This window comes from Panthera uncia, chromosome X (assembly GCF_023721935.1).
Source record: "Panthera uncia isolate 11264 chromosome X, Puncia_PCG_1.0, whole genome shotgun sequence".
In the NCBI taxonomy this organism is placed as follows: Eukaryota; Metazoa; Chordata; class Mammalia; order Carnivora; family Felidae; genus Panthera; species Panthera uncia.
The window spans coordinates 8,872,968-9,016,180 of NC_064817.1; the positions used below are offsets into that span (position 1 = coordinate 8,872,968).

Genomic DNA, 143,213 nt, shown 5'->3' on the forward strand with positions numbered 1-143,213 from the left:
TTCAATCATCTTCTCAAGAATATTTTTTAAATTTGGAAGCCTCAAAAGGTATTATTTCTCTTTATCGTTTTAAAAAATACTTATTTTATTTTTGAGAGAGAGAGCATGAGCAGGGTAGGAGCAGAGAAAGAGGGAAACAGAGGATCTGAGGCAGGCTCTGCGCTGACAGCAGAGAGTCCGATGCGGGGCTCAAACTCAGAAACTGTGAGATCATGACCTGAGCCAAGGTCGGACGCTTAACCGACGGAGCCACCCAGGTGCTCCTTATTTCTCTTTAACACATTTGGGAAGGTTTTCTTCCTTGAGTCAATTTTCCCCCCTCCTTTGCTTCTTCAGAACCCAGCCTGTCACTGTCTATCTGCTATCTCTGAGTTCCAAGCTCCTGGTACAGCCGGCACAGAGAGCCAGGAGACGGCCCATCTGCCATAGAACATTCCAAGGGCTAGCTGGGCTGAGGCTCAACTACTGAGCATAGGACAGGGACAGTCCCGTTCCGGGTATGCCTGTTCCCAGGAGAGACAAATGAGCTCGCCATTCTTACTGGGGTTTCAGGTTCAAGGCGACAGAACTGAGAAAGGATCAAGGAAGGGGCCTTCTGCAGTTTCACTTCCCATGCCTTCCTCTGACATTGTCCTCTTTCCTTCTGGGGTACTTTCCCACTTCACCCCTTCGTTTTAGAGGTGCCAAGCCCTCCTGGTGTCTCCTCGCTTCCTTGTCAACAGTCTGACCTTTGGAATACTTTACCATTTATGATCATTCAATGTGTGTCTTCCATGGGATTTTAAGAAAGTTCAAAGCCTTGATTTATTCAGCAAATACTTATGTCATGCTCACCATGTGGCAGGCCGTCGTAACGATAGAGTACATGTAAAGACAAGCAAGGTTCCGGACATAAGAGCGTTCACCACCCAGAGGGAGGATTGCATGCCTTGACATGGAGCCTTCTGGAAAAGTAGCATAACAAAGCAGCCAAGAGCACAAGCTCTGAGCCGTGCCCTCTGCTTTACACTCTCTTCGTAAACAAACCTAGTTCTTAGCATTGGAATGACGAGGAAATCATTCGATAAATGCCATTGGTGGAAATTAGCGGTGTGTGAACGTGCTTAACAGGCTTTCGAAGCAGTATAATTTCTTTTAATATTTGGCGGGCTTGGGTTAAATTTGCTTAGAGTTAATTCTATGCGTGAGTTTCGTACAGCCTAAGATTTTGTCTAGGCCAGGGGTTTGCAAACTACGGCCTTTGGGCCGACTCTGACCACCTGTTTTGTATTGTTCGTGAGCTAAGGATGGTTTTTATAACTTTAATGAGTCACATTCTTAATGGTAATTGAAGTACCCACATGATCGCCTCAATTTTGCCTAAAATATTTACTCTCTAGCCCCTTCTGGAAAAAGTTTGCCATCCCGTGGTCTAGACCAGTGCTCTCTAATAGAATTTTCTACAGTATGCCTGCACACTCGAATACTGTAACCTCGAGCTTACTGTGCCTTTTGAGCACCTGAAATACAGTTAGTGTAGCTGAGACACTGAATTTTAAAATTGCATTTAATTTTAATTAATTTAAATTCAAATGGCCACACATGACTGGTGGCTATCATATCAGACCGAGCAGCTCTAGACCATTTTATTTATTAGTTTTTTTAATTTCTTTTAAGTTTATTTATTTTGAGAGACAGAGAGAACAGATGAGAGGGAGAGAGAGAAACCCAGGCAGGCTCTATGCTGTCAGCGCAGAGCCCGATGTGGGGCTCGAACTCACAAACCACTCACGAACCGTGAGATCATGACCTGAGCTGAAACCAAGAGTTGGACGCTTAACCGACTGAGCCACCCAGCTCCCCTAGACCATTTTAAGTGAAAAGATTCTGTATTCTGTCAATGTTCCTCATTCTCAATTTCATCAACTCCCCAGAGGCTGTAGGAGTCAAGGGCAAGGCAGCACTGCTAGTCAGATTCTTGCCCTGGACTGACTTTCATTGTCTGCTAGAAAATACTTAATGGAAAGTGCTGGAAAAATGCATGTGAGCACTCGCGCTCTCTTAGGGCTGCTCTTGATTCTGTCCATTCATCTGCCTTCATTTGTGGTAAAGCAGTGGGCTTTTTCAACCCTGCCCGGCCCCAAATTAAGGAAGGCTTAATCAACTTTAGAGTTCAGGCTGCCAGCAGAGAAAACCTCACTTCCTTCCATCACTGCTTGCAGATGCTAACTTCAGCCATAGCTCATGCCTCTCCTAAGACTGCTAAAAACAGTAAGAAGCCATCAACACGCATCATGAATATTGCCAAACCGTTTCCCCTAAGAGTAAAGCCACAAGTCAACAGTTGGCATTCATGGTGACTGTAGTTCACAATACTGAATTGTATTTTGGAAAGTTGCTAAGGGAATAGGTCTTAAACGTTGCCATCACAAGAAAAAAAGCTGTCACGATGTGAGGTGATGGATGTTCACTAGACTTGTTGTAATCATTTTACAATATACACATATATCTTGCTCATAGCCTGATACCAACACCCCATATTTTAGGTTGTCCCACAAGCAGCAATTTACTGCCAAGTTCTGAATTCCACAGTGGCTAACAGTGGGTTTACACTGGTAGAGTAGAAAAGCCAATGAACACGGGCTTAGTGTAACAATTTTGTGATTTCTCAGAAGCTCCTAGAGGTTAGCAGCTCAGCGTCCTGATTTGTACTATGCTCTGGGAGGTCATGCAAGGATCTGGCGACTCGAGATCACCTACCCTGTTGCTTCACCACCCCCGTCACGTTGTCCATGGAGATTACTCAAAAAATAAAATAAAATCAGGGGTGACCGGGTGGCTCAGTCAGTTAGGCATCGACTTCAGCTCAGGTCATGACCTCTTGGTTCATGAGTTCGAGCCCCGCACTGAGCTCTCTGTTGTCAGTGCGGAGCCCTCTCTGAATCCTCCATCTCTCTCTCTCTCTGCCCCTCCCCTGCTCGCTTGCTTCCTCCCTCTCAAAAATAAACATTAAAAACAGAAGTTTAAAAAAAAAATAAAAAATGGGGCGCCTGGGTGGCTCAGTTGGTTAACCATTCTGACTTCAGCTCAGGTCATGATCTCACGGTCTGTGGGTTCGAGCCCCACATCAGGCTCTATGCTGAACAGCTCAGAGCCTGGAGCCTGCTTCGGATTCTGTGCCTTCCTCTCTCTCTCTGCCCCTCCCCTGCTCATGCTCTGTCTCTTTCCATCTCTGAAAAATGAATAAATGTTAAAAAAAATTTTTTTAATCTTTAAAAATAAATAAAATAAAATAAAATACAATGTGGAAATATCATTAGTTCTTTCCAGACAAGATGCTGACACTTCTATATGTGTAGTTTAATTGTATGTTCTTATTCCATGGGCTATTTTTTGATACTCGCAATTAATTATTTTTATCATCCTCATTAAGTCCAGAGATTGTTCTATATCTCCCAATATCTTTTTCTTCTTTTTTGTTTTGATGGAGAGAGAGCATGAGCTGGGGAGGGGCAGAGGGTTGGAGGGAAGGAGAGAGAGAGAGAGAGAGAGAGAGAGAGAGAGAGAGAGACTCTTAAGCAGGCTCCATGCCCAGTGCAGAACCCAATGTGAGGCTCAACCGTGAAATCATGACCTGGGCCGAAATCAGGAGTCGGAATCTTAGCAGACTAACAACCCTGGGGACCCCTTCCCTTTCTTTCATCTCATGCTGATAGAATCGCCATTTATAATTGGGCATATACCACTCAGAAAAAAAAGATTATATTTCCCAGGCTCCCTTGCAGCTAAACATGGCGTGTGACTAAGTTAAAGCTAATGTGATGTGAGAGGAAGTGAAATAGGCACTTTGGGGGGTGTATCCTTAAATGGTGGGGCTGCTCCCCTTCTTCCTATCTGCTTCCATCTGGCTTCTTGTAACATGGATGTTGTAGCTACCTATCTTGAATGACGCAAAGGCAGACAACGTGGCAAGGGTGGTGAAGTGACAAGGTAGATCACACAGTTCTTCCAACCGTCGATCCAGAGCTGGGTTGATCTGGCCAGAGTTGGTACTTCTGTCTGGATTGATCCCAGAGAATGTCCTCAAGAACGTGGGTTTGAGCTTCTTAAACCTTTCTCCCCGAGGAATCCCCGGGCAAATAGAAGAGATAGAATGTTATCCCCTGGGGAGTCTGGGGCTGTAGCCTAAAGCAGTTGACTCCAAAGGGAAATTTCTTTGAAATATTTGCTTTATTTCATTCATGCATGCATTCACTCTTTTATTCATGTGTTTATCAAACATACTGCAACACAAATTAAGTGCCAGGCATTGTTTTACACAAGGACACACAAAGCCCTGCTCTCTTGGTGCTTATATTCTCATGCAAGATAGACATTAAACAGATAAGCGCATAAATTATCAGCAAGATAATGGCTGATTGTGTTAAGGGCCATGAAGGAAATAAAGCAGACTAGTCTAGTGCAGAGTATATATACCTCTCTGTGCCTCAATGGACTCATCTGAAAAATGGAAATAATAATAGAGGTCTGTAATTCCAAAATCTCCAAACTGAAAGCTTTGTCCTCACTCAGTCAACGGCAAACATACGACTCAAATTCATTTGGAGGTGAATCTTGATCTGAACTTGAGTTAGTTTTCTTTCTTCCTTCTTTCCTCCCTTCCTTCCTTCCTTCCCTTGATTTTTCTCCCTTCCTTCCTTCCTTCCTTCCTTCCTTCCTTCCTTCCTTTCCCACTTAGTGTGGATAATTCTTTGTTTTACTGCACAAAATTTTAAGTGTTTGGTGATGGGATACTGCCCCAGGCCCCAGTAGGAACATTACATAACATGTGGATCCATATATCCTATTACCTTCTAAGATCCGAAAAATTCTTAGTTCCAAAACACATCTAGCCCCAGAGGTTTTGGGTAAGGATTGAGGGTCTGTAGTACCACTCACATGTGGTTCTTATGAGTTAATATATCGAAACATTGAAAATGATGCTCAGAATATAGCAAGTGCTGCCTACTAGAGAAAGCCTGACTGAGTGTGTGTTATTTATGCAGACACCTGAGGGATGAGAATGACCTGGCTGTGGGAAGAGGAAGGGAACGATAATTTCAGGAAGAGGGAACAGCAGGTGCCAAGACTGGTTCGAATGCGGAACAGAAAATAGGCCAGATGTCTGGTGTGTGGTCAAAACAGGGGAAGGATGGTTCAAGGTCATGGAAGTAGGGTGGGAGTCAGAACATGCATGATATAAGCAATAATAAGGATTCAAAGTGTAATAGGAAGTCACTGCAGTTGATGTGACTCATATTTATAATGAATGCTTTCATGCTGTTTGATGAATGGCTTGTAGAGGAGACAGAGAATTGGGGGACCATTTTGGAGCCTCTTGTGGTAGTCTGGGTAAGACCTAATGGCTAATGGGGGTAAGGAGGTGGCAGTAGACATGGAGAAAAGTGGACGAGTGCAAGAAAAAGTTTAGAAATATGGAAGGATAAGAGACTTTCTGATTAATTTTCCATTCTAGTTTATACTATGTCCATATGTAGAGTCATTTCACGGTCATTGTCTCAGGTATGTTATGGTCAGGGTTTGCTGGACCCAGCTCATACAGGCTTGCCAGAGCAATTCTGCACATCCCTCCCCAACTCTGCACTGAACGGCATCACACTGGCAGTTGCAAATTGGCCATGGTGGGAGTCTTTACACTATGGGAATTTGCAAATGCTGCAGATCAGGACTTAACAAATCAGAGATGTGGGCGGGGGAAGGACAGCGGTTGTTAAACCACTCTTATTATGCCTATAACTCAACTGCCTTCATCTTAGAGCATTCGTTTCCCCCCCATCATAGAAATACTTAAACTAGGCATATTCCGGAGAACTCAGTTGATGGCTGTCACTTCATGTTTTTAACTCGCTAATTTAGGGATCCCCCCAGTTCTTCCCAGGATCTCATCTAGGCTCATGAGAGTGGGCTCATAAGAGGGTACCTGGTTCACAATTTGTCCTTTATTCATTTGGCCCCATTTAGAATACAACTCACCTCCCAGGTCAACAGTAACACCCTTCGCAGCATTACTTATTACCTTCCGATAGTGGGGTTCACGAACTCATCATGTCTTCTGGGAGAAGCATGGCTGGAGATGGGGTCCAGGGTCTGGGATCCCATAATCAGGGACCATAAAAATAGCTCCCTCTGCATCTCTCCTTTTCCCATCTTGACTCAACCCCTCCTCCCTGAGTGATGAACATTTTTCCTAAACCTTTGAGTAAGATTGATGCTCAAGGGAGATATACCACGTTTATCTATGAGCTTCCTATAACCCCTGGCCTATTGCCATATCTCCCCAGGGATCTGAGTGCTCCACATTGGGGAGTATAGCCTGAAAGGATAACTAGAATTTTGATGGGTGGAAATGGTAGAACAGACTAGTCCAGGTGAAAAGACTTGCAAGTCAGGGAGCTACACATTGGGCTTGGGGTTAGTGACTAGAGAAGCTGAGAGGGGCGTTGTATCAGGTGAGCCTGGACAAGTAGGTATAAATAAAGCCAATTACTGGAAGACTTTGGATGCCATGACACAAAGTTAGGGCTCATTCTGTAAAAAAGGGGGGGAAAAGAAAATAATTTGAAAGACTTTAGAGTAATATAATCTGATTAATCTTTGGGAAGCTTAATAGTTTGGGTGGATTGGAAGAGCAAGAGCCTGAGATCAAGGATGAAGTTTTAGCTAAAATGGCAAAGCAAGGAGGATGTCAAGGAGGTCAATGAAGAACGTCAACTGGACTCAGTGAATGGTTTTAATGAGGAAGAGGAGGAGACAAGGTGGTGAAAGAGAAAAAAAGAGACAATGTTGTACCTCTAACTTCAACTCTAGGCATCTCAAGATGCATGAAGAAGCTCTTTGAGATCCTTCTGAACCATCTTTCATTAGAGAAAAAGAAAGCTGGGGGGAAATTTGCTTATTTACCTTGTATTAGAGGAATTAAGGGAACTAGGCATTTGGTTTATTAGATATCAACATATTTGGTTGATTCAGTCAATGGGGAAGACAAAAGCATTAATTGATCTAGAAGCTTGTTGTAGAGACACAGGCTACATCATTCCATAGATAAGCACCTGTTAAACTAAAACCAGTGTTCTGGAGTAAAATATTGATAGAGATCCTGAAACTTGAGGGCAAGTCCCTGGTTAAACCACCCTCTAAGGAAGGGCAAGTTCAAGTTAATATGGTGATTAGCAAAGCTCTTTAGTACTTCCCATACTACCTTTTAAGGTCTTTCTCCCCTGGGTCCCAGTTTCTCCCCTGATAAATCTGGATGCCCAAGAATCAGCATTATGGGTAGGTTTCCATATGTCCCAGTTTGCCTAAGAGAGTCTTGGTTTTCTGGCAATAGTCTTAGCGTAATTATATATTTTTTTCTTAAAGTTTATTTATTTTTAGAGAGAGAGAGAGAGAGAGAGAAAGCACATGAGTGGGAGAAGGGCAGAGAGAGAGGGAGAGAGAGAATCCCAAGCAGGCTCTGCATTGTCACCACAGAGCCCAACACAGGGCTCAATTTCATGGACAGTGAGATCATGACCTGAGCCACAATCAAGACTGGGATGCTTAACTGACTAAGCCACCCAGGTACCCCTAGTCTTAGCATAATTCTTAATAGGTCTGCCTTCCTTTCACTCTCATAAGTATCCTCTTTTTTAAAATTTTTAAAAATGTTTTATTATTTATTTTTGAGACTGAGAGAGGCAGAGCGCAAGTGAGGAAGGGGCAGAGAAAGGGAGATACACAGAGTCCAAAGCAAGCTCCAGGCCCTGAGCTGTCAGGACAGAGCCCGATGCAGAGCTCCAACTCATGAACCATGAGATCGCGACCTGAGCTGAAGTCAGAAGCTTAACTGACCGAGCCACCCAGGCGCCCCCATAAGTATCCTCTTTGATCAATCAGGAGTCACCCAGATGGTTCCCTGACTGTCTGCTCTGCTCTCTCCTTTCCACATTTCTGTAATGTAAACCCAATGTGTATGGGATTCTGTGTATCTCCCTCTCTGCCCCTTCCTCACTTGTGCTCTGTCCATCCCCAAATCATCTTGGATTTCCAAAAACAATCCAAGAGGAAAGCCAGCTCATAGAATGGCAGTGCTACTTAGGATATTGAGAGCCTTGAATATTGTGAGGTATAATGTGCAATGTGTACCAGAGCAGGCTTAGCACGCAAACAGTAATTGCACTAAAGTCTTAATGTGTTATTTGTCCCAATGCATTTTCATTTTAATATTCTTTCATCCCCAAATTTCAGACTTTGGCAGCTAGTTGATAGCTCTTCCACTGCACTATTTTTAAATAATAGTGAATAGGAAAGTGTGCGTCTATCACTTTGAAAGCTATGTAACTGAAAGGCTAAGATGCTAAAAGCTAAAAATGTAACTAAATTGTTATGAACCTTAGTAGTAGACAAACACAGTCACAGAGTGGGAGATGTCCTCCAGGCAATGGAGAATAAGACTTGATTTTTTTATTTTAAACTGTAGCAAAAGAGAGGCAGCAAATAGGAATTTTCAAATCTGATTCTTGGTATATTTTAGAACGATTTAGAATGATGGTGATTTGTTCTTTCTTATACTTTCAGGTGTTTCCAATGTGGACATTGAAGAGACAGTCCCTTATCCTTTTTAACATAATCCTAATTTCCAAACTCCTTGGAGCTAGATGGTTTCCCAAAACTCTGCCCTGTGATGTCACTCTGGATGCTCCAAAGGCCCATGTGATTGTGGACTGCACAGACAAGCATTTGACAGAAATTCCTGAAGGTATTCCTTCCAATGCCACCAACCTCACCCTCACCATCAACCACATACCTGGTATCTCTCCAGCTTCCTTCCACCAGCTGGACTATCTGGTAGAGATCGATTTCAGATGCAACTGTATACCTATTCGACTTGGGCCAAAAGACAATATGTGTCCCAGGAGGCTTCAGATTAAACCCAGAAGCTTTAGTAGACTCACTTACTTAAAATCCCTTTATCTGGATGGAAACCAGCTTCTGGAAATACCTGAGGGTCTTCCCCCCAACTTGCAGCTGCTGAGCCTTGAGGCCAACAGTATCTTTTGTATCATGAAAAATAACCTAACAGAACTGACCAACATAGAAAAACTCTACTTGGGCCAAAACTGTTATTTTCGCAATCCTTGCAACGTTTCATTTTTCATAGAAAAAGATGCTTTCCTGAGTCTGAAAAATCTAAAATTGCTCTCCCTAAAAGATAACAATATCACATACGTCCCCACTACATTGCCATCCACTTTAACAGAACTCCATCTTTATAACAACGCTATTGCAAAAATCCAAGAAGATGATTTTCATAACCTCAATCAACTGCAAATTCTTGACCTAGGTGGAAACTGCCCTCGTTGTTACAATGTCCCATTTCCTTGTACACCCTGTGAGAATAATTCTCCCCTACAGATCCACATGAAGGCTTTTGATGCATTGACAGAATTACAAGTTTTACGTCTATACAGTAACTCTCTTCAGCATGTGCCCCAAAGATGGTTTAAAAACATTAAAAAACTTAAGGAGCTAGATCTTTCACAAAACTTCTTGGCCAAAGAAATTGGGGATGCCAAATTTTTGCTTCTTCTTCACAACCTTGTCCAATTGGATCTGTCTTTCAATTATGAACTTCAGGTCTATCGTGCAACTCTGAATCTATCGGATGCATTTTCTTCACTGAAAAACCTGAAAGTTTTACGGATCAAAGGATACGTCTTTAAGGAGCTGAGCAGCCATAACCTCTCCCCGTTACGTAGTCTCTCCAATCTTGAAGTTCTTGATCTTGGCACTAACTTCATAAAAATCGCTGACCTCAGCATATTCGAACAATTTAAAACATTGAAAGTCATAGATCTTTCAATGAATAAAATATCACCTTCAGGAGATTCAAGTGAAGTTGGCTTCTGCTCTAACACCAGAACTTCTGTAGATGGTAATGCACCTCAGGTCCTTGAAACATTACATTATTTCAGATATGATGAGTATGCAAGGAGTTGCAGGTTCAAAAACAAAGAGACTCCCTCTTTCTTGCCTTTTAATAAAGATTGTTATGTGTATGGGCAGGCCTTGGACCTAAGTAGAAATAATATATTTTTTGTCAAGTCCTCTGATTTTCAGCATCTGTCTTTCCTCAAATGCCTAAACTTGTCAGGAAATACCATTGGCCAAACTCTCAATGGCAGTGAATTTCAGCCTTTAGTGGAGTTGAAGTATTTGGACTTCTCTAACAACCGGCTTGATTTACTCTACTCAACAGCGTTTGAGGAGCTACGCAACCTGGAAATTCTAGATATAAGTAGTAATAGCCATTACTTTCAATCAGAAGGCATTACTCACATGCTAAACTTCACCAAGAACCTAAAAGTTCTGAAGAAACTCATGATGAACAACAATGACATCTCTATGTCCACCAGCAGGACCATGGAGAGTGAGTCTCTTAGAATTCTGGAATTCAGAGGAAATCATTTGGATGTTTTATGGAGAGATGGTGATAACAGGTACTTAAAATTCTTCAAGAATCTGCTAAACTTAGAGGAGTTAGACATCTCTGAAAATTCCCTGAGTTTCTTGCCTGCTGGAGTTTTTGATGGCATGCCTCCAAAACTAAAGACTCTCTCCTTGGTCAAAAATGGGCTCAAGTCCTTCAACTGGGGAAGACTCCAGTATCTGAAGAATCTAGAAACTTTGGACCTCAGCTACAATGAGCTGAAGAGTGTCCCTGAGAGATTATACAACTGTTCCAGAAGTCTCAAGAAACTGATTCTCAAGTACAATCAAATCAGGCATCTGACAAAGCATTTTCTACAAGATGCTTTCCAGTTGCGATACCTGGACCTCAGCTCAAATAAAATCCAGATTATCCAGAAGACTAGCTTTCCAGAAAATGTCCTCAACAATCTGGAGATGTTACTTTTGCATCATAATCGGTTTCTGTGCACCTGTGATGCTGTGTGGTTTGTCTGGTGGGTTAACCATACAGAGGTGACTATTCCTTACTTGGCCACAGATGTGACTTGTGTGGGGCCAGGAGCACACAGGGGCCAGAGTGTGGTCTCTCTGGATCTGTATACCTGTGAGGTAGATCTGACTAACCTGATCCTGTTTTCACTTTCCGTATCGGTGGCTCTTTCTCTGATGGTGATTACAACAGCAAACCACCTCTATTTCTGGGATGTGTGGTATAGTTACCATTTCTGTAAGGCCAAAATGAAGGGGTATCAGCGTCTGACATCACTGGATTCTTGCTACGATGCCTTTGTTGTGTATGACACTAAAGACCCAGCAGTGACAGAGTGGGTTTTGGATGAGCTGGTGGCCAAGTTGGAAGACCCAAGAGAGAAACATTTTAATCTGTGTCTTGAGGAAAGGGATTGGCTACCAGGGCAGCCAGTTCTGGAAAACCTTTCCCAGAGCATCCAGCTTAGCAAAAAGACGGTGTTTGTGATGACAAACAAGTATGCAAAGACTGAGAACTTTAAGATCGCATTTTACTTATCCCATCAGAGGCTCATGGATGAAAAAGTAGACGTAATCATCTTGATATTCCTTGAGAAGCCCCTTCAGAAATCCAAGTTCCTCCAGCTCCGGAAGAGGCTGTGTAAGAGTTCCGTCCTTGAGTGGCCGACAAACCCACAGGCCCACCCGTACTTCTGGCAGTGTCTGAAAAATGCCCTGGCCACAGACAATCACGTGACCTATAGTCAGGTGTTCAAAGAGACGGTCTAGCCCTTCTTTGCCAAGCGTGACTGCCTGACCTACCAAGGAAAAGCTTGGCTGTCTAGATTGTCCCATGAATGCCTCACTAAAAGGGTGTTGTTAAAGTCTCCAAGACCTGGGATTGTCCACATCAGAGAGGAGAGTCACAGTGTATGACAAAGGAATTGGAAAAATGGAATTTCTATAATGCATCACATCATCTTTCCGATCTCTCTGTGACTCCATTGGCACTTGAGTCTCCCCTTTCTGTTTCTGTATAAGACACGACTGGGAGAAGGGCGGCAAGGAGAGGACATAAGGCTCTGATTCTCCTGTAATTCTTTTGTGATTATTAAATACACACGCAATCACGAAATTCAGAGGAATCGTGCTTCTACTCCTAAGAAGTACCGCTATGTATGGAAATAGGGTAAAAGATGCTCAGGGCCTACGTGTATGACATCACAATGTACTAGAGTTAGTGAAATGAAAACACAGGGAACGCAGCTGATTGCTTCTGCATCACCTAGTGCCCCCTTCTGCACAGATCGACTGTTGCCCTCTCTAGAACCAGGCGGCACAGGCACTCTGACCCTGGATGTCTGTCCTTTGGAACTGTGAGAAAAAAGTGTTAAGTCATCCAGTTTATGATATTTTGTTATACAGCATCCTGAGCGGACTCAAACAAAGATCTTCATCTGCATTACAAAAGGACTATAGCCAAAGTAAAATTGCCTCATCCAATGGTCTTTGAAACTGCTTTGCTAACTAATATCGTATATCTGTAATTATCTGCCAACTTGATCCATCAACATTAGGTGGTTTTTATTATTATTATTATTTTTAACATTGGATGGTTTTGATGGTAAACTCTGAAGGAGGACCCCCAAGAACATTTATTTATTTATAGTTATCAGGCAGGGATGACAATTCTTTGGATTCCTTTAAATTGCATGGGGGAGGAGAAGCCAAGGTTTACAGACCTCAGCACTCAGAAAGCTTCAGTCTTGAACCCCAGCTTTCGCCCTCAATGGCAGCAATAGAAAGGACCAAGACATTCTGAAGACACATATACTTTCAACTGGGTATAAAGCCACATGAGCTCAAAGTTTGAAACCTGATCACTTTGCTTTATTTCAGGAAAACAATGACCTACTGAGGTGTCTGTGCCCTTTGGAAAACAGTGTGCATGGGTTCAAATCTCAGAGCATTAGTTGGGAGATATTGTATTTTCCTCATGTATCAAAATGCCAAGGGTTGTAAGTATAGCTGTAAATACACAGTATATGAATTATTTCCAAAGGACTTGTAATCAATAAGGGTCACAAATTCCCAAATTAATCTCTGGATGAGATGAATAAAGACATAAGCTGCAAGAACCGACTGTTTGTCAATGTCTTTAAGCTTTATTGTACTTAACAGATGCCTTTCTTCTTCAGTGAAAACAAAGGTAATATCGTAACAATCGGCTCTTGGCCATCATAAAGTTTCTTCTATCAAAACACATCTACACATAATGTTGAGGTTATTTTGGTGATTTATAAACCATAAAGCACTTGGAGACAACTTAAACATCTTCTGAAATGGATTAAGAGGAAGGGAAACTGAAAATCATGCATCTTGGAAACCACAGCATATTTTGACATAAGGCTATGTAGAGGGTTTATTGTAGAAAACAACAGAAAGGACATCAGTTACATTCTTTGTAATCTTGGTTAATCACTCTTAACCTTCTGAGAGCCCTGTGTGGAGTTCTGTACTGCCAGGTGCCCTCCAAAGCTCTGAATGTCCTGCTTCTCGGCTGACACCCGTCTGGTTGGCTCCATTCTGGAAGGGACTCTGGACTCTCCATAGATCCCACACCACTGTCAAGGCTTGGCCCCCAATTCCTTTCACCCCTGGACTTGCGAGGTTGTGTCCTTCCTCCTCAGACGCATCCTGTGCCTCAGCAAGACTTGGGCACTGGCGGGATCCAAGCCAAGGGGGAGCATTTGGCAGGGCAAATATCATGGCTGACAGAAGGCAAAGCAAGTGTCTGTGGTCTCTAGAGGAGAGAGGGGATCAGTGTGACCATAGCTCTGTGTCTGCGTCAGGTCTCCTGGCCCCATCCTCACGTCTATTTCCAGCTCTATTTGGACGCTCTTAGGCCTGCGTAGATGGTCTCTTAAACGTAGTCAGAAAACATAGGGTACATGAGGAGGAAGGTAACTTGAGAACCTGGGCGTTTTGCTCCCCAGGCTCACAGGAAACTAATGGGCCTAGCAAGAAACAGGTTGCACATCCTGCGAGGTATTTTATTTTTTATTTCTTAATAATGTTAATACGTGTAGTAATGCTTGTTAATTTATTTATTTTGAGAGAGAGCACAAGGAGGGGTGGGGGCAGAGAGAGAGGGAGAGAGAGACAATCCGAAGCAGGCTCTACGCTGTCAGCGCAGAGCCCGGCTCGGCAGTCGATCTCACGAACCGTGAGATCATGACCTGAGCTGAAATCAAGAGTCAGAAACCTAACCCACCGAGCTGCCCACGAGGCACCCCTATGGCTCAATTTTAACACAGGGGTGGGGATAAGGTTCGATTTGTCCTCTGCCTCTTCTGCACGTGCTAAAGGCAGATTTACCAGACAGGCTTTGGGGTGCGTCCCTCCTTGGAGCTTTGGGCGTCAGTACTCAAGAGCAGTTGGTACATGGGACACACCACCAGTCGCATCTGCTAGAAGATGGAGCTCTTGACCCTAAAGAACACTGGGAACCACTTCGGAGAACACCAGGCCCGAAAATTAACCCATCTGACTGAGTTCATGTGATGAGGGAGAACAGGGGGCTGACCAACCAACCAACCAAGTGAAGGGGAAAGTGGAAAAGAAAAAGTCATGACGTGACGGTACGCAGTGGCCGGCTGACATGGGGGTCACGCGTGCACCGTGCTGGCAACAGCGTGATGACCACAGGGCAGGCTCACGCTGTTTTAGGTTTTACGTCTCTCTCATCTTTCTGCTTTTGCTTCTCCCCCACCCCCCTCTCAGTTTCCTTTTTGGCTTTAGACGCCCACGGCAAGCCTCGTGGAGCGCACAAGAACAAAGAGAAAGAGCAGTGGTTGCAGGTGGGGATCTTCGGTTTGGAAGCAGTGGTTTTGTGTGTGCTACTGGCTTAAAACCGATCTCTTTCCCCCACACACCCGGAGTCAATCCCCATCTGTCTCAGTGAGCACGGCCTTCCACCATCAGCTCGGCAAGACCTTCCCTGGGTCACACTGGCCGGACTCTGCTCTTTGCCACCTTCAAATTCATATTCTTTCTACTTCTCTCACATTTTAGCCACGCGAGTTAAGAAACGGGATAAGATCCGGTACTCTGCCTTTCAGATTACCTTCATCTTGGGTCGTAACCAATTTCTTTTTTTTTTTTTTTAATATTTATTTATTTTTGAGAGAGAGAGAGAGAGAGAGTGTGTGTGTGTGTGTAGGGCAGAGAGAGAGGGGACAGAGGATCAGAAGCAGGCTTCACAATGACAGCAGAGAGCCTGACATGGGGCTCGAACTCGGGGCCATGAGATCGAACCATGAGATCATAACCTGAGCCGAAGTGGGATGCTTAACTGACTGAGCCACCCAGGTGCCCCAGGTTGTAGTCAATTTCTAACATGTTTGTTATACAGTTCAATGGTTTTATTTCTCCCTCTTTCTCTCTCTAGATAGGTAGATATCTATGGGGGGGGGGGAGAAGGGAGATATGTATATATCTCCCTTGTCTCTCTTGGAGATTTATATTAATTAAATGTTTTGGGGGAGCCCACACTTAAACTGACTGAGGAGGTTGGAGTTCTAGTGTCTTACAAGGAGCTTCGTCTAGAAACAGCAGTCTGGTAGGATCTAGAAGGAAAGAGGAAGTCCTGGTGGCCCCGTGGCAGTTTTCTGACATCCCTAGAGCCCACCAGTGGGCAGGCTGAGGTCGGCAGCTGCTTCCACACACAGAAAATGGTTCTTCGTGTGGCAAGGCCCGAGGGCCAAGGCCAGACAGGCACAGCCAAGTAGGATGCCACATTTATCTTGTATGATACACATGACTGCTTCACGTCTCACTGGCCAAGGCGATGCGGTGGGTCGTAGATTCCAGGGGTTTTCACCACGGCGAATTGCATGAGTTGACATCTTGAGCAAAAGTGTAGTAACACCTGCATGAACCCCACACACGAGGCTCGTTGTCTAGGGGTCCACACTGCTAAGAACAGTACTTGGGCTGTCTTCGAAATTAGAACCAGTCTGCTGTCCTGTAGTCACCCCTGGGACCGTGGGGAACACCCCAGGGCCAGGTCCAAATGGAAGCCCACCAAGCAGGACTCTGTTACCAGGGATTATGTTAACACATTACTCTTCTCCGTTAACACATCATGATGGATTCATTTGCGAGATAATCAACTCTCCAGAGCAGGCCACCTAAGTAAACAGAACACAGGAAACGAAACGTGTTCTGAACGGAGAGCGCACGAATCTGAAATAATCACAAGTTTGGCTCCTATTTGTGAGGGCAGGTCCCCAAAGGGGATGATAGGGCAAGGAGAGAGTGAGGAGGATCTTAAGAAGAACAGTGTAAGATGAAGTTACTGGGACCCGGACAGTGTTATGGAATGGAGTGTGGAGGAGGAAGAGGGGGAGGAGGGAAGGAAGTCACATTTCTTAAGCAGCAAATGCAAACTAATGCTTCATTCATTCCATTAAGTCTTCACATCGCCTCTACGAGGCTGGTATTAGGAGCTCCATCTTGAAGATGATGGGGTAACTCAGAGAAATAGGTGAGATCAGAGGGGTTAGGTCAACTACCCAGGGTCACAGAGGAGGTAGGTGGTCCCCCCCAAAACTGACCCAGCTTTGTCCAAGCAGTTCAATTGGTTCTCCAATTTTACCCAGGACCAGAATCAGTCTCCGGAGCTTGGAAACCACACCAGAGAGCCTGATCTCTGGGACCCAGGAATCTACACTTCTACAACTAGCTCGCGTGCTTCTGACGCAGCTGGTCCACAGAGCCCAGTTTAGGAAGTACCACAGACTGTTAATAGAGGGCTCACTTCAGCAAGGAAAGCCTGAGTTGCCCCAGGTATGCTCAGTGTCTCCTTCTCTACAGAACCCTCGGTGCTCTTAACCCACTGCTAGGGAGCGGAGCTGCACTTAAATTGTTCCCCCCAGGCACCTGTTTTGGAGGGGTATAATTTACATTGGATTGGAAGTTCTGTTCAAGGCTAAAATGCGAAGACAATTTGGACAAGTACACTGGACGGATTTAGGCAGAGACAAGTAAGTGGCCAACTGATTCGCAGTCCCTGAAGTCCTGACAAATAGAGGTGCTGCTTACATTCGCAATTTAAAGGTGTCTTTAGTCCAATTTTCCTAGCATCTTACTGAATTAGTGGTTCTATGCATATGGCGAAGAGTGCCACCTAGCAGAAACTCATGGCTGTTGATGTTCATTTCCTGAGACCCTTGGCTGGGTCTTCAAAGCGAGGTGTAGGAAGAAAATATAAAAATAGATACAGTCATCTTTTCCAAAGTGTGTTTGGGGCTATTTTATCATATACCCATTGTATTAATACAGAAATATGTAGGGGTGTGTGTTCACTGTTGTCCATCGATGAGAAGACAGTATAAAAAATGTGGAAGACCGTAGATGATCGAATCTTGGTTTGGACCATTGATTTCCATTGCTTTGGCTTGGTGTCTCAAGATGGAGCCGCTCATGCCTTTTCCTTTGCCAGTGCAGGCGAAGATGAAAAACCCGAGTTAACTGGGTGAGCAGCCCTCTTTTCCCCGTGACGCATTTCCGTTTTTCATGGAACATGGCCCCCAATGTTACGCTGTGGTTTAAGCAAAGATGGAATCCCTCTTAGTATGTTTCCCGCTCTCTCACTCTCAACCTCTCTCGCTGAGTGCCCCCACTCATATTTCTGAATCATCTAACCACTAACCGTTCTCTTTTGCCACTGCTCCTACCCCACCAGCCCATAAATGGCATCTTTGAAGCCTGCTGAGATTTCATAGTTTGAGGGTTTATCGTCTTTTTCATCCTACTGAACTGTGAGTTCGTGAAAACTGTCACTGGGTGGGCATGACACTGGGGTCATATATGGGGTATGGTCATATGGGGTGTATATATATATACACACACATATATATATCCATTCATATATAATGTGTGCCTTTATGTGTATATGCATATATATGCATGGGTGTGTATATTTGTGTTTATGTGTATGTATGTGTGTGTTTTAGAATTGCTAAGTCTAACTTGTACATAGGTTAGTTGTAAAACGAAGTGATATAATCCGTGAAAAGTACTCAGCATGGGGTCTGATATCTACCAAGTGCTCCATAAATATTAGCTGATATTATTTTTTTTATTTTATTATGTTAGATATATGATCAATTTTATATGCTTGAAAGACTAACTCTATGTTCCTCATATGGTGAATATTTTTAATCCTTTGCACACACAGTATCTGAGAATTTTCTTGCACTAACCATTTCTGCTGTGCAATAAGGTTTATGCTCAACATTTCATGTACTATATTCATATAGCATTTAAAAATTTTTTTCACGTAAGGAACAACATTCAGTTTGTTAGCTCTTCCATTCATTACCTATTCTCAATCACTGTTTGGTCTACTCTTGTTTTCCTTGGCTATGAATCCATCAAACTTTCCAGAAATGCCTCAGACACCCAGAGCTCATTTCTGTAGGCTTTTTAAAACATGTAATTTCTCATTTTCCATAATATTCTTTCTAACCATGAGAATGCTGACCACTTCCTGCTTGAAATTTATTTGAGGAAAGTCCCTTTTTGTTGACCCAAGTTCCGATATTTCCCCAGTTCTGCTTTTTCCCATGATCCTGCAAGAAGAAAAAAAAGAAAACCCAAAAGCATGGGGTGGTGCCACATGTTGGTTTGCATGAAGCCCTGTGATGGTTCTTCACTGTTAAGAATCAGAATCGAGTTCTGATATTTGCCCAGACTCTGGGTATAACTGGTCTTCTCCATTGTCGTGCGGGACTCGACATTTTTCCTGATAGAATCTGTTTTCGTGAAACTTCACATTCACAAAGCCTTCTTGAGAGAGACCACATCCAGGCTTAAATCCGAAAGTCTAAATAAAGTGCTTTCTTCCGAGAACGTGACGTGCAGGGTTTAATCTCTCCCGAAGAGGCGCTGGTCGCCCAAGTTGAACGACACGCAACCTTGGTGAAGCTCCCTTGGAGGTGTAGAATTCCACTCAGGAAGTCCGCAGGTTACAGAATTGCTGGGGCCTGGGGGACCAGGCCACTCGCATCTCTCTGCAGCTGAGCAACACGCCCTGCTGCCAGGTGGGGTTAAGATCCAGCATTTGTCAAATTTGTCGAATTTGTCAAGTCCATCGCTTGGACTTGTATTGCGACGCTCCAATTCCCCGACTCAGGTGGGTTGGCCCACGCAGGCGCAGGTGGAAAAACAGAAGTGCGAGCCTTTGGTCCAGAGTGAGGGCTCCCTGCCACCCAGAGCTTACCGGAGGGCAGCAGAAGCAAAGACAGGGTCTCAGCAGCGTCCCACGAGACCAAGAGCTGGGAGACTGGAGCAAACACGAGCTGTGACCATTCCCCCGCTGTGGCCAACCTGACCAATCGCTCTGTCTGCCGTGACGAGCAGAGGGAGGGGTCAAGGACAAGCAGGACGAGTTCCCACCCTTCAGGGTGATTTTGATTTGCACTTCCCTGATGATTAATGCTGTCGAACACCTTTCCATATATATGTTGGCTGTTTCTAGAGCTTCTTTGGAAAAAATACCAGTTCAGTACCTGTGCCCATTTTTAAATTGTTTTTTGGTTTGCTTGTTTTGTTGCGTTGGGTTTTGTTGTTGTTGTTTTGCTGTTGAGCTATAGGAGTTCCGGTGTGTTTTAAATATTAACCCCTGATCAGATATACAGCTTGCAAATGTTTTCTCCCCTTCTGTAGGGACTGCCTTTTCGCTTCGTTTCTCCCTTCGCCGCGCAGCAGCTTTTTAGTTTGATGGACCCCTGCTGGTTCACATTTGACTTTGTTGCCTGTAATTCTGGTATCATCGCTAAAAAAAAAAAAAATCATTGCCAAGACCAGTGTCAAGGAGCTTTCCCCCTATGTTTTCTTTAAGGAGCTTTAGGGTCTCGGTTCCTCCATTTAAGTCTTTAATCCATGCAGGCCCACAGGTGGGAGATGACTCTGGCCCATGAATAACAATGGTTGCAAGGGCCCGAGATTCTCAGGCTGTGGATACCAGGATATCTCCGCAGGGAGGACGTGTTTATTGTGAGATGGTCCCAGAGATTTAGGCCTCCCCTCCCCCACCCGCCATACGTAGTAGGTTCTTCATCTTGGTTGCACCTTGAAATTAACTAGGGAGCCTTAAAAATCCCCGTGCCTGGGCCTCACTTATGCAGACTGTGACTCAATGGGTCTGGGGTTCAGCCGGGGCTTTGGAGGTTTGAAAGCACACAGGTGATTCCACTGCTCGGGCCAAGTCGAGAACCACCACTTTCGAGTAACTGCTCAGTTGCAATTGGTTCTTAGACTCCAGCATGCATCAGAGTCACCTGGGGGACTGCTGAGACCTCAGATTGCTCAGTCCCCCACCAGTTTCTGATCCAGTAGGTCTGGACCTAGAGCCCAGGAATTTGCATCTCGAACAAGCTGGGCCCACGGGATGCTGTTGCTGCTGGGCCGGGAACCGCGCTTTGAGAACGCGGGCTCTGCTAAGTGATTCCCAAACGTCATTGGCTTCGGTGGCCCTGCCCTGGAGCCCCTGGGTCAGTATATTTGAGTCCCGACAGCTGCATGTTAAATAGGAGCCAGGTGGTCCCCAAACAAGTGATCTAAAGACAAATCTGTGCAAAACCACGCTCTGGACAGAGAGATGACACTCCTTTTCCTTTGCTCCCATCCAAGCCGACCTTCAGCTCTGTGCTCGTTGCCCTGCGGACACGTGTGGGGTAAGTTATTTGGATTTTGTCTTCTAAAGGCCCAATGTCTTAGGGGCGTTTGTGGAGGTAAAGCTACAGAAGGACACCTGGGCCTCCCGGAAGGGCGAGGGGAGAAGGTTGCTTCTCACCTGGTTTGAAGAGGGAAGGGAGGGAAGGGGGTAGGAGGGCCGGGGAGGCCCATGGATTCTGAAAGTGTGAGTTAAGTTTTGGGAGAGTCAGTGGGACGAAAGCTCAGAGACGAAAAGAAAACAGCGCTAGAGGGGCGCCCGGATGGCTTAGCTCGTTGGGCGTCTGACCCGTGATTTCGGCTCGGGTCATGATCCCAGAGTTTGTGAGTTCTAGCCCCACATCGGGCTCTGTGCTGACGGCACGGAACCTGCTTGGGATTCTCTCTCTCTCTCTTTCTCTCTCTGCCCCTCCCCTGCTCACGCTCTCTCTCAAAATAAATAAATAAACGTACAAAGAAAAAGAGTCCTAGAAAATCAAGTTCTCTTTCTGCATGCTGCGGAGGGGAGGCGGAGATTCCCTCCAGACACATGAGCCATACGTTCAACTGCTTGAACATTTGCCAGCTGGCTACATTTCCTACATAACCTGGTTTTGTTTTCTCAAAATCTCACTTAGTAAGTGGATTTAGAATGGATATTGGGACGGGTTAGCTTTGTCGCCGATCGTTCGTGATTTATGAAATCAAGCCTTCTCTAGGTCATTGCTTAGTCGACATTCTCTACCTCTTTCCAAATGGGGGAGCAAAAGCTTGTTTCACGGTGTTTGCTTTTCTTCACTCACAAACCCTTTTGAGACCCATAGGCCACATGACGAATAAAAATTCTTTTTACTTAGAAATTTGCATTGCTGTCCCTGAAACTGCCCGCGGAACTAGGAATAAAGCTTTTTTTTATACGTGTGCAGATTTTTACTGACTTCATTTTTAAGTTTATTTATTTTGAGAGAGTGAGAGAGAGTAAACACGAACAGGGGAGAGGCAGAGAGAGAGAGAGAGAGAGAGAGAGAGAGAGAATCCCCAGTAGGCTCCACCTTTCCAGTGCAGAGCCCAACGCGGGGTAGATCTCACGACCTTGAGATCATGACCTGAGCCAAAACCAAGAGTCGGACGTTTAACCGACTGAACCTCCCAAATGCCCCCCGAATTTTATTAACTTTTACAGATAGTTAACATTACATACTCCTTTGTATATTATCCTACCAAAATGACTCCCCTGGCCCGGGGCAGGAAGGCCAAAATATTGGGCTTGGAGCGCCACCTGGTGGCAGGATGGTTCTGAACTCCTTTGCCCTGGGCTGGATCTTCCAGAGGTAATTTCTGCCCCCTTGAAGGTGTTTCTGCAGGTGTAGGTGCAGAAAGGATGATTTTCTCCAACTCTAGAAACACCACCGCAAGAGGGATGGAGATCGGAAAAAGCAAATTAGAAGACAAGGGACAAGAAAACCTATTGGGGGAGGGAGAAGGGAAAGGGAAGAGGTACTTGGCATTGTGAGGAATCAAATCAAGACTTTCTGGAGTCTTCCTCTCCCCTGGAGCCCTGGGCCTCCACCCTACACAGACCCTTCTCCTGCTTTCAGAGTGCCCTCGTATTTGAATTAAATGCCTGTTCCCCAAACCTTCCTGCACGTTTTCAGGCTGTGGTATATCGACCCCTTCCCCTCGGCAGACGTCACCACCCCCAGTACTCAACCTCACCTCCTACGTCACAGAGAAACTAGGGGCCCCCTGACGTGCACTGTCTCCACCATCTCACAAAAACGAGATTCCTCCCCCAAAGAGCCTGTCCACCGAGATGCCTCGGTGGGATCTCGGGATTCCCTAGGGCTGTTCGTTGTGGCATTGTTTGTGATTAAAAAAAAAAAAAAATTAGGACAAACCCAAATGTCAGTCAATAGGGGGGGTTCATTAAGTAAAATATTACATCCGCACAACGTGTACAGCTTCACCACTAAAAATAGTAATAATAAGGGGGACCTGGGGGGGCTCAGGCGGTTAAGCGTCCGACCCTTGATTTCGCCTCAGGTCGTGATCTCACGGTTCCCGAGTTCGAGCCCTGAGGCAGGTTCTGTGATGACAACGTGGAACCTGCTTGGGATTCTCTCTCTCTCCCTCTCCCTCTCAAAAAGAAACATTTAGAAAAAAAATTCAAGGGGCGCCTGGGTGGCTCAGTCGGTTAAGCGTCCAACTTCGGCTCAGGTCACGATCTCGCGGTCCGTGAGTTCGAGCCCCGCGTCGGGCTCTGTGCTGACAGCTCAGAGCCTGGAGCCTGCTTTGGATTCTGTGTCTCCCTCTCTCTCTGACCCTCCCCCGTTCATGCTCTGTCTCTGTCTCAAAAATAAATAAACATTAAAAAATATTTTTTTTAAAAAAATTCAAAACGGGGCTATAGCTGGAAAAATTGGTACAGAGCAGTACTCCTCATATCCCGTTTTTGCAAAAGAATTGTCCGTAATTCTATGTCCGTATCTACTGAGGAAAGACCTCGAGGGTCATGAACCACAGTGTTAATAATGATTTTCTTTAAGGAGTGCAATTTGGAGGACTTTTATCTTCTGTGTTCTACATTCCCGAATTTGAATGTTTAGAACTACGTAGGAATCCTCTAATCGGGAAAGATTTAGATACAAGAAAACTTCCCTTAATGTTACCGCTATAATCCTCTGGGTCTCCCTTCCATTTTTACCCACATTTATCAACTGATACGTGCCCAGGGCTGAGCTGGATGAATAAAACAGCCCTCGGACTCAAAGGGGACGCTGTCGGTTTAGGTGGGCAAGGTGGGAGAACTTTTGCGAGCCTGCTTCGTCCTCTAAGAATGGGTACTGTGATCGCCACCGCAGGTGGACGTGGGCTGCAAATGGGTAGAGCCCCGGATGGGTGCCCGGGATGCCAGGAGAGGAGGGGCCTGGGGACTGAGGACGCGGGGTCGAGGCCCGCGCGAGCAGGGGGCCGGTGGAGCCGGGCAGGGCACCGGGAGCTCCCGACTGAAAGGCCCCGGCAGATCACTGGGTGCTCCCGTGACTTTCAAAAGTGGGGTGAAGGGCGGGCAGGTGGAGAAGGCCTCAGGGTCGGGACTAACTTGGGGCCTCCCTCTGGGGAGTGGGAGCGAGGTCCAGGAGTGCTGAGAGAGGAAGTAGGGAAGAGGCAGGATCTGGATCGCAAAGGAGAGGGTCTACCGGCTGCCGGGCCCAGGCTTCCTAAGGTGGTTGGGGCTGAGATGACTCATTCTGGAAGGTTCCGCGGTGTGCGGGCCCGGCTAGCCGCTGAGCGGGACCGGTGACCGCGCGATCCCCTCCCCCGTAGCATGAGATCCCTCATAACCTGGCTTTGGATTCTTCCACTCAAAACGACTTGGTCGAACGTCACGGGTAATCTTCTGTTTGCCAAATGAGGCGACTTTTTCTAGACCCCGCGATCTTTTCTGCTGCTGAGATATCTGAGAGCGGTCAAAAGCACGATGCTGCAGCCAGAGTCACCTGACTTTTTTAACCACTGTGGGCTTTAGTTCCACATCTATGACGTGAGAACAGCCAGTCCCCCCCCCCCCCCAGGGGGTTCCTGGCAGAGGTGAGTCGGGAAACGACAGAGGGCAGCTCTCCCCCGGGCTCAGCCACGGATCCCGAACCCTTCCTTTCTTCTCCGACTCTCCTCGCTTCTCTCTCCATCCCCTCCTCCCTTTATTCCAGAAACATCTATGGAGCTGCCACTATCCCACAGCCACTGGGTCGGGTGCATGGGGACGCAGTGATAAAGTCCCTGCCCTCGGGGGCTCCCAGTCCCCAGGGGGCACACACGAATCAATGCACAAATGCAAAGAGTTTGATGAAAGGAGAGCAGAGGTGGCTCGGCCCTTCGGGAGTGCCGAGCACGGGCCGCCGGCTCTGTGGGAGGCGGTCTAGACCAGGCCGGCCCACAGGTGAAGTCCAAGCTGAGTCCCGGAGGAGTCTCAGAAGGGAGCCAGGTTTGGGCGGAGGAGTGACATGGGGGCAGAGTGGGACTGGGGAGGGGAGGTGGAAGAGTGGGTCAGAGGCTGGGGCCTTGCCCTTGGGGAGCCGGAAGGGACAGAGCTGGTGGCAACAGTCTTGTTTTTCCACCCAGCCCTCTGTTTTGGATCTGTAGACCTGCCCTTCTCCTCCTTCCCCCTCTTCTTCCCTGCCCCTCCTCCTCCTCCCCCTCCTCCCCCTCCTCCCCCTCCTCCTCCCCTCCCCCTCCTCCTCCCCCCTCCTGCTCCCATCCTCCTCCTCCCCCATTCCCCCTTCCTCCTCCCTCCTTTGCCTGCTCCCCCGTTTCTCATCTTCCCCTTCCACCCTGCCTCCCCTCCTTCCTTCTTCATCACCCTCCTCCTCCCCCTCCTCCCCCTCCTCCTCCACCTGGCTCTGCTGTACACATTGTATGGATGTAACATTTGACTTAACAAATCTCCTGTTGATTGACATTTGGCTTTGTCCTAATTTTTAACCTAAATTACAAGTAGTGTCACAACAAACACCTTTGGAGGGGAAACAACACCTCATGAATGTCCACACCTTGTGCCTTGTGCTTCTCTTTGGAAAAAGGTTTGTTTTGTCTCTCTCCTTCTATCGTTTTAAGCAGGAACATTCACCTTTTATTTTATATATATTTAAAAATTTTTTTAACGTTTATGTATTTTTGAGAGAGAGACCGAGTGTGAGCAGAGGAAGGGCAGAGAGAGAGGGAGACACAGAATCCGAAACAGGCTCCAGGTTCACACTGCCCGCCCCCCCAGTGCCCCGGCCCCACAACCCCCCCTTGACCCCCCCCCCCCCCCGCATCGGTGTGTCCGCCAGCCTCACTCTCTTCTCGGAAGCAGTTCCCTCCGCGCCACTGTGGGGTTTGGGGCAAACCCGGGCAGCTGCGTCAGGCCTTCTTTGCCCCAGAACTCCGCACCGCTCTCGGCTACAGCGTGGTGAGGAAAATTCCAGACACAGCCTCTTCCTATGACTCCAGATGGGCTGTGAGGAGGAGGCTGCCCCTACTCCCGATTGCGAAATCTTACCTGTGGCTTCGGAGCCTCTCCTGAGCTTACCACAGGCCAAGCCTTGTCTGAGACCCAACTGGCCTCCCTCTCTGTCGTGCTGTTCCGTGACCATCCCGTCCTCTTCAGGCTGGGTGAGTGACGCCTGGCCGCCGAAGAGAGAAACCGGATGATGAGGACATGTGAACAGAAGGGGTGTGGAGGAGGGACGCGGAGTTGGTGGGAGCCAGAAAACTCCCCCTCCTGCTCTTGTCAAAACGGTAATGGGAGGCTTGATCCCGTTTGGCTTTTCACTGTGGGCCTTCGTGAAGGGACGAGTCAAAAGCGTGCACAGCGGAAGCCTAGTGCTGAGTTCTGATGTTCCTCTCTACTGTCACTGCTCTCTTGACCTTTGCCTTCAGTTCCCACGTCCCTGCAAGAAGGTGACCTTGCAGCTCTAAAGTGCTATGGCTTCTTATGCCGTCTTGGCCCGTTACTTGAGACACTGACTTCAGGAAACACAGGAATGGGTTGCCGCTGATGGAAAGACAGGTTTTCAGATCATTGGTTTATAACCTGGGACTGTCTCAAGAAGGGAGTCTGCAGGGGACTGCTGAGACCTTGCCTTGCCCCTGCTTGTGCAGACATTCTGTTGAAAGGGGATAGCCCTCTTCATCAGGCTGAAACCAGCTTCCATTTGGTTTAGCTGAGCCACCATGTACAGTTGCACAGGTTGTTCACTGCTCAAGACTAGTTGGCCATATGGGCAGATGAGGCGGTAATCCAGCCCTCCCTCTTCTTACCTAGCTCTGTGCCCTGATCTGGGGCTCTGATAAGCCACAGGGAGAGTGCCTTTAGCTAAATTTTTCATCCAGAGGGCTGCCATTTTTTTTTAAGCTCATTTATTTCTTGGAGAGACAGAGTGAGCAGGGGAGGGGAAGAGAAAGAGAGAGAGAGAGAGAGAGAGAGAGAGAGAGAGAGAGAGAATCTCAAGCAGGCTCTGTGCTTGGGCCCAAACCCATGAACTGTGAGATCATGACCTGAGCCAAAATCAAGAGTCAGACACTTAACCGACTGAGCCACCCAGGCGCCTCGAGATATTGTATAGACTACACTTTAAGCTTTTGTTTGAAATGAGAAATAATAGTACAAATGGAGGACGGTGGTTGGGAATGAGCATAACTGGGCAGGTGTAATTACGAGTGCGAATACCACATGCTCTGGAAGGGTGGGCCAAGGGAGTAGGGAGTCGGGAGTGAGGGAGGAAGGAGGAGTCAGGAAAAAGCTATGGAACTGTTGGGAACAGGTGTGGGAGGACCATGAGATGGGCAGTGGCTGCTACCTGCGACGCAGTCCTGTGGCCCTTCCTGCCTGTGTCTGTGCCGACCGGGAAGGGCCGCCTGCTTGGGGCCGCCACGGGAAGCTTCACCGGGACTCCCAGACGCGGCCACGGCACCCATGCGCTCAGGGTCTCCGCGCCTCGATGCCCAACCAGGATGGGCTCACATCAGATCCGGCCTTTGTGTAGAGGAATCCTCTTGTGCATTTCTTCATCCGAATCCCTTGCTGAAGACGTGTTCCTTTTACGTGACTCCTTCCACGGTAGGCTTTTCTAGATCTCGTGTTGATTTTCTTTGGTTGGTTGGTTGGTTTTTGCCAAACAACGGATGCCTGGTACCTGGTGCTGTCCTAGGTCTTGAGCCTTCTGTAGGGTTCCACGGTGTTTCTGTATGTGGCACTTTGCTGTGGCCTTGACATGGCAGAGCCATCCGCTGCCCTGAGAACGCTCTGGTGCTCGCTGACAACAGAGGAGAAGGTCACGGCCAGCAGCCCGACACTGGTTCTCCTGGCCTACTGTGGACAACAGCCCAGAGGTGAGCGAGGTCCATGACGAGGGAGTCCTGATCATACTCTCTCTACTCGGTGAGTGTTTACTCTGGGCCGGGTACTGTTCTCAGGGCTCCACAAGCGTGACTTAATCTTCAAAGCCACCGTATGAGGAAGTTGCTGTTACTTTTATCCCCGTTTGAGAGATGGGAAAACCGAGGCTCAGAGACGCTCATCTGGGGTGTGTACGTTGCCTGACTGGAGTGCTTAATGGCAGATCGTCTCCATTTTGAAATAAAGACCTGTGTCAGCATGTGCGGCAAGGGGAAGAACAAGAAGGTGGTGGCCAAGACTTTGTACCCTCACGGGGCAGGGCAGGGAGAGCAGGCCTGGCCGCCGAGGGCCAGTTTGGGGGCTCAGGTGGAGGGCCGGAGCCTCTGGCCACTTTCCACGTGGGACTAAACTTCTGGTTCGCGGTGACCGTCCTGCCCTGGTGTCGATTTCGTTTTCATCTTTCATGGTTACTGGTTGTGCGGATAAACCTGTAAGGACTAGACCCACCCAGGCGCCCCGCTTTCCAAGATCCCAGTTGGTCTGTCATTCACTGACATTTCGTGGCCCGGAAGCCAGGGCATGTGTGTGTCTGGCTTTTCTAGAAAGGCAGACCTGCTCTTCAGCCTGAAGTTCAGCCCACTACAAGTAGTCATGTGCCCTTACTTTTTAAAACTTGATTTCTGAGCAAATGGTTCCTGATCTCTGGGCTCACTATCATGAAGGCTTCTGGGAAGGCCTTGAACCGCCAGATGGAGAGGTTAGACAAGGAAGGGACAGCAAAGAGGGGACAGAATAATAGTGTGTGTGTGTGTGTGTGTGTGTGTGTGTGTGTGTAAATGTCACCCCCTCCCCACCCTGTTCCCAGTGTGGTTTCTTCCAATTCAAGGAGTATAGGCCATGATAAAACACCCTACCCCATTCCAAATGGTTCTCTTGGCCAAGGAGTCAGCAAATGTTTTCTGTGAGGTAAAGATTTCAGGCTTTGCAGGTCAAGAGGCACGTTGAAGGGGCGCGTGGGTGGCTCAGTCGGTTGAGCGTCCGACTTCAGCTCAGGTCACGATCTCGCTGTCCGTGAGTTCAAGCCCCGCGTCGGGCTCTGGGCTGATGGCTCGGAGCCTGGAGCCTGCTTCCGATTCTGTGTCTCCCTCTCTCTCTGCCCCTCCCCCTTTCATGCTCTGTCTCTCTCTGTCTCAAAAATAAATAAACGTAAAAAAAAAAAATTAATAAAACAAACAAAAAAAACCTTCTGAGGCCTTCGGAGAGCCCCAAATCCAATTCACTTATCAATCTGATAAAGACCACTAACTTTACGCTCCAGTTAGACGGAATGTTCTCATCCCCTGAAAGAATACCATTCTTTTCATTATTAGACCTACAGGACAAAGAAGTGCCCCCAATTATTATATTTGGAATTTTAACAATTAAATAATCGTGCAGTTTGGTTTTCTCTTATTATGTAAGTACCTACATAATGTCTTCAATGTGCCTCCTTTTAATTTTTTTTTTTTTACATTTATTTATTTATGTGCCCAGTGGCAACCAAGGTGCAGGGACACCTGGGTGGGGTGGGCACCTTGCTGTGTGCTGTCTTGGAAGTGTATAGAACGAACATGAAGCAATGCAAGTGTTATTTGACCGAGAGTCACATAACAAGAGATGAGTTTGGGCAATCCTAAACCAAATTCCAATCCGGACCAAAGTTTACAAAAACGCACTCAAGTTTTCTAAGTCAAAGAAAAAATTTGTACCAGTTATGTAAATCATTTTACGAATGACTTTTCCACCCTGAATTTCAGTTTTGAAATTTTAAAGCACAGTCAATAAATGATTTGGCAACAGTTAAGAAATCGCAAGTTCCCTTCTTCCCACATCAACTTCTGCAAACCACGTGAGAGGTTCCGCTGATGGTAAAGCAGCCAAGTTTGGGAAGTTGGTCAGTTTCTTTCCCCAGAGTGTGCCTACTGCACACAGGGTACCGTCCGCCGTGCTGCAGGTGACGGAATGAGAAATTAAGACGACGACAGAACAGCGGTAAGCCACTTCCACTCTTTTGGCAAGTGTTTCCAACAAAATACATGGTTTCTGACTCCGGAATGTGGTTCGGTGGCGAATGGCGTGAACCGAGAAAAGCGATGAATGGGGCCGAGAGGTATAAAAAAGGTGAAGAATCGAAACAATTCTAAAGGTAGGCAATGTGGCCTGATAGGCGGTCAATCTCGAAAATCAAATGCAGGGGTCTTATTAATTTGCACAGGACAACAAGCATGTTCCAAGTTCGGAGTTGACGATCACTCTCTGGTCCTGCCAGAAACGATGTCCTCTTCTAGAACTGAAGGGTTGGAAGTCATGTGGGTGGAGAAGTGTTTTTCCTTTGCTACCTCCGCAGAGAAGGGCAAGCTGTGTGATCTCACATGCATGAGTCACTTCGTAGGGCCTAGGCAAAGCCTGGAATTAATATACTCCTAGAAGCTTAGTGTTCAAAATCGCTTGCTACTTTGCTTGTTCGGTATGTTGAAGCAAACACCTTTACCACTTCTACGATTGTGTTCTACTGTATTCTACAGCGTTTAGATCTAACAAAAATCAGTTTTTGTTGTTGAGAACTGTCAGATTGAAAATCAGACTTTACAGTTTGAAGAAGTGATGCGTTTTCTTCTTTTTTTATTTATTTATTTTTGAGAGAGAACAAGCTGGGCAGGGGCAGAGAGAGAGAGAGGGAGACACAGAATCCGAAGCAGGCTCCAGGCTCTCAGCTGTCACGGCAGAGCCCGACGCGGGGCTCGAACCCACGAACGGCGAGATCATGACCTGAGCCAAAGCCCGATGCTTAGCCCACTGAGCCACCCAGGTGCCCCAGTGATGTGTTTTCTAAAAAAAAAAAAAAAAAATGCAATGAGATTTAAGAGCAGTTGAAAAGTCTGACTTCAAGAGAAGCTCATCCAAAATTTACCTTCAGTTTCCATGCTCATTTAGTGGTTATTACAGTTCTTGGAGGTTTTGTTTTTTTGTTTATTTTTTTTTGGCAACCATTTAGCGTATATTTACGTGTTTGAAGTTAATTTTCTTTATTTTTTTTTAAAGTTTTTATTTTGATTCCAGTTAGTTAACATGCAGTTCCATACATTACCCCCAGCACCCCCCCCCCCCTCCCCTCTGGTGACCATCAGTGTGTTCTCTGTAGTTTAGAGTCTGTTTCTTGGCTTATCTCTCTGTTTCTCTCCCCCCCCACCCCGCCTTTGCTCATATGTTTGCTCTCTTAAACTTCATACGCGTGAAATCATATATTTGTTTCTCTCTGACTTATTTCACTTAGCATCATGCCCTCTCGATCCATACATGCCGTTACAAACGGCAAGCTTTCATTCTTTTTTATGGCCATGTGAAGTTAATTTTTAAATCCACGTAATGCCCATTTTAAGCTTATTTATTTATTTATTTTGAGAGAGAGAGCACGAGCATGAGCAGGGGAGGAGAGAGAGAGAGAGAGAGAGAGAGAGGGAGAGAGGGAGAGAGAGAGAATCCCAAGCAGACTGTACTGCCAGCACGGAGCCTGACGGGGGGCTCGAACTCACGAACCATGAGATCATGACCTGATCCGAAATCAAGAGTCGGACGCTCAATTGACTGAGCCACCCAGGTGCCCTGCATTTAATGCCCCTTTTAGATCTTGAAAGTAAATTAAGTCTGTACCGAAATTTTATGGTGCTTTATAAGATGACTACAGTGGCCGACACAGCCAGTGATCGATATAGAAATGCAAACGAAGTTATCCAACTGCTACCTGGTATTTGTAAGCCACCGTGGTAGCCGCCACCAATATAATTGTATTATAAGAAAGTGAAAATAGGGGTGCCTGGGTGGCCCAGTCGGTTAGGCGTCTGACTTCAGCTCAGGTCACGATCTCGCTGCTCGTGGGCTGGAGCCCCGTGTCGGGCTCTCTGTGGTCAGCGCGGAGCCTGCTTCGGTTCCTGTCTCCCTCTCTCTCTGCCCCTCCCCAGCTCGTGCTTTCTCTCTCAAAAATAAATAAAAACATACAAAAAATTAACAACAACAAAGAAAGTGAAAATAGAATAGTAATAAAATCAGACTAAGCTTGTTCAAATGCCCTGCCTCCCTCCCATGGGTGAAGGGTATCTCAGCAGGTGCCCAAGAGGAGAGCCACGGCCTTGCGGCAGCACCGGATGGCTCTTTGGTCCTTTCCTTCAAGAGCACAGTCCTTTTTCAGAGGGCGAGGAGGCCCCAGGAAGACCTGAAGCGTGTTCATCAGTCCCTCGGTTTGATTTCAGAAAGCAATAGCAAAGCTCCAAGTACGCCTGACCTGAAAAGCCGAGGCTGTGGCTCAGGGGGAGGGCAGGGGAGGCCTCTCGTTCTCCCCTGGTGGCCCCCTCTCATCCTGTCCTGTACGAATCCTAAAATCTGCACGGCGTGTGTGAGGGGGAGGCAGGCAGGTGGCAAACCCAGGCTCAGGGGGGATCAAGGCGAGTGTCGAGGGGGAGGATGTTGCTCCTCACAGGTGGTCTGTGAAACTCAGTTGGCTATTACTTGTGAGCGTGTCTTAGGGTCACCTCCAGAGTCTGTGGAGGGGGCCTTCATTCCCACGGAATGTCTGGAGTTCAGCTGAGTTACTCAGCGGAGCTGAGGAATTTGTTACGTTTTAAACTCTGATCTCTAGTTTATGCCTATTCGGGGCTATAAACGCAAAGTAAATCTGAACGTACAGCCTGTTGGTTGTGGATCGACCTTAGCAAGTAGAGGCTGTGTTGACTTCTCGGACGGTTACACGTAGCTCCTGGTGGGTGCACGTGTCTACCATCAGTGGGTTCCAGTTGTTCTCTGGATACAGAGACGCTGAAAGAGCCCGGGGGCACTGCCACTTTGCAGAAAGGCAAGGCGGATGATCCACCCCAGGCGTTTGGATCCTGAAGGTTCCAGGTATGGCTCTGAGGTCTCTGCTGATAATTGAAACCAGATCCTTGCCGACCAGCTGCTTGCCGCCAGCCCTACCGATTGGCTAACTACTCGGGGATCTCTAGGCTCAGTTTCAGCTCTGCCACCTACCGTTGGCGTGATCTTGGGTAAATTAGCCTCTCTGGGCCTCGGGCTCCCCATCTGTAAAATGGAGGCTTCAGACAGCACCCGCCGCTCCGAGTTTTATGAGGACGAAATACAAAAATGTGTGACTCACACGGGTCCCGGTGGTTGCTTCGTGACAAAGCACTTCACAGGCGCTCCCGACTGTATTTCCAGGGATTCACATAGCGTGTGATTTTTCATATTTGTATGCACAGGAAATCAGGACCCGTCTCTTCACTGATATGTGCATCTCATGTGGCTGTGACTTCTTTTGGCTTCCAACGCTGTTGGTGAACCCATCAGATCTGGGATGGATCAAACAAAACATCTTTTGATTGCTTGTCAGTTTCATCGAAGGTGACAAGCCCTATCTGCCAACCATTTCTTTACTCACTTGCATAATGTCTCCGTGGGCAACAGAGTCCCCTGCAGATGAATCAGAACCCACGAAAAATTAGAAATCTGTCCCATTTGGCACAAATTCGGTTCTGGTTGAATCCCACATCGTCCCTACACAGCTAAGCGATTCAACGGGGGGGATTGATCATGTTTTATAATCAATAGGTTCTCTGGACACTTGAGCACTAGGGGATATCAGCAGGTCCCATCCTGAGAAAGGGGCACAGCTCTGGAGATGGTCTGAGGCAAAGGAAGCCTCTGAAGAGGGAGACGGGGGGCGGGGGAGGCATCATTGCAAAATGGCCCTTTGCAGCCTAGGAAGGGGATGTGGAAAAATAAAAGGCTGTTGGTTCCAGGACGGCAGCTTTAGCGCCCCTCCCCAACCCTCGCACACTATTTTCGCCCTAGGTTTAGCATCACCCGGCGGGGACACTCCCTTTGCACCCAGCACGTTCTCTTGCTGTCCTGCCTACAGGGGGCTGGGTCCCTGGGGGTGGCCCCTCACCTCTGCCTGCCTCTCCTCAGCCAAGGCAGACTTTTCTGAGCCGTCCCGCACACCGCACTGGTCTTCTAAAACTGCGCTTTTGGTGTCCGTTGGGGTCCAAGCGGAGAAGGAAGGTTTGAGGGGGGGACCTGAGATGGGTTTGTTTTCGTTGCGGGATTCGGTTCCTTCGGAGCGCGAAGGAGAGAACTGGCCCGTGGACCCAACCAAAGAACTGATCATGCACGGAAAAGAGAAAAGCGGTTGTGAAATAGTGGCTTCCTCGGTAGCTGTATTTGGCGGGGAAGGGGAAGTGAAGCAGGCGTGTGTGTGTGTGTGTGTGTGTGTGTGTGTGTGTAATTCACGTGCTTTCTGTAACAGGCCCTGGCTTGTTCTAAGCGTTCCAAGGCAGCACCCAGTTAGCAATCCAGACCGCGCAGACCCAGTCACATTCAGCGGGGCATCTCTCGGTTCTGGAGGCCAGAAGTCCAAAATCAAGGTGTTATCGGCACGATTGGTTCCTTCCTGGGGGGCTCAGAGGGAGAAGTCCCAGGCAGGTGTGTCCCCAGCTCCCCCAGCCCTGGGTCCGAGCCCCAGGACAACATCATAGACAACCAGGGCTGACTTCTTTTTAGAGACCTTGTCTTGTCTTTTCAGAACGCACGGGGCCTCGGCCTGGTGAAACTTTAAAGAGAGGTTTTGTTTTCTTTAAAATCGGGAAAATAACAGAATCCAGCCTAGCTTATGTTTGTCTTTATACCAATGCGGTCGTAAAATACCATTTTTTAATGATTTTTTTGACTGGAGGAAGGGGCCCCCAAGGGCCAAAGTGCTTTGGGCCCATGAAAATCATCACTTGGCCCCGTTGACAAGCACACTCTGCTTTCCGACTTACCAGATATGCCAAGGAAACTTCAGGAATTGCCAATGTGTCCCCAGTGAAGGAGATTTAAGTATTGATCCACAATCCCTGATCTGAAATCTGTGGGCCAGCATGGTGTCAGAGTTCAGAATGCGTATTTTAGCAAGACGGTGCATAGATGATACATTACAAAACCCTTCTGACGGGCCCAGGTCACGTGCATGGCTATTTCTGCCCTGAAACAAGAATGGTCCCGCTAAGTAGATAGATAGAGATTATAGGAGCCTTACGTCAGTTCCGGTCAGGTTTTGCTACCGAATAAGTTACAAAAAACCAAACGAAGTCTTCCAGTGCTCAGATTTTTTTTTAGGATTTCAGACTCGCAGAGTGGGGGACTGAGAATCTGGGCAAGAGAGGACCTGCACTGAGAAAATAAACCAGGGGCGCCTGGGTGGTTCCGTCAGTTGAGCGTCTGATTTTGGCTCAGATCATGATCTCAAAGCTCGTGGGTTCGAGCCCCCATCGGGCTCTGTGCTGACAGCTCAGAGCCTGGAGCCTGCTTGGGATCCTGCGTCTCCCTCTCTCTCTGCCCCTCCCCTGCTCATGCTCTGTGTCTCTCTCCTTCAAAAGTAAATAAACTTAAAAAAAAAAAAAAGGAAAGGAAAGAAACCATAAACCACTGACTTGGGTGCCAGAAGGCACGATTCTATCAATCCCTATGTCTGATTTTTTTTTCCTTTGTCCTTGTGTCGATAGCTCTCATGGTAGGTGATTCCCTTAGGTGATTGGTACCGGCTATTATTTCATACTCACGGCTGGGGCACCACATAGCTGACTGGCAGCTCCAGGTTCAAGGACGGGGCTTCCCAACAGATGCATCTCAGCCCAAGATGAACGCCTGTGAGTCGCTTTTGGTCAGAGCGTGCCAGTGTGATCATAGATGTTTTCTGTGGTGCAAGGCTGAGACCAGGGTGAGTAGAGTGAGACACACGTTTGGATGCAAAATTTAAGGAGGAGAGGAGATCGAAAAGCTCAGTAATGAAGATACGTAATATTTTAAGGTTCTATTTAAAAAGTCAAACTGGCCGACTCCAGCCTGCAGACCAGTTGCCTGTGTTATGAATAAAGTTTTATCAGCACCAGGGCTGGGATCAGGGTGAGGCGAGCACAGGGCGCCTTGCGAATGCAGGCTTGCGTTCTGCCCTTATGTCAAGTGTTGACTATTTAGCCCACCCGGGATTTTAAGTTGTGAAACCCCCGTTCGTCTTGATGACTAAGTTTTGGGGTGCCCCCATTAATTTCGCACCCACAGCCCAGCTGCAGTGCTTGTCCATTTTCCCAGGGGGACGCCCCCGTCCCCTGTTGGGGTGCTGTCCGAGTCCGCAGGGCCGGGGAAGCAGGGGATGGGGCTCCCTGCTCTAGATGCGGGCTGTCCTTTCTCCTTGGCGGTTCACCCCTGCCTTCACTTGAGTCTCGAACCAGAGTCTCGAACCCGGGGCTCCGGATTCAACCTTTTGAGTCAGTGTCAGGGAGGGAGGACTGGGCCGGAGGGGGGTGGGGTGGACAGCAGAAGTGTCCTTTCTTCTCTCTGCCTCAGGTTCGCTTTTATTTGCATAGTTGCACTTTCTATCTTACTTGCACGATTACCCCCTTTCCCCTCAATCGTATCTGCAGAGTTGCCATTTCTCTTCTGCAGGGCGGGATGGTGTGTTGCTCGTTGGCGACACCTTAATGAGGCGAATTCTCCCTGGCGCCCTTCTCACTCCATCTGGGATCCGGTTCCCTCTGAAGTTCTTCGGAAGCACGACTCTGGGTACCCCAAGACGGGGGTGTGGCCAAGAAGAGGGGGGGCGGGTCTCGAGGGTCTCCTCAGCTCCAGCTGGACGAGTGAGCTCAGGTTCACTCTGTCCGCCCTTGCCCAGTGGCCTGCCCGCAGGCCTCAGCCCAGCACCCCGGGGAGATGATGGGCCTTCGCCGTCCGTTCGCCTCTCCCGTAGATGGGGAGGCTTGGCCGGTTGGGGATTTGTCCTCAGCTCCTGGGCTGGCTGGCTGCTCACCACTTCCCGCTCTCCCGCCCCAAGTGCGTCTCTTCCGATTGAGGTTATGTGGAACCTATCAACTCCCTGTTCTTCCCTCAGGACCCTTGGAAGGGTGGGGTTAGGAATCTCAAGCTCCTCGCTCACAAATCCCCCGAATATTCTGATCCTTTCTATGGCCCAGCTTTCTGGGAGGCCTTTTTCACCCCGAAAAGAATGATGCATTTCAAAAAGCTCGCCTCCTCATCTTCAGTGCCTCCTAGAGGCTTTTCAGCTCACTTGTTCCTTGTATGAGGGAGACCCTAGCACCTGGAATTAGACGCAGAGGCCTTAACTTGAGGCCGCACGGGTCAGCCCTGGCCGCCGGGCCTGCCCAAGTAACCACCGAAAAATGCCTCTCCTCCCATCGTGCTAAGGGAAGAGTCTACCCTCTGTTCCTCGTGGGCCGCATGTAAACATTAATTTTGAAATTTTTGTGAATTTATCATGAAAAAATGACAGCAGAAACCTGACAGGCACTGCCTCAGCCAGGTGCTGCTCGTGTGTGCCTTTGGTGTGATGGGACCAGAGTGGCACGTGGCTTGTGTGGTCTTCGTCCCCAAGACCCATCGCCCCAGTTGCATCAGGAGAGAAACAACAAATTCCAATGGAGGGACAGTCTGCATAACCGTCCCGTTGCTTGTTTTTATTGGCCTCCATAGTAACTCCCACCATCTATCGCACTCTCAGTTACCGCGGTGAGGGTCTATCGTTAGGACCTGCTTCTACGAATTGCTGAGTTTACATTGATTGACACTTTTGATAACTATCACAAATTTCTTTCTGTCTTAGAGGTGGCACTAATTTAGATTCCTACCAGCAAAATATGAGAGCACCTGTTTCTCCACATCCTCATCTACACAGTAGAATTGGCAAAAAATGGTATGTCAGGGTACGTTTTTGAGTGAAGTCGAATATCTCTTCCTATCCTTATGAGCTGTTTGTGTTTCTTTTTTCTGTGAGCTGTCTTTGAATATATCTTCGTCCATTTTTCTGTTGGGTTATTTGTCTTCTCACTTATGCATGAAATGCCTATGTATCAAATATCTTACTTCCTTATCTGTGATATAAACTGCAAACATTTCCTCCCAATTTACTGTTTCACTTTTGGCATTGTTCACCAGGGTTTCTGTGAGGCGAAACTAATTTGCGTGTGGTTGGATCGGTCGGTTTTTTTCCCTTTTTTGGCCTCTGTTCTCTTTTTTGTTGTTCTGGAGTAGATAGCGCAATTGGACAATGAAAATACATTCGACTGTATAAAGGGTGTTAGGAAATTAATCATTATTTGCAGATAGGTTAATTGCTTACCCAAGAAAGTCACATGGGGAAACAACTATTCAAAATAATCAGAGAACTTAGTATAGTGATCTGGCATAAAATTAAGATATAGAAATCAGTAGTGCTAATGGATACCAGCAAGGACCTATTCAAAGGTAAAACGAAGTGATCCATTCACAAAAGGAGAATAATGAGTAGGACTTGCCCTATCGGCTACTAACATCCCCTCAAACTGTCATTCTTTTTTTTTTTTATTATTAAAATTTTTTTTTAACGTTTATTTATTTTTGAGACAGAGAGAGACAGCATGAATGGGGGAGGGTCAGAGAGAGGGAGACACAGAATCCAAAACAGGCTCCAGGCTCTGAGCTGTCAGCACAGAGCCCGACACGGGGCTCAAACTCACGGACCGCGAGATCATGACCTGAGCCGAAGTCAGCCGCCCAACTGACTGAGCCACCCAGGCGCCCCTCAAACTGTCATTCTTAAAAACATGTGGTTCTAGCACATCAGTGATGACCAGATGGATGAAGCAGAGAGTCTAGAGATAGATCCAAATACGCAGGAAAGTTAATATATGATAAAAGGAACATATCAAGTTGGTGAGAACAGCAGTATTCATTCAACACACGATGTTGCACCTCAATGAAACAAAAAAGCAACCAACTGAACGGGAGAAGGTATTTGCAAAAGGGTATGTTCAATAAAGGGATGATATCCAAAATATATAAAGGACTTACGCAACTCAACACCAAAAAATAAAATAAAATAAATAATTTGATTAAAAATGGGCAGAGGACCTGAATAGACATTTTCCCAAAGAAGACATCTGGATGGCCGACATCACTCATCATCAGGGCGATGCAAATCAAAGCTGCCATGAGATATCACCTCACATCTGTCAAAGTGGCTAAAATAAAACACACACACACACACACACACACACACGAAAAAAACACGTTGATGGGGATGCGGAAAACAGGGAACCCTCATGCACTGTTGGTGGGGATGTAAATTGGTGCAACCTATGTGAAAAATAGTAATGAGGTTTCTCAGAAAATGAAAAATAGAAATGCTATGTGATCCAGGAATTTCACTACTGGGTCTCAACCCAAAGAAAATGAAAACACTAATTTAAAAAAAAAATACACCTCTATGTGCATTACAGCATTATTTCTAATAGCCGAGATGAGGAAGCAACCCGTGTCCATTGATAGATGAGTGGATAAAGAAGATGATGTCGTGTACACCCACAGCAAAAAAAAAAAAAAAAAAAGAAAAAGAAAAAGAATGACCTCTTGCCATTTGTGACAACATGGATGGACCTAGCGTGTATTATGCTAAATGAAATAAGTCAAAGACAAATTTCACGTATATGTGGAATCTAAGAAACAAAACAAACCAACAAATAAAAGAAACAGACCCATAAATACAGAGAACAAACTAGCAGTTGCCAGAGGAGAGGGTGGAGGTTGGGGCATGAACAAAAGGAGCAAAGGGAAGTGGGAGCTACAGGCTTCCAGTTAATAACTGATGAGAAGGAAAGGTACCGCGTGGGGAATAGTCACTGGTAGCGTCATAGTGCTACATGGTGACAGATGGTGGCTACCTTGTGGCGAGCACATACCGTATAGAATTGTGGAATGACTATGCTGTATGCCTGAAACTAATGTGACATTGTGTGTCAACTATACTCAATGAAAGTAAATAAATAAGTAAATACAAAAATGATGTTGGGGCAACCAGATCTCCATGTAGAAAAAAATAATGTGGGTTTTTCCCTCATGTTTTATGGTAAAACAATCCCAGTAGGATAAGATATCTCCATGTGAGAAAATGAAACCATAAAACTACTAAAAGAAAAGATGAGAACATTGTTGATAGAACCTGAAGTGTAGAATATCCTTTATGGCGTTCACTTCCCTGGATGATCTGATTCATACATGCGTACTTGTACAAGCTCATACGGGGCTATACTTGCCACAACTCCCAAGTTCATCCTTCGATGAGAACTCTCCTCTGAGCCAAAGGGGCATATATGTAACTGCCTCCTGGACATCACTGGGAGATCACAAACTCAAATTTAACATGTCAAATTAATATTATTAGAGGCTTCCAACAGTACCCATTTATTAGCTCAAATTTCTGTAGGTTAAGATGTGGCTGGACTCTGATCTCCAGGCTCTAAATAAGGATCCATTTCTAAGTTCATTCTGGTTGTCAGTCTGTTTTAGTTCTCTGTGGCTGTAGGATGGGGGAGAGGGCCTTTCCTTGCCAACTGTCAGCAGAGAACCACTCTCAGCTTCTAAAGCCTGCCTGCATTCCTCGTCGGTGGCCCCCTCTGCTTTTAAGTCAGCAATAGTGTGTCAAATATTCTCCAGCTTGTACTCTCTCTGATTCTCCTTTCTGCTGCTAGCCAGAGAAAACTACGCTTTTAAAAGGCACATGAGAGGAGTGCCTGGGTGGCTCAGTCGGTTGAGCGTCCAACTTCAGCTCAGGTCATGATCTCACAGTCTGTAGGTTTGAGCCCCATGTGGGGCTCTGTGCTAACAGCTCAGAGCCTGGAGCCTGCTTCGGATTCTGTGTCTCCCTCTCTCTCTGCCCCTCCCCTGATCATGCTCTGTCTCTCTCTGTCTCAAAAATAAATAAAAACATTAAAAAAGAATTTTTTTTAAAGGCACATGCAATTAAATTAGGCCCATCTAGATGATCTCCCTTTTGCCACATGACATAGCATAATTACAGCAGTAATACGAGGGGGCAAAGGTGAGAGGGGACATCTTGAAATCCTGCTGACGAAACCAGATAAAGCAGGGATTTCTTCTGGTAAAAGTAGAACATTAGCCAGCAGCACCTGGATAGTGCTGTATTTGGAAAATAGCCAAAAGTAACTGCAAATGCCCTGGGAGTCCTGTTTCACTCTACTGTTCATCTCATAAGGAGCTGGCTCTTCCCCGACTGCTGTAAACTGGCAACGATGATTGATCCTCTGAATAATCACCATCCACATAAAAATCTTTCATGGCAGAATAAGGGTGTGGCAGTGACTGTTCATTAACCCTAAATTTTAGAAGAATTCAAAAAGGGAGCTCTTACCTGGCTTAACTCACAATAAGGGCATGAGTTGGGCATTAACGAAAAATGTAATTTTGCGAAGGTTGGTCTCCATACTCCGTGAAATAAGATTTGGAGGGTTCTTTTGATCACAGCCCTCATCAGACCAATCACATGAATCTGTTTATTGCATTGTATAATTACCAAAAGCAAGATACCCAGCCCTCTAGTAAGAGAGAGTTGCAGAAAGTGAGGCAGTCTACTAAGTGTTCCAGAGGATGTCTTCCCTACCGAAGTTTACAATGTTAGCCAACGAATAGCCATTAATGCCAATGTTCATATGATAAGGAACATATGAGTTCTAGTAGCCAGTCCACAACATTTTTTTTTTTGAGTGCTGTCTGCATGTGAGGTACTGTTCTGGCACGAAGACTTCAGAATGAGATTGTGTAGCATGATGGCTACTGGTTAAAACATGATGTTGGAATCAGAATGACTGGAATCCAGCTCTATGACATGTCGTCCTTCTGAAAGACACTGAAGTCTCTGAGTTCATTTCTTCATCCACAAAATGTGGATAATATAGGACCTATCTCGTTGTGTTGGGACGAGCATTAATGTGGATAAGAAAATGTTTATGGTTAGCACAATACCTGACACTTTGTTCTGCTTATCAACAGAAGGTGTCCACTTTCTTGTCATGCGGGGACATAAGAGATCTTGATACGTGCCACCAGAGAGGTATGGAAAAATTGCAGGAAATGCCAGTAAGAGATATGGTTGTGTAGAGAGATGGCTGTGGAGATAAGGTAGAGGTGACTCTAGCTTGGAGATCTTAGGTGATACCATAATGAAACCTGGATCTGAACTCTCCTTGGGATGGGCCAAATTTCCTCAAGAGTTATGCTAATAGGCTGAAGCTATGAATATATAACTTGCTGTGCTACAGCTCTAGCATGAACCATAGCTATGGGCCAGCATCAGACGTCTTATGCTGATGGGGCATCTTGATGAATGCCTCCGCAAAAGCTTCCCAGGCTTTCTCATCATCGTCATCTCAGATAGCTTCTTCTCCAACTTTTTTTAGCACCGTGAAGCTGAATGCAGTGAGCCATTCATATTGTTCTGAACTTGGGGGCTCCTGGGTGGCTCAGTTGGTTAAGCGACCGACCTTAGGTTAGGTCATGATCTCGTGGTTCGTGGGTTCGAGCCCCACGTCAGGCTCTGTGTCAGCTCTGAGCCTGGAGCCTGTTTCGGATTCTGTGTCTCCTTCTTCTCTCCATCCCTCCCCTGCTCATGCTCGCTCTCTCTCTCTCTCTCTCTCTCTCTCTCTCTCAAAAAGTGAATAAACATCAAAAGAAGAAACAATTTTAAAAAAATATTCTGAACCTGACTTCATGCAATTTGCTTAGTTGTTAAGGAAACTCACACTTGAAAACACATGCACAGTGTGATGAAACACTGTTAATTTCATCATAAAATGCCTGGTAACATCATAAAATCTCTAACATTGTGCCTCCACTTTTGATTTTCCCTAGGAAAACATGACCCTTCAGTCTTTGCTTCTGACCTGCCTTTTCCTGCTGACCTCTGATTCCCATGAGTTCTTCACTAAAGCAAATTATTCTAGAAGCTATCCTTGCGACGAGAAAAGACAAAATGGCTCTATTATTGCACAGTGCAATGACCGTCGACTGCGAGAAGTTCCCCAAACAGTGAGCAAATATGTGACAGCACTAGACCTGTCTTATAATTTCATCACGCACATAACAAATGAATCATTTCAAGGGCTGCAAAATCTTACTAGAATAAATCTAAACCACAATGCCAATCAACAGCACCTGAATGAAAACCCTGATATAAACAGAAGTGGCATGAATATTACAGATGGGGCATTCCTCAACCTACAAAATCTAAACCAGCTACTGCTTGAAGACAACCAGTTAGACCAAATACCTGCTGGTTTGCCGGGGTCTTTGAGAGAACTTAGTCTAATTCAAAACAACATAATTTGGGTGGCTAAAAAGAATACTTCTGGACTTACGAATCTGGAAAGACTCTATTTGAGCTGGAACTGCTATTTTGGCAATAATTGTAATAACAAAACTTTCGACATAGAAGATGGGACGTTTGAAAGTCTTACAAATTTGAAGGTGCTGTCACTGTCTTTTAATAAACTTGTCCATGTGCCACCTAAACTGCCAAACTCCCTAACAGAACTTTACCTTAGCAATGCCAAGATTAAAGTCATCAGTCAGGAAGACTTCAAGGGATTGACAAATTTAAGAGTGCTAGATTTAAGCGGGAACTGTCCAAGGTGTTTCAACGCGCCATTTCCCTGTACACCTTGTGAAGGAGGCTCTTCAATTCAGATCCATCCTCTTGCTTTCCAAACCCTGACGGAACTTCGCTACCTAAACCTCTCTAGCACTTCCCTCCAGAAGATTCCTGCAATGTGGTTTCAAAGTATGCATAATCTGAAGGTGCTACATCTGGAATTCAACTACTTAGTTGACGAAATAGCCTCTGGGGAATTTTTAACGAAACTGCCCTCCTTAGAAATTCTTGACCTATCTTACAACTATGTAAAGGCGAAATATCCAAGATATATTAACATTTCTCAAAACTTCTCTCATCTGAAGTTGCTCCAGACGTTGCACTTGAGAGGCTATGTGTTCCAGGAACTTAGAGCAGAAGATTTCCAGCCCCTCATGAGTCTCTCAAACTTAAAGACTATCAACTTGGGCATTAACTTTATTAAGCAAATTAATTTTACCCTTTTCCAAAATTTCTCCAACCTGAGCATCATTTACTTGTCAGAAAACAGAATATCACCCTTGGTAAATGATTTCAAGCAAAATGATATGAGTGGTTCCTCTTTTCAAAGTCATATCCGTAGGCTACGCTCAGCAGATACTGAGTTTGACCCACATTCAAATTTTTATCATAACACCAACCCTTTAATAAAGCCACAGTGTACAGTTTATGGCAAAGCCTTAGATTTAAGCCTGAACAGTATTTTCTTTATTGGGCGAGAGCAATTCAAAGCTTTTCATGACATTGCCTGCTTAAATCTGTCTTCTAATGGCAATGGCCAAGTGTTACACGGGACTGAATTTTCAGCTGTACCTCACATCAAATATTTGGATTTGACAAACAATAGACTAGACTTTGATGATGATAATGCTCTCAGTGACCTGCCAGAGTTAGAAGTTCTAGATCTCAGCTACAATGCACACTATTTCCGAATAGCAGGGGTAACGCACCGCTTAGGATTTATTCAAAACTTAACACAACTAAAAGTTTTAAACTTGAGCCACAACAGCATTTATACTTTAACGGAGCAAGACCTGAGAAGCATGTCCCTGAAAGAGTTAGTTTTCAGTGGAAACCGCCTTGACATTTTGTGGAACGCCGAAGGTGACAAGTACTGGAAAATTTTTACAAATCTCGGGAATCTGACATGGCTTGATTTGTCCTCAAATAACCTTAGGCACATCCCGAATGAAGCTTTCCTTAACTTGCCCCAGAGCCTCACCAAACTATACATAAATGATAATGTGTTAAATTCCTTTAACTGGACACTACTCCAGCTGTTTCCTCATCTCCAGTTACTCGACTTAAGTGGAAACAGGCTGTCCTCTTTGACCAACAGCCTCTCTAAATTCACGCCTTCTCTTCGCACGCTGCTACTGCGTCGAAACAGGATTTCCCACCTGCCCTCCAACTTTCTTTCTGAAGCCAGCAGTCTGATACACCTCGATTTAAGTTCCAACCTGCTGAAGATGATCAACAAATCCACACTTCAAACTAAGACTGCCACCAACCTAACCATTTTGGAACTAAGTAGGAATCCCTTTGACTGTACCTGTGACATTGGAGATTTTCGAAGATGGATGGATGAAAATCTGGATGTCACCATTCCTAGATTGGCAGATGTCATTTGCTCTAGCCCGGGGGATCAAAGAGGGAAGAGCATCGTGAGTCTAGAGCTAACAACTTGTGTTTCAGACACCATTGCGGCGATATTGTGTTTCTTCACGTTCTTTATCACCATCACGGTTATGTTGGCTGCCCTGGGTCACCATTGGTTTTACTGGGATGTTTGGTTTATCTATCATGTGTGTTTAGCTAAGGTAAAAGGCTACAGGTCTCTTTCCACATCCCAAACTTTCTATGATGCCTACGTTTCTTATGACACCAAAGACGCCTCTGTTACCGACTGGGTGATAAATGAGCTACGCTTCCACCTAGAAGAGAGCGAAGAAAAAAATGTGCTCCTCTGTTTAGAGGAGAGGGACTGGGACCCGGGCTTAGCCATCATCGATAACCTCATCCAGAGCATAAACCAAAGCAAGAAAACAATATTTGTCTTAACCAAAAAATATGCCAAAAACTGGAACTTTAAAACGGCATTCTACTTGGCCTTGCAGAGGCTAATGGATGAGAATATGGATGTGATTATATTTATTCTGCTGGAGCCAGTGCTACAGAATTCTCAGTATCTGAGGCTGCGCCAAAGGATCTGCAAGAGCTCCATCCTTCAATGGCCTGACAACCCCAAGGCGGAAGGCTTGTTTTGGCAAAGTCTGAAGAACGTGGTCTTAACTGAAAATGATTCACGGTATAACAATTTGTATGTTGATTCCATTAAACAATACTAACTGATGTTAAGTCATGGTTCACCAACATAATAAAAATGGAAAGCAATTACCCTCTGTCTTAGGTATTTATTGCTGTGTAACAAATTAATTATCCCAAAACCCAGTGGCTTAAAATAACACAATTTGTGATCTTACCGTCTCTTTGGTCAGGAGTCCAGGCGAGGCTTGGCTGGGTCCCCTGCTCAGCATCTCTCAAAGGCTGTCAGCAAGGTGTCAGTGAGGGACCAGGCCTCTCCCAGGGTTAGGATCCACTTCCAAGCTCAGGCTTACGTGGCTGTTTTCAGGATTCAGTTCCTCCTGTGCTGTCAGTCAAAGGCTGTGCTCCGTCTCTGGCCACGTGGACCTCTCCCACACAGCAGCTTCATCAAAGCCAGCAAAAGACAGAGGTTGCTAGCGAGATGGAAGTCACCATGTTTAGTAATCCAATCACAGAAGTGACAGCCCATCATTTGGGCCATATTCTATTAGTTAGAAGTAAGTCACAGGTCCTGCCTGCTCCATGCGAGTGATCACCTCAGTTCAGAGAAACTAGTCTGTGTCCAAAATGGACAGTTGTAATGGCCTTGGTTGGTCGGCCATATTGGTCATAGATGGTGAATACCAGGAGGCAGAAATTATCGTGGGCCATCTTAACAGTTGACTGCTATACCTTCTTTTCAAATATCTAAGAACTTTTGTAACTATAACTCATGGTTCTGATGTTAGGTTGCTATTTAGATTTACCCTATATCCATGGCTACATGGTTATATTGTGCTGTGGCTGCATCAGTCTCTTTTACAATTACTTTTATAAATGTTGGCTACGATACTTGACCTCTAAAGTTTAGATGGCACTTAAAGGCTAAGATGGATATTTTTAAGTGTTTTTTATTTCTTCACCATTTTTTCAAAAATTCTGCAGCCCAATTAGAAACATTTGGAATATCTGTCAATTGCCGTTGCTATAAACCTGGAAGCAAATGATTAAAAATGCTTCATTTCACATGATGCACATATGATAAATATACGGTAGGGAAATGTACCTGTAATGTAAAGGAAATTGCCATCTACACTAGGTTTTTGAGAATACTTTGAAAAAAATCTTTGGTAAAAATGAGGGGGGCGGGGGTTCCTGGTTTAAGCGTCCGACTCTTGGTTTCTGCTCAGGCCATGATCTCACGGTTGGTGAGACTGAGGCCAGTGTTGGCCTCTACACTCATAGTGCAGATCCTGCTTGGAATTCTCTCTCTCTGCCCTTCCCCCCACTAGTGCTCATTCTCTCTCTCTCTCTCTCTCTCTCTCTGTCTCTCAAAATAAATAAACGTCTTAAAAAATCAAAGGGGAAACGGTTTTGGTGAAGTTTATGCATTAAAGTGATTATTAATAGAAAAATTAATTCTACCTTTACTTGCTACTCAGAGGACAAAGTCGGAAATGCCTACCTGTTCATGCCCTTTATTCAATTCTCCCAAATGAAACAATGTTGACACTCTACCCCTCCTACTAGCCCTGTGCTTCCTTTGCTTCAGTCCATAGCATCCTCCTTCCACTACAGGTATGAATCTTGAAGAAGTACCTTATGAAATTTACCTGACAATAATTAGAAATTATCCAAACATAGGGGCACCTGGGTGGCTCAGTCAGTTGAGCGACCGACTTCAGCTCAGGTCATGATCTCACGGTTCATGAGTTCGGGCCCTGCGTTGGGCTCTGTGCTGACAGCTTGGAGCCGGGAGCCTTCTTGGGATTCTGTGTCTCCCTCTGTCTCTGCCCTCCCCTTCTCGCACTCTGTGTCTGTCTCAAAAATAAAATAAACATTAAAAAAATTTTTAGAAATTTTCCAAGCATAAAAAAATAAATAAAGCCCCTTCAGAAGGAAGAGAAGAAAGGGGCGCCTGGGTGGCTTAGTCAGTTAAGTGTCCAACTTTGGCTCAGGTCATGATCTCACAGTTCATGAGTTCGAGCCCCGCATCGGGCTCTGTGCTGACAGCTCAGCGCCTGGAACCTACATCAGATTCTGTGTCTCCCTCTCTCTCTGCCCCTCCTCTGCTCACACTGTTTCTCTCTTACTCTCAAGAATAAATAAACATTAAAAAAAATTTTTTTTAAGGAAAAGAAGAAAAATCCCCAATGCACCATCCATCCTTTCTTAAGTAGTCTCTTAGTTAATCTTGCAGGATGATTTATCTTTAATTATGAGTTTCTAAGGAACTGAACAAAATGGTATGTTACAGTGTTGTTTAATAAGGACAAAGTAGAAATCAGCACAAGTTGGCCAAGGACAACTTCATCTTTGTCACTTCGGACCCTGTTCTGTGACCTTGATGTTTATAGGAAGATGTTTTTGCTTGAGCTTGTTGAGGCATGGGGACAAGTATCTACAAGCAGGATAATTGTAGGAAGGTATACCCTAAAAAGAAGATATGGGGCAGTTACAGCTCATTCCTGTTAATGCCACGTTTGTTTGTTATCTGATTGTTTTGGTAAAATAAAAATGTAGGGGTTTTTTTAGTAGCAATTACAGATCTATGTTAGGCTCACACACTTTGGTAGTGTTCTGTTGAGAATCAAAAGCTTATGAAGGCCACAGTTTTCCCCTCTTAGCAAATATATTCATAAAGAAATGATAGTGTAATTAGTGGTTAATAAAAACGTGTTTCTGAAACTCACCTTTTCTCATTTAAGCTACTGGTATGGGAAAATTGGAGCTATAATTTCTTTTCTTTTTAAAATGTTTTTATTTATTTTTGAGAGAGAGAGAGAGAGAGAGAGACAGAGCACGAGCTCGGGAGGGGCTGAGAGAGAGGGAGACACAGAATCCCAAGAAGGCTCCAGGCTCCGAGCTGTCAGCACAGAGCCTGATGTGGGGCTTGCACTCGTGAACCACAAGATCATGACCTGAGCTGAAGTTAGATGCTCAACCGACTGAGTCACCCAGGCACCTCTGGAGCTATAATTTCTTAAAGAGAAGGTAAACATTGTTCTGTTATTATTTTAAAATGAATATATGCAAATACCTACATATAGGTTTTTTAAAATTCAAATTTTACAAAAGGATGTACAATGAAATTTATCCCTCTATTTTTTTAATTTTTAGTTCTTCTTAAAAATTTTTAAGTAAACTCTACGCCCAATGTGGGCTCGAACTCACAACCCCAAGAGTAAGAGTCACATGCTCCACCAACCGAATCAGCCAAATGCCCCTAAATCTCTCTCTCAATACAACTTTACCTCCTAGAGACCATCACTCGTAAAGATTCTTGTGTATTCTTTTTTTAAAATTTTTTTTAACGTTTATTTATTTTTGAGACAGAGAGAGACAGAGCATGAACAGGGGAGGGTCAGAGAGAAAGGGAGACACAGAATCTGAAACAGGCTCCAGGCTCCGAGCTGTCAGCACAGAGCCCGACCCGGGGCTCGAACTCACGGACCGTGAGATCATGACCTGAGCCGAAGTCGGCCGCCCAACCGACTGAGCCACCCAGGCGTCCCTCTTGTGTATTCTTTTGTATTGTCGGTGTAAAAGTTCAACCAAAAGACCCAACAATATGGAAGTTTACTTCTCTATTCTATATGCTATGGCCTGAATGTTTGTGTCCTCCCAAAATCCATATGTTGAAATCTAACCCCCAAGGTGATAATGGTGTCAGCTAGTGGGGCCTTCAGGAGGTGACTAGGCCACAAGAGTGGACTGATGCTGTTATAAACGTGGCCCTTTCAATGATAATAGCTTAGTTTGGCAAGGCAGCTCTCTCAACATGGCCATCCAAGATCCCGTCTTCCTTTTCTCGTGTTGCTAGGCTGTCCTGTAGGGAATTGGCATCAGCAGCATGGTCCAGGCTGGGGCGCCATTGCAGTTGGGTTCCAACTGAGGCAAGGGGGGGAATAATAAGGAAGAATACTCAGACCAGCATCTTAAGGTGGAGACTCAACAGTGGCACCCACCTTCTGCTCGCCTTCTAAGAGGGAGGACCTATCCGGCCCCTCATAACTGCACGGTATGCTGGGCAATATGCCTGGCAGAAAGTCTACCACTGTGGGAGAAAGGGAGAAGAAATTTGGTAGATAGATAGCAAGCACTCTCGGCCACGACTTCTAATTTTCAGTTTGTACATCTAAGCCCATAATTGCTCTTTTACGATGAAGGAGCAGGTTGTACAATGCTGCTCTATGTTTCACCCTTTTCACTTAATATTTCTCAGACTCCCATTTTTCTTTCTGATGGCTGAATAGTCCTGCCGTATATGAATATACCGTAAGGTATTTTCCCAGCACTTTGCTGCTGAACATGTAGGTTGTTTCCAATCATTGGATACTATAAATGAGTCTATAACCCTGTGGCAATATGCTTACATGGAGGTGTATTTATGAAATAAGTTCTTTTAGAACAGTGGCACTAAAACAGTAGTCTGCAGACTGGTGCTGATCTCTGATCTAGATGTTGCTTGGTTTTGATGAGATAGAGAAATTGAGAGTTTTATCAGTTTAATATAAGTAAGAGATACATGTTTAGAGATCGATACATTTGGGCATTTTAAAAACGTGGTCTTCTCTCACAGATGGTTGGGAGACTACTAGTCTAGAAGTGGAATTACTGAGTCCAAGGGCTTATGCATTTTAATGTTTGCTTGTAGATACAACCCAGTTCTGCAAAGTGGTTGTTCAGGTGGAATCCCCACCAAGAGTTGTTTTTTTTTCTTCCTTTATTTTTTTAAAATTTGTTTACTGTTTATTTATATTTTTGAGAGAGAGAGAGAGAGAGAGCAAGCAGGGGAGGGGGAGAGAGAGACAGAGACAGAATCTGAAGCAGGCTCCAGGCTCCGAGCTATCAGCACAGAGCCTGACGGGGCTCGAACTCATGAGCCATGAGATCATGACCTGAGCTGAAGTCAGACACTTAACCGACTGAGCCACCCAGGTGCCCCAACTTCTTTTATTTTTTAAATTTACATCCAAGGTAGTTAGCACCTAGTGCAACAATGATTTCAGGAGTAGATTCCTTAATGCCCCTTACCCATTTAGCCCATTCTCCCTCCCATAACCCTCCAGTAACCCTCAGTTTGGTCTCCATATTTGTCTCTTATGTTTTGTCACCCTCCTGTTTTTATATCATTTTTGCTTCCCTTCCCTTATGTTCATCTGTTCTGTGTCCTAAAGTCCTCATATGAGTCATATTTGTCTTTCTCTGACTAATTTCGCTTAGCATAATACCCCTGGTTCCATCCACGTAGTTGCAAGTGGCAAGATTTCATTCTTTTTGATTGCCGAGTAATACTCCATTGTATATATATACCACAACTTCTTTATCTGTTTGTCCATCGATGGACATTTGGGGTCTTTCCATACTTTGGCTATTGTTGATAGCGCTGCTATAAACATTGGGGTGCATGTGTCCCTTTGAAACAGCATACCTGTATCCCTTGGATAAATACTTAGTAGTGCAATTGCTGGGTCGTAGGGTCGTTCTATTTTTAATTTTTTGAGGAACCTCCTGTTTTCCAGAGTGGCTACACCAGTTTGCATTCCCACCAGCAGTTCAAAAGAGATCCTCTTTCTCCACATCCTCATCAACATCTGTTGTTGCCTAAGTTGTTAATGTTACCCATTCTGACAGGTGTGAGGTGGTATCTCATTGTGGTCTTGATTTTTATTTCCTGGATGATGAGTGATGTTGAGCATTTTTTCATGTGTTAGTTGGCCATCTGGATGTCTTCCTTGGAGAAGTGTCTGTTCATGTTTTCTTCCCATTTCTTCACTGGATTTTTTTTTTGGGGGGGTGCTGAGTTTGATAAATTCTTTATAGATTTTGGATAATACCCCTTTATCTGATATGTCGTTTGCAAATATCTTCTCCCATTCCGTTGGCTGCCTTTTAGTTTTTCTGATTGTTTCCTTCACTGTGCAGAAGCTTTTTATTTTGATGAGGTCCCAATAGTTCATTTTTGCTTTTGTTTCCCTTGCCTCTGGAGACATGTTGAGTAAGAAGTTGCTGTGGCCAAGGTCAAAGAGGTTTTTGCCTGCTTTCTCCTCAAGGATTTTGATGGCTTCCTGTTTTACATTTAGGTCTTTCATCCATTTTGAGTTTATTTTTGTGTATGGGGTAAGAAAGTGGTCCAGGTTCATTTTTCTGCATGTTGCTGTCCAGTTTTCCCAGCACCACTTGCTGAAGAGAACTGTCTTTATTTCATTGGATATTCTTTCTTGCTTTGTCAAAGATTAGTTGGCCATACATTTGTGGGCCCATTTCTGGGTTCTATATTCTGTTCCATTGATCTGAGTGTCTATTTTTGTGCCAGTACCATACTGTCTTGATGATTACAGCTTTGGAATACAGCTTGAAGTCTGGGATTGTGATGTCTCCTGCTTTGGTTTTCTTTTCCAAGATTGTTTTGGCTATTGAGGGTCTTTTCTGGTTCCAAACAAATTTTAGGATTGTTCTAGATCTGTGAAGAATGCTGGTGTTATTTTGATAGGGATTGCATTGAATATGTAGATTGTTTTGGGTAGTATTGACATTTTAACAATATTTGTTCTTCCTATCCAGGAGCATGGAATATTTTTCCTTTTGTGTGTGTGTGTGTCTTCTTCAATTTCTTTCATAAGCTTTCTATAGTTTTCAGTGTATAGATTTTTTTACCTCTCTGGTTAGATTTATTCCTAGGTATTTTATGGGTTGTGGTGCAATTGTAAATGGGATCGATTCCTTAATTTCTCTTTCTGTTGCTTCATTGTTGGTGTATAGGAATGCAACCAATTTCTGTGCATTGATTTTATATCCTGCGACTTTGCTGAATTCATGGATCAGTTCTAGCAGTTTGTTGGTGGAATCTTTGGGTTTTCCATATAGAGTATCATGTCATCTGCAAAGAATGAAAGTTTGACCTCCTCCTGGTCGATTTGGATGCCTTTTATTCCTTTGTGTTGTCTGATTGCTGAGGCTAAGACTTCCAATACTATGTTGAATAACAGTGGCGAGAGTGGACATCCCTGTCATGTTCCTGACCTTAGGGGGAAAGCTCTCGTTTTTTCCCCATTCAGGATGATATTAGCAGTGGGTCTTTCATATATGGCTTTTATGATCTTGAGGTATGATCCTTCTATCGCTACTTTCTTGAGGGTTTTTTTTTTTATCAAGAAAGGATGCTGTGTTTTGCCAAATGCTTTCTCTGCATCTATTGAAAGGATCATGTAGTTCTTGTCCTTTCTTTTATCAATGTGATGTATCACATTGATTGCTTTGCGGACATTGAACCAGCCCTGCATCCCAGGTGTAAATCCCACTTGGTCGTGGAGAATAATTCTTTTCATGTATTGTTGGATACCATTGGCTAGTATCTTGTTGAGGATTTTGCATCCATGTTCATCAGGGAAATTGGTCTATAGTTCTCCTTTTTAGTGGGGTCTTTGTCTGGTTTTGGAATCAAGGTAATGCTGGCTTCATAGAAAGAGTTTAGAAGTTCTCCTTCTATTTCTATTTTTTGGGAACAGCTTCGAGAGAATAGGTGTTAACTCTTCCTTAAATGTTTGGTAGAATTCCCCTGGAAAGCTATCTGGCCCTGGACTCGTTTTTTGGGAGATTTTTGATTACTAATTATATTTCTTTACTGGTTATGGGTCTGTTCAAATTTTCTATTTCTTCCCGTTTCAGTTTTGGTAGTTTATATGTTTCTAGGAATTTGTCCATTTATTCCAGATTGCCCATTTTATTGGCATATAATTGCTCATAATATTCTCTTATTATTGTTTTTATTTCTGCTGTGTTGGTTGCAATCTCTCCTCTTTCATTCTTGATTTTATTTATTTGGGTCCTTTACTTTTTCTTTTTTATCAAACTGGCTAGTGGTTTATCAATTTTGTTAATTCTTTCAAACAAACAACAAGCTTCTGGTTTCATTGATCTTTTCTGGTTTTTTTTGTTGTTGTTTCAATAGCATTAATTTCTGCTCTAATGTTTATTATTTCCTGTCTTCTGCTGGTTTGGGGTTTTATTGCTGTTCTTTTCCCAGCTCCTTAAGGTTTAAGGTTAGGTTGTGTATCTGAGATCTTTCTTCCTTCTTTAGGAAGGCCTGGATTGCTATATACTTCCCTCTTATGACTGCCTTTGCTGCGTCCCAGAGGTTTTGGGCTGTGGTTGTTATCATTTTCATTGGCTTCCATGTACTTTTTAATTTCCTCTTTAACTTCTTGGTTAGCCCATTCATTCTTTAGTATGATGTTCTTTAGTCTCCAAGTATTTGTTACCTTTCCAAATTTTTTCTTGTGGTTGATTTCGAGTTTCATAGCATTGTGGTCTAAAAATATACATAGTGTGATCTCGATCTTTTTGTATTTGTTGAGGGCTGATTTGTGTCCCAGTATGTGGTCTATTCTGGAGAATGTTCCATGTGTACTGGAGAAGAATGTATATTCTGCTGCTTTAGGATGAAATGTTCTGAATATATCTGTTAAGTCTATCTGGTCCAGTGTGTCATTCAAAGCCATTGTTTCCTTGCTGATTTTCTGATTAGATGATCTGTCCATTACTGTAAGTAGGGTGTTGAAGTCCTCTACTATTATGGTATTATTATCAATGAGTTTCTTTATGTTTGTGATTAATTGATTTATATATTTGGGTGTTTCCACATTTGGCACATAAATGTTTACAATTGTTAGGTCTTCTTGGTGGATAGACCCCTTAATTATGATATAATGCCCTTCTTCATCTCTTGTTACAGTCCTTATTTTAAAGTCTAGATTGTCTGATATAAGTATGGCTACTCTGGCTTTCTTCTGTTGACAATTAGCATGATAGATGGTTCTCCATCCCCTTACTTTCAATCTGAAAGTGTCTTTAGGTCTAAAGTCGGTCTCTTGTAAACAGCATATTGATGGATCTTGTTTTCTTATCCATTCTGTTACCCTATGTCTTTTGATTGGAGCATTTAGTCCATTGACATTTAGAGTGAGTACTGAAAGATATGAATTTATTGCCATTATGTTGCTTGTAGAGCTGGAGTTTCTGGTGGTGTTCTCTGGTCCTTTCTAGTCTTTGTTGCTTTTGGTATTTATTTATTTAGTTAGTTAGTTAGTTATTTTTGTCTTTTCTCCCCTCAGAGAGTCCCCCTTAAAATTTCTTGCAGGGCTGGCTTAGTGGTCATGAACTCCTTTAATATTTATTTCTCTGGGAAACTTTTTAAAAAAATTTTTTATGTTTATTCATTTTTGAAAGACAGAGAGAGACACAGCACAAGCAGGGGTGGGGCGGAGACAGAGGGGGACACAGAATCTGAAGCAGGCTCCAGGCTCTGAGCTGTCAGCACAGAACCCGACGCGGGGCTCGAACTCACAAACTGCGAGATCATGACCTGAACCGAAGTTGGACGCTCAACCAACTGAGCCACCCAGGTGCCCCTGTCTGGGAAACTTTTAATCTCTCTTTCTGTTTTGAATGACAGCCTTGCTGGATAAAGAATTCTTGGCTGCATATTTTTCTGATTCAGGACATTGAATATATCCTGCCACTCCTTTCTGGCCTGCCAAGTTTCTGTGGATAGGTCTGCTGCAAATCTGATCCGTCTTCCCTTGTAGGTTAAGAACTTTTTTCCCTTGTTGTTTTCATGATTCCTTCCTTGCCTGAGTATTTTGTGAATTTGACTGTGATATGCCTTGTTGATGGTCGGTTTTTGTTGAATCTTATGGGAGTCCTCTGTACTTCCTGGATTTTGATGTCTTTGTCTTTCCCCAGGTTAGGAAAGTTTTCCACTATGATTTGCTCACATAACCCTTCTACCCCTTTTTCTCTCTCTTCATCTTCTGGGACCCCTATGATTCTGATGTTGTTCCTTTTTAATGAGTCACTGATTTCTCTAATTCTTAAATCGTGCTCTTTTGCCTTAGTCTCCCTCTTTTTTTCTGCTTCATTATTCTCTATAAGTTTGTCCTCTTTATCACTGATTCTCTGTTCTGCCTCATCCACCCTTGCCGCTGTGGCATCCATTCAAGATTGCAGCTCAGTTATAGCATTTTTTATTTCATCCTGACTAGCTTTTATGTCTTTTGTCTCCACAGAAAGGGATTCTAATCTATTTTTGACTCCAGCTAGTATTCTTATTATCATGATTCTAAATTCTGGTTCAGAAATTTTGCTTGTATCTGTGTTGGTTAAGTCCCTGGCTGTTGTTTCTTCCTGCTCTTTCTTTTGGGGTGAATTCCTTCGTTTCATCATTTTGAAGGGAGAAAAGGAATGAATGAGGTAAAAAAAAGTTAAAATTAAAAACAACACACACACAAATCAAATAAATGATGCTATATCCTAGGTGTGTTTTGGTCTGGGTGTTGAAAGTGGGTTGATAGATTAGAAAAAAAAAGGGGGGGAAAGAAAAAAAAGGAAATCGTTTGAAAATTTGAAAAAATGAATACACTGAAATATAATAAAATGAAATGATGGAAGTAAAATAGAATTTGAAAAAATTTACACAAAAGTAAAAAATATAGAAGAAAAATTAAAGAAAAATATCTTTAATAAATATTGAAAGTAAAAATAAATTTTCTCTTTCTGTATTCAAAAAAAAGAAAAATTAAAAAGAGAAAAAAAAGAAAATCGAATAGATGGACCAGTGAACGGACTGAAATATGACTGAAATTACTTTGTTTTCCCCTAGAAGTCAAACTATGAAGCACTTTATAGTCCACAAACTAAGCAGGCAGAGAGACTTGTATTGTTCCTGAAGAGCAAGGTTGTTGGCCCAGTTGGGCGGGGCTTAGTGTAACAGCTCCATTCTCTACTAGATGGCGCTGCTTAGCTTACTGGGGTGGATTGTTGTGGCGCTTGTAGGTGTGTATGCGCATGCACGGGAGCAGTGAAAATGGCATCACCCAGCTAACTGGTCTCTAGTATGGGAACTCTTCTCCTGGATCAGCAATCACACACCCGTCCTTTGTCTTCGTCTTCCATCCACTCCCTGCTTTTACACTGTCCGTGACCAAGCCCCAAGCAGCACCTCCTTCCTGAGTTTATCTCAGATGCAGCTGTTTTTCCTGACCCCTCACTTCTGAGGGACTGCAGCTTTGACCCGTTCTGCCCCTCTGCAGGAGAGTCTCACCAAGCAATGGCCAAGTGCCAGCTGCACCCAGGAACGTTCATGGGACCATGCTGCTTCCAATGCCCAGAGACTGTGGCTGGGTGCCAGCCCACCCCAGAAAAAGTTCATGCGATCGTGTAGCAGCAGCATTTCATGGATTATGGAAAATCACAACACACATCTGGCAGCAGGCTTTACCCTTAACGACCTGTTCCAGCAAATGTGGTTGTTCACCCGGGTCCACTGGGGCCTTTGCCTCTTGGGGGGCCACACAGCCTCTACCAGATGTCTTTCCAGCAGGGGAACTGTCTCTCCCCGTGTGGCCCCAAGACCCCTGGACTTCACTCTGCTCCTGAGGATTCGCCCTTCCCACCAGAGCACCACCAGGTATCAAGCTGCAGAGTTTCAGACTCTGTGCTCCCCCTGTTTATAGAGTCTTAATGGAATTTAAACCCTTTCCTTTCTCCTTTCTCCCTTTTTAGTTCAGTCCCTGTGGCTGTTTCCACTTTTCCACTTTCTCTCCAGCCCCTGGAGGGCTGCTTCAGGGTGGGGGGGTGCTTTTCCCATATTCTCCCCCCGTCTCTGTCCTCTCTCCACAAGCAAAAATAGCTCCATGCCCTCTGTGGCTTCTCTCTCTCCCCTAGTTCACCTCTCTGCACTGTGTACCTGCTGAGTTCTGTGGTTCAGGTTGTGCACATTGCTGTGTTAATCCTCAAATCAGTTTTCTAGGTGTGCAGGATGGTTTAGTGTTGGTCTGGCTGTATTTCATGGATGTGAGATGCGAAAAAACTTCCATGCTGTTTGAGGTTCTTAAATTAGTCATCCTAGACTCTGGGATTTCATCTGATCGTTTACATCATCCGTGGGGTGGTGGCCGTCATGGTGCTTGTAGGCATCTTCGTCAAGCTCCCCACCAAGAGTTTTGATGGAAAGAGTTATAGAATTAGGGTCAAATAAAAGTTGATGATTGTCTTTTTCCAATTTAAGGTTCCTTCCTGAGGAATTAGAAGTGATCAATCTGGCATGGATTTGGCCCACTAATTAAAACATGCTGTGACCATAGGTGTGATATAAAAGTCTACAGCCTTCCTGGCAGGTGCGGAATCCATTGGGAAGGAGGAGAGGGCATTAGGAAAGCCTATTTAGCATGTGTTTTGCCTTTGTAATAGAAACTACACCATGCAAAATTTCATACCATATTACTTACTGATGGTGATCCATGGAATGAGGAGTGAGGAACTCTGAGGGGAGACATTGGTTGAGGATCCCGGAGATAAGGTTACTCAGTTTAATGTGACTAATCAACTGAGTAAGGACACAGGGAGTGTTACATGATGACAGTGGAGGAGGAACCTGAGGCAACAAAGATCTGACATGTGGCCCAGGACAGGTACTCAGTTTGTTGCTTCTTTATGCATTCGCTTTTCCTTTTATGATCTCTGGCTCAGAATAAGAATAGATGTAGAACCTGGTTCCATAAAGCTCCAGAAATAGACTTCCCTGATGCTGTTAGAAATCTAACATCTTCTCAGGGAAATGCTGGGGCTTGTTTGCTTTGAAATCGATCTAGATATTAGAACTGCCAGTCGAACCAAGTGCTTCCCACTGTCCTCAGCATAGGACACATGAGTGAGAAGAAAGGTAGAGTCTTTTCCTGGGAGAGAAATCTGTCAGGATGGCATTTTGCCAGCAACCTGGGGAGTCAGACCCAGGTAGATCCTCCTTCCCATTTCCAGAAACTTTTCCTACCAAGTGGAGACTCTGTCAGAGGAATTCCCTACCGTTTTGTTGTTGGTTCTTAGATGTTTATTTATTTTGAGAGAGAGAGAGAGAGAGAGAGAGAGAATTCCAAGTAGGCTCCACACTGTCCCACACAGGGCTCAAGCCCACGAACCATGAGATTATGACCTGAGGCAAAATTAAGAGTCGGATGCTTAACCCACTGAGCCACCCAGGTGCCCCTATCCACTCTTTTGATATAGCTCATTCTTACGATGTTCGTGCAACTAAAATTGAGTGAGCATCTATGATGTACACCAGTTGTCACTGCGTCCAAGTGCACTTGCAGAGAGTCATGGAACCAATGGTGACCAGTCTTCCCTCTTCTCTACAAGACCAGGCCTCAGGTGAACATGTGTCCTTGGGGTGAAAAAGAAGGGAAAACTCCTGTGGGAAGGGGGAGCCATGTTATAGCAGTCAACATCTATGTGTGTGAAGGACTTTCTGGAAGGTCTACCAGGCCTCCATGCTCCATTTGATCCTGCCATAATACTTAAAACCATCCACATGTTGCTTACCACTATGTGCTAAAGAAAACAAGACCTAGGGACACCTGGGTGGCTCAGTTGGTTAAGCATCCGACTTTGGCTCAGGTCCTGATCTCACAGTTCATGGGTTCAAGCCCTGCATCGGGCTCTGTGCTGACAGCTCGGAGTCTGGAACCTGCTTCAGATTCTGTGTCTCCCTCTCTCTCTGCCCCTCCCCTGCTCACACTCTGCCTCTCTCTGTCTCTCTCTCTCAAAAATAAAAACATTTTAAAAAAAAGACAATAAGAGGTAACTCATTAACACTTCAGCTGTAATTAGATCCTCTATCTCCTTCCATTAAGAAAGAATAGGTCTCATACATTCTAAACTTCTTTTATCTTTTTAAAGGCTTCATCCTCCCCTATGACCAGCTTTGGTAAGAATATAAAATCATCAGGCCTGGAATATGTCATATAACATCGCACTTATCTTCCTCTTCAATTTAAAATGTATACTTAATAAACAAATGCCTTTTGAACAACTAATATGCACTGAATCCTAAGGTGGGTTCAAACATGGCCCAAATCCACCAACTGGTCAATGGATGAATGAAATGTGATCTCTCCACACAGTGGAAAGAAGCCAGGCACAAGAGACCACAAGTTTTATGAGTCCATCTATACAAAAATGTCCAAAAGAGGCAAATCCATAGAGGCGGAAAGTGGTTGCCTGGGCCTGGGGGTTAAGAGAAGATAGAAAGGGTTAATGGGCACAGGATTTGTTGTTGGAATGATGCACGTGTTCTGAGTGTAGTGATGGTTGCACAACCTTGACTCTACTGACAGCCTTATTTCTCTTCTTTTATTTTGGGTGGCAGTACTAGCATGGCCCCACCATGTCAGAAGCTGCTAGCAATTCTACCCTATACTCTTGAAGTCCTATCAGCTCTCTTTGGTTCTCTGCTTTTTTCTCAGAGCTGGCAAAGATTTGCCAAATCCCTGTTTGGCACTGATCTCTGATTATTGGCCTCTGTAAAGAACCCTGAACCACAGAGACTGGAATGCCCAGTTCTGGTCATAGTGAAGGAACTGGGTGACTCTGGGGAAAATCACTCCACCTTTCTGAGCATGATTCTTCACTTGTAGAGTGGCCTAAATGATCCCCAAGGTATTTTCAAATATTACTACTGTATTAGTTTCCTAGGGCCACCATAACAGAGTACCACAGACTAGGTGGCTTAAAACATTAAAAGTTTACTGTCTCATAGCTCTAGAGGCTAGAAGTCGGAAATTCAGCTTCCTCTGAAACCTCTATAGGAGGGTCCCACCCTGCCTCTCCTAGCTTCTGGTGTTTGCTGGCAATCCTTGGTGTGGTTTAGCTTGTAGATGCGTCACTCCAGTCTCGGCCTCCAGTGTCACATGGCTCTCTTCCTTCCATGTCACCTCCTCTTCTTTTTAAAAAATGTTTTTAATGTTTATATTTTTATTTTTTAATGTTTATGTATAATGTTTATTGAGAGAGAGACAGTGTGAGCAGGGCAGGGGCAGAGAGAGAGGGAGACACAGAATCCGAAGCAGGCTCCAGGCTCTGAGCTGTCAGCACAGAGCCAGGTGCGGGGCTCGAACCCACAAACTGTGAGATCATGACCTGAGCCAAAGTCGGATGCTCAACCAACTGAGCCACCCAGGCGCTCCTCCCTCCTCTTCTTATATGGGCATCAGTCATATTGGATTAAGGGTTCCACCCTACTCCAATGTGGCTTTATCCTAACTAATAACATCTACAATAGCCCTATTTACAAAAGAGGTCACATTCAGAGGTACTGAGGGTTAGGGCTTAGACATAAAATTTGTGGCAGGTCAGGGGACACAACTCAACCCATAACAGCCATGGCTTTTCTTCTTTAACAATGACTTCGAATTCCATGAAAATTGAAAAAGTCCTTGTGAATGGGAAAGTCTTTTATGATAGTTGAAGAAAGAATAGGCAATTTCCCTCCCAGCTGTTAATAAAGCTATTATGGTGATATGGCCAGGTTTCCACTGTCATTATCCTTGAACTTAAAGCCATAATAGTATCCATTATTTCCAATGAGTACAAAAGAAGGTCACACAATTGTGTTCTCTTCCTCTCTGCCCTTGAGTGCTTTTAGGGAATGGGGGACTTGATGAAGCCCCGTGTCTTACTCAACAATCACATAGTCTTGGAGGATACAGGGCAACAGATAACTGTTTTGAACCTGAAGTGGACATCTCAGGACTTCCTGTGCCAATGACCCCGAATGGAAAATGGTCTTCATAAATGTCCCCCCAGGGGTGCCTGAGTGGCTTGGTCGGTTAAGCGTCTGATTCTTGGTTATGACTCAGGTCATGATCTCACAGTTTTGTGGTTTTGAGCCCTGTGTCGGGCTCTGAGCTGGCAGCTCAGGACCTGCTTGGGATTCTCTTTCCCCCCCACTTCTGCCCCTCCCCCACTCACACACTCTCTCTCAAAATAAATAAATAAACTTAAAAAAAATAATTATAAAAAATAAACGTCCCTCCAGTGCACAAAGAGAAGAGACTAGATTTCAAATAGGTAAGATATTAACAGAAAAACAAAAACCAAAACGCCAATTATGATAGCAGAATATTGTCATCGGGAAACTGTTGGAGGTTTTTTTGCTTCTTTCCTGTGGGAAATACATTTCTGGGGGTCGAGAGAAAAGACCCCTCTGTCATATTGTCCCAGTATTCTTCTCCTCTGACATTATACCTGTACTGTTCTGGGGATAAGTCCCTAGTTATGATAACACCAGAGGATCACGGACGATCAAGAGCAATGTCTGGGCTTTTGCAGGAAAAGCCCCAAATGCAGTTGCCAAAAGCCAAAAATCTGAAGCTCGTTGACTCTACCATGTCCCTCCCACCGGCAACCATTTATATGTTTATTTTTTTTAAGTTTTACTTATTTATTTTGAGTGAGAGAGTGTGTGTGTGTGTGTGTGTGAGCAGGGGAGAGGCAGGGAGAGAGGGAATCCTAAGCAGGCTCCGCGCTGTCAGCACAGAGCCTGATGCAGGGCTCCAACTCAACAAACCGTGAGATCATAACCTGAGCCGAAATCAAGAGCTGGATGCTGAACCGACTGGACCACCCTGGCACCCGTCACACGTAACCATTTATCAAGTACTCTTGATTTGACCTCCTAAATTTCTCTCCCATCCATCTTCCATTTCCATCATCGGCACCCCTTATCCCAGTCAGCATTTCCCATTGCCTTCTGGATCTCCGTTCTGGTCCCTCCAATTCAGTTCCAACTGCCAGAGTGATTCTTGTAAAAGGTGTGACTTCTGAATTAAGGTTGAAATCTTAACTCCTGAACAAGATGCAGAAGAGCCTCTGTGACCTCCCGTTTGCCTGCCCCTCCAGCCTCTGCTCGAAGTACCCTCATCACTAGCCTTTGGTTCATACTGAGAACACACCAAATTCTCTTGCCTCAGCACCTATACACACACTAGTGCCCTGAGTCACCACTTCCTCCAGACTTCACTTAGCTAATTCCTGCTCCTCCTACAGGAAGTGGTTAAATGTCTCTTACAGAGGCTTTCCCCTAATTTCCAAATTTCACTTAGGTGCCCCCTTATATATCATCTTAGCATTTATCACAAGTTTTGTTGGGTAGATAATAGTGAAATGGATGGAGTGGTATTAACACATGGGTGTTCCTTTGGACTGTAGGCTTCAGAGATGAGGGAAGGTGCCTTTTGCCCATGACTCTGTCCTTAATATTCATTACTATGCCTGATACACAATAAGTATTCTCAAGAAATAGTTTTCAAGTGATTGAATGAATGAATGAATGTTTAGAGAGACTTGTCGAGCTGCACACCAGGACAGATGTGGTGTGAGTAGGAGGTCACACTGTCAAATGTCACACTGCAGCATCTATGGAGGGGGGAAGGACTTCTTCCCTCTCCATTTCCCACCTTCCCACTCCCAGGAGCAAGCATGCCGGTTGTGTCTTGGGTACCATACAGCGCCAACAATCTCGGAGGCCATGATGCTGACTCCATGGGGCTCTGAGCCTGGGCAAGAATTATTTGCATTCTTATCTGAATGTTGGGCTGTGCTTCAAAGCAGGTAAAGCATAGACAAAGAAGGAACCAAGGGAAGATATCATGAAACAGAAGTAAGTTGACTACAAACCGTATATAGAGACCATGTGACAGTCCATAAACAAATACAGCAAGTCTGAAATCAGGCCCCCAGAAGGTGGTTCCTGACTGTATCAGCAGGTTTGCAGGTGCTGTGGCAGCATTCTGAGCAAAATCTCCCCAAGTTAGCCCCATAACCACGTTAGTAAGTACTCCACCAAAAATGTTCCTGAGGTCAAATAAGTTTGGGAGCTGCTTGGTCATTATACTATTTCTTTGTTGGTTGGTTGGTTTTGTTGTAGAGAGAGAGAAAGAGAAGGGACTGGGACAGAGTGAGAGAGAGAGGGGGGAGAGGGGGAGAGAGAGAGAGAGAGAGAGAGAGAGAGAGAGAGAGAGAATCTTAAGCAAGCTCCACCCTCAGTGTGGAGCCTGACACAGGGTTTGATCATACTACCCTGGGATCTTGACCTGAGCCAAAATCAAGAGCTGGACACTCAACCAACTGAGCCACCCAGGGACCCCATTATAGTATTTCTAATAGGCATTGTGATCTCCAAGAGGGAGCGATATTACACTGTGTCCCAACTTATTAGACCATGGATTCCTTTTTTTTTTTTTTTTTTTTTTTTGCAAGGCAACTGTTGAATTTACTCTTCTCTCTTCCTCTTTGGAACTGCTGATGTGAAGGCCTGATAGAGAGTCAGCCACGCTAGTGAGCCCGTGGAAGTGTTTCCAGATATATGTTGACAGTTACTATTCTGATATGAATTGTGTGTGGTTTTTTAAGTTTATTTACTTATTATTTAGAGAGAGCAGGGGAAGGGCAGAGAGAGGGAGAGACAGAATCCCAAGCAGGCTCCACGCTATCAGGGAGGAGCCTGACTCAGGGCTCAAACTCAGAACTGTGAGATCATGATCTGAGCCAAGATCAAGTCGGATGCTTAACACACTGAGCCACTCGGGTGTCCTGGATTTTTGTGTTTTAAAAGCAGAAAAAAAAATAATTTAGGCCACATGCCTTGAGGCCTTTATTGCCCCCTGATTGGCTCCTTGAACTGGGCGCACTAGGTCTCCAGAAGGAACATTATTGCTTCTAAAGAGAGAAGTGACAATAAAGCAGATTATAATTCAGAAGCAGTAAATAATGAAACTATAAAAATGAGAACACACCAAATTCTCTAGTATAGGATGAAGTGGTTAATATTCATTTCTAAAACATTATTAGCCATATAAAGGATAATTTTAGTACTCGAACTGAAAAGAGACATGATACTAATCTTTGCTGTGGCTGAGCGTGCTCTCTAGTGACTTAAGGAATATTGTAGTTTTGAAGATATTAAATCCAGTGGGAATGACTAAAGCGGTTAGTCTCTAATCTTGAAAGAATTTCCACCATTAAATCAGCAAACCAGATCCAACCAAGACTGGATACGCTAGCGATACTGTTTGCATTGGAAACACTAAGATATGCGTACATGTATGTAAAATATATACATACAGATACATGCGGAGAAGTATCTATATATTGATAAAGATGGTCATTAATGACTGGTCAGTAGATGTTAAGATACTTAGGGGGCATCTGGGTGGCTCAGTCAGTTAAACATCCAACTCTTTTTTTTTAATATGAAATTTATTGTCAAATTGGTTTCCATATAACACCCAGTGCTCATCCCAACAGGTGCCCTCCTCAATGCCCATCACCCACTTTCCCCTCTCCCCCACCCCCTATCAACCCTCAGTTTATTCTCAGTTTTTAAGAGCCTCCTTCCCTCTCTGTAACTTTTTTTTTCCCCTTCCCCTCCCCCATGGTCTTCTGTTAAGTTTCTCAGGGTCCACATAAGAATGAAACCACATGGTATCTTTCTTTCTCTGTATGACTTATTTCACTTAGCATAACATTCTCTAGTTCCATCCATGTTACTACAAAGGGCCGTATTTCATTCTTTCTCAATGCCAAGTAGTATTCTATTGTATATATAAACCACAACTTCTTTATCCATTCATCAGTTGATGGACATTTAGGCTCTTTCCATAATTTGGCTATTGTTGAAAGTGCTGCTATAAACATTGGGGTACAAGTGCCCCTATGCCTCAGCACTCCTGTATCCCTGGGGCAAATTCCTAGCAGTGCTATTGCTGGGTCATAGGGTAGGTCTATTTTTAATTTTTTTTGAGGAACCTCCACACTGTTTTCCAGAGCGGCTGCACCAGTTTGTATTCCCACCAACAGTGCAAGAGGGTTCCCGTTTCTCCACATCCTCGCCAGCATCTATAGTCTCCTGATTTGTTCATTTTAGCCACTCTGACTGGCGTGAGGTGATATCTGAGTGTGGTTTTGATTTTTATTTCCCTGGTGAGGAGTGACGTTGAGCATTTTTTCATGTGCCTGTTGGCCATCTGGATGTCTTCTTTAGAGAAGTGTCTATTCATGTCTTCTGCCCATTTCTTCACTGGATTATTTGCTTTTTCGTATGGAGTTTGGTGAGGTTTTTTTTAGTTATTTTTTTTTACATTTATTTATTTTTGAGAGACAGAGAGAGACAGTGTGAGCAGGGGAGGGGCAGAGAGAGAGAGGGAGACACAGAATCCAAAGCAGGCTCCAGGCTCTGAGCTGTCAGCACAGAGCCCAATGCGGGGCTCGAACCCACGAATTGTGAGATCATGACCTGAGCCAAAGTCAGACGCTTAACCAACTGAGCCACCCAGGTGCCCCTGGTGAGTTCTTTATAGATTTTGGATATAACCCTTTGTTCGATATGTCATCTGCAAATATCTTTTCCCATTCCGTCAGTTGCCTTTTAGTTTTGTTGCAAGTTGGGATAGAAGGAACATACTTAAACATCATAAAAGCCATTTATGAAAAGCCCACAGCTAATATCATCCTCAATGGGGAAAAACTGAGAGCTTTCCCCCTGAGATCAGGAACACGGCAGGGATGTCCACTCTCACTGCCGTTGTTTAACATAGTATTGGAAGTCCTAGCACCAGCAATCAGACAACAAAAGGAAATCAAAGGCATCAAAATTGGCAAAGAAGAAGTCAAGCTTTCACTTTTTGCAGATGACATGATAATATACATGGAAAACCCAATAGACTCCACCAAAAGTCTGCTAGAACTGATACATGAATTCAGCAAAGTCTCAGGATACAAAATTAATGTGCAGAAATCAGTTGCATTCTTATACACTAACAATGAAGCAACAGAAAGGCAAATAAAGAAACTGATCCCATTCACAACTGCACCAAGAATCATAAAATACCTAGGAATAAACCTAACCAAAGATGTCAAAGATCCGTATGCTGATCACTATAGAAAGCTTATGAAGGATATTGAAGAAGATACAAAGCAATGGGAAAACATTCCGTGCCCATGGATTGGAAGAATTAATATTGTTAAGCATCCAACTCTTGATCTCAGCTCATGGTTTGTGAGTTCAAGCCCTAAGTCAGGCCCGTCGCTGACAGTGAGGAGCCTGCTTGGGATTCTCTCTCTGCCCCTCCCCTGCTTGTGCTTGAGCTCTCTCTCTCTCACATACACAAAATAAATAAACTTAAAAAGAACATACTAATTGAATGAAATTTAAAATAAAGAAATTAGGAACACGAGATGCCACAACATCTCATTTTTATTTAATGAAGAATTTGTTTATTTAAAATCATTTACCTATTTTAAATAAAGAAATTCTGAGGAAATTGCATGCCACAGCAATTTCTCTATTTCCCTTTAAATGTTTTTTCTACCCTCCATTTTATAACAGCAGAGTCACTAAAAAGCATCATCTCATCAAAAAGAAAACACAAAAAAGACAAAAATCCCAGGAGCACCTGGGCGGTTCAGTCATTTAAGCGTCTGACTCTTGGTTTCAGCTCAGGTCGTGATCTCACAGTTCCTGGGACGGAGCCCCGAGTCGGGCTCTGCACTGAGCAGGGAGCTTTCTTGGGATTCTCTCCCTCTACCCCTCTCTACCCTGTGAGCGTGCATGTGTGCTCTCTCTCACACAAAAAATAAATAAATAAAATAAATAAATGAAAACAAAACAAAAAAGAAAGACAAAATCCTGAAGATGCCCTCAGAGGTATTTCTTCTTCTGGTTCAGCGCATACACTAAAAAGTGGCTAAAGGTGAACAGGTATCTGCTGTGTAAGCTGGTGAGCAAGAGAAGAAAGAACTGGGAGGACGGGGTGAGTGTGCAGGTCAGAGAAGAAGCAAGGCTGGGGTGAGAGAGAAAAACCAGTGGAGGGAAGGAGCAGAAAATAGCTCCACCTCACAGGCTGTGATAACCCACAAACCACCTGTGATCTTGATAGGACTTACTGTTTGACAGATATATGAACAAATTAAGGGGTAAGAAGTACATAACAAAGATGTTTGAGTGGAACTTCCAAAAGAAAGTTTAAAATTTATGTCAGTATATTGATCCTTCCTTCATGAAGCACGTTTAATTCAGATAAAATCTGCCATAGTAACATACATGTTCAAAGATACATTTTTAAGTTTATTTTGAGAAAGAGATAGAATGTGTGTGTGTGTGTGTGTGTGTGTGTGTCTGTGTGCATGCCCGCATGTGCATGAGTGGGGGAAGGGCAGAGAGAGTGGGAGAGAGAGAATCCAAAGCAGGCTCCGCCCTGTCAGTACAGAGCCGGATGTGGGGCTTGAACCCATGAACTGTGAGATCATGACCTGAGCCAAAGTCAAGAACCTGATGCTTAACCAACCGAGCCACCCAGGCGCCCCCAACAATGCATTTAAATTTTATGTATATGTTTTCATTTAATAATTAGAAATTTGTGTTTGTGTTGAGCCAGAGTTCTTTCTCCGTAGTATTCCACCCATGGGGCACCATCTGGACACGAGGCTTCCTGAATTCCGGAAGCACAGACCCAGCAGAGATGACCCTGGACAAATCGCAATGGGGAGTGATGCCTGGCTAGGGCTGGTGAGGACGAGAAGGCATGAATCAGACGCACGTTGTAAGGCAACAATCTGCACACTGTGAAGACTGAATGGATTTATGGAGCAACATTCAGGCAGGCTTCGAGGCAACACTAAAGCCTTTGGCCTGACAAAGTTGGGGTGACAGGGAGGAAACAACTGTAGAAACAGGCAAGCTTGGGGAGAAGCAATATTGTGTTCCAACACGTTGACTTTGGGGTGACAGTGAGATACCGTAGGGTGGGGTTTCCCAACCTTGCCCCTCCAGGGATTTTGGACTAGATAATTCTTTGGGGGGGGGAGGGTGTCCTGTCCACTGTAGGAGGTTTAGCAGGTCCCTGGTGTCTGCCCACCCCATGCTGGGACCCCTTTTCCAGTTTTTGTGCTACACGTATAAGGGAAAAATATACTAAATTCTTTTTTTTTTTTTTTGTAATTGTTTTTAACACTTATTTATTTTTGAGAGAGAGCATGAGCGAGGGAGGGGGAGAGAGAGAGGCGGAAAGAGACATAGAATCAGAAGCAGGCTCCGGGCTTCGAGCTGTCAGCACAGAGCCTGACGTGGGGCTCAAACCCCCGAACTGTGAGATCATGACCTGAGCCAAAGTCGGACACTCAACCAACTGAGCCACCCAGGTGCCCCTAGTAAATTCTTAAAAGAGTCCAAGTCTCTATCCAATAGCCATAGGTTATCAAAAGTTGCCCATTTTTGTCCTTAGACTTGGGAAAAAGAGGGGAGGGTTTATGTACATCTGTTCCCCAAAAGTGACTTGTTTGGAGGAGAAAGTAAGATGTTCACCAGTGTTTACGTGCGACTTAGCTTTCTCAATAACTCTTTTATTTGTTTGTTTATTTATTTATTTATTTAGCTGTAGGGAGACAGAGAACGTGCGAGTGGGGGAAGAGGTGGAGAGAGAACCTATTTTTTTTTTTATTTTTATTTTTAAATTCGAGAGAGAGAGAGCACCAGCAGGGGAGAGGGGCAGAGGGAGAGAAAGAATCTTAAGCAGGCTCCACGCTCAGCATGAAACCCAATGAGGGGCTCCATCCCACGACCCTGGGATCATGACTTGAGCCGAATTCAAGAGTTGAACGCTCAACCGACTGAGCCACCCAGGCGCCCCTTGATACTTCTGGATTTTCAATTCCATCTGTTCCGGCTCTGCCTCAGTGGCTGCCATTTTCACACCAAACCAATGGAGGCCCCCACAGTCCCACATATGGTAAAACCCAGAAATGCTAACCAATCTATAAGCAGCGAGAAGGCATCTGTTGGGGAAACTGTAGGGTGAAGGGGCGCCTTAAGTGACTGTGGCTCAGTCAGTTAAGCGTCCAACTTCGGCTCAAGTCATGACCTCATGGTTTGTGAGTTGGAGCCCCACATCCGGCTCTGTGCTGACAGCACGGAGCCCGCTTTCGATCCTCTGTCCCTATCTCTCTGCCCCTCCCCTGCTTGTGCTCTCTCTCTGTCTCTCTCAAAGACAAATTTAAAAACTTAAAAAAAAAAATGTGGGGTGAGGACACCAGCCCAGGACTGAGAGTCTCCTGAAACCCAAGCAGCAGCCTCCCATCCCCAGTCGAGCGTGGGTTTTCTCATGGGCAACAGGGGATCATAGAAATAACATATAGAAATAATAGCCATTTGGTGAGGAACAACCCACCAAAGTATATGTCTCCTGTCTAAACCCCCCAACAGTGAGGATTCGTACCCAACGCTTCTTGCCCCCAAACCTAAACTTCTTGCACTCCCTTCTCTGTCTCTTGTCCCATTGCTGTAAAGGCCAAATGAGATACTAGGGGGTAAATCACAGCACAAATGTAAGGGATCAGTAGTATAAATGCCCTCCCGCCATCCCTTAATTATAAAAGTACTACGTGTTTGGGGGCCCTCTTTCTCTCTCGTAGCCATCTTCTCTTTGAGGCACCGAATCTTCAACTTGGGCCTGTGCGCCGCCCGGAGGGCTGATTAAAACCGTCCGGGGCGAGCCCGAGAATCCGCATTTCTAACTAGTGCCCAGGTGGTGTTGCGGCTGCCCGTCGGGGACCGGCGCTGAGAACCGCTGGTCTAAACATCGCCCAAGTCCCACAGCCACAGTCAAGGATTTCCATGTCCACATTCGACAGCACTTTGCATGGCGGTACTTGCTCGTTCTGTCCCGGTCACGGTCGTTCCGCCTCCCTCCCCGACAAGACTGCGAATCCCTTGAGGGCCCGGACCACAGCTTATTCACACCCACAGTGTCGCACAGGGTAAATCTTAGCTCGCAGTTGTTTAAAAAAAAAAATTGGGGCTAAAATTCTGGAAGGTGATCTGATAAATATGGCTATCACGAATTATCCCCAATAACACCATTATTGTATAAATGATGCGCACATTAACCTTTTCGGCGATTTCAGAGATAACTGAGGGCAGCATCTTGAAACCGAATGAGCGTGTTTCTAACGATGTCCCTCCGAGCAAAGTTGAAGGGAAAACAGTACAAAGGGAAGGCTCGCGGGGCGCCTGGGCCGCTCAGTCGATGAAGCGTCCGGCTTCGGCTCAGGTCATGGTCTCGGGGTTCATGGGGTCGAGCCCCGCGTCGGGCTCTGTGCTGAGAACTCGGAGCCTGGAGCGTTGCTCTGGATTCTGGGTCTGCCTCCCTCTCTGCCCCTCCCCGGCTTGTGCGCCTGGGCTCTCTCTCTCTCTTTCTCTCTCTCAAAAATAAATAAACATTTTTTTTTTAAAGGAAGGCTCATTTAGGATTCACACGAACACGGTCCAGAGATCCCATAAACTACCAGGGGAGCGCATCTCCCTGGTCTCATTACCCCATCTGATACATTTGAGGGCAAAGCCCTTTCTGCTAAGGCCAGGCTAGTGCAGGAGATGGTCCAGCTGGGGGGGTTTACCGCCACCAGGGGGCATGCGACTCTTTCTGGCGAGTCAACACCACTCACGGCCGGTAGGGGACAGCAACACTCTGCCTAAAGCTTTGGGTTTCCCTTCACAGAGAGCTCAGGGTGTGGAGCGCTCATTGTTTGCCCTGAAACCAGGCTTCTTACCTGCCTGTGGACTCCAATTTTCCTCCAAGTGGCACGACAGCCTCGGGGCCAACGTGTTGGAACCAAGCTCATGAAAGGGTGCATCTAGTGCAAAGCGGACAGTGGACTCTGTCTCATTAAAAACCACACAAGTTTTTGGGGGGGGGGGGTCCTAATCCTGCAAGGTTTGTCCAGCTGTGTCTAAGTCTCATCCATTTAGACATTGGTCAACTCAAGTGGAAGTTCTTTATTGGCTCCTGGTGATGTCACACGAGGCTGGGAGAACAGGTTTTCTAGGTGTGGGGCTTTAACTTAATCCCTGAACCATCTAGAAAAAAAAAAAAAAAAGCCCTAAGGCCTTTCACCTCCTTCGGAGCCAGGGCCTCTGGTGGTAAGTGGATACTAAGCTTTTCCCAAGTGCTCCTAATAAACAACAGAAAAGCCAAGAAACGGCAATGCGAAGGGAGAGTGAGGAAAGTAAACTCTGGGGAGGAGGCTCTTACCTTTGCTGCCTGGAAGCCACTTGGGAGTTTAATGGGCTCGTGCGGTTGCCAGGGCCCCGCCCCAGGTTCTGATCAAGTGGTCTGGATACCACATGGGCGGCTGGAGTTTGGAAAGATCCCCGGGTGCTCCCAGTGAACAGCCAGGCCTGATAGCCATTGTTCGATGTGCAACGTTCGCTCCCGTGTTAATGGGATCCTCACACCCACTAACTAGATTAAGGGTCCTTATGCCTCGAGCACATTTAAAATAAAACCCAAGACTTGGCAAGAAAAAGTTAGCACTTGGGGCACCCGGGTGGCTTAGTCGGTTGAGTGAAGGACTTCGGGTCAGGTCATGAACTCACGGTTTGTGGGTTCAAGCTCCGCGTCGGGATCTGCGCTGGCAGCTCGGAGCCTGCTTGGGATTCTGTCTCCCTCTCTCTCTGCCCCTCCCTGGCTCTCGCTTTGTCTCTCTCTCTCTCTCAAACAGAAACATTAAAAGAAATTTTTTTGAAAAAGAAAAAGAAAAAGCGCAGGATAGAGGAATAGGAACCTGATGAAAATTGAGCATAAAACAGAGTCAGGTTCTCTCTCTCTCTCTTTCCCAAATTGCCACCATTAACTGCTCCCAAAGAATCCCGGCCTGCTATTTACTTTATTCATTTTTGAACGAAGCATTTGTATTAGCTGACCTTCAAACACTTCCAGGTTGTCTAAAAGGAAGCCATGTGGCACTTTGACTTTTGAGTTACCTGGCAATTTGTATCAAATCCCTTTAAACCTCCCCAGCTGAGAATTACCGTTGTATGCTGTTGTATTCTCTGGAGTACGAGGCTCCAAACACAATTTAGGTCAAGTCCATTTAAAGGTTACTACACGGAGGCCACGACTGTGAGTGGGTGAGCTCCATCCACAAAATGGCCCTCTGTCATCTCGGGGGATGGGGTGCCAGTTACGTTTTTGAACATGCTGTTAAGTCCCATAATTCTCTTCGGGAAGTCAGACTAACGGTGCTCTCCAGGGCAGGCAGGGTCGGAGGGGTAGCATGGCGGGGCGGGTGTGGCGGGAGGAACTAAAGCCTGGAGTATGTGGCAAGCTGGCCTCGCCACTCTCTCGCCGACAGTGTGACACCAGGCAGGTTTTTCACTGTCTCCGAACTTCACTTTGCTCGTCTCTACTCTAAGGGAATAATAACCATGTCAGGTAGTTTTTCTTTTAAAGTTTACTTATTTATCTTGAGAGAGAGAACGAGGGCGTGAGCAGGGGAGTGGCAGAGGGGGAGGGTGAGGGAGGGAATCCCAAGCAGGCTCTGCACTGACAGTGCGGAGCCCGACTTCGGGCTCAATCTCACACCCTTGAAATCACGACCTGAGCCGAAATCAGAAGTCGAGGACGTTTAAGCGACTGAACCACCCAGGCGCCGGCACCGCCCGGTAGTTTTTCTTAAAAGGGATAGACCCAGACGCGCTGGTGACTGGTTCTTGGGGAGGGGCGATGTGTGGGGTTTGCAGGTGTCCGCGGTGTAAATCCTCCCACAATGGCTGATTTCAGGCTGCCAGCATGACACCAGCGAATACGGCCTTGGGACAGACGTGCACCACCGGAGACGGGCCATCTTAGGGAACCTTCCAGGGTGCACCAGGCACTCGCAACCCATCACATCCCCGCTGTCTTCACCCAACAAGAGCCCCTGTGCTGACATAGGGTTTTACCATTTTTCAAACATTTTTACGGGTCCTCTCATTAAATTCTCGGGGCAACATTGTGAAATGGCAGGGTGGGCCTTACTGTTTGTACAGACGAGAAGGCTCAGGCTCAGAGGGACGGGAACAAATTGCTGAAGGCCACAGGGTAAGTAATCTATAAAATGGGTACAGTGGGCAGAATAACGGTTCCCCCCTAGAGAAGTCCGCATCCTAGTCCCTGGAACGCGTGAATGTCTGGGCGACCAGGCAACCGGAAATTCGGGTTGCAGCTGGAACGAAGGCTGCTTGTCAGCGGGCCTGGAAGTAGGGAGCGGCCTCAATTACCCAGGTGGGGCCAGTGTTCTCACAAGGGTCCTGAGCCGGGCGAGAGGGAGGCAGAACAGGAGGACGGGAGGGAAACGTAACAGGGCAGGAGAGAGGCAACATTGCTGGCTTTGAGGACAAAGGAAGGCTCTGTAAGCCTAAAGGCAAGAAAGGAGATGCCCCCTGGAGCCTCCAGAGAGGGACACAGCCTTCCAGTGCCTTGACTTTGGCCCGGTGAGACCCGCGTGGGACTTGTGACCTCGGGAACCGTAAGAGAATACATTTGTGTTGCTTAAGTTGAGAAACGTATGGCAACTGTAACGGTTGTCGAAGAGCTGAGCAGGCAATTAGGCCTCCTCCTCCTTCAAGTCTCAGGGCACATTCCAGCTCCGGTGGGGGGTGAGAGGGGGCGCGGGAGGCCTCTTTTTTCTCCATCTTTCTAGGCCCGGGCTTTCTCCCCCGAGTTGTCATGATCCGTGGGTTTTAGCACTTCCTGCGGCCGTAATGCTCCGCATCAGTCAGCCTAATCCCCAAGGGCAAGATACCATTCTCTCCCCCTCCTGCTTGCCCCCCACCAGCTTCTTCCCCAAGAGCAGGGCATCAGCGCCGGTGCAACACGCGTGAGTGTGTGCTTAAGGGACTGACTGCTCCACTCTGGCCTCAGCAGTAGCGCTGTCCCATTGCCGCCACCAGAAATCGGGGCGCTGAACTCTCAGTGTTGCGGGACCATGAAAAGCTGCTCTTGGTAGCGTCGGGACCTACCTCCCCCGCTCCCTGTAGTGCAATCCGCGAGCCACAGGAAAGGTCAAGACCGCCCCTCTCCCCATGGCCCCACAGAAGCAGCCTTTCCTCCGGCTGGCGTGGGTCAGCCTCTTTTGCAGAGGAAGGAGGGTTGTGGCTCAAGACCGGAGAGAAACAGGCGTGACGAACAGGCTCATGGCGCGCCCCTCTCTGATGTCGCCGTCTTTGTCTCAGCAACGCCTGTGTTGGATTTGGGCCTTCGGGCTAGGCACTGGCTTACTCTGTCCTCATTGATCCAATGTGAAAAGTCCCAGCTCGGTGCTCTGCTTACTTTTCAAGGCTTGTGAAAAAGGAATGGAGAGAGAGGTATGGGCGAGCCTTGAGTACTGTCACAGGGTTAATAGGCTAGGAGCGGATGTGACCACGTGCTGAGAGCCGGGGCTACGTAGGAAAGTTCACATTCTCACGGGAAGTGAAAGTGAGTTGCGTCACCTCTGTCACGTGACGGCTGTGTGCTGCTGATCAAGTCACTGGGCCCCTGTTTCCTCACACATGACACAGGGAGCCTGATAGGTTCCATTTATTGATTACTTCCACGCATCCCACCCGTTCCAAGCCCTTGGCCATGACCCGTATCTTACAGTCCTATCGTTTCTCAGTGTCAGAATTGGGACCGGCTACGTAGTTTGTGAGCCCTCCTTCAGAACTGGTTACATTTCCCCACGGCAGCAGCAGGACATTAAACCAAGCCTGGGGCCCTCCTGAGCGCAGGCCCCTGTGTGACCACACAGGTTGCCCACCCATGAAGCCGACCCTGGGCCGTGTGACTCCAGAGCAGGGCGAGAGCACCCCCTAGAGGAAGCTGTTGCAACAACACTCCAGGGGCACAGTGGGGAGGGGCTCCTGGAGAAGAGGTGAGAGGTATGTTGGTGGGGGGAAACGGGGAAGGGTGGATGACTTAGGGGTAAGTGGAAATGTCAAGTTTGGGTTACAAACCTGGATATCCTGGACGGCAAAGTGGCGGTGGGGGGAGGAGTGCAGTGGGTAGAAAAAAACTGCTGACGCCTGATGGCCTAGCCTTTTGTTTTGAGGACATCGGGCCTATCTGGGGGTGTCATCACAAGCACAAACTTTGCCTTTGGGCACACAGCAAACAGGATACATTTTTTCAGGAAGTGGAAAGTCTTTGAGAAGAAAACAAATCAATTTAATTTCCTAAAAAGAACAGCTGTTAGTGGCATTTCTCAATTTGGGCTTCCCCCCCCCCCCCCCCGAACATTCCCTTCCAATTTTCAGAGGCATGATCAGTTCTCTGATTACTCTATGATCATATGTCATATCTATCGTGTTTTCATGTAATTATGTCATATAATAATTGTACATTTCAGAGGAAACAAGCCAGGCAATTAAAACAAAACAAAACCAGAAAAAAAAAAAAAATCTTCCAACTCTCTCCCAGATTCTTCTCTCAAACTTGGTAGGGGCCCGAGAAGTGAGGCACCTCAAGCCTGAGACTGCCTGGGTTCAAATCCCAGCTCCTACCCACTCAAAATGGCACTTGGGACAAGTTAGGTAACCTGGGTCCCTTCTATAAAGTGGGGGTAAGCATACTAGTTCTCACCTCAATCCTCCTGTGTTACGTTGTTCTGAAGATTGAATGAGAAATACCTTGACTAGTCCCTCATCAAGGTACCATCCACTGACACTGCAGTGGTGAGGTTGGGTTGAGCCTTCTGACCACCCCGGAGGTCTAGCAAGAAGGGCTCTTGGGTTCTTCTTCCCACAAGGGCTCACAATAGAGTTTTTGACAGATTCAGCAACCTGAGGCAAGCAAGGCCACGGAAGAGAGGGGAAGCTGCCCCATATCTGTACCTATTTTGAAAGAGGAGCTCTCTGGATTAATAAGAATCTCCCGGGGCGCCTGGGTAGCTCAGTCAGTTAAGCGTCTGACTTCGGCTCAGGTCATGATCTCACGGGTGGTGAGTTTGAGCCCCGTGTCGGGCTCTGTGCTGACAGCTCAGAACCTGGAGCCTGCTTCGGATTCTGTGTCTCCCCCCTTTGCCCCTCCCCTGCTCACTCTCTGTCTCTCTCAAAAATAAACAAACCTTCAAAAATAATGATAATAACAATCTCCCTACTTTTCGTGATTCAGGGCTGGAATTCTGCCCCAGTATAGTTCTTGGGTAAGCATTCAACAAGCGTTCTTTCAGGCCCCTTGCTGTTATGCATTGGAGATGCAGAGGGAAACCAGCCCAGGCCCACCACTGAGGAGAGCCAGCCCGACTGGGAGAGTGGCAGGGAACAAACAAATGGCAACAGGGACAAATGTCGCCACAGAAGGCTTTCCTCCAGAGGCCTGGGGGTGTGAGGATAGCATTCTGCCTCAGGGAGTGGAGACAGCTTCCCACCTCAGGTCACATTTAAGCACAAGTCTCTAAAATGGCTGCCAGACAGGGAACTTCCGGGGCTGATGGAAACATTCTGTATCTCATCCGGGAGGGTGGTTACACCGCCATACACGGCTGTCAGCCCCCGTGGAAAGCACGCGTAAAATGAATGCACTCTGTTTCATGTGAATGAAACGTCAATCAGGTTGATTGTAAACAGTCTGCAGGCCCGGGCGCCATGTTGTCACGTCAGCACGCTGCCTGGCACTCGGTGGATTCTCTGCTGAATGAGACCCTGAAGGGCCGAGTGTGTCCCCAGGAGCCGGCTCCGTGTTGCTCCCGGTTCTGAATCCTGCCTTTGTGCAGCCACCAGGAGCTGAGGGCTGAGGCCAGCCTCTGCAGGGGAGGAGCCTCAGCTAAATGCATTGACCTTGCCAGGCCTTGGGGAGTTCAGGGAAGTCTTTCTGCTTCCTCCTCTTGGCAGGGGGCTCTTCTGGTCTGAATGCAGGGCCCTACTGGCCGACCAGTTCCAGGCTCTGAAGGAGCATTTATCATGTTCGTGGCTCCCATGTGCCCTTAGAGTTTGTTGACTAGTCTCTTCCGGGCTGAGCTCTCAGCCACCGCCTCCAATGCTGTTCTCTTCTGAACCCCCCACCCTCTCTCCTTGCCCCTCCCTGATCCCCCTCCCCTCTTCCTCCTCCCTCCCCCAGGCGAGGACCCAGCTGGGGCTGGGCTGCCAAGAGACCCCAGGCCAGAGCCTTGAGGCCTGAGACTTACCAAGGCCCATGTGTGTCTGTGTTTGGGTAGATCTGGATGGACAGAGAGCTGAAGTGACGATCGATTTTGGGAAAGGGTCTCAGTTTCCCCCCTCAAGGTAAGGCTACCAGACAAAACACAGGAGTCCTAGTTAAAGTGGAATTTCAGATAAATCATAATTTTTTAACTACGTCTCAAATATTGCATGGGGTAACGCACTCGAAAGTGTTTGTCATTCGTCTGAAATTCCAGCGGAGCGGGATTTTGGCTACATCTAGCAGCCCTGCTCGGCGTGGGGGACAGCAGTGGGAGAGGACGAGGAGAGCACACAGCCCTCTGGGGGGGGCAAGGGCGTCCAAGCCTTCTCGGTGCTTCCCCCAGGGCATCGGAATGGCAGGAACCACGGTGACAGGGTGTGTGAGGTGTGAGGCTGCTTTCCACCAAAGCCATTATCCGATGAGCCTGATAATTGGGAAAGAAGGGGATGGGCTGTGAAGGTGCTTCGTCCCCTCCCCCACTGTGGGGCTCCTTCTCCCTCCCCGTGAGGCCAGCTGAGGTAGCCAGGTGGGGCACCGAGAGGCTGACAGGGCGGCCAGACTTCTGTCCGGCCTCCTCACCCGCTTTCCCGGGCCTCCCCATCCTCGCGAGACCCACGTGGCACCCCCCCCCCTTTAGGACCTTCACCCCATGGCTCCATGGGCACCGAGCTGTCTAGGCAGGCATAGGAGGAGTCAGCGGAGAGTTACTTGCATATAAACGGGTGGACGGATGATGAAACCCCAGGAAACCACGGCTCCTCCCAGCCGGGGCCCCAGGCAAAAGCCAGCCTGCCAGGCTTGGGACCTGCTTCTGGCCTCACTACATGCCCAGAGACCTTGGACCAGTCCCTTACCGTGTGCCCTGTCTCTTCATTTGTAGACGGGGTGCCAGCTGCCTTCCCGCACCCAGGAGGCAGGAATGAGCTGGCAGGTGCAAAGTGATGGCAACATTTAAAAATGAAACACCTGGGGGTGCCCAGGTGGCTCAGTCGGATAAGCGTCTGACTCTTGATCTCGCTCAGGTCACCATCTCAGGGTTCGTGCACTCGAGCCCCGCATCAGGCTCTGCACCGACAGCGTGGAGCCTGCTTAGGGTTCTTTCCTCGCTCCCTGCCCCTCCCCCACTTGTTTTCTCTCTGTCTCTCTCTCTCTCTCTCTCTCTCTCTCTCAAAATAAATAAATAAATAAAGTGGGCGCCTGGGTGGCTCAGTCAGTTTGAGCGTCTGACTTCAGCTCAGGTCATGATCTCACGGCTCGTGAGTTCAAGCCCCGTGTGGGGCTCTGGGCTGACAGCTCAGAGCCTGGGGCCTGCTTCGGATTCTGTGTCTCCCTCTCTCTCTGCCCCTAACCCACTCACATTCTGTCTCTCTCAAAAAAAATAAATACACATTAAAAAAATTGTTTTCAAACAATAAAAAATAAATAAACTTTAAAACAAAAATGAAGCCTCTGTACAAATGTACCTTTTTATGGTGGTTCAACCTGGCTACAGGTGCTTCTGCTTTGAGAAATGCAATACGTGAATATTCAGGCACCTACACACATCGCCAGGAGATTCAAACAGCAGCTCCTCTGAAAATATGAATCGATTCACCAAAAGGTAGCGTTGTGCTCGCATTTTACGGGAAAACATCTAAGACCCAGCTTCTGTAGCTGGGACGGCTCTTCATTGGTCATGTGGTAGGCTGGCTGCCTGCACTCGATGTGCTTGGATTGCATTCTAGAAAGGAGGCCTGTGGCTGACCTGTCTACAGTCCATTTGCTTTAGGATTATGAGCGTCATAGTCTTAGTAACTGTCCTCCTGCCCCTTTAAGAACAGAAGTTCCCTCGGTACAGAAAAGCAGGAAGTGTCCCTGCTCTATCTTGGCTGGGAGTTTCACTTCCTTCCAGAAGTGTTTTCGTACTAAAGAAACCCCAAGTCCAAGGTCTCATCTCTTTCTTTCAAAGGCAGCCTTAACTGCCTTTGTGTTGGGTTTTATGAAATTTCTTGGGCAGGAAAATATGCAAATATATTTTTTTACTCTTTAGTTTTAAATAGCCTTTATTTTTTAGAGAAGTTTTACATCCACAGCAAAACTGAGTGGAAGGTACAGAGATTTCCCATATAGCCTCTGCCCACACACACACATGCAGAGCCTCCCCCATTGCCGACACAGATAATATATTCTTTCAAAGTTTTATTTATTTGTTCTGGGACAGAGAGAGGCAGAGAAATAGAGGGAAGGAGAAGTCGGGGGGGGGGGGGGGCAAGCAGGGAGCCCGACGCGGGGCTCGAACTCACAAACCCTGAAATCATGACCTGAGCCGAGATCAAGAGTCAGATGCTTAAGCAACTGAGCCATCCAAGCGCCCCGACACAAATAACGTTTGTTAAATATATAAAAGGTGAAAGCAAAACATAACATGATATTTTTAATATTTTAAAATATGAAAGTAATACATGCTTCTGGTAAAATGTAAATGGTTGAGGATTCCCCAGAGGTAACTTCTGTTCATAGTTCTTAAAATTCCCTTCTGGAAATTGTCTCCGTAACCTCACTTTATTTATCGCACAGAGATAGAAGATACGACATTTAAAAGGTTCTCTTTTTTCCATTTAGGGTTATACTTTGGGGGAGCCTGGCTGCCCCGGTTGGTGGAACATGTGACTCTTGATGTCAGGGTTGTAGGTTCAAGCCCCACATTGGGTTTCTTTCTTCTTTTCTTTCTTTCTTCTTTCTTTCTTTTCTTTCTTTCTTTTTATTTATTTGAAGAGAGAGAGCTTGAGCTGGGGAGGAGCAGAGGGAGAGAGGGAGAGAAAAATCCCAAGTAGCCTCGGGGCCTGAACCTTCGAACCCAAGGATCATGATTTGAGCCAAAACCAAGAGCCAGATGCCGCCCAGGCACCCCTGCCTTAGTCTTTTCCTAATGGCTGTGTAATTTTCCATCGTTTGCATATCTGTCACATATTTAACTAACTCCCTAATTAATATACACTTGGGTTAATCCTAGCTCTTCGTCTTACGTACAATGCTATGGGGACAGATATATGTGCATGTGTGTATGTACGTGTATATCTTGGCATAACTGCCCAAACACGGCCCTAGAGAACATTTCTAGCAGGGGAACCACTGGATCAAGTGGGAAATGCTGGTTTATTTGTGAGGGCCCCTGGTAGCTCTGAGAAAGTCTACACCAGCTCACGCTTCCAACAAGGGCATGTGAGAGCTGCTCTCAGCCTTCCTTTCCTGCCTTCGGACCAACCTCAGACATTACTTAACCTTTTCATTTTCGTCAGTCGGCAAGGGGCTGAGAGGGCCTGCTTGTTTGATTTGCATTTGAAAGCCTGCCAGCCAGGGGCGTCGAGAGAGAGAGAGAGAGAGAGAGAGAGAGAGAGAGAGCGCGAGCGTTGGATTCGATCCCAGTGCCGGCACCTGCCGACGTGATGTCTGGAGCCTCAGTTTGTCCATCTGTAAAATAAGCATCCTAAGCCCAAGACCATGGGGTTATGGAAAGCCTCTGACAAGTGGCCAGCACGACAAATGTGAATGGGCTTCCCATCGAAGCAAAACAAAACCCCAAAGAGCCAATTTCGACTGGCCCAGTCCGAGGCCCAGGAACAGTTTCTGCGGTATCTGAGATCTCACCTTCTTACGCGCTGCCCCTGCTTGAGGGAGGAAAATGCAAATTAAACGCTGCAGGAGAAAACTTAAGCGATCACATCAAATGGTCCATCTGACTAGTGAGTGAGCCAGCGCATGTTACATCTTGGAGCCCCAGTTTCTTCTCTGTAGGCTGGGGTGTTCGCTTTACCTACCCACCCAGGTCGCTCGGGGAATGAGAAGGGACACGGGACAGTGCCTGGCTCTGGATGACCCTTGTGGTTATTCCCAGCCACGGATCCCCCTAACTGCTCAGCCCATGTCCCCCAGCGGGACAGGTGAAGCATAGAGTCCCCTCCACTACAGGTGATTCTCAACATTTACTAGGTGCCGGGCTAGCTGAAGACCCTTTGGGACTATAAACCCTGCAGGAGGGGACTGGCGGAAGGGCAGCCCCCAACTTTCTGGCCTGCCCTTTGGGATGGAATTATATGTCCTGCGATGCTCAGCAAGCTGGGTGCGAGCGAACAGTGCCCATTACCCCATTTTCTAGAGTTTAATGAAACTTCATGGGCCTGCTTTGTGAAATTATATCTCCCATGTTTCTTTCTTTCTTCCTTTTTTTTTTTTTTTTAATTGTCTCCTTTGGAAGCTGGGTGCACTCTGAATCTAAGTGACACGTAGGGCGCCCTCACCCTGACATGGTTTCTCCGGTGACGTCCGTGCCGCAGACTCTCGCTTGGGGGGGGGGGGGGGGGGGGGGGGGGGGAGGAGTTTGTATCTCCCCAAACTTCAGGTGTTGGAATCGTAATCCCCATGATGATGGTATCAGGAAGTGGGCCTTCGGGAGGTGCCTACTAGGTCATGAGGGGAGAGCCTTCCTGAATGGGATCAGTGCCCTCTTTTATGAGAGGCCCCGTAGAGCTCCCTCACCCTTCCACTGGGACTGGGAAGAGGGCCCTCACGGGACCGTGCTGGCCCCGTGTCACACGTCCAGCCTCCAGAAGTGTGAGAATAAACGTCTATTGTTTGTAAGCCCCCCAGTCGGTGGGATTTCCTTGTAGCAGCCTGAAGGAACCAAGACCCTGACCTAGGAGCTGTTTGTGCAGACAGCTGACATGGCCCCACCATCTTAGGAACAGAGATATAGTAAAGAGTATGTCGCAAAAACGAACAGCTTCACCGTGGAGAAACCCGGCAGATGGCACCTTCGTCCAGCGATCAAAGTTAACACCCCCAATCATGGTACAAGCCAACGTCATGAGCCTCCTGATTCGAGACACCGAGAAGGTCACAGCATCCCTCATGCAGCATTCCTGCCAAAAAGGCAAAGCCCAAATCCAATCACGAGGAAACACCAGACAGACCTAACTCAAGGGAAATTCCACAGAACAACTGGCCCGTCGCCTTCAAAAATATTAGTGTCCTGGAAGACCGAGAGAGGCTGAGGAAGTTCTAAACTCAAAGACACTGAAGGGACATAACGTCTACATGGGACGCGTGCTCCTGGATCGCAACCTGGACCGGAAGGAAAATTTGTTAGAAGGACATTATCAGGCCGATAGGCAACATTCGAATGAGATTTGTAGATTAGATAGCAGTTTTGTAGCAACGGGAACCTTCCTAGTACTGGTAATTGTACAGTGACTGTGCTGGGGAACGTCCTTGTTTTTAGTAAATGCACACCGAGTATCCAGGAGCACAAAGGCGTTATATTCGCGACTTGCTCTCGGGGGTTTAGAAGATACATATAGAGAGATGTATGATAAAGCAAATGTAGCAAAGTATTAACAGTTGATGAATCTTGGGTGCAGGGTACACAGGAATTCTTCACTGTGTTTTTGCAACTTTTCTGTAAGCCACCTCGTTATCATAAACAATCAGACATTGTCCAAGGGGCGCACCAGGAATAACAAAGACCGTGCAACCACTTGGGAAACACCAAGGGTTTAAGAGGCTACCTCGCAGGAACCAGGAACCAGGGACCAAGGCCAGCCACATTATTATGCAAACCGGATCCAGTATTCTAGCTAGAAAAGTAAGGCATTTATGCAAATAGAGCCTGAGAGTACAAAATATACTATTCAAACATTAAAATACCTCCTCCTGGCCCAAACTAAAATTGTGTCCCAGTCTATAAATAGACAGAAAAATAGAAAGAGTTAAGTCCAAACATGTGCTTTCTCTTCCTGCCAAGGACTACTGGTAGTTAAGATAGAGTGTGTGTGTGTGTGTGTATATGTGTGTGCGCGTGCGCGCGGTGGCGGGGGGGGGGGGGGGGCGGCTTATGTCGGGAACGCCATTTTCGTGAAGGAGTCACTGTGGGTCTTTGGAAGCCAGGCACGCAGGTTCAAATCTGAGAAATGGATTCATGGAGGATAAAACTAACCAAACGCACGGCCGTCACCGCCACCGCCACGGCCACGGCCACAACAGAATCGGGTGCTGTTTACTTAGTGTCAGGAACACTTCCAGTACCAATAAATCATCCTGGAGTTAGCAACGCTACTCTCACATGACCGACGTTCATAAACCACGGCATCTGGCTCCGTTTCATCCTATATAATCTGCTTCCTGAGGTGTTTGAGCTCCCGTGCCTAAAATCACGCCTCCAGGGCTAGGGGCCCACCGCAGAAAGTAAGGCGCTTTGCTTTCTGCCCTTGGCTCTGCTGAGCAGCGGAATGCCGCTGGGCAAGTCGCTTCCCCTCTCTGTGCTGGCTTTCATCCACTGCAAAATCCTGATGCCAATACCTAGTCCCTTTATCTGCCCAAGGCCGCCTTCAGGAGAAAATGGCACACAAGATGAAGAAACCGCATCGACAAAGTTCACAAACACCAGACAAATGTGACTCGCGTTACCTAAGGAATTACCGGAGCCCCAAACGTAAGGTGACACTTATAAGCTGGCCTTTCTTCCAACGGTTGTCCAGTTTACTGGTCGCTCTGAGCTCGCGCCTAAGCCCTTGTAAGTTGCTAGTACAGCTTAGAATCTAGGCCAGGCCGAGAACACGCAGGAGGCAGTGGTAGGTAACCTTCCCAAAGCAGATATTTGTTGGATTATCTGCTTCATTGATAGCCACACCATGATCCCTTCCATTCTGTCTCAGAAATTCTGTTGGTGACTTTTTCTGGGTCCAGAGACCCCCTCCCTTAGATAGGCTCCGGTCCACGGCCATCCGAGAGGGCTTTGGAGGGACCCCAGGGAGTCCCTGAACTTAGAAAGGAAAAAAAACTTACATCCTTTCATTAACCTCGAACTGAGCGTTAGCATTTCCTTCCAGCAGATCTACGGGCGGGCGAGGCTCTGAGCACCGGCCGCTGTCACAAAATAGCACAGACCTAGCGGCTTAAACGACACACACGTTATTTCTCACCGCCCTGGAGGCTGGGAAGTCGAAGATCAGGGCGCAGGCACAGTTAGTTCCTGGGGAGAACCTGTTTCTCGTCTGGCTCCCGGACAAGCTGCCTTCCTTCAAACGTGCCGTCCTTCTCGGCAAGGAAGGTCTGTAGCATTGGCGCTTCCTGTGACTGGGTCACCAAGACACCGCAGATATTTTTATATCTGTTCACCTTCTGCAGATATCTACACGCTCCTCACGACTTTGAATTTATGCCGGACGGGGGACCGACCGACTACTGGATTGTGTTATTTAATGCCTAAAGCAGCATGTCTGTTACTCCCGCACAGTGTTTACACTTCTCTTGGTAACTGCATGGAAATACACTTGTTTTCGCTCTTGATCTCAGGTTTTTCTTTAAGTGTATTTATTTGCTTAGAGAGAGAGAGAGAGAGAGAGAGAGAGAGAGAAGCAGCGGAGGAGGGGCAGAGAGAAAGGGGGACAGAGAGAAAGGGGGACAGAGGATCTGAAGCAGGCTCTGTGTTGATGGCAGAGCGCCTGATCCGGGGCTCCAACTCACGAACCGTGAGGTCACGACCTGAGCCGAAGTCGGATCCTTAACCGGCTGAACCCCCCAGGCGCCCCTAGGCTTTTCTTTTCTTTTCTGCATGTTCATGATTCTGAGAAAAGGTCTGGGGGCTTCATCAAATTGGTGCAGCACGGAAAGAGTTAAGAACCAGACTCACTCCACCCCCAACCAGACACTGGAGTGTGAGGAAATGGGCCTATGATTTACTTTTTCTTTCTTTTTTTTCTCTCTCTCCACCAACCCGTGCCGCCCCCCCACCCCCCGCTTTCTTAATCGAGGTAAAAATTCACATAACATAAAACGAACAGTTTTAAAGCGAACAATTCAGCGGCATTTCAGACGTCCAGGCTGTTGTGCAACCGACCTGCTGTCTCGTTCCCAAACGTTTCCATCACGCTAAAATGAAACCTTGGACCTATTCAGCGGTCATTCCCCTGGGCTCCCTCCCCTCAGCCCTTGGCAACCTCTAATCTCTTTCTCTCTCTCTATGGATTTGTCTCTACTCTGGATGTTTCCCGTAAATGGGATCAGACGACACATCAAGGTCCTCCCATGTTGTAGCGCCCACCAGGGCTCCGTTCCTTTTTATGGCTGGACACTGTCCCCTCGTGTGGCTACACCACATTTCCTTCACGCGGTCGTCCGCCGACGGGCATGTGGCTGGCTCTAACTTTTGGCCGACGGCTGTGAACGGTGTTGCTGTGAACAAGAAGACGAATGTTTGTTCGGATGCGTGGCCTTGATGGAACCGATTCGCTAAAGTGAGTTTTGGTAACCGTAGTGTCTATGAATCTCAAGTGTCCGTATCGTCTTGACCCCCTCAGGCAGTGGAGTCCTGGCTCTAAATTGCGCGGTAAAAACCTGGACCTCGGGGCACCTGGGTGGCTTGGTCGACTAAGAGCCTGATTCTTGATCTCGATCTTGGCTCAGGTCATGATCTCACTGACAGTACATCTAGCCTGCTTGCGATTCTCTCTGTCCCTCCCCCACTCACATGCGTTCTCTCTCTCTCTCTCAGAATAAACTTAAAAAAAACCTTGAACGCAAGCATCCTTTTCTGGTGTTTCCATCGGCCTTGTGTGTGGCCTTTGTGTGAGAAAATGACATCCTCCTCTTCTTGCTTTGTTGCAAATTCTATCTGGGGAATTCTTTCCCAGGGAAGCCTCCTGTGAGAGAAGGCGCTTGCTCCCTCATCGGCCCTGGAACCTGCCAGGCGGTTCTCACGTACAAGTAAGCTAAGAGCTGCAGGCATCCCGCGGGCAGAGAAAAAGAGCCAGGCAGCAAGGAACGGAAGAGAACTGGGGTTGACACCTGGCGCAGGCCCTAGAAAAGGGTGGTGGCCGCCAGTTCCCAGGGCAACTAGGCTCAGGTTGAGGCCTAGCAGAGGGTGCAGAGGCCGAACCGTCCTGTGCCCCTGCTCAGACCTCTTCACGCTCGGGCAGCATAGGTGGGAAGGATCAGAGAGGGAGGGCATTGTAGGCCCAGGAAGGGGCCCAGGAGTAGATGGGCCCCTTCCTGGGTCCTAGGAAAAGCCAGGGCACTGGGGGTGCACAGGGAATGAGAACGAAAGGGGCAGGACTAGCTTCATAACCTGGGGACACAGTACAAAATGAAAGCGCAGGGCCCTTCGTTGAAAATTAACGATTTCAAGATGGCGGCCGGGGAGCAAGAAGCCACGCCAAGAGTCTTTGTGAGCGCAGGGTTAAATAGGTTAAATAGGTTAAATAGGTTAAAAAGACTTGTACCTCTGCATAGGTCCCATGCCCTTGGAGCCAGCCCTGCGGAGGGGGAATGGTCCGGGTCATCCAAGGAGGTCGAACTTGGCCTACGTGAGGTAGCCTCTCAAATCTAGTGCCCACCTTGATTTTCCTTACCATAAAGCCGTTAGCCACCTTCTGCTGATGGTGTGGGAGACACATTCTATTTAAAAAGCTTTGACGTCCGCCCATTAAAATACGGGGAACACTTGTTACTTGCTGATGATAACTTCCGCTTCGCAGCAGAGTAAAAAGTTGGTCATTTCTTTTTTACACCTAAGTCCAGCGGGAGTAGGTGGAGCCTCCCCTTTCAATATATTATTATTTGACCTGCTAATTTTTTGTCGCCACTGTAATGGGAATGACCTCTGGGGAAAATACTGAAGGCGTGCAAAGCTGTGCGAAAGTGCCAACACTGAAGATAACGTAATCGTTTTAATTTTCAAATTTAATTGCTATGCTATGTGACTGCGATATCCGCGTTTCAAAGTTTTCCTGCCGGAAAAATGTATTGCGATGGGATAAAATTTCACCGTTATCGGGCCTATGGAACAAAGCCTAAGGGCCTTTGGATTCTAGAAAAGCATAGTGTTTAAATGAAGCAGCTTCTGAACCAACCCTGCCTCTGGTTTCCATCGGGTGGTTTTGGGTAAATCATTTAATCTCCCCAGGCCTCCCTCAACTGCAGAGGTGCCTCTGTCATAGGTTGGGTAAGGATTTAGGGAGATTACGCATGGAGAGCTCCCCTGTATACGGCGAGCACGCAAAAAACGTTATCATTACGGTCACGACTGCTGCTTCTACTGCGACGGTGATGATCGCGATGGTTGACTCCGGCTGCTGCCTGCTTCTCAACCTTATTTCCTGTTACTTTCTCTCGTTCTGCGCAAGCCCCGGCCAAACTAAGCGACGCACCGCCCCCTGCACATACTTGAAGGTTCTCTGCCTTCTTTTTGGTGCCCTTGCTGTGCAGAGACTGAGTAACCACTTGGAGGGGATGTTGTAGAGGCGAATTCAAGCCACAGAAGGGAACTGGGTTGAATGAAATCCCCTTGAAAGTTCCCTTTGGCGCTAAGATCCCATCAGATCAACAAAGCTAACGGGAAAGCGAGGGGCACGTTTGCTATTCCCCAGAGTGATCTTCGACTCTGCTCTGCGTGGCCTCCTCTGCTGGCTTTTTTTTTTGTTTTGTTTTGTTTTTTGTTTTTTTGTTAGTGCCCCTTGCAGCCAGTGAGAGTTGAACTAGATACTGTATATGGATAGGCCACTCAATACCCCTTCCCTGTCATTAGGGGGTGGGACTCGGGCGTTGTCCGTGGGGGATTTAGATGAACAGATGGCGTGGGGCCACCAGGGAAAGTGGGTTGCAGGCAGGTAGGGCAGCTGGTGGGCGGCCCTGGAACCCGGACCCAGGGACCCCGGGCTTGAGAAGGCCAAGGGTGGGGAACCTTGCTGCTGTCACTTCTGTTCCTTCTCTTCTTGTTCTGGCCAGTGCTCTGCCCAGAATTTAATAGGTTAAAAAGACGAGGGCTGGTTTGCATGAACCCAGACTTCCCTGGCTGTTTGTCCAGCTTTGAAAATAGCTACAAACCCGTCCCGGGCCATCCCTGGAAAGGAAAATGAAACAGAGTGTGGTCCGACACCTCTTCCTGGTTCCACGGGGCATGGGCTTTGGAGGTGGGCCACCCGCCCAGTGCAGGCTCTCTCGGCGCATTTTTCACAGGGTGCTGTGGCCCACGAGCTGAGGAAGGCCTGGCCGGCACCAGGTGGGTGCCTTACCAGAGTCTTCCACCGGAGAGCCGTGAGCGGGGTGGGTGCACCCTGAAGTTCTGTAGTCACTCAAAGCCGCGATCTTTTCAAGTGGGACGGAAAACCCCCACCTCCACGGTGGCTGTGCCCGGCACCCGCTAAGCCACTTAAAATGGGAGCTTCGGTGAGGTGGGAATTATCCGGGACATCTGAAACATGGACGCTGAGAGGTTTGAATCATCTGGGGGAGGAAGGCAAGGTGGTTAGAGCCACAGGTTCAAAGTTGGGCCCAGCAGGGTTCAAGGACCTTCCTCGCTGAAGTAAGTCAGCTCTGCCAGGCATTCTGGGAAACAGAGCGGCCTGCCCCCTCCTCACACGCTTCCTGAGGATTCTCCCGCACAGACTTGGGGGACGGGGGTGAAGGCTTTTATGAACCCCTCAGCACAAATAACACAAATAACTCCCGCCTGAGTTACCGCAACAATGGATCTCTAGCCTCAGTTTCCCCATCTGTGAACCTCTCCTCCCGGACGGGCAGCGGGCAGGACAGGCAGAAGCAAGTCTAAAGCACGTCTGACAATGCCTGACGCTTACAAGGCATCAACCAAGGGGAGATGTGATTTTTTATTTGCTGTAAAACTAACACGAGATCTCATTTTCCCCGGTACTTTATGAAAACATCGAAAATTTGCAATTCCAAACACCGAACATTCATTTATTTTTTCCCTCCACTTGCCATCCTAAATGAGAATAACAGTACAAAGCACTTCCTAAGGCTTTAGGCCTCCCAGCCACCCAGTGAGGTCCGTACAACTGCAATGACCCCATTTTACAGACGAGAAAGCTCGGGCACGGAAACATGAATTCACGTGGCCAGGGTCACCTAACTCTGAAGAATATTCCTTCAGTTCGCGTTTCCCTTCATCTGCCTCCCCCTGTCTTTCCATTCTCTCTGGGTCCCAGACAAGGTGTCAGGACAGGCCGGGCACAGTAGACACCCTTCCTTTTAGTGTGTCCCCTTCCTCTCTGTCTGTCCATATCTAAACACAACGGAAGGCTGCTTGCTCGAAACTCGAAACTCGAAAGATTCTCCGGGCATTTCCAAATTTCCACTCCTCTGTCTCTTCTGGAGACATGGCTCTGGCAGGCCTAACCCTTTCTAAGCAAAAGGCCTTGGGGAGAAGAAGGACTGGGCCTTGTGGTCCTTTGTACCGGGAGACACTGCAGGGGAGGGGGGTGGAAGGGGCGGCGGGAAGCAGTGACTTTTGACAGCAGCTGGGTGAGGCAAAATGGAATCCCGGAACCTACAGAAATGGTGTCAGTATCTGAAACGGGCCAGAAATTCACCCTGCATGATCTTTTCTGAGCTTCCACGACCAAGGGGACTCAACTAGGGTAGGCCAGGGGGAGGTGTAATCAGAGAGGTGACATCCTGTTTGGAGAACAGAATGGCAGCCACCCAGCAGAGCATGAACTGGGGAGCCAGACAGTCACCTGCCCCCCCCCCCCCCCCCTCCTGCTTTCCCCCCCCACCGCCCACCCCAGGAAGAAGGAAGTCAAGTGGATAAAGAAATGGGGAAGTCGGAGGTGCTCCTGCAATGGCTTTTAAGGGCCTATATAACACTTGACTTTAATCCCCAGGAGACAAAAGCCACTGCCCTACACATGATTAGTAAGGGGTTTCTGGAAATATTTCCTCAGGATGCAGAAAGGGATAAAAAGTATCATGCATACTGTTTCGCAGCTCAAAATCATCTCAGGTAGTTCTTTTCCAACCCGCCGGTCTTTTTCCTTTCACCTGCCACTCGCAGGCACAGGGCACGGGGTCTGTAACTAATTTCGGCGGCAAGGGGGTCACGGTACTAGCAGGCAAGGTGCCATTTTGAAAACCGTTCGTCTCCACCGAAATCTCCCATTTCCGGATGTAACTTAGAAGGGCCCTTCAATAATGTCTTGGGCTGGAAAGGCTCTCTTCGAAACGGAATGAGATTTTTAAATTTAATCTTTCGATTTTAGAAATGATGGGACTGCAGTCTTTGGCATTGGGCCTCCTTAGCAATCACTTTTTTATTTAGGAAAATAAGAAACAGGACAGTAAAAGAACTTCCTTATTGTCAGGCAGCAAGTCAATAGCAGAGCTTGAACCTGACTTATTTTTCTAAGGCGGGGGGGCGTTGTACCCTATAAAATACGGATAAATTAACCTCCAAGCGGCCAATATTCCGGTTTTTTGATTCGACTGCTCGCAAAAATTATAGCGATGAAGAAAATACGCATGTTACAGTAAGGAACCTTGAAAACAAAATCCCTTCAGGGTGTTTTACCTCCCACCCAATTCAAGGAGAAGCCGGGCGAGGAGACAAAGAGGGCCGGGGTGGGGCGCGGGCCCTCGGCTGGTCCGAAAGCTGAGTCACAGGAATCGCACCCCTGCAGTGGGCGAGGCCCTCCCGCGCGGCCACCGCACCCTGGCTTGGGGATGTCCGCCCCAGACAAAGCCAGCTTCGCAGTAAAGGAATGCCTGTCCCCCCCCCCCGCCCCCCCGTAGGTACCACCCTAGACCCTTAGTTATCATGCCCCGGTCCCCAAGAGCAGGCTTCCGCGGCTGTTGCAAAGATCCACGATGCTAAAATAGACACGAAGAGGGAAAATGCATTATGCAGGAAGTGCTGGAGGGTGGGGGGGGCTTGCGCCCGTTTTAATTTTCCGCCGTCGCTGCGGTCAGGGTGCACTGGTGCACACGGGGCGGGGGTCCCCCAAACGCCAGGCAGGGTGAGGAGCCGGGGCGCGAAGGGGTTAAGTGGGCCGGCGGGTGACATCACCTCATTTACATAGGAGCGCGCATATAGCGGCGCGCGGCGCGTCCCGCCCGGCATTCGGCGGCGGCCACTGCGCAGATCGGACTTCGCTCGCTCGTGCACCTCGCTCCGGTGAGCCCCAGGGCCCCTGCCTCCTGCCCTCCCGTCCCTTCCCCGCCCCGCGCCCGCGCTCGCCCCTCGGCGGCCGCCTCCCTCCCAAGGCGTCCCTGCAGCCCGAGCCCAAACGGTCCTCCCGGGGAGGCCTGCCTTGGGGGCCTGGGGGTGCCAGACCCTGCCAGATGCTGGGGGGACGGGGTCGGGAACTCGGTGATTTTAAAAAAACGACCCCCCCCCCAACCGGACCTTCGGCCGTGCAGCATCGAGGGAACATTTTTTTCTCCCCCGCCCGAGGCATTCTACATTGTCTCTTAGGCGGTGATTAGTCAGGAACAGAAAGATCCTTTGTTCCAACTCACACCCACCCGAACCCGGAGCTTCAACAATTACATTTTTTCTTGTAGCCTCCGAGGGCTTCTTGGGCTCCTATCCGTCCAGATTCAGGCGGCTGTGCTCCACTGTGAGATGGAAAAAAAAAAGGGGGGGGGGTCAGCCCTTCTTGCGGGGGCTGCCGAATGGCCCCTGCGTGCCGATCACCACCGGTCGATGGGGTGTGGGGCAGCTTTGTGTGCAGCCGGCGGCATTGTTGAGCGCCAGCGAGGAAGCGGTAGGGCGGTGGTCGGAGCGCCGGCCGCAGCTGCCGCCTTTGTGAGCAGAGAAGAAAGCACGGGCGCGCATCTTTGGCGGACAGAGCGCGCATGGAAAATGGCAGCGCTGTGCAGCCCGGGATTCATTTTAAGAATTTTTACTCGATCCCATCCCCCCCCCCCACTTGAAATGGCTTCACCCTGTTTCCCTTTTTACCAGCCTTGAATGGTTCCACATTGCAATTCACACCCCGCCGTGGTCAATTTCTTTTTCCCAAAAGCCCCCCCCCCCCCCCCCGCCAATGGGGGAGCGATCTTGCCGGTTTGGGCCCCGGCATTTGGAAATAATGAAGGGGGGGGGGTTCTTTTTTGTATAGAAAGAGGAAGCTTTAGCCTTGAATGAAAGCGGAAGGAGACAGAGGTGGGGTTTCAGGCAGGCGATGCGAGGGCAAAAGCGCATTTCTGAGCCGGGAGAGACAAGGGTGGGTCGCTCCTCGCGCGATCTCACCCTCCCTCTTGGCTTTGTATATGCAGCTTCCTCTGCAACCATGTCTGACAAACCCGATATGGCTGAGATTGAGAAATTCGATAAGTCGAAATTGAAGAAGACAGAAACGCAAGAGAAAAATCCGCTGCCTTCAAAAGAAAGTAAGTCTCCCCCCTACCCCCCCCCCACCACCTTGAGAAAAGGCTGGGCGGGAGGATGGGGAGGGGCTGGGGGGGGGCGGGGGAGTGTGGGGGAGGAGCTGACAGCTCTTCATGATGAATGTGGCCTGCAAAGGCTAATTAAAAATTGTTTTGCAGCCAGCCAATAAGGCTTTAATAATTTAATAATGGGATGTTTACAATATATTACGATGCAGTATGTATTCCATTTTATCTGTTCAGATGGTCTTTTTAATGTACATGTTTTCGTGGTGGAACGGCTTGATACTTGGGATATGGGAAGCGATCGTAAAAGAAAGTGCAATCATCTGCCACTAGGCTACACTGAGTCCCCCTAATGAGCTCTTCTCTTTCTTTTTTCTTTCCTGTCACAGCGATTGAGCAGGAGAAGCAAGCAGGCGAATCGTAATGAGGCGTGCGCCGCCAATATGCACTGTACATTCCACAAGCATTGCCTTCTTATTTTACTTCTTTTAGCTGTTTAACTTTGTAAGATGCAAAGAGGTTGGATCGAGTTTAAATGACTGTGCTGCCCCCTTTTCACATCAAAGAATCGAGAACTACTGACAAACGAAGGCGCCTGCCTCTCCCATCTGCCTGTCTGGCTGGCAGCGAAGGAAAAGAACTTGCATGTTGGTGAAGGAAGAAGCTGGGTGGGACGACAGAGAAATCTAGAGTAAAAACCAAGCTGGTCCAAGGTGTCCTGCAGGCTGTAAAATGCAGTTTAATCAGAGTGCCATTTTTTTGTTCAAATGATTTTAATTATTGGAATGCACAATTTTTTTAATATGCAAATAAAAAGTTTTAAAACCTGGCTGGTGTGACTGTGGTGTCTGGAAGGAGCGGCTTATTCATACACGAACCCTTTGCCAAAGGGCCGAGAGCGGTCTCGCTGGGGAACGATGATAAGTTAACAAACATCGGGTAATTGGGGGTAAAATCAGAGACGGCGTAGAAATGAGTTTCATCCAGGAATGTGAAAAACCTCGTGTGTCCTAGGTGATGGGAAGATTATTTCTTTAGGCTGCTTGAATTCCTAGTAGGAGTTGTACGAAAACAAAAATACATTTGCAGTTCTTGCCTTTCATAGGGTTCGATAAGCCAACGCCAAATTTATTGCATTAATGGTAGTGGTGGTAATTCACAGCACAGTCTTTGATTCAGGAGTCAAGGTGAACTTGCTTACTTAGCCAGTGACCAGCGTTGACACAGATAGGATTTAAGCAGTTTGGTGGTGAGGAAAAATTACATTTTTAACAGCTCCTTTATAAAAGGATTCAAAATGGTGCTTCCTTGTCTAATGGCCGGTTTCAATATTCAAAATTGTTTTTATAAAATGATGGGTGCATTTATGATTAATGAGTATCATTTTTAAATAAAGAGGAAGGACCTCTTTGGATTTAAACGACATCAGGACAAGGATGGAATCTATGTTAAACTTAAAGTCCACGGGATTTAATTGGTTCATCTCGAGGGTTCGCCTTTCCTGAGGCTGATAACTTCTTTGAAGTACCTGTTTTTAACTGGTGGGGAAAAGCCAAGCCCTTGTTTGGGGCCGTTTAGGTACAGAAAAAGGGAATCGAAGTCTCAGGATTTTTTTTTTTTTTTTAAATACAAAGGATATCATTCTCACATGTCCTTAACGGATTCCTCGGCTTTGTAAGGACGGGTGCAAATATTTTTTTCAAAAATCCTACCAACGTTCTCAAGTGGCAGCAGCCTTTAAGGATGCCAGTTCACCCAGTAAGTATCTCAGCAAAGCTAAGCCTTGGCCTGCAGATGTCCAGGAAGTTCAACTGCCCCCCCCCCCACCAATCCCTGCCCCCAAGACTGAAGAAAATGCCCCTCCTGAAGGAGGGGGTGGAGGGCAGATTGTTGATCAGTATTAAACCGGTTGATTTCATTTCCTTTGCTCAACACTTATTTTGAGAAATGCACAGGAAACCATTTACCTGTGGTTTAGACAATCAACCAGACCATCAACTACAAGCATATCTGCAGCGCCAGGGAAGGGATGTGTGCCGGTTGGCTGCAAAACCCGAATGCCACAGTCTGCTCAGCCGGCCCTCCAGCCCCGCATTTTCTTTTCCCTCCTGCAAGGAAGGGTGTGGGCAAAATGAAAATGCCCAAGGCACAAAGAGAGGCCAAGCCCACGTGGGTTTTTGCTGTGTCCGTTTTTCAAACCATGCGGAGATGAAATGAGCGTTAAGGGGAGAGGGAGGGAAAAAAAAAAGTAAAAATGAAAAATCTGGTAATGATTGAGTCTTGGCGGCGTGGTGTGTGGGATGGGGAAATTCAGAAGCTTCTGTACATATCACACTGTGCACTTAACTACTGCACGTGGGGATGGGGGGTAGGAGAGGCTACTTTTGTAAAAAAAATTGTTGAGTGCATTCTGTTTTCTTCCCAAGAAAGGATCTTCCCAGAAGGGCCCGGGATATTTGTGAATCCATATGGGAATGTATACTGTTATTAGGAGCTTGGAGTAGACGGTCTTTTTCACGGACGCGGAGAGTGAGGTCCCCGTTAGAATGAGGGACTGCTCGAATTGAAGGAGGCCATAGCCACCGCATCTTTGACCCTCTCTCCTCCCCCAGGAGGAAAGAGGCCAAGGTTGCTTATGTAAGAGCCTAGGGTCACACAGTCCTGTCCGGGACTTCTGCAAATTTTCAATTGATCCGGACGAATCAAGCAAAAACAGAGGAAGTAAAAAGAGACTCACCCAGAGACTCTCAAACAAAAACACCCCAAGCTGGAGCCTGAGTTCCAGATTATAAATCGAAACATTATTTCATAAAATTGCAAGCACTTAGCACTTGATTTCCCCTCGTAGGGTTCACTGAGCTGGCAAGAGAATAAGAAAAACACCCTGCCCAGCTCCCCCCACCCCCGCATATTTCTCACTTTTAAGAGCGCCTTACGGTGCAATCTAAAAGAATTAAACACACGGATTTGAAGTTCGACTATATTTTATTTGAATGTTGTCAGAGGCTAGATGACAAATCGGAGACACAGATGTGCAATGCAGCAAGCTAAGAAGAAAATATGTTTCTATGGCTTAAATTTGCCTGGTTTACGTGTTCCCTGGATAATTGTACTATAGCCTCTGACCTCTCTCGTGATACTGTTGGCTTCTGAGACTTGCGGGCAGGGTACATGTGTGCCCTAAGTTCATACTCCTGTGGTTTTCCTTCTGTGTCCAATGGGGCCTCGCCCGGTAAGGGGCACATCTTAGGGCTACAATATCCACTTTTCTTCTCTTAATTGATGCAGACTTTATGTAACGTGATGGTTTCGGGGTACCTTTGAATGTGGGAATGTCATAGTAAATAACACGATTTCAGATGTGTATATATTTTTGGTTACTGATAAATAAATGGTTGCCAGTGGCCAATGGCCAAATATAGCCATAACTTAGAAGCAGTCTTACTAAACACCATGGACTGTTTTTCCTTTTTCTGAGACGGTCTCAGACTAGAATGGCCAGCCAAGGACATTGGCATTGATTCCACATATTAAGCCTCACTACACTTCTCCTTAGCCTCACATATATATTTTTAAAATATATTTTTCAGGGCGCCTGGGTGGCTCAGTCGGTTAAGCGTCTGACTTCAGCTCAGGTCACCATCTCACGGTCTGTGAGTTCGAGCCCCATGTCGGGCTCTGTGCCGACAACTCAGGGTTGGGAGCCTGCTTCGGATTCTGTGTCTCCCCCTCTCTCTGCCCCTCCCCCGCTCATGTTCTGTCTCTCTCTCAAAAATAAGTAAACAGATTAAACAAATAAATAAAATATATTTTTTAATCAATATTATACAGGGATGTCATCCTCAATATTTATTTGTAATAACCACCTAAATGTAATGAAAGGAAAATCACATGTTATGTGGACTCTCCACCTCGTGAAACTTAAAAATTATTTTACAAATATATTTAAAGAGCTGTGAGCAGTGGCTAATTTGCCACTGTTCTTGGTTGTGCTGATTTTGAATCAACACTTAGAGCCAACTACATCTATTAAGCCAGAGTGCTGGGTCATTAGTTCACCCCACCAATATTTATCAACAGAATAGTACATGCCGGGCATTTGTTGATTATTATTATTATATTTGCCACCGAGATCCCTGACCTCATGTGTGTTCCCTTGGCTAAAGATGTTCTTTTCATCTAAATCTGAGCAGAAAATGCTAAGAAATTATTCCTATTCATTTTTAGGGTGAATGATAAACCCAAGGGCCTTGAGGTTTTTAATTATTTTTCATAAAAAAAAAATATATATATATATATATTTTTTTTACTAAGTAAACTCTGGACACAACATGGGGCTTGAACTCATGACGTCAACAGAGATCAAGAGTCACATGCTCTGCCAGCCAGGTGCCCTAGGGCTTTGAGTTTTTAAATACATCTAAACATGTATTCTTTGCTTTACTGTGGACGCTTTCCCCAAATGTATCGATAATGATTCCATTCTAACCCCTCCCAAAGATCTGTGGTGAGTGAAATTTGATGGAAACCAACTGATTCTTTGCACCACAATCAAATATTTTATTAGCATAGAAAGATTGGGCATAATAATTCTTGCCTGTTATCTTTTTATTTGTTTTATTTATTATTTTTTAAATGTTTATTATTTTTGAGAGAGACAGAGACAGAGTTCGAGCAGGGGAGGGGCAGAGAGAGAGGGAGACACAGAATCTGAAGCGGGCTCCAGGCTCCGAGCTGTCAGCACAGAGCCCGATGCGGGGCTGGAACTCACAAACTATGAGATCATGACCTGAGCCGAAGTCAGAGGCTTAACCGACTGAGGCACGCAGGCACCCCTTTATTTTATTTTATTTTATTTTATTTTATTTTATTTTATTTTACTTTGTTTTGTTTTGTTTTATTCTATTCTATTCTATTCTATTCTATTCTATGTAATCTCTACACCCAATGTGGGGCTCGAACTCACGACCCTGAGATCAAATGTCGCAAGCTCTACCGACTGCGCCAGCCAGCTGCCCCTTGCCCGTTATCTTTTGATAATCCTTTATGAAGAATGCCCAAGATTCTCGAATGGACTGAATGGATATTATTTTAAAATCTTTTTCTAGGATTTTAGGATTTTGGTGCTGAATTTCCAGAGCAACACTTCTTGCTAAAGCCTTACCCTTCTTTAGCCTCCTTTCTCTAATTTGACAGTAACATTGTTGGGGGCAGAAACAGTCCCTTGAATTTTGAACCCCCCCCCCCCCCCCACCGAGAAGATAGCCAGATCCCGACCGCATCAGGATATCTGTAAGTATAGCACTTCTCTGACTGGCAGCTGGGTCACATTTGTTGAGTAGGATTCCACGGCTTTCGACAGAGAGGGACAAGTTATGCTCATGATCTTTTCAAAGCAGCTGGAGCTATATTCCTGGGACATTATTGTCAAACCACCGGAAATTAGGCCTTTCCTCATGACCACACACAGCTCTGTGAGTGCCTGATACCCTTTGGCTACACAGAGACTTCCCGATAGTGTTTTCCCGATCGAGAAACCAAAATAGTTCCCAAGATTAAAAAACATATTTATATATCATCTCGAGCGTCATCTAGGTATTTCAATCTAAAGCGATGGCTTGCAAATAATAATAATAATAATAATGATAAACGTAATGGTTCTCATGAAGGGTGGAAAGAATCATTCTTCGTTGCCGCACCAAGCATCTGTTGAGTACCTCCAGCGTGCCCGGCCCTTTCCTGGTTGCTGGGAACAGAGAGATGAATCAGACCTGGGCCTGATGGGAGAGGCAGACCCGAGAGAGTGAAGGGGTATACACACCACGGGTCTGCTCCTTTGCCCGGCACCTGTTCACGGAGCTATTTTTGCTAGGCGACACCCTGGGCTGGGAGATACACTGGAACTGGTAAAGGGCTGTGTGACTGAGGGGCTTGAAAATCACCCTCGGGCCGTCAGGAGATATCAGAAGTAAAATCATGTCACCCACGAGACCGAGCGCGGACTCTTCCTGTACAGAAACAGAGCCGTCTGGAGGGTAGGGCGAAGAAGCTGTTCATACTTGTTATCGCAAAAGCAGATTATCGGTGTTACGTGAACCTCGTAGGGGAAGGTAATAAATCATGCTTTTATTGGTATTTCTTAGTCTACGTCTCAATAAGACAGGCTGTAGCGGCTCCCCCTGATAAACACTTTTCCTGTTCATTTGCTACCAAGTTTTATACTGGTGCGGACAGAAGATTAATATGTTTGAAATGGTTAAAGTTACATTTTTTGCGCGGGACCGCCGAGATTTGCAGCGCTTTGTCCTGGGGTTTGCGCATTCAAAGCGGGCCTTCAGTCATGTATTGGTTTCCTGACGGCTGCTGTAACAAAGTACCATAAATCCAGGGGCTTAAAACAATACAAATTCATTCGCTCACCGTTCCGTAGGTCAGGAGTCCAACGTCAAGGTACGGGCAGGCCACGTCCCCTCCCAAGGCTCTAGGGGACAGTATTTCTTGCCCCTTCCAGCCTCTGGCGGCTCGGGATAGTCCTTGGCTTGTGGTGGCGTAAATCCGGTGTTGGCCTGTGTCTTCACGTGGCCCTCTCTGTCTCGGTGTCTTGTCCTCTATCTCTTCTAAGGATGCTTGTCATTGGGTTTAGGGCCCACCTGGGTAATCAAGGATGATCTCATCTCAAGATGGTTAACTATATCCGCGAAGACTCCTTTTCCCAATAGGCTCACATTCCCAGGTTGCAGGGATTTGACGTGGGCTGAGCTCACTGGCGGGGCCGCCATTCGACCCGCTAGGAATCGTGACCGATAGGTCTTCTGGTGGAGGCATTGCACTGGGATGGTTGGAGCAGTACGCTGGCGAGCAGCACTGTGGGCAGGGACCTTTTGCAGAACAAGTGGGTTTGTGGAAGGAGAGAGGATAGTCGCGGGTTTCGCATTTTAATCAGAAAGTTACTCCACGTTCTAAGGATCAGTATGGAAAACTGGAGCTGTGGGTGAGTGGAGACAAAGGGGCACAGAACGGCAGGAACATCAAAGGTTTGGAATGGCTTATGTGCTTGCTGTGATCACAGAGATCAGTAACATGGGTGGTCACAGAAGAAAGCAATTGTGTGGGTACGGTAATTTGAAATGTCCTCAAGGTGAGTGAAAAATAACATTGGGGAAAATAAGTATATATGCTATTATAAGCAGTTGGCGAGGCCAGTCCTGAAAATTAAAAGGGAAATAATAAAGCTAAAAGAATAGAAAATGGATGATTTAAAGAAAGAACTATAACGGATAACCCTCAGCTTGTCATTTCAGAACCGATTATTGGGGCGCCCGGCTGGCTCAGTTGGTTGAGCGTCTGACTCTTGATTGTGGCTCAGGTCATGGTCCCAGGGTCGTGGGATCGAGCCCCTCGGGGATCGAGCCCCTCGTCGGGCTCCACGCTGAACATGGAGCCTGCTTGAGGTTCTCTCTCTCTCCCTCTGCCCCTTCCCCTCTTGTTATCTCCAAGGAAATAAAATAAACATTTAAAAAAAAAAATTGGGGCGCCTGGGTGGCTCAGTCATTCGAGCGTCCATCTTCAGCTCAGGTCATGATCTCGCAGTTCGTGAGTTCGGGCCATGGAAGGGGCTCTGTGCTGACAGCTCGGAGCCTGGAGCCTGCTTCGGATCCTGCGTCTCCCTCTCTCTCTGCCCCTCCCCCGCTCATGCTCTCCCTTTCACACAAATAAACATTGAAAACACAAATACGCAAAAAATAAAAATAAGTAAGACAGTTGCCAACGTTGAGCTGAGATGATGACAGCCCTGTGAATTCATAAATGCAAACAGAAATTCTCGAAGCCATTCATAGATGCCTAAGGTATATCCTCCAAGATCCCACTGACTTTCGCTTTAAAAGCTCTGTATTGTAACAGAGAGGCACGACTGCACACACGCACCGAGAACAGACACACTCGCAACTAAATGCTGGGAACCTTCGTCCAATCAGGGCTGCTTTCCTGAAATAGGTCATGAAGTTTCCGAACAGGAGAGACGGGCACCCCGAAGCAAATTTATTTAGGTCCTTAGCCCAAGTTTCAAGGAATGCGTTCTTCAGATTAAAAAGAGGTGAGGCCAATCAACTCTAACTCAGACATTAAGACCCATCTACCTGCCTTCTGGGCTACGCCACCCTCTTGGCCGTATTCCTTTGAGACAGCTAGTTTTTATTTTCTCCCTCCTCCCTCAGCCCTGCGAGCTGACGCCTATGCATACTGACGGCTGCGGCTACGTACATCCAGAATTTCTTAGACCCTGGGCTTGACCAACACCGGGTGTGACTTAGCCCCCTGCCGCAGGGGTTTCCAATCAGGGCCTCATTAAGCTTCGAGGGCAGTGAGGGCATGAGGTCTCGGGACCAGGTGAACAAACCCCGCGCAGGGGGCCGAGGGTGAGCTGAGCAAGGCAGGCTGGAGGGGGTGGCACCACACCGGACAGCCAACTCCCCCCCACCCCCCGGTGGGGCACTGCCACCCTTGGGCCACACCTCAGAGCAAGGCTTTCAAACCACAGGCCGTGTCCCCTTGCGGTCCCAGGAAGTCAACGTAGCTGATGCTCGCCAGCATTCAAAACAAAAATGTAAAAACAGCGAACAAGCTAACACCAGTGACTAACGAGAAACAGAACAGGAACGACCAGACTCTCCTGCGTGGTAAGGGTCGGTGTTGTTTAATCAAACTTCTGTGTCAGTTCCTTGTGTGGGAGACGGTGTGTGTTTACCGGCCTGTGATGTCAAATGTTTTCTTTTTGAGCGTGAGTCAGAGTCACGCTTATCAAGACACCCATTCCCCAACCTCCTGCCTCCCCGCAGCTTGGTTTCTTTTCTCAGGCCGGCTTCCCCTCCTAATCAGTCCCTTCACATTGGTTCGAAACCTTCTCCGCCCCGTGCCTTGCTGCATACCCCGGTCGGGAATCCTGAATCCACTCCGAGAGCCTGTTTCCCATTCGTCCATCCAGGCTCCCACGGGCTAACACAGCGACACGCTATGCCATGCGGTTGCCGCTGAACTTGGCACTTGTCCCTGGCCGGCTCCCTGTTAGCTGTGCAACCTTGCCGACGCCTCACTACTTCTCTGAGCTGTGCTTTTCTCCTCCGCAAAGTAGGGGAGGGGATGGTCCCCACACACGGGCTCGCGGCGAGGGTTGAGAGAAGTCTGTGCTCCTGGAACATTCTAGGTGCTCAGTAGGTGGTCGCTTTTCTAATCAGGACGTTCTCTTACATAACCGTAGGACGGTGATCAAAGTCAGGAAATTTCACATCAGTGAAATAGAACATGAATGTCTTTAATGGCAGCTTTTTCCCCTCCTCACTGGGGATCCGGTCCGGGCTCTCACACAGCATTTAGCTGTCCTGTCTCTTTAATCTGAAACAACCCTTCTGTTCTTTGTCTTTCGAGGCATTCACATTTCCGAAGGATACAGACCAGCTGGTTTGTAGAACTTCTCTCACTTAGGGTTTGCCTGAAGTCTTCTCATGGTTAGAATCAGATACTTTTGGGTAGGAATGTCTTCGAAGGATGTCGTGTCCTTCTTGATGCCCCTCATAGGAGGCACATGATGTCACCTTGTCCCACTTAATGACAGTAACTGTGATTGCTTGTCGACATGGCTGGCACCAGGTTTCTGGTCTGTAAAACCGGCCTTTTTCCTTTTCCCTTTGTTACTAATCAATAACCTGTGGGGAGACCCTGTTTGTTTTGGGTTTTTAAAAAATATTTATTTGTTTTTGAGAGAAAGAGAGACAGCATGAGCAGGGGAGGGGCAGAGAGAGAGAGAGAGAGAGAGGAAACACAGGATCCGAAGCAGGCTCCAGGCTCTGAGCTGTCAGCACAGAGCCCGACATGGGGCTCGAACTCACGAACCGACAGATAGTGACCCAAGCAGAAGTCGGACGCTTAACGGATTGAGTCACCCAGGAGCCCCTACGGGGACACACTTTAAGACTCAAGGGGCGCCTGGGTGGCTCAGTCGGTTAAGCCTCTGACTTCGGCTGGGGTCATGATCTCACAGCTTGTGAGTTCGAGCCCCGCGTCAAGCTCTGTGCTGACAGCTCAGAGCCTGGAACCTGCCTCAGGTTCTGTGTCTCCCCTCTCTCTCTGCCCCTCCCCTGCTCACGCTTTGTCTCTCAGTAATAAATAAACGTTAAAAAAAATTCCTTAAAAAAAGTCTCAAGTCTTCTGCTCATCAAGCTGTAACCAAATAGCTTTGGCATTTATTGATGATTCTTGCCTGTATCGATTATTTCTCTGATGTCAGCAAAGGAGGTGAATTTCCAACTCTATCTTTCCTTCTAATGTGACTTCTCATGTTTGGGTTCCACCTTCTAGAATAAACCAATGAATGCAATTTCAAAATTTCCATGCTAACAACGTTGAAAATAAAAGCAGTTTCTACACGTGGGCCTGCGGGCTTGTTCTGCCCGACTAGACTCAACATTACAGAGGTGCCGTGTTCTGAGGAGTATGTCCACGTGCCCTTTCAAGGTATGGCTCATGCAGGCAGGCCTGTGGTGTCATTTCGTCTTTAAGAGTCAGCTTAGGGCCTGTCTGCCACCAACCTTCTCACCTGGTGTGGCTGTGATCTTAAAGAGGGGTACAGACCCGAATGGATAAGTCCTTTACCTTCCGTTCAAATCAGATCTTTAATCTCCACTTGGATCTACTAAACATATTATTCATGATCTGGCAGAGAAGGTGCTCGTTATTAGTTCTGCGCGGACAGCAAAGGCTTGAGGGCCGGTAGGGGCCGATCCTTTGCGGGTTCCCGACGGACAAGGGATGTTTGCCTTGTAGAGGAACAGCAAACACAGCTGGAAGAGTAGGGCACGGGCCTCCACGGAAGAGAGCTTCTGCTCTTTCTCGAAGAACTTCAGATTTGCGCGTTTGACTTCGGTCAGGTGCCCCTGTTTCAACAAACCTTAAACAAACATCACCTGTTCTACTGGTCAAACACCTTCCCAATACCGGTGGGGGTGGGGGCAGGAACAAAAGGCAGGAGAGCTTCAAGAATGTCTGGCCTGCCTCCATTGTCTACCTGGAAAGAATGTCTTCGCCCCAATGCTGCTGTTTGCTTATAACTTGTGCCCTCTCCTATCTTGCGTCTTGAGGTCAGTGCTGAAGCAGCTGTGTCCCTGAACAATGACTCACCCCCCGAAGTCATTTTAAGGACACCCGGACCACGTATTCGTTATGGAAACCAGGGAAAAGTCTGTGGTTTCAGTACGGGCATATCCTCAAAAGAGTCAGAGGCTCCAATATGTAATTAGAAATAATAAACATTTTCTTCTGTGTTTCGGGGGAAGTAGGAAGGTAGCTGTTGACCTTTTAAAAGTGTTTCTGGGACACCTGGGTGACTTAGTTAAGTGCCTGACTCTTGATTTTTGGCTCAGGTCATGATTGCACGGTTTTGTGAGTTCGAGCCCCGTGTCCGGCTCTGTGCTGATGGCACAGAGGCTGCTTCGGATTCTTTGTCTTTTTCTCTCTCTCTCTCTCTCTCTTCCCCCCATCAAAATAAATAAATAAACTTATACTGTTAATTTCCCCAAGACTCTAGTTATTTTCTCTAACCCGGTGACTCTGTGTCTCCCTTGGACTCCATCTGGCTAGACCTCTCTACACGACCGTTGTTTAAAGTCATCCTGTCTGTGAAACTTGTCCTCCTAAGTGGGTCAACGGCATTACTGTGGTTCAAGTCACAGGGCAAGTCAATTGCCCCTTGTTCCTCCTAGCTCCCATCCATTACTTACCAGCGTGGGGGTTCTAATCCAAATGTTCTCCTCTACGAACCTCGGGCTCTGGCCCTAGGTTCAGGATTTTGCTTCTTTCTGTCAAGCTCTCTCTTCATCCCAGTCATCTTCCAAGGCCCAAGTCATTTCACAGTCTCCGAGAGGCCTCCCTAGATCCTCGTGCAGATGAATTCTGCCCCCTTCCCCGCCCCCCCCCAACTACGACATTCTGCTGGTACTTTCTGTGAAGGCCTAGAGCCCGTGCCGAATTAACTAAACCTCTGTTTTCCTCACCAGATTGGAGGCCCTTATCTGGGCTGGGAAGAACAGAACAGATCCTAGCACGGAGCTCTGTGGAGTATGTGCTCGAGAAACATAAGTTGAGTTGTTTTCTGTAGAATTTACGTACTACATCTAGGAACACCGCCAATGAAAGGTGGAGGGGAGAGCAAGTGTTCTCCACCTCTGGGGTCACAAGCTCATGTGTCTACAGGTGCCCGGCAGGTCATGTAAACGACCGGAGAGGCCAAGCTCTGTCAAGAGGGGAGGCAGCCTTTTCTTGCCTCCAGCCGTTTACCATAAGGAAACATGGACCCAGAGTTGCCAAATCTGATTTCCTGAGAGGAGGCAGAAATAGAGAGATTTAAATATGCAGTCTTAAAGGTTTTAATTATTGGCTAACTCATTAAAAACATGGTAACCTTTTCACTGTAAAACAAAAAAGTAAACTGCCAAAAATAATGCGTCGCTTAATGCGTTATCGTAAGGCAAGCATCCAATTCTCGTAACCATCACCCAGGGCAAGTAATAGAACTTTGCCACCTGCCCCAGGAGCCCCACATGGGCCCCATTCTAGTCTCGATGCCCCCGCATTAATCACTTCCCTACTTTTATACTGATAATTTCCTTTTGCTTCCTTATGGTTTTCTCATCTAGGTGTGCATCCCTAGGTGCTATATTCTTACTAAAAACAAGTTGAGTCTTACTCATTTTTTGAAACTTTTGTCTTCTCATCTACGGCTCGCCCCTCCAGCCCTTCCTTAAGGTTTTTCTGTTGACGTACTTGGGGTATTTGACCTGTAAACTTTCCCACAGTCTGGATTTTGCTGATGTTTACTGAACGGTGTGGCTCAACACGTGGCCTGTATTACCTGCCTCTTGGCAACTGGATCCAAAACGTACTATGCACAATCATCACGTTGCTGACTATACGCATTAAGTGTAGTGACTCCATTGATCCCATAACATGGGCCACATAGGGATGCTTTAAAGGGAAACAACCAGGCATCCTGCCAGAGACTGATTTGTTTTTAGCCAGATGGTTCTCTGGGTAGGATTCGGCCAAGACACCAGACTCTCCCTCACCAGGTGACCGGGTTTCCTCCAACCCTGGCATATACTGGTTTAAAAGAGAACTCTAGAACCACTTCCCACACATGGGATGACTCTTACTCCCGGTGCCCAAAGTCAGGAAGTTCAAAGGCAAGGGGCGGGAGGGTTCGAGGTATGATGTGAATACAGCCGCAGGGAAAGGGAGTCCGTCCGACAGACACAATCATACACAGGACCTATGTCTTCCACGGGGTAAAAGGGGTAAAATGAAACCGTGTTTGCAGAGAGACCCTCAGGGTAGCAAAGGCTTGCTGAAAAATCTGACCAGGCATCTGTAAAATCCCCAGAAAGAACACACACACACACACACACACCCCACAACACAACGAGGGGGAGAAGGATCTAGACAACAGAACGATGACATTGACCTAAATGTCCTAGATGGGAAAATGTTGTCGCCGTCAATGAAAGGGCCCAGTGAACAAAGCTGAAGTTGTGCATTTGTGGATGTATGTGCTTAATCATTACCATTTAAGCCACCTGATCGTTTCAGGTAAAAGTTTGTCCCTCCTGGTAGATTGCTGCCCGAATAAAACTTTTTGTTACAAGTCCAAGACTAAGAACTCAAACACATAAAGCATAATGACCCTTGATTAGCGGACTAACAACCAGGGAAAAACCTGCCTCTAGGTGAGTTTACCTGTACAGCTTCTGCCCTGGGGGCGCCGCCTCTCCTGTTGAGTGCACATAATGTCTCTTGGCAGGTAATTACCGATTATAACAGCAGGTAGACGCCTCATCTGGCCTCACCCCTCTCTTCTCCTTTCCAGCCTCTTTACTTCTTTGTGAGAGACTCTTTCATTGCTTAGCCTACCTCAGGTCCACCGGTGATTGGACAGTGAAATGTCTGATTGCACGTAGGTGGCTAGGTGAGATTTTCCTCAAAGAACATAGAGTTCAGTATCTGGCAAGAAATGACTTTCATGAGCATGGCTCTCTAATGAACTACTGACCTTCAAGAGAAGCGTTCTCTGAATGAAAATTTGCCTGGTCATCATGCTTTGGGCATTAAAAGATCACATCGTGGGGGCAAAGGCAGAAATATGGTTCTTCCTTACAGAATAATTCCAAATTCCGTATATAGATCCTCCCGGGAGAGGCTATTTCCTCCCCCTGCCCCACCGGGTAAGAGTTTGTGACTCACTCGCAAAGACCAGTGTATGAACAAGGAAAGGGGGAAACAGTGACTTTGTAGCGAAGAAACTTGGCAGACAGCACCTTCAGTAAGCGATGAAGGGTAACACCACCTGCGATGTCCAGTGGATTTTCAGGTACCTTCCCTTAGGTTGTCCCCATAGGAGGGGAGCTTGGCGTCTTCCCCAAAACGCATGGCCCCAGTCTGATGAGAAAAGCATCAGGCCAATCCACGTTGAGGGCCACTGTACAAAATTCAGGACCGGCACTATTGAAAATGGTCAAGGTCATGCAAAACGGGGAAAGGTACGGAAACCATCACAGCCCAGAGGAGACTAAGGAGACGTGGCGATTAAATGCAGGGTGGTGTCCTGGGTGGCAACCGCCCCTAGGACCGAAAGAGGAGGTTTAATAGAAAAACACGTGAAGTGTGAATGAAGCCTTGCGTTCAGTTCACAGCAACGTACTGTTGTTGGTTTCTCAGTTGTGATGAGTGTACCGTGCTGTTGCAAGAGGTTAACAATGGGAAAAGTCGGGTGCGGGATAAACGGGAACTTTGCCCTGTTTTTTGCAACTTTTCCGTAAATGGAAAATTATTCCAACGTAACGTCTCTTTAAAGAGAGGAGACAAAACCCCAAAAGAGCATCTTCTAGTTGGGTACTGAGTATTCAACATAGATTTATTTTCATAATTCAATATTTCTCATACCTTGTTCTTGCACAGACCAACTGGGCTTTTTTGTTTGTTTGTTTGTTTTCCTTCTATACCGAGATGCCCGGGGTGTATCTCTTCTCTTTTTGAGTTTATTTATTTAAGTAATCTCTACACCCAATGAGGGGCTCGAACCCACCACCCCGAGATCAAGTCATGCCCTTCTGACTGAGCCAGCCACGTGCCCCTCCACCGTTAACATAGTAAAGACCTCCCTTCCATTTGTACTAGTTCACGGCAGGCCGTTTAGTGAATAAAGCGGCTAAAATCAAGACTATGAGGTTTCCCGTGGGCTCGTTGATTCTGTTTAATGCCACAGCCATCATCCCTCTTCCAGTTCTGTCTAGCGAGGTCTTGTGCAAATGTACACTCAATCAGGGTGGGTAAATGCTGTGGTTCCCCTGGGCCCCAGAAAATAGCGAAACACACATGTTCTCTAGAAGGCGAGCCAACGGTGCTGTCTTTCCATAGGAAGACCTGCTTGATTATAATTAAAACTTTCATTTGACTATTAAAATTAAAGAACAGCTATAAATTAAGGTAACAATATTAAAACCTCTGGGGGGTGAGTCTAAAAATCCTCTCTGTAATTAGAGAGCTACGAAACTTAAGGAACACTAATTCTTTTCAGCATCAAGGTCTCATTTTGTAAGGAAGCTGGTATTTTGTAAATCACAGCTCTTCCAGGGCTGAGGCCAGATTTTGGTTCTTACCAAGCGTTATTGCCTGAAATACTTTGCCCTTTCTGGGCTAGCCTACCGAGTTAGACTGATCTCTTAGCCTGATTGGATATGTGAGAGTCTGGGTGGTCTCTGTCATGTCACGGCCTTTCTAGATGAGAGTTTCCATCGCCCTACAGTTAGATGTTGGGTTATCAACATTATTTGACTCGTTCGGTTCAAAAAGGTTGGGGTTTTTATTGTAATAATGAAAATAATACCTCCTACCACAACCTCTCCTTAAGAAGAGAAGGTATGAGTTATCTTTGAGTGGTAGGCTTGGTTATTCGTGGTGTATATATTCTCCTGCCTACTTGTCGATATTTTCCAAATGTGTGTATGTGTGTGTATAGCGATGTGTCACTTTAAGATCATGGAAAATTAAATAGCTGAAAACGTAACAAGGACAAATACTAACAGATTTTTCATGAAGACTTACCGAGCTAAACAAAGGTGCTATGCTCAGGTGGACCTTAATCTTTCACGTCAGTGAAAATTTTGCCAGCACAGTCTGAAAGTTGAACTTGGCCTTCAGGCCATTCCCTGACTATTTTTTTCCATTTGCCAGTCTTAATATTTGCACTTTGTCTTTATAGATCTTACTCCTCCGTTTTTATCTCTCTCTCTCTCTCTTTTTTTTTTCCATTGGATTAAAACAAACAATGAGCTTTAAAAAGCACATTCCTCATGGTAGATATCTCCAGAGAGTTTAAATTTACTTCAAACCGAAGTCTCGCCAGACCACCCAAGTGGATACCCCTGATTTTTCATTATCCGTCAACACATTACGCTTTGGCGGACACAATCGCATAAAAATGGTGCGGTCAGGCAAAACTAAAACTCTGAATAGCCTGACAGGACAGCACAAAACCATGAAAAACCATTTTTCTATCTGGTTCTAGAAAAATAATTCCTACTTTTTCTTCCTCCCTCCTTCCCTCCTTCCTGCCTTCCTTTCCTTCCCCTTTTGAGGCTTGTAAAAGGCAAAATTATGGATATGGTCATTCGGGTCCTATGAATGGGGACTCTGAGTAAGGCGCTGCCATTTGCCGTGTTTCCGCTTAGTTCATGAGATTCCTTTCCTAAGGATATGCAAACACTGTAATCCAGTCTTTTGTATTTTATAGTTATACTTGGGTGTTATTTTTTCTTTTTTTTTACTTTTTAATTTTTTTTTAATGTTTATTTTAGAGAGAGAGAGAGTGAGTGTGTGCACATGAGCTGGGGAGGGGCAGAGAGAGAGAGGGAGACGGAGAATCTGAAGTGGGCTCTGTAATGTCAATGCAAAGCCTGACATGGGACTCGAACCCACCAACTATGAGATCGTGACCTGAGCTAAAGTCAGTGGCTCAACTGACTGAGCCACCCAGGTACCCCCTATACTTGTTTATTGTATAACATAATGCCCAGCATGATGTGTCTGAGACTAAAATTTAAGTTTATTCATTTCTGAGAGAGAGCGTGGGAGGGACAGAGAGACAGAGAGAATCCCAAGCAGGCCCTGCGCTGTCAGCACGGAGCCCGATGCAGGGCTCAAACCTATGAACCACGAGACCATGACCTGAGCCGAAACAGAGAGTCAGATGCCCGACCAACTAAGCCACCCAGGCACCCCCAGGACCGGTTCTGTTAGCAGAAGTAAAATCGGTGTCCTCTGTGACGATCTGGCATGATTTGTGAACCTGACCCCTGTAAGGACATGTGTCCCAATTTAATACATGTCTATATATATATGTGTGTGTGTGTGTGTGTGTGTATACGTATATATATATGTATGTATATATTTATTTATATATTGCTATTTTTCATCCATATTTTCATTCCAAAAAGAGAAAAAAATCTTTATAATGATTAATACACTAACCCTGATAATATCTCTCTACAAATGGGGAGCCCGCAAACTCTGGCCCGAGGGCCACGTATGGCCAGCTGCCTGTGTTTCTACAGTCCGAGAGCTAGGTTGGTATTTACATTTGTAAATGGCTGGAAAGTAGGTCAAAAGAAGAAATACTATGTCTTGGCATGCACAGATTCTAGAAAACCCAAATTTTGGTGTCTGTAAATAAGGTTTGATGGCCGCACTCATTCATTTGTGGCTTGTCCGTGGCTGCTTCCACGTTCAGTGGCAGCCTGGGTAGCTGTGACCAAGACTACCTGGCCCGCAAGACAGAAAAATATTTACTGGGTGGCCCATTTCAGAAAAAGTGTGCTGCTCCCTGGTAAAGGTAAGGCTCTCTTCAGAAGGAGAACTGAGGCACAGCATAAAATGTGTAGGCACAGAAAATTCGCCACAATGAACGAACCGGCTTGGGGCGTAAGTGAAATGTCTCGTGTGAGTTAATTTCTGATGAAGCATCTTGTATAAGCCGGGAAGCTAAAAATCTGGTGATTAAAAAACAAAACTTAAAGACCGGAACTTTGCATGATGGGCAAGTTTGAAGAACAAAGCCCAAAGATCGAAAGCATTTGAGAAAATAATATTGCCAACGTGTGCCCCTTCTGGACCGCATGCTTCCCTTCCTAAAAGCCGAGCCATACAGCCCTCGGCGATCTCTAACCCTTGCTGACTGGCTGTTGGGTGAGAAACACCCAGCTTTGAGTCTGGTCGGAGTAGGCAGTGATGAGGGTGATCTTTGGATGTCTAGGGTCTCAAAGCAGACCTACTTTGGCGGGGGCGGTGCCATGAAAAGGCTGAGTATGTGTCCTCTCATACATGGCCCCCCCTAGAAGTGCTACAGTCAGGTTCTTAAAAAGCTTGTGTATTCCTTTTATTTTGGACATATTTTAGTCCATTTGAAAGGGGATAGCTATGCTTAGAGTTTCAATACTTGTTAGAACCTCTACAGCAGTGGTGGAGGAGGGGCATGACTAAGAACAGTGGCTATCCTGGGCGCCTGGGGGGGCTCAGTGGGCGGAGCATCCATCCGACTCTTGATTTCAGCTCAGGTCATGATCTCACGGCTCAAGAGTTCGAGCCCCACGTCGGGCTTTGCACCGACGGTGCGGAGCCTGCTTGGGATTCTCTCTCTCTGCCCCTCTCCTGCTCGTCTTCTCTCTTTCTCTCTCTCCCTCAAGATAAATAAACCTCAAAACAAAACAATAGCTATCCATCATTTTTTCCAGTTGGGGTGTGTATGTGTGTCTAGAGTGTTTTACTCGGGGGTCATCTCTTGGCGTAGTAGTTCTTGAATGTCATTTATAAATATGTGTTATTTTTATATATTTGTGCGCTCGAACGTTTTATTGAGAGGCTTATTTGTGTTATCGAGGAGTTTGTACACTCGGCCTAATTTTGTATTGTCGCGTAACAAATCACCACAAATTTAGTGACTTAAAGCAGCACGTCTTTTACGTGACAGATTTCTTCCCTCAGCACTCTGGGAACGGCTTAGCCAGATCCCGGGGTCAGGGTCTCACAAGGCTGCGATCAGGGTGTTGACCGGGGCCGTGTCCTCACCTGGAAGCTTGGACCCCTTCCAAACTCAAGTAGTTGTTGACAGAATTCTTTGTCTGCAAGCTGTAGAACCCGTGGCCGCCTGCTTCTGCAAGGTTATCAGGATCCAGTCTCCAGGATTCAGAGAAGGCCTAGCACCTCTTTCGAAGGATGCCTGATGAAGTCAGGCCGCCCCCTAGGATAATTTCCCTTTTGATTACTTAAAGTCAACTGATTTGGGACATGAATTACACATGCAAAATCCCTTTCACCTTGCCATATGATGTAACGTCATCAAGAGAGTGACCTCCGTCACCCTTTCACATAACATGACCTCATCATGGTACGACACCACGGGGCTGAGATCACAGGTGCCATCTTGGAACTTTGGCCGCCCCACTGTGGGCAGGAAAAGCATGGCTCCGGGAGCCACAGGGGGCCATCTTGGAATCCTGACTCTCACTTACTCGCTGTACAAGTAACTTAACTCTCTCTGTCTCAGTGCTTTTACCAGTACACTGCAGATCATTCTAGCAACATTTTAGCATCCTAGCACCTACCACTTTGGGCTGATGCCAAAATTATTATTTTTTTAATGCCTGTTTATTTTTGAGGGAGGGAGAGAGAGAGAGTGCGTGTGAGTGGGGGAGGGGCAGAGAGAGAGGGAGACACAGAACCTGAAACAGGCTCCAGGCTGCGAGCCGTCAGCACAGAGCCCGACGCAGGGCTCGAACTCACAAACTGTTAGATCACGACCTGAGCCGAAGTCAGAAGCTCAACCAACTGAGCCACCCAGGCGCCCCAGTGAATCTTGGCTTTATGAGCACAAAGGGCTCACTCTGGGGATGATGAAGGACAGAGTAGTTCAGAAAACGGTGCTGTAATGCCCCGTGACGTACTGTATGTGAAAGTACTCGCTCCCAACAAACGGTAATGGAATTTGAACCTGGACAGAAGTAAATGTTTAAGAGCTGTCCGTGGATTAATTGACGTGATTATTTTGGTTGTAAAGTCAAATCCTTTGCTTCACCAAATGGCTTCTTTGCCTTTACCGCTGCCCGCAGAGCTACGGGAACGTGACAAACGTTTAATTTGTCACACGGCTCCTCCTTTCTTCCCTGACCTAAGGTAAGCTCTGTTAATATGAAAACAATAGAGTCAGTGCGGAAGGACGTTCGCCAGAGACCTTGATGAAGCATGGTGTGTGGCCAATGGAGAAACACACATATCACACTCAGGACCTGTAGTTTCAGTACTGAAATACAGTTCCCAGCCACCTCCTGGTTTCAAGTTAAGAAGCCTGCACTTGGCTCTTCCTCTGTGAACGGGGTAGGGAAGAAAAAAACCACACACACACACACACACACACACACACCAAAACCAAAACCAAAACCAAAAACCAAGAAAGCCCTCCCCAAAACACTGCTCTCGATGGCTCACATCCTTGGAAATAAAAACCCCCAGTTTCCCATGTTTACAGACTTCCTGACATGCAGGGAAAGCGGTGCGCACCCCCAAGCTCCCCAGCGCGTCTCACAACAATGGGCGCACAGAAATGCACACAAGGGCAGGCTCGTCCCCATTATCCTCTTATTCCCCAGAATGCCTTCTGGCCCGGTGACGCGGGGAGGCCTGCTGGCTGAGGAGCCCTCTTCAGCAGGATGGCTGTGGCCTGGCCGTGGGCGGCCATGGGAAGCCTGGGAGAGGAACGTTCCAGGGAGAGGGGCTGTGCCATAGGTCCAGTAACTCAGTCCCCCCGGAATTCCTGACAAGGCCAGTGCCCTGGGCTCCCAGAGTTCCTATCAGAGTGAATCAGGCAGCTAAGTATTCTCAAATTTTATGGAAGAAGAGGAGAGGGAGAGGGGGACAGAAGGACCTCAACACGGAGCAACATTCTGAGTCAAGACATTGTCAAGTCCTGGCAAACCATGCTTAGCGGCCGAGCCAGATCTTGCTAAATTTCCCACAAAAAAGGAATTTTGTCAGAGGGCAGTAGGAACAAGGGAACCACAGGGTCGGTAGATCACTTTTGGCCTTACTTCAGCACCTCAGTATATAACCTTTCCATTTTTATCTTTAACTAACCGGAGGCAAATTGAATAACGGAGACAACCATCCGGAAGTTTCCAAACCTCCAGGTGTTTGACACTGCGGAATTATATATAGACACAAACTGGGATTTCCATGGGCTCATTATCTTTTTTTTTTTTTAAATATTTATTTAAAAAAAATTTTTTTTAACGTTTATTTATTTTTGGGACAGAGAGAGACAGAGCATGAACGGGGGAGGGGCAGAGAGAGAGAGGGAGACACAGAATCGGAAGCAGGCTCCAGGCTCTGAGCCATCAGCCCAGAGCCCGACGCGGGGCTCGAACTCACGGACCGCGAGATCGTGACCTGAGCTGAAGTCGGACGCTTAACCGACTGAGCCACCCAGGCGCCCCTTAATATTTATTTTAGAGACAGAGAGAGAGAAAGAGGCAGGGAGATCGCTTCTCGGCCTTTTGGCTAAGATCAAGTGGAGAAAGAGGCAGGGAGAGAGGCAGACCGAGAGGCAGACCGAGGATCCGAAGCAGCTCTGTGACCTATCGATCGGTTCGCGTCGACTGGAGGAAAAACAAGCAGTCCAACTGCTCTCAGGAAGGCATCATTGTGAGCAACCGGTCACAGGCTGTTTTCACGTCTGAACTGTGTTGGGTTTCACCTGCACGATTCTTGCGTGTGCTCTCTCAGCGCCCGCTCTTCTGTTTCTCCCCGTTCAACGCCTCTCGTTTTCTTCGTAGTCCTCAGTGGCAAAACTGGACAGACTACTATTTTCTGAGGGCCTCTTTTTCCTTCTAAACATCCGTGGCATTCTTCTTAAAGGAACAACCGACCTAATACATGTATCATTTGCCCCACCTACAGCGTTGTTGCCGAGAAGAATCCACGTGGGTGCTGGCCCAGTTTTAGCCTTCTATTCCTGAACTGTTGGAAGCCACTTAAACAGCTGGTCTATGGGGTGGGGGTGGGGTAGGGGGGACTCCATAGAGCGCCTTTGGATACCTTCCAGAGAGGGGTATGTTTTAACCAACGCCGCACCATCTCTATGGCTATGATAGTCCCTGGAATTTTCGGGAAAGGATGCTACATCAGAGCCCCACCGTTACTTAAGTGTTTGTTCCCGCGAGTGGCGTAGTCAACGGTGGCCCTCTCTACCATTTGAAGATGTGTCACGCGGTAGGGTCTCTCTTGACAAAGGCGGCCAGCAAGTGACCCTCTGCTCCGCAGCCACAGCACTTTCCGATTGCTCTGCTCTGCTCGACAGAGGTCAACAGGAAGTGAAAGCTGTTGTGCCCTTCTGGGCTGCTGTTTTTCCAGGCAGAGCAGCAACGTGCGCCTGTACGTTCTTCTAAGGACTTGCTAAGAAAGGGTTGAAGAGAGCAGGCAAGCAGTGTTTGGCTGCTGGTCCTTTGGCTACGACGTGAAAACGCACCGCAAAAAATGACACCGAACGTGCCCTCTGAACTGCGGCGCGGTTGCTGCCGCCACGACATTCTAGAAGCATGAGCTCAGCCCAGGAGCCCGGCGCAGCCATTTCCCGAGAACGAAAAGGGGTTGGGGCCACGCGGTAGTGTTTCCTCCTCCTGACCTTTATAGCAGCGAGCCGGGCAGAGACACCACGGAAAGAGAAATCAAGAACCCCGGAGGGTAACCCAATCATTCCCAGACAGACTGCTCATGAACGTCAAGCCTCCAGCGATCAGCGATTTCATCCATGTGTTCTAGCTCTTTCGTAGACTAGGAGGTTAAATACACAAATTTATGTTCAACTTCTCTCTGTACTAGTACCGTCGTGTGATTTTTTTTTTTTTTTTAAGACCCCATACAGTGGAGTGATTTTTAAATATCTGGCGCTTAAATCTTCATCAAGCTGGGGGCTTGGGGATTAACTTTCCCTGATTGTGAATGTTGTGTTTTCCTTTTTTTTTTTTTTTCTAATGACACGACCTCAGAGATTTTAAACATTTCAGCCACATGTGAGCGCTGAGGGTGACGGAGGCTGCGTTTTATTTACCCCTGTGTCCCAGGCAACCGGAAATGGTTAGCTTTAGGGTTTGTTGACCGCCAGAAGCCTCGGCCCACCTCTCTTTCTGTTCTTCTACTCCGTCTGACCCTCCCGGCTTCTTCTTCTTCTGGGCAGGATCATGTCAGACTTGCTGGGTCAGTAGCACTGCCTGACGTCTGGGATTACATTCAGGAGAAGTGTCGATTGGACATCTCTGAAGTCTTCAGGGTTTTCCCCTGTGTCGGGGGATTTATTGAGAAAATCTGCCTTCAGCTACCATAGCGGCCTGGTAGCTGGGTCCTCCCTTACTTCCTGTCAGCTATTTGCATTTCTAGGGCCCGTTATAGCTACACATTTCAAAGAACCTCCTAAAATGTGAGGGTTCATTTAATCAAACTGGACTTCTCCCTGGTCTCTGGGATGAATGTGACAACGTTTTGCTCATCCCAGAACTGGTAAACGCTGCGTATGCATGCAGTATATGAAGAAATTATTTAGTACAGTAAAAAAAAAAAAAAAAAAAAAATCAGATTTTCTTTCTTTTGGGTGGGAAACCGCTCTTTTCAGAGGTTCTGATGATTCTTCCTGCGACCCTCGCTTTATTCACACGTCCTGCTAACTAACCCCCGTTTATCAAGTCAGCAGAGCCATCCGCCTGCTTCTTTGCCTCCTTTCCTAACCACTCCTCAGCGTCCAGTGTTGGAGGATGGGGACTAGGCCACCTTCTTCTCTGTCTCGGCGCCGGCCGCCTCGCGCGGCTTCAGAAACTCGTTGTGTGCACGTTGCTGGTTCATTCTCTTGAGCCCCTTTTGCCTTAGGGAGAGGCACTGCGCCGACCTTTCCAACAGATCTGGGGCTCCGCACCTTGTTTGGTGTTTCAGTATAAAAAGCAGGGCCTCTGACCTCCACCTAGAAAGGATCTGACCAAGTATGCGTAAGGCCACGGCTTCCCGTCTTTGCAGGCTTGGTCCTTTGAAGACCTTTTGCTTTCTTTTCTCACCACTGCAGGGTCTTTCCGTTTCCTGTTGAGCGTAAAGTTTCCGAAGGCCCATTCCCTCCAGAAAGGGACATCAGGGCCGCTTGACTGGACAGGATCAAGGGTCTGGGCCCGCCCCACTGGCTGCTGCAATAGTCAAGTGAAGAAAAAGCGGCCCCGTTAACCACCTTTTCTTCGCGTACTTTCATCTTGATTGCAGATTGTTGGTTTTCTGCTGTCTTTTCATCAGCCTTGACGATCAGCTTGTCAACAAGCTATTCTAAAAATGGTCCAAAGGACTCCATGAATTCTTAGCACGGAAGTGATCTTTTTGGTTTTTTTTTAAATGTTTCTTTAATTATTTTGAGAGAGAGCGAGAGAAAAAAAAAACGAACGCATGGGGGAGGGGCAGAGAGAGAGAGAAAATCCCAAGCAGGCTTTGCGCTGTCAGCACGGAGCCCGACGCGGGGCTCGAACCCACAAACCGGGAGATCATGACCCGAGCCCAAATCAAGAGTCGAACGCTTAACCGACTCCGCCCCCCCCCCCCCCCCCCCCCCCGCCGGGCGGCCCTCAGAAGCCACCCTTTGGATTCTTTTCTGATTATTGCTTTGCTCTTAACACGTGGCTGGTATTAACTAGTTTTGAAAATCTTGGCATCGAACAAACGTCCACCCGGTAGAGTCATTGCCACCTTCCTCAGGGGCCGGTTGTGAGGGGCTTCTTCAGCTAATCGGCAATGACCCCGGAACCTTACCCCCTACCGCAAGGGTCTCCCAGCTAACTCACCTGCCAAACCTCACCGCTGCTTCACCTCTCCGAGCTGCTGGACGGACATTGGATATAACTCCCCTTAACTGTGGTTGCCTAGCATTGGCCGGGAATCACATGTGTCTCTCCACATAATAAGAATTCTTTGTGGGCCTAGATCCTGGCACGTGGCCTTCTCCAAAACACAAGTGGAGATACTTTTTCACGTTAAATAATATGCAGGGACCTGCCATTAGCTCCAGGTTGTTTTTGGTTTTGGTTTTGGTTTTTTAACCCGAGTGGTTCTCTGGTGTTGGTGGGGAGTAGCAGGCCAAACAGATCCGGTTCTTTCCAGGCCTCTTTCTGGTCCTTTCCATCTCTAAAGGTCTGTGAGGGATAGGTGAGCTGTGTCATCACGGGTCCTCACTCCCCGTCCCTGGCACGCACGCACATCTCCCTACGGGGCTCCCCGGTTTTTAAAGAAAGGCAAGTGGCAAAGGAGACCTGAAACCCACCTAGTTTCACTTCTGACTTAGGGAGTTTTGAATTTCAACGCTTTCGCGTATGAAACAGTGCGTGGGCAGAAGAATCCTACAACGAGAGGCCGGAGATCGGCTGAGCAACGCACAACCTCTTTCTACTGGTGATTCTCTTCTGGAACAAAAACACAGCCCTACTCAAAGCCAAACAAGGGGAAGGAGAAGGAGAAGAAAAAAAAGAACAAGCAGCAGAAGGAAGAGAACTCATCACACTATGTGAGAGGCACCGTTGAGCAAAGAGAAATAGAACATGGAGGCAAGTATGGCCTCAGAGGCCCTTGGCCAACCCACCTACTTCTAATGCTGCCGCACCTGCGTGTATCGGGGTGATTTCTGGGACGGACGTTTTCACGGAGCCTTTGAAGGCAGAGCAGTTCGCTCTGGGTCTCAAGGCTTGGAAAACAAAAACAGTGCTAAGAAAGACAACTGTTGGGACTTAAGGCCACACACAATAGCATCTCAAAAACGGCTCCCTCCGTGGGCGGGGTAACACTCGAGTTGGGCCGTGTGACAAGAATGGACAATGGGGCATCACCACGGCTTCCCACAGCCTCCTACCAAGCAGAGATCCCTGTTACTGAGGGTTCTGAGCACACTGCCTGCAAATAACACGTTTGCAACTTTTAAACTCACGTGGGGGGCCTGACCGACAAATATGCTCCGGGCAAATGATTATCTACATGATTTCTCATAGGATTTTGTGGAACCAGCTCTTAGATAAAATATGCAAATGAATCGGAGTGAGAGAGGTCTGAAATGTTGCTCGGGGAGTGCGAAAAAAAAGATAGAAATGTTACGCATTTAAATAGGAAAGGACTAATGAGGAAAAACATATGACACTATTACACTGGAATTTTTCCTTTTTTGGCCATTCCTGAAGTTCCATCATTGTCACCAGTCTACTCAAGCTATTCTTCTGACTTTTAATTTTTTTTAGCATTTTATAAAAAGGGAGAGTTTATCAAGGACAACATCTTGTAGGCTTAGAGTATTTGTAACTGGAGTTTTGAAAGAACTTGTTACTTATTTGCCTGTGTCTTTCCAAGCTTTCTTTGGAATTTTTTTTTTTTTTAAGGGGGAGGGGGGTTAGTTTTCCTGTTTAAATGCTGGACCTCCTGGAGGACATCTGTTTCTCAGAGAATGATAAATAAGGATAGGGGATATGATGCATACGACACATTTTTTAAAAAACATCATCAGGGGCATCTGGGAAGCTCAGTCAGTTAAGTGTCGACTCTTGATTTCGGCTCAGGTCGTGATCTCGCGGTTCGTGGGATCAAGCCCCGTGTCAGCCTCTGCTGGGATTCTGTTTCCCCCTTTCTTTGCACTTCCCTCACTTGCATATTCTCTCTCTCTCTCTCTCTCTCTCTCTCTCTCAAAAAGCAAAACAAAACAAAAAAACCTAAACCATCATCAGTTGCGCACAGGTACCTAAAGAAAACACGATGTACGGATTTGGGGGAAAGGGTTCAAGGGAAGTCAGACCCTGGGAGAAAGAAACATAACGTGATAACATACAGCGGTGAATGAAGGGATCTAGCTAGAGAATCAGATGAATAAGAATTGAAAGTAACGTTGATTTTTCTCCTGGACTTAGAAAGTTGGGGGAACAGTTTAGAAACAAACCCTCCAAAGTTCTCTCATGGAGTATTAGACATGGGAAAGATTGATTTCTAACTGATAGCCCAGCTCGCTGGACAGAGCTGAAAGAGAACATGTGCCTGAAACCTGGGGAGTTGGGAGTAACCAAGGGTGGGGGTGGCCTAAATCGTGTTGAGAGCTCCTTCCCCTCCAGATTGCAAGCTTAGACTCCTGCGTGCTAATCCGGGCTGCAGGGGTGACTCAGTCTGTGTCTGCAAATGAAAGCTTTCGTCCTTGGCTGTGAAATAAAAATAGCAGAGTGCGTGCCACGGTGGGGCTTTTCCTCTGCTAGAGCCAGCCCGAAGGCAGCAGTGAGTGCGAGCGGGGACCTAGTTTGGGGCAGATTGTAGAACCAGTCTGCAGGACTCGGGCGGCGTGCAAACCCTGCCTTCGTCGCTCTTCACGTTTGAGCCCTTTTGCTCACTTCCTGCAAGCGTCTGGCCGCCACCAGCCATGACTGACCCCGTCCAAGTGAAGTCATATCCTGGGGCTTCAAAAGGCAGCTCAGGAGGGAAAAGGCAGGCCCCCCCCCGCCCCCCCCGCCACCGTGATTTGGCTGAGCCTGGGAGAACCGGGCTCCCCAAGTCTGTTTGCCAGCTCGGGCTTCTGCAGGAGGAAAATGGTAACACTGATAATAAGAGACAATTAAAGTGATACCTCTAAGCGGGCAAAAGCTGGGCAATTCTCATCATTTTCAGGGAGGCAAAACGGGTTGTGGTGGACCCAGGCTTTCACAGCTACCTGGGGCTTTGTTTCAATCCGAAACTCTAGAACATTTGGTCTGTATTCCGTGAGGCCCAGCGCAGGTATGTGAGTATGGGCTGGTAAGTGGGTGGTGGATGTCTGATTTTGGATTTCAAGGCATGTGCCAAAATCTTTTAGGTTGCCCTATTCCTCCTGGGGTCCAGACTTGTTACCACCACCCCCCCCCCCCGGGACGGGGGATGGTTATCTACCTTGGAATTGTTGGGATCTTTCTAATGCTCCCAGGACAAATGGAACACTCTGGACCACCAACCCATCATGGCCCAGAGGTTGGACTTCACCCTGGGAATTTTGTTGGTCTCTCTTGTTCAAAGTTGAACCGGGAGAGGTGGTAAATACAGCTGATCTCTCTTATCAGTTACTAGAACGCTTTTCTTGACCCAGATCAGCCATTCAAGGAAAACAAAGACTGCTTCCTTGACCCATATCAGCTCGCATCCTAACAGGTCCCCAGCCCTGGGGGAAGGGAACAGTGAAGGCAAAACACCCTCTTCTTCACCAAATTTTAGTCCCTTCCAGCTTCTCCGGGATGAGGCTTGGGAACAGTCCACCTATCACAGGCCTGAGGTTTCTGCTGAGACTGGTCCCGGCCTGGCAAACACTATGCTTCCAGCAGGAGATTCTGGGAAAACAAAGGGGGGAAAACAAAACAAACAAAAAAAAAACCCCTCTTAATTCAAGTGGTCCTTCTCACTTTCACTTTGAATGGCTACATCATTTGTATTTTTAAGTGCCCGCACTTCCAGGCACGGTGGATGTGAGTGGACACCCACCCACAGGGTCCTTCTAGAGCTCTGTGGAATGAGCCAGGCCCCGGGCAGGGGGGAGGGATGGAGAGAGATTCGATCCTTTTTTCCTTATTAGGTGACTAACTTTAAAACATTGCAATGTCAAAACAAATAAATACAAAAACACATAAAACATTGCAATGTCTTTAAGGCAAAATGACAGGCTTGTTTTTGCTTGACTCAACTTGTTACGTTGGAATAGTTTTTTTTTTTTTTTTTTTTACTTTTGAGAGAGAGCGCGCATGTGCGTGAGTGGGGGAGGGACAGAGAGGGGGACAGAGGATCCGAAGCAGGCTCCACACTGAGAGCAGAGAGCCCGGTGCGGGGCTCGAACTCCTGAACCGTGAGATCGTGACCTGAGCCGAAGTGGGACGCTCAGCCGACCGAGCCACCCAGGCGCCCCTGGAATAGTTTTAAATTCTTAAAAAAAGTGGCAAAGACAGTACAGGGCTCCCCTATACTCCTCATCCAGCTTCCCCGAATGTTAACATCTTCCCGTTCCAGCGCGCATTCGTCAAAGCTAAGAACCCGAGCTGAGTGCGGTCGCGTGTCAGTCGAACTTTGGACTCGATTTGGTCAGTTTTTTCCCCATGGATGTGCCTTTTCTAGTCCAGGAGCCAATCCAGGGTACCATGTTGTGCGTAGTAGCATGCTCTTTTCTAGCAAACTCTACTTGAGCTAACCCAGCAGAGTTTCTCACCTGCCTTAACTGAGCAGGACCTTGGCCGGGCCAGCCCTAGGAGACCAGGATGAGTAAGTTCTCAGCACCACCACGGGGGGCACACAGGGTGCTTTGCCAACAGCCCCTCGGGACTGGGGAACACGGGCCTAGCTGTGGCCCGGGCCTCACTGGGGACGCATGTGCGATGCGCCTGGGAGAATCAGAAGTCGTTCCTAGGTAGACACGTCGGCCGGGGAAGGAAGCCTGGGAAGGTTGAGCAGGGCTCTGCCCGATCTGACTTCAGTAGGAAAGGGAAAATACCGGGTGGCACCAAGCTAGCCATTCAAGAGGTAGGTGCTTGGAACGGAGAAATGTCCTGGTCTCCAAAAACGATGAAAGGAGGCGCCCTGACACTGGCCCGGTCGTGTTTGTGCGCGTGTGTGCGCGGGTTTGTGTGTGTGCTGGTGAGATTTTCAATCGGGGCTTGTTAGGAAGAAACCCCACCGATCTCTCTTTTCTTTTGCAATGTGGTGGCTGCTCGAGCTATTCGACGTTATGGCAAAGAACCCACACCCAAAGAAGTGCCTATGTGCCCCAGGCCGAAAGCTCTCGAGAACGCCAGCAGTCCCGTACCATTCCAGCCCCGGGATAGAAAATCGCCCGCTAAATTTTGCCGGTTGTTCACTTTGTCGGTGGCCATCGCCTCGGCTCTCTCCTCACCCTCCTGGTGCTCGCTGTCCACACAGCAGAGCTTTGACTAGTGGAGCGAGAGTCCACTTCCCCCACCAGCCAGATGGCGGCAGGCAAATGGGGCTGTGGGACTGACGCCACACAGCCTCCGCTCCGTCCCCAGAGATCACGGGGTGTCCCGGGGAGGGACCGAACACCGGGTTGAAAGCTGTGCTCTCCAAAAGCAGGGCACCCACCGCTGTCAGGAGAAATTGCAATGTCGGCCCGTAGGATGTCAGGTAGGGGTCAGAGTGTTCCCAAGTTCCGCCTTCCATAATCAAAGCTTAACTTCTGTTCTCCCGTGAGAATTTGCTCTCTTGAGGCAAAGAAGGCCACACCGTAGCATCCGTGCTCTTCCGTGTCATCCGTGTCTGCCCCAACACTTCCAGCCCGGCCGGGAGGGGACGTAGGGTGGGGGCGGGGCTGCTGCCTCAGAGCAGCCCACACTGGGACCCCGAGGGCTGTCGTGAGGCCTGCTGGCCAGCTTAAGTTAAAGGCAAGAAAAGAGGGCCAGACTCCGTCCATGGAGGGCCGCCCCCAGACTCCCAGGGGGGTTGAAAAGGCAGGCTCTGTAAATGAGAACAGTGCCACCTGCATTGTCTATCTCGCAGGGCTCTAGTAAGATCCTGAAAACAAACGAACGTAGGGTACATCGCCTGCTATAACAGCACTCAACAATGCGTGGCCATCCTTCATATGACTTCATGTATCCTAAACGAGCACTTTCCTGCCTTTGAATTCCTAGCAACCATGAGGGTCTTACTACAGTAAAAAGAGAGCAACCCTTATGCTACAAAGAAAGATAAATAGCACACCTCTCGTGGCAGAGAGGATAAGGGCTGTGCAAAGATGCCCGTGTCCTAAGCTCTGGAACAAAGGGGACTTTGTTTGTTTCCTTTTTTTAAAGATTTTATTTTTAAGTAATCTCCACACCCAACGCGGGGCTCGAACTCACGCTCTGCTGGGCCAGCGCGGCGCCCCTAAGGCGACTTTAGGTTGCCGATGGAATTAAGGCTGCTAATCGGAAGAACTTGAAATAGAGCGACTGTCACCGAGGATTGGGACACGCCCGATGTCATGGGGGGGGGGGGCCCTTAAACGTGGAAGCCGAAGGAGTGACTGCGGAGGACAGAACCCTAACCCTCTAACCCTAACCCGGACTCTCACCCTCCAGAAAGCAATGTCAGCTCGCCGATCCCGCGGTCTTAGCCCGGTGAGATCCACATCAGACTTCTGACACACAGATCTGTAAGAGAACAGATTTACATTGCTTTAAGCCAAGGCATTTGTGGCACATAGGAAACTGACACACCTGTCATTAGGCACGCCAGGGTAACAGACGAATTGGTATTTTTCCCCACTTGCCTGGCATGAGCCCTGGTTGCTCAGCCAGAACAGCTACTTGCAGAACTCCTTTGACACTTTCTATTACGTTCGCAAAGATTTATACACAAAATACTCTTGCCTGGTTCAGGCTCCCCAGCTTGGTTTTGGACCGGGCGCGCCCGGGGTCAATTACAAGGGAAATTCCGGACTCGGGGATGAAGTGATGTTGATAAAGTCCAACACAAAATATTTACAGAAGCAAGCCTGGGGCCATGGAGTGGGGGGGGGGGGGGGCTTTCCCCTGTGAAGTCAGGTTTTCTCTGGGAACGACGGGGAGGGCATGCTTTGCTGGGCTCTGAACCTAAAATGCGGGAGGGGTAGATGATAGCCGGTTCACACCGCCTGACCGCCCCCCCTCCCCGGAGGAGGGCAGAGGGGGTGAGGCGAACCCGCATTCCCAAGCGATCATCTGTAAAAGGATCTGGAAGGACGGAGAGGGAAGTTCGGAGGCCCCTCTAAAAGGGAAGGAAGGGCTCTATGTACTGGCCGCGGATCGTACTTCCTGTTGTGCAGCCGAGCGAGCGCTGTTTCATAACGGCCGGGGGGCTGCGGGGCCCTGTGCTACAATGAGGAAGCGGCAGCCTTGGTTCCTCCATTGTTACACAAGCGCCAGGCCTCGGCCGCGCGGTGAAATGGACGCAGGCGGAAGAACGGAGCGCTTGCACTTGCTTTCGCAGACACGACAGAGCTGGTTTTTTTCAGTTGCAGAAGCACCTTCTCGTAGGCAACCCTACGGACCGCCCAGGGGATCCTTTCTTCTTGTGCCGGCTCTTTGCTCGCCTGGAGATGAAAAGAGCCCAGAGGGATAAGGTGGGGGTGGGGGGAGGGGGCCGCAGCGCGCAGGCATCAGCTGTCGCCGCACCGCCAGGAGCTCCAAAAGCCAGCACGGCCTGTGAAAGAAGGAATCAGGGTCACGTCTCTGTTCTACAGCTTTGCCATACATGCCACGAAGGCTGCTTTTGCAGCAGGTTTCAGCCAAGGGATTGGGAAACGACATCCGAAGGGTGATAGGATGTGTCCTGTATGAGTGCCCCGCCCCCGCCCCCCTGGGGGCTGCCGGCACACAGGGAAAACACAGTGAGACACTGCAGAGACCCCCCCTGCCCCCCCCCCCATAGCTTTTTGGCTGAATGCTCAAAAACCTAGATTTTTCACATCTGTTGGCGACAGAGGTGTGGAACCGGGAGAGTCACTCCAGGGGAGGAAGGCCCACAGGCCCAGGAACCGGCCCCCACCAACACGTGGTGTCATTTGTACCCAGCATTCATCAGGGCTTTCCATCTCCTCCGGCCAGCTGCTTTTCCAGCCTGCTTCCCCATGACAAGCCTTCCAGAAGCTTCTGCATCGGCCCCACTGGGCCCGAGAACTTGCCCGTCTCTTTCCCTGGACTCCTACGTTTCCCCCGCTCATATCTGCCCTTCTGCCCATCCATTCTACTGAGAGTTCTTCTGTTTCTCTGCGAAAACTTCCTTCTTCCTGTGAGCTCACACAACTAAAAGTCACAGGTTTTTTGTTTTTGGGGGTTTTGGGTTTTTTTTTTTTTTTTTTAATTTTTTGAAGGGACTTTAGATATCTTGCCTGTGTTACAAATTGAAAAATCTGGACCAGAAAAGTTGCACGGTTTGACAATCTTATTCAACTCTGTGCTTGGAAAACATGAACTGAAGTCCGGGTTTTCAACTCACCTACCACTGAGCCCTACTAAATACTGGGGACACCACTCTTCTAGCAAATGAAAGTTTGTGCGACTGTATTCTTTCCTCTGTCGTTGCTTAGCCTTTGGGGTTTGGTTTCTGATCCCTCCATTTGATTCTACGGGCTCCAAGGCAGGGATCTGAGGTAAGCTCTGTATTCCCAAAGAGATCTCTCAATCCAAATCACGGATCCCTGATGCTGTCGAGAATCTCTGGCATAAATGTTTATTGACATTCGTATCGATTCAGTGATCAGGTGGCTTTTCCCCTTCCAGCGCAAACGTCTATGAAAGGCGGGCTGTTTCCCTCCACTGCAGGGTCTGGGGTTGGGGTACAGATCTCAAGCGTGCCCCCCCCATTGTGAACTCTGGCTGTTTTCATCACAGTACATGACATTCTGGACTCCCCCCACCCCCCCGACTCTGGTTCCATCTCAAAGCCCTGTCCTTAGCATTCCCCACACAGACCACACTGGAAGTGATACCATAGACTCAGTTTTCATGCAGAGATGCGGTATATGAGGAAGTAAAAAAAAAAAAAAAAAAAAGGCAAGGGGAAAACGGGGCTGCTTTGTTCCCTTTAATGTCAGGTTTGGTGGGTTGCAGAGTTTGGGGCAGGCTTTGGAGGCCAACAAATGACAACATACTGCCTCTTCCGTATTCTCCAGGGAACGTGGCTACTGAATTCCTTTTGCAAAGGAACGTGGGACAGTTTCAGCTTAGCGTTTCAACTAATTGCATAGTATCACGGCCTTTCACAGCCCGGATTTAAACTTCTGGGTCTTTCGACGCAAGCTCGTGGTAAAATGAAATATCGCTCTTGCCGGGTCATTCGCGTATTCTAGGCACTATGGAAATACTGATCTACGGTTTTCAGCATTGCCAGGCGGAAAACCATGGTCAAGCCTCTTGGGGATGCCTCCCTCCCGCTGCCTAAGTCAGGCCCCGCTTCCCACCTCTGCGCACAAATATTTCCTCCCCGTAACGTTAGAGAGAGAAGGTCGGATTACATGGCAAACACCTATCAGTTCCCACCTCCTAAGCAGCTCCTTTTTTCTTGGTGCCCTGTGGTAGGTGGGGGAGGGACAGGGAGTCCGACTTGGTGTCAGATTTGAGTTCCAACAGCAGGGATCCTGCTTCCTGGCTGTGTGGAGTTAAGTGAGTGCACGTCTCCAAGCCTCAGTTTCCTCATCTCTAAAATGGAAACGATAAGGCCAGTCTCAAGGGGTCGTTGAGAGCGTTAATGAGGTCATGGGCGAGAAGCACCCTGTACAGTGCCTGGCACACGGGGGGCACCGAATGCCTTCAGGTGTTGTTCTTGCCATCATGACTGTGGTAATAACAGTATCTTTCGCGAGGTTAACAAATAAAAAGGGGGTGCCCGGGTGGCTCAGTCAGTTAAGTGTCCGACTCTTGATTCCGACTCAGGTCGTGATCTCACGGTTTGGTTCCTGAGCTCGAGCCCCTCGCGGGGCTCCGTGCCTATAGCGCGGGGCCGGCCTGGGATTCTCTCTCCCTCTCTTTGTGCCTCCCCCCCCTCACGCCATCTCTCGCTCCCCCTCAAAATAAATAAAGAAACACTTAAAAATAATAATACAAAATAAACAGAACCGGTCGGGTGAATCCTTGCAATGCCATGTTAAAACCCTAGCAGATAGTAAGGGCCGTTCCTTGCCATCAGTCTGCTAGTCCTTCCTGTTCCACTTCGGGGCCCAAGTTATCCGCATTTTTATTGTGTAATTTGGCTTTGGTCCACCTTCCGCTGTATTCCGTTGTTCTGTATTCCACAGAACCTGACACAAGGCCATATGTATGGTAGTGCATTATAAAACATATAACAGAGAGAACTGATTATTTTTTATTTCACCAACCAGTTTACTATGCCACGTAATCAGGATGACAATGTCCACCATGCCGACCAGTGCTCTGGTCTGGGGACGATGGACGGGGATGGCTCACGGTCACGTTCTGAGCAGCAACCTGCCCCCCGCCCCCCCAATTCTGTGTTGTCAACACTGGGGAGAGCTTTCGGTTCTACGCGCGCAGGACCCAAGCCGTTCAGGGGCTGCTGGGAACCGGACCTGGAAGGGACACAGAGGTTGAGCAGAACAAACTAGGTCCCTCTTGCTGAGCAGCTGACGCCTGCCATTTCCCACAATCCTCCCAGCCATTGTCAAGGCAAGAAGCTGTGTCCTCCATTTTAATGAAGAAATGGGGATCCAGAAAGATTGAGTAACCTTGTCAGAATCGAGCCAGGCTCTCTGACTCGACGGCCATGTGCTTCCCCACCATGCTGCCCGGACTCCCCAGCGGTATGGGCGGGCCTCCCTGGCCCATGCCCAGGAAGCACGCTTCGCTTTCTGAATTACTCACTGCTCTCTGAGGCATCTTGGACAACTGGATGACAGCTTTCACACATGTTTTCATCTCTCTCCTGCCTCCCTGGGTGTGTCAGGAAGTCATTCGCTGCATGCTTTCCAGAATGATAGGCTTGAGGCAGACTTTCAAATTATGAGGCTCGTTTGAACAGAATTAAATGTTCCGCCTGATGTCTTCCACGGGGCCTTGAACCCATCTCCAATAAGGATCTTTCTGATTGAATCTGGTTTTTTTTTTTGTTTTTGTTTTTTTTTTTATTTTGGGGACAGAGAGAGACAGAGCATGAACGGGGGAGGGGCAGAGAGAGAGGGAGACACAGAATCGGAAGCAGCCTCCAGGCTCCGAGCCATCAGCCCAGAGCCTGACGCGGAGCTCGAACTCACGGACCGCGAGATCGTGACCTGGCTGAAGTCGGACGCTTAACCGACTGCGCCACCCAGGCGCCCCTGATTGAATCTGGTTTTAAGAAATGTACTTTCGCTTAACTCGCCTTCAGTAGCCCCCCCCCACCCCCACCCCCCTGTCCTGCTACTGCGACTTGGAAGAAAATTGGTGTAAGGAATCAGAGACCGCTCCTTGTAGTGAATACACTTGGAATTTCCCCACAAACACAGACTCCCATGACAACCAAACAAAAAGCGAAAAGGAAGGAGAAACTCACTATCTTAAAGCCGCCAGCTGTAATTCCTTTCTGCTAAAAACTGTGGTACAACATAGATTCTGTTTAAATGTTTGTTATCTTTACGGCTGACGGAATAGACACTGAGCTTACAAGTCCTTTCTGTTGTTCTGTTTTGCCTCTGGACTGGTGCGGAGAAATCGCTCCCCAATGAGTGAATCGATGCATCGATTTGATAAATCTGACCCATCCACCTAGCCCACCCGGTCAAGAATCATTTTGACAATTTCCACTCTCTCCCCCTCTCCCCCAGGCTGTCTGGACTGGCGTACCTCTCTGTGGCTCAGCGAGGAAGCACTCGATATGGTGTAGGCCAAAATAATCCACCTGTTTCTGGCTTTCCCCTAAAAGTAACTCGCGCTTGAACATCACTGATGACAGCTGAACCTTCCGTTCTGAAAGGAATTGTACACGTATTTAGCTCTATGAGGTTTACTTCCCAGCCACGCCATTAGCCAGGTCTATGTACGGATGTAATTCACGTTCACAACTCTGCGGCCAAGAAAGGTTCGATTTTATGTGTCATCGTCACTTTCATTTGTCTCATTAGAGCCTCTAAGCTGGGAGGCTGGGTGACGAACTCGGCAAGCTGATCGCCCCCGCCCCCGTGATGGTTCCTTTCTCTGTAAGAGGAGATAAGGTTTTCCTGTGCAGTAAACTCTCCAGATATGCTTATCCCCGGGTACTTTAAAAATCAGAGCTGGGGCGCATTTTTCTCTCCATAAATCACCACCGAATGAGCCCGTGACAGATCAGTAGCTAGAATGACTCCCAGCCAATCCTGGGATAATTCCTTTCTTCTTGAGCAGAGGCTTTCAATGCCCCGGGGCTCCCCTCCCTCTTATCAGAAGACACCATGCAGTGTGCAGTGGGTTTTAATTAACTCACTAAATGTGCTGGCCCTTTAATTCTCTGCATGATGTTGTGTGTGTTCTAGCCTAAGACACACAACTCCTCCCCACGTTTCTCTCTTCAGAGAGGCGATTCTGCGCAAAGATTCCCCACAAGCATTTGTACGGTCTCTGAGTGTAGTAGGAGAAAGTTTACTGAAAGCCCAAGTAAAGGACATTAGCCAGATAAACTGTGGTAGAACAAACTGGGATATTAAGCATCTGTTTAACACGAGGTGTCTAAAAGTATCCGAATATTATGGAAAGTGTCCAATGCGACAGTGAGCGTCGTTGTGTGGGATCACGTGCACTTACGCAAGAAATTCTTTAAGACACATTTCCAGGAGTAGAATTGCTCATTTCCAAAGTTTGATCGGTCTTCATTTAATATAGTGAGGCGGTGGGGGGGGGGGGGATCTTCAGAAAAAAAACCCGTACACACTTCTGATCCCACAGTGGTCATCAGTTGGATGGGACAAGACAATAATCGATTTCCAAGGGACCACTTTTAATCCATCCATCTGGGTCTAGGGACATGCTGGAATGCTGTGCTAGAAACTCCAAACCCTCTATAAAATAGGCCATCAGCTGTGCTAATAAGCCCCTTGCATCCATTAGTTGATTTATAGACCTTCAACAAGTATTTACTGAGCATGTGGGTCAAGTATCCGTTAGGGACTCACGTATGAATTAAGACGCTTCAAGGATGCTCGAGGAATTTGGGAGAGACCCTGCAATTCTGTGTTGAACGTGTATCTGCGTGTATGCAGGACTCCTAGATAGTGGGGGGCTGGGGTTGAGCCAGCCATGAGAGAATCAGAAAGACAAGACGTCCTAGGCTGGGAGGCAGCAAGGGCAAAGGCCCTGGGCGGGCAGAGTGGGGGGGCCAGGAGGAGGGCGGGAGGCCGCCCTCTGTGTTGCAGGGGGAGAGAGGAGATCTATGCTGGCTGCTGGGGTGTCACAGGTGCGAGAAAGCAGCCCACGGGCCTCATACTGTTGCCATCTGACTTTCACAGTGTGGACAGCCAATGGAAGGATCGAAGCAGGGAACTGAAGCAATCTGAGGATTCGTAATGAAAATATAATAGTACGTCTAGCATGATCCTTCTGGAGATGTCCTCCTTCTAATGAGTTTGGGAAAGAGGCCTTGGGCTGGAGGCAGACGGGAGCCTCGACCGGGCAGAGAGGACCATGTAGCAAGGGAGGAATGAGGAGCTCTGGGTACTGTGTGCCTGTGCGGGGGGGGGGGGGGGGGGGGGGGGCCAAAGTCTGAGTCCACCCTCTGTGTTTGCTTTGCTCTGGGGCCACCACGGCCCGCCCTTTGGCCAAGATAAGAGACGAGTGGCTTGAAAAGAAGCCTCCCAGTCCCCAGCAGCTTGTTTATTTGAAATGGGAAGTTCCTTGGAATGGGGCTTGCCCGCCACCTGCGAGGTCAGTCTCCGGGTCGGACCAGGATTCACCAGGCTCTCGTGGGCACTAGCCCCCGCGGCGTCCCTTCTGTCCCCTACCGTCCCCTTCTGCGTTAGCCCTTCTGTAAGGCCGAGCAGCGTCCGCTCTTCTCGGCCCGGATCGCACGGAGCTTGGGCACCACGTTCGGTGCCCCGACTCCAGACCCCCGACCCGAATCCTGCTCTGAAGCCGGTTCTCCGACGAAGTCATGGTGGACCCATTCGGTCACTGGGAAGGGAAGCCAGTGACAGCAGAGACTTTGTGTCAAGTAAACACAGCAATAGGCTCTTAACGGAGGAACACGTCTTTCCTCTTTAGCCAGTTGTTTTGTTGTGTGGAGGGAGCCCCGAGCCGTCCAGGGGACACCATTCCGCGGCTCCGTCCTTCCCGGGCCTCCGTGGGCCCGGGCTCGTTCGCGCTGTTTTCTCTGGCGACGCGCCACAACCTGACAGGTCAGAGTTGCGGAAAATCAGAGAAAAGGGGAGTCCGGAGTACGCGTGTCAAACAAGCTCCTCGCCCGCACCCCCGGGAAAGAATGGGCCCGTGGGCCCCGCGCGAAGAGAGGGTGCGCACACAGCACCAGGACGGGGAGGGATGCGCAAGGCCCCGGGGGCCGTTAGGGCTCCCCGAACGGTGGCGGGCGACGGGACGGCCGCAAATATCAAATCTGCCCAACTGGGGGGGGGGATCAGCCAGCTGTTTCCCTGTTTGGCCTTTGCCTTTCTCAACGGGGGGCATGGCCTTCAAGGGGTGCACCGGGTCCCCTCAGTGCGCCCGGGAGGGTCCTTCCCCATTCCTTCCTGATCATTCTCTCCCCGCCCAGGGGCGAACAGGAGGATACCCTGTGACTATTTCCGGTCTCACAATGGGCATGACTGTTTTGTCGCCTGGGCCTGCACATCTGGGGGAAATGCCTGTTTTCCTTTGAATTCAATAGGCAGCTAATGACTTTCCCATTCCTCTGGGCCTCTCCGAGCTCTGATGGCATGGCCACTGATGGCTCGTGCAAATATAAAGCAGTCGGGTACACTTCCTTCCATTGCAAAAGGAGACTTTCAGAACCCATCGCAGATGGGTGGTCTTGTATGAAGATTTGGTTGAATGCTAAAAATAATTTAGAGATGTGTGTGTGTGTGTGTATGTAAAGAAAACTTTATTTTATTTTTAATTTTTAAAAAATGTTTATTTTTGAGAGATAGAGATAGAGACAGGGTGTGAGCAGGGAAGGGGCAGAGACAGAGAGAGGGACACAAAGAATCCGAAGCAGGCTCCAGACTCCGAGCTGTCAACACAGAACCCGACGTGGGCCTGGAACTCACGGACCGTTGAGATCATGACCTGAGCCGAAGTCTGACGTTTCTCAGACTGAGCCCCCCTGGGCGTCCCAAGGGAACTTTATTGACATGAAGCCATGGACGCTGGGAGTGGGTCTGCTCACCAGGAAAAAGGGTAATCTCTTCTGTCCCTTAAGTGTCACATTTAGAAAAGCCTGGGTTGGCAGGAGAGATAGTTAGCTTCACCCCTCACTTCGGCCTCTTCGAGAATGTTCTTTTTTAACAACAAAGGGGTGCGCAGATCACATAGCACAGCAGGTCACAGGAGTCACCCTTGCCACGTTCTGTAGGCCGTTTCATAAAAGAGAAACAGAGATTTATTTTAAGAATAAATACAGAAAACCATTTTATCTACAAAGCAATTCCATCTGGACTGCAGCCAGCAAGGACTAGTCAGGCTCCTAGTAAGTGGTTAGTGGCACAAGCAGACTCGAACGCAAGAACTTCAATCACTTAGACGCATGTTTGATCCTCTGGAAGAAAGCTGAAGAAAATCCATGACCTAAATCTCTGAAGCCGGGTATTTCCAAGGAAACTACCCAACTTCCCAACTGTCTTAGATTTAACACAATTAACGAAATGCCTGACAGGCCCCACAGTTCTTTGTGTAATTAGATCGGTACCAGTAAAAGTCATCAGCCTCTGAGATTTATATCTTTTTCCAGCCAAGACCCCTTAGGCTTAGTAACACATCCAAGTGGAAAGAAGAGGAAATCAAAACCCAGAAAACAAACAAAAACAAACCAAACTACTGATGCAATTAAGAGCCTAGGATTTTTCCTGAAGGCAAACAGGGAATTCGCACCACCAGGGAGACTGTCGGCGACCTGCCTTTACTCTGCATGGGCACGATTCATTCTTGATGTTTTAATAAACATGGGCGGGGAGCAGTAAAGTCCTTGTGTTTTAATAAAACGCAGGTCAGTATCATCGGCCTCATTTTACAGATAAAGAAACTGAGGTTCTGAGAGTCACCGGCAGTCTTGAAGTTGAGAAGATTGTAAGGCCAGGACCCAAACCTAGGACCTGGGACTCTGTGTTCTCTCCTTAACTGGTACACCTTAACGGGCCTCACCGGGGAAAGATTTCACATTATCATTTCACATAGAATTTTTATAATTTTTTTTAATGTTTATTTATTTTTGAGACAGAGAGCGTGAACAGGGGAGGGGCAGAGAGAGAGGGAGACACAGAATCCGAAGCGGGCTCCGAGCTGTCAGCACAGAGCCCGACGCGGGGCTCGAACCCACGAACTGTGAGATCATGACCTGAGCCGAAGTCGGACGCCTAACCGAGTGAGCCCCCCAGGCGCCCCTCACATATAGTTTTTAAAAAGTGGAGTTGGGGGCGGGCAATGAAACTATGACCCAAGCGTATCTAAGACAGCTCACTGGCATAGCAGGTCATGAAATGACTAGGGCATAGACGTGAACTAGTCAACTAAAATGCACATGGGACTGGCCCAGACACCATTGATGGCATCATCTGGAGAAACGTTGAAGCCTATCAAGAAACGATGCCAAGCAGAAAAGTGGTATGTCACACAGCGATCAATATCTTGTGTTCCTTCTCACATGAAGTAGTGATTCCTACGTACGACATATTCCTTTGTTTTGGCAACGATTTGTAGGTTGGAAGAGAAAAACCCTACTCCATAGATTTTAAGATAAGCTTATGGAGAGGAGAACGGGAGTTGGAAGGTGGATGCCTAGCAGCTTGGAAGACAGGATCAGGATTGGAAAGAGATCAGAGGAAATTGAAAAAGGATTCATAGACGGGGGCACCTGGGTGGCTCAGTGGGTGAAGCGTCCGACTCTTGATCTCGGCTCAGGTCATGATCTCATGGTTCATGGGATCCTCACATCGGGTTCTGCCCTGGCAGCGCAGAGCCTGCTTGGGATTCTCTCTCTCTCCCTCTCTCTCTCTGCCCCTCCACTCGCACGCTCTCTCTCAAAATAAATAAAAATAAACTTAAAAAAAAAAAAGGATTCAAAAAAAGCATACAACAAATACTTGTTGAGTGAGCAATCAAAATGCAAGGCAGTTCTTCTGGCAAAATGGAGGTAGAGAAGTAGGTCATAAAGCAAACGGTCCCTGGATCATAGTTACGGTTCCTTTGCTTCTGAAACAGAAACCAAACTATATCATAACAAGCAAAGATGTCCTCGGTAACACCAGCTCATCGAGTGGCTATCTGGTTAATGCTGAAATTCCCATGAGGTGGAGACCAGGAAAATGAGAATCAGAATGGTCACCTGCCTGTTGGGCACTCAGAGGCTAGCTCTTGACTGGCGCGTGAAAATGTACTCCTTTCGTGTGTTTCGGCTTTATTGAGGAGTAATTGACATATAGTGAACTGCATGTATTAAAAATGTGCGATATGGTGAGTGTTGATTTACATGCACACCTGGTAAGATAATGAACGTATCCATCATCCCTAAAAGTTTCCTCGTGCCCGACTATAATCCCTCACCCTCTGCCCTCATTGCCAGGCAACCACTGACCCGCTTTGTTCCTACTGATTGTATTTTATAGACTTCTTTTATAAAAAGGAAATCATACAATAGATCCCCTTTTGAGTCTGGCCTCTTTCACTCAGCGTAAGTATCTCCACAGCCATCGTGTTTCACCTGTCAATATTTCCTTTCTCTGTATTCCCCGGTAGGACCCTATTCCCTATGGTTTATCTTTCGAGGCTTAGTGATTACTTCCCTGGATAGATTATTCAGCTGACACATTCTTACCGCCTTTATTCTACATTTTTGTTGTTTGACTCACCATAAATACCCACATTGATTTACTTCAGGATTTGCTTTTAAAGGTCTCAGGAGGATTCCATGCGAGCTCATTCATTCACTTGTTTAACTACGCAGCCAAGATTGAGCCTTTACTGGTGTTAAAAGAGAAACTGAGGCACATGAAAAACGCAAGTTGATTTGAGCAAACATCGATGTGGCGGCGGGGGCAGCGCCGGGCCGGCTGTGGTGAGGGGCGCGTCGTGGACGGGGGTGCCGCTCAGGGAGAGATTATATAGAGAAAAGGCAGAAGCGAAGGAAGGAAATGATTGATTGGCTATCGCTTCAAGCCTAGTTGGCTGTTGGGGACTGGTTGTTTTGGGGTTTCAGCTCGTGAACCTTGAGGCGTTTGCAGGCTTGCATTTGGGTTCGCTTACCTAGGCCTCCACGGTATTAGAGCCTCCTGGGCCTGCCGACCTCTTTATTCGGTACTAAAGAAGACAGACGTGAATCCCTCACAATCCAATGAGAGGAGATAGCCAAAGAGTTGAGATGCGGAGAGGAGATGCGAGCAAAGAGTTTGTAGTACGTTAGAAGCTAAGACGTGCCATTTAGAAAGAAGGGAGCAGGGTAAAGGGCCATCAGATGCCACGCTGAGGATGCGGCTCGACTCGGACCACCTCCCACGAATCCAACCGGACGTGGTCTCTGGTGGGCTTTTTCACGGTGTCCGCGCCACGAGACTGCACGGAAATCAGCCCCCGGGGGGACTGCAAGCCAGGCTGCCGCAATGATGGCAGGAGTCAGCGAGGCGATCGTCCCATGCGGGGCTTCTGGGACCCCCCTGGAGGAGAAAAGCCGGGGAGTGGGAAACGAGGAGGGGGTGGGGGGGGAGAGCATCATCCAGAAAGTCAAAGCTTGTCCCGTGATGGTGGCCCGTGTCTCCTTTCGGTTCCAGAGAGAAACCTGGACCCAGGAACGTGTGTGCGTGGCCAATTCCAAGCCCTCAGCTGTTTGGCGTGGGGCGGGGAGGGAACGAGGCAGAGCCGACTGCCAGTTGAGCCCAGCTGAGATGTCTTGCTCAAACGCTGAGGAAGCAGGGCCCCAAGTCCGTAACCGAAGAATGTTGGACGCTTCCCCAGCCGCACAAATGGTTTTGCATTTAAGCTTAGGTAGGTTTGAGGGAGGAGCGTGAGAGGGTTTCTGTGTAGCCGGAGGAAGAGAACCCTCTGGGCCTGACTTCGGCGCTTTCACGCCGGTGACACCTGGCGCCCGGCCAAGGCAGCCTGAACTTTCTGAGAAACTTCATTTCCTGTTCCCACTGCCTGTGCTGCCTGGAGGGTTGGGGTGACCGAGGCAGAGGAGTGGGCTGCGGGTTAGATGAAAAGGGGGGGGGGGGGGGGGACCTGTCTGCTCTGACACGGCTTGGCAATTCTCGCCGGGGCAACTGTAAAAATAAAACTTTGTGCTGCAGAAACTTGGTCCTTTCGGCGGCGAACTTCACTCGTCAGGGTCTTAAGAGGCTTTGGGGAAGACGAAGTTTCGGGTTTTGTTTTGCTTTAGAGCCATTTAGAACAAAACTACTGACTCAAAGCTCAGCGCGGGCCTTACCGCCAACCTAGTTCGAGCCTTGCGTTCAGAGCCACTGGGTGACAGTGGCGGTCGGGGGCGCTGGGGGGATGCGAACAGGATCCACGCACGTCTCCTGACCCCGAACAGGGTGCGGGTTCCCCCACGGATGGTAGGAAAGTGCAATTCCAAATACCAGGCCTTGGCGAGTTTTGCAGGACATTAAGTTGTATCTCACAAGCCGACTTAAAAAAAAAAAAGGTGCGCCGACCCGTCCAGAGCTTCTAATAGGGCCGTGCAAATTTCACTTCCCGGTGAAATTAATCACTCTTGGTGTAGAGAGGCCTTTAGAACTGCGCCAGTTCCTGCTTGAGGTTCCGGACCGAAAAACAAAACAGGGCCGCGCGGTGATGGGAAAGGGACTGTTGGTATGCTCTTCGGCTTCCTGGCTAATTACGGGGCCTTCATGACATTCAAAGGAAACTTGCCTCCCTCGGTGATCTGCAGAGAAGGAAGGGCGGCAGTAGGTGAGCCAAAGAAAAGACAGGGCCCTCCAGTGAAATGCAGAGCAAGACCAATCGGGCCCAATAAATGGAACCTGCAGCGGGGCGGCGGGGGAAGCATCTTAATTTATAAAGGCAATAGATACCCCAGTAATTTGGAAAACCAGCACAGGCAGAAATCAGGTGGGACCAAGAGGTCTGAAACCAATCATAGCTGGTTTTCTCATCTCAAGGACGTGTTACTGCAAACCATTTCGCAAACAAGAGGCCAATAGAAGGAATCGTGGTCTCTTCCTTAAGGTCCATAGCAAACACACACACAGGACACACGAACCATGCGTGTGCGAGGAATTAGGAAACAAGACAAGAACAGATAGAGACGATAAAGCTTTTTAACACTGAACGGCAACTGAAAATGTTCTCTGATAATATTCCTTAAGAAAAAGGTCAACATGATATTTTGTTTTGCCCATTAGGACTATGCTTGATGAATTTTGCTCCTGTGGTTAAAATGATATTAATTCAAGATTTCCGACATCTCCTTGGAGAGCATCTGGTTGCTGGTCAGGACCAATTAGGCTTGATCGTTTCTACAGTTTGGTTTATATCAAATATCAGTCTTGGCATTCTACGGGCTGAATCTTTTTACTCCCCAGTGCTTTGAACTGTGTTCCACTCTCAGCCTGCCCTGACATTGCTGAATGAATGACTTCGGCAGCTTCCGATCTTCTCTTCTTGAAATTTCCTGAGTGTTTCATTATGGCCATTCAATAGCTATCCAGTCCCTTCCGAGCGCTGTTCATTAGATTCCTCCCATTTCTGCCTCTTCCCCCTTTCTCACCTCCAGTTTTTTCTGTAGCTTTCTCACCTCCAGTTTTCTCTGTAGGGTGCTTTGGCACGCTAGATGGCTTTCTTTACACAGGGTTAAGATGGGTTCCAGGAATGTCCTAGGCAACAATTTCTGGATGTTCAAGTCCATTAAAATAGGGGTCAAGGTGTTATGAAGGCAAAGAAGGTTCACCATGACGATAGGTTGAGTGAAAAGAACACCTGGTTTGGGGACCGGTTGCTTTCAGATGTCTTTAAAGATATCTTAATTTCTCTTTTAGAAATTCTTTACTTTTAGAAATGATTCACCTGGATGGCTCAGGTGGTTAAGCATCTGGCTCTTGATTTCAGCTCAGGTCATAATCTCGGCTCAGGGCCTGATCTCGCAGTTCATGGGTTCGAGCCCTGCTTCAGGCTCTGTGCTGTGGCTCCTGCTTGGGATTCCCTCTCTCGCCCTCTCTCGCCCTCTCTCGCCCTCTCTCGCCCTCTCTCTCTGCCCCTCCCCCACTTGTGGGGGCATGTGTGCACTCTCTCTCTCAAAATAAATAAACATAAAAAAAAAAAAAGAAATGGTTCACAAGCCTTCGTTGGGCTTGAGGACCAGGGAGGAGGGCCCGCCACAGGCTTGGGGCATTTAATTGGGTCCTGTCCTACTTCATTCACTCCCACAGAGCATTACACGATGCTCTAGTGAACCTACCAAGTCGAAGGCTTGCTCGGCAAATGGCTTGCAGGGGATTGGAGCAGGGCCGAATGTTCTGGGAGACGTGCTCTGTGTCTTTCGGCGACTCAGGCTTGCTTCCCCCTGACACTGAGTTCACCCTCGTGTGACCTGCATGACGTCAGGAAGGAACAAAGATCAGGCAGCCACAATCAAGGCCATCCAGAGCGTACTCTGTTATTACCGGTCTCCTTCATACCTGGTCGTCACCTGCTCTTTCACTGCAGGAGCCCCCCACAGGTGCTGACCCCTCGCCCATGCCTTTCCTCTCCTGCTTTCCAGATGGACCCCAGGGCCACGAGCCTCTGGCCGCCAGTGGTACCCTGTGTCTTCAGTCGGGCAGAAAGGAACAACCCACACGCGGCCCCTTAGCTACAGACTTAGGCCTGTCTCCTCTGCTAGAAAATTCCCGCAAAGCCTTTCCCCCTCTTTAGACTAGAAATGCTGACGATGGATTTGACTCTATCCGGGACTTTCCTACTCCACTGGGCCCAGTGTCTGCCTAAAATGGTGGGCTGGGAAATGTGAGGGTACCCGGCCTCAGAGATCAGGGACGATGGTGTCTCCGGCTCTTTCTCCACCTCTGTATGGTGCACCTGGGCCTGCTTCCTCATTGTCCGCTCTGGGTCCCTACCCCTCTGACCGCCCTACTGGCTCGTCCCAGACAATTCTCTCCGCCCCAACATGGCCTCCTGCCTTAGGCACAGCGGTGGCTCCACCCACAGGGCCCGGCTGGCTTGGCAGCCATCTTTGCCCTTGAAGTCAGCACGCCTTCGTACCCGAGAGGCCTCAGTAGCCCGCGGGGAATCCCCGAGTCCTGACACTAAACACCACCAGCTATCCTCATTTCCCCACCGCCCACTGGGCACCCTAATTAGCCAATGAGACATCTTGGGTAACTTTGAACCAGAATTGCCTCAGGGTTCCCTCTCGTTCAAGCTCTGGATCCATACAACTTGCAAACCCCGTAATCAGACGCGCGCGCGCGCACACACACACACACACACACACACACCAGCTAGTGATCTTCAGCTAAGAATTCAATGCTATCTCGATTTTCTTTAAAAGAATGCCAAATCAAGGAAACGTTCTCCCTCACAAAGCAGGATGAGATGGCAGGTGTGGACAAATGAGGGTCCCAGAACTACTCCTTGTCAGGCACGACCATCTGGAAATGAACCGAAAAGGATTCTCCGGTGTTCCGCAGGCTCCAAGCGTTCTTTTAAGAACGCCGAGCGTTCAAGTCACAAAACCCTGAAGGAGTTCTTGTACGCTCTCAGACGGGGTGGTTTGCCCCTTTTCCCAGCTGGGGTGTTTGTGAGATGTCTCTCAAAAAGAAACAACTCAGTACGCAAATCTCTGGGCCTCGGTGAAGCGAGGAAGTCTATTTGAGGCGCCTCTGGGCTGAGGAAGCCCCAAGACATTTTTCACATGGGTTTTGTTAACTAACCAGAGCGTTGAGGGCCAATATGGACACTTCAAATTTTTTTTTTTCCCCCACTAGAGGTTATCTGCGAAGACCACAGGAAATGTTTAAGCAAATTCAAAGGCTATTTCTCAAGAGTTATTAGGATAAGTATAGTAATTTAGAGACTCGGTTTCTAACAACAGGAGGCCTGACTCCTCCCACCCCAACCCGTGCTCCGCTCAGTTATGTGACCTGACTAACAAATAATCAAAATGCTTGTCAACAGATGTCGGACTGATTTTTTTTTTTAACATCTTTTATTTTATTTTTTGAGAGACAGAGACAGAGCACGAGCAGGGGAGGGGCAGAGAGAGAGAAAAAGAGAGGGGGAGACAGAATCCGAAGCAGGCTCCAATCTGTCAGCACAGAGCCCGATGAAGGGCCCGAACCCACACCCGTGAGACCTCCACCTGAGCCCAAGTCGGACGCTTAAGCTGAGCCACCCCTATATTTGCCCCTATATTTGCGATTTTTCATAACATGTCAGAAAAACAAACCTAGCACTCAGTGTGAAAGCGTCCAGAAGTCTAAGATGTGGCTTTTGGTCCAAAGACTTGGGAGCATCCCCACCCTGTAGCCTGAAGGAGCCATTTTGGCTCTGCCGGCCCAGCGGACGTTGCTGACTGAGCTGACCGGGCTGGTGGCGCAGGGATGGGGGTTTCCGCCACCCAATATCCTCTAGCTGTTTCACTGTTTTGTGTTCCCTTACGTGTCAGCCTTTTCTCCAATTTTTAGACGCTTGGCCACCCTTTTTGCCCGAACTCGGGCTCTGGCATCATCAGGCTCCACGCAAGCGTTTATCTGCTTCGAAAGTGTCCCCCCTTCCTCTCCTCTGTGCCAACTTGAGGAGGGCTCTTCTCAGTGGCCTGTCCTGGAGTCTTTCCAACTAGATCGGAAGTCCCTGGAGGGCAAGAACAGGATCTTGGCGGGTCTCCCCCCCCCCCCCAGCACGGACCACCATAGCCGGCCCTCAGTGGCCGTGTGCAAATGCTGCCTTTGTCCGCACGTGAGTCAACGCCACATCTGCTCAGAGCGGAGTTCCCCACGCTGCTGTGGCCCAGAACCCCTCGGGGAGCCCCACAGCACACGGCTGCCTGCGTCCTTACCCACCGGGTTCCTGGGGGGGCCGCAGCGGGAGGCGGCCTGGGCCTCAGGATGTGGGCCTCTCCCCAGGGATGGGCCCGTGCAGGCGGCACCCGGAGCCCCTGGGGCTGCAGGCTCTACTGGGTGGTTTCACTTTCCCATACTCTCTTTCATTTGGTTCTCAGGACAATCTGGCAGGTCTCGGGGGCAGACGCCGATCATCTAAGTCACCGGTTCTTGACTGGGGCCCGTCTCGGCCTCCAGGGGACATCCGGCAGGGTCTGGAGGCTGCTTCAGTTGTCACACTTGGGGGCGGGGGCCTCCAGTGGGTAGCGGTCAGGGAGACCGCTAAACACGCCACAGTGCACAGGTCAACCCCCACCCCCACCCCCCCCCACACACACACGGAATTATCTGTCCCTAAATGTCAACAGGGCTGAGACTGAGGCCCCCTCCCCCTCCCCACCATCTGTGGCAACCGTCTGCTTAGCTCGGGCTTCTTAGTCAAAGTAATTTCTTTGTAGCCACCTCCCCCCCCCCCCCCCCCCCCGCCCCCACCACAGGCTGTGCCCCCGCCCCCCGGTGAATCAGACACCTGCATGGCAGTTGATTCCAAAGTGCATCAGAGACAACTGTTGATGATGCGGGTGGGGTTGTCTGCAACGAGTGAGGAGGCGGGCGTCTGATGAGTGTCCCCTCTGGCCCGGGGCCCTTGACACGCGGGCCTCTGCTTCCGGCGACAATCCTGAGAGAGAGTCTAAATCAGAAACTAAGCTCCTCACAGAAGGTCGCGCATCCAATAAAGGGCTCGAGCTCCTAGTCTCATGTTAAAGACAGCAGGCTGCCTCAGATCCTGAATGGACCCGTGTTGTTTTTATGTAAACTGAATAGTCTCCCGTGTTTCACAAAACCCCTTGGAGACACTTGGGCCTAAAACATGCGCTACTTTCCTCGCTCTTGAGAGAAGCTGAGGTGTCATCCACACGTAATCATTACTTAGCAAGGCACACGGATGAACTTTCCTCGAAATCCCACCCTCCTCCACCCCACCAGGAAGCGTAAAATGCCTTGTAAGGCAAAGTAGCAATCACTTCTGCCTTGTCAGAGCCACGGTTTAACCGTGTTGTCCCGCATAATTGCAGTGACTGCGCGGACAGCAGCTCCTGAATAATCTATGATAGGTCAATTTCCACAGTGTCGAATGTCACCGTTAAAATAGAAGCCACGTACTTACTGTGGTACAGCCAGACCTAGCACAGTTCCTGGCCTGAGGTTTATGCCCACACATGTTGGCTGAGCGAACCACAAGGCTCGTCCAAATCAGGATACGAAGCAACACGTTCAATTGATTTGCAGAACGGAAACTCTAGAGAGTTTTTGCTTGAGATTGATGCCTTCTCTAGTAGTAGCCAAAGGCGATAGCTGGCTTTCGTTTCATTGTCAGGGCACAAATAGACATTTCACTATTTCTTTTCTTTTCCTTTTTATTTTTTATTTTTATATTTTTTAGTGTTTAGTTATTTTTGAGAGAGAGAGAGAGCGAGCGCGTGAGAGCATGAGCAGGAGAGGGGCAGAGAGGGAGGGAGACACAGAATCCGAAGCAGGCTCCAGGCTCCGAGCTGTCGGCACAGAGCCGGATGCTGGGCTCCAACTCAGGAACCGTTGAGATCACGACCTGAGCCAAAGTCGGATGTTTAACTGACTGAGCCACCCAGGCGCCCTCCCCCCCCCCACCCCCGTTTATTTTCTCAGGGACCCTTGTGCACTATTGGTGGGAGTGTAGATTGGTACAGCCATCATGGATGACACTCTGGGGATTGCTCAAAAAATTAAAAAATAGAGCTACTGTATGATCCGGCGATCCCACTTGGGGGGATCTGTGTCCAAAGGAAATGAAATCAGGATCTCAAAGACTTACGTGTACCCCCACGTTCGTTGTACCACTAACACACACACACACACACACACACACACACACAGGAATATGATTCAGTCTTAAAAAAAAAAAAAAAGCAAACCCTGCTCCATTTGGGACAACATGGATGAACCTGGAAGACATTATGCTAC

The 143,213-nt window shown here is 47.6% G+C and overlaps 3 protein-coding genes across 9 annotated transcripts in view; all 3 read left to right on the plus strand.

The window, feature by feature from the left end:
• The window catches only part of TLR7 (toll like receptor 7), a 24,424-nt gene extending 11,334 nt beyond the window's left edge, over positions 1-13,090 (plus strand). The window contains exon 3 of the mRNA XM_049643432.1: positions 8,596-13,090. Within this exon, the coding sequence (XP_049499389.1) occupies positions 8,596-11,745 (3,150 nt within the window). The 3' untranslated portion in view covers positions 11,746-13,090. The remainder of the gene's footprint in view (positions 1-8,595) is intronic.
• A 16,370-nt stretch (positions 13,091-29,460) lies between these two features.
• Positions 29,461-65,976, plus strand: TLR8 (toll like receptor 8). Of its 7 annotated transcripts, XM_049643439.1 has the most exons (6): positions 29,461-29,584; positions 32,842-35,339; positions 36,065-36,181; positions 37,236-37,325; positions 41,456-41,516; positions 42,314-65,976. In XM_049643439.1, the coding sequence occupies exon 6, from the start codon at positions 42,320-42,322 to the stop codon at positions 45,437-45,439; it is 3,120 nt and encodes a 1,039-aa protein (XP_049499396.1). In that variant the 5' UTR covers positions 29,461-29,584; positions 32,842-35,339; positions 36,065-36,181; positions 37,236-37,325; positions 41,456-41,516; positions 42,314-42,319; the 3' UTR covers positions 45,440-65,976. The 7 variants fall into 7 exon arrangements, with proteins under 7 accessions (XP_049499396.1, XP_049499391.1, XP_049499392.1 ...); XM_049643434.1 differs by lacking the exon at positions 41,456-41,516; XM_049643435.1 differs by lacking the exons at positions 32,842-35,339; positions 41,456-41,516.
• A 25,094-nt stretch (positions 65,977-91,070) lies between these two features.
• Positions 91,071-93,221, plus strand: TMSB4X (thymosin beta 4 X-linked). Its single transcript, XM_049643441.1, has 3 exons — positions 91,071-91,169; positions 92,276-92,389; positions 92,782-93,221. Exons 2-3 carry the CDS (start codon positions 92,290-92,292, stop codon positions 92,814-92,816), a joined length of 135 nt encoding a protein of 44 aa, XP_049499398.1. The 5' UTR covers positions 91,071-91,169; positions 92,276-92,289; the 3' UTR covers positions 92,817-93,221.
• Positions 93,222-143,213: the final 49,992 nt, after the last annotated feature.

Bases quoted from the DNA above. Each gene is read 5' to 3' on its own strand.
- TMSB4X (XM_049643441.1), top strand. From the start codon at position 92,290: ATGTCTGACAAACCCGATATGGCTGAGATTGAGAAATTCGATAAGTCG. The intron at 92,390-92,781 runs GTAAGTCTCCCC...TTCCTGTCACAG, and splicing joins TCCGCTGCCTTCAAAAGAAA to CGATTGAGCAGGAGAAGCAA.